This window comes from Rhipicephalus sanguineus, chromosome 4 (genome assembly GCF_013339695.2).
Source record: "Rhipicephalus sanguineus isolate Rsan-2018 chromosome 4, BIME_Rsan_1.4, whole genome shotgun sequence".
Lineage (NCBI taxonomy): Eukaryota > Metazoa > Arthropoda > Arachnida > Ixodida > Ixodidae > Rhipicephalus > Rhipicephalus sanguineus.
In genome coordinates this window covers 110,370,649-110,514,827 of record NC_051179.1, presented here as the reverse complement: position 1 = coordinate 110,514,827, position 144,179 = coordinate 110,370,649, and the positions used below count along the sequence as shown (strand labels likewise).

Here is a 144,179-nt window from a genome sequence, read left to right as displayed (position 1 = left end):
CGCTGGCGCTCATCGCGGCGTTGCACAGGAGAGAATGAGGCGCGCGAGAGGTGGGACAGCGTAGGAGAGGAGAGGAGGGGGAGGAGGATGCGAAGTAAGGGTGGTCACGCCGCACACCCGATTGAACTCCGCCGTAAGCTGCTTTGCATCTAAAAATCGGACCTTGGGTGCTATGCAGAATGGCCCGAGCTTCTCGGGCACACGAGCTTGCTCCGAGCTCGCATTACGGCGGTCATTACAGGAAGACCGTGTGGAGCAAGCGGTAGCAGCGTTGATAAAAACGGCTACAAGAACGAGCTTGGCGTCACAAACGCATGTGCGGCATTTGCGGCGGCTTTGAAAGGTACACCGCGTGCGAACGCGTGAGCGCCGCCACTCAGTCAACATTTTGACAATGCAGTGATGTCAGTGTGATTTCTTTTTGCCAACTGATCATCGCGCCTACCACGGGAGTGTTCGTGGGCGTTTGTCCTCTTTAAGAAAATTCTTTCGTTCCACCTGCAGCATGGAAATTTCCACTCTTGAAGCCAACAAGGGCCGACAGGCAGCACTCTGGTGCAGCTCCTTTCGCTTCTCTGGAATATTACAGATAAATATGGGCAGTTTACTGCTATACTTACATTACACGTATGAAGATTTTCTGCAGTAACGAATCGGCAGAAACAATGTCTCCACAAACAAGTAAATAGTAGCATTTCTTGCCGCAAATCCCACCAGTGGCGCTTGCTTCATGGCTGTGAGTGGTACGTCGTGAGCACGGCGAAATTGAATGCGAGACATCGTAGCCACGTGATGATATAACCCTTAGTTGTTCGTCCGTGTGTGCATAGTTCATAGATGAATCGTGCCGCTCGCTGGCGTTGCGGCGTGAGCACTGCTCTTCGGCAGAGGAAACGCGGTGGGCGGACCCGATCTTCGCCGCGAGCATCTGTCAATCAAAGTGATTGATGCGCGAACTCGGGCACAAACTTGTTGATTCTCAAAAAGGCCCCAGTTCAACTCGTGACTGTCATAGTGCCGGTGTGCCTGTCAAGTGTTTCGTGCGGTAGACGCTACTCAGTAGCTTCTTTGCAATTAAAATAATTTGGTCAGCTTGCACTACTTGATCAAGGCTGGGGCCATCGGAGCACCTTGTGATCACCTAGCTTCTTCCAGCTTTTTACTCGGCTCGTCGACTCAGTATGCTTGGTCTGCTTCGGAGTAATGACCGTGTCAGTTCGGTCTCAATATTGGTGCTGTGATTAGGTAGGTCTTAACTAACATGATATTGAATAGCATTATCTTAATTGGTAATGTTTTAATTACCACGACATTATTTACTCGGGTCTAATTCACAAGCTCCTGGAGAGTACAGAGGTAATTAGCATAATCGTAATTAGCACGATCCTAATTAACACGATATCGGTGAGTAAGGTCTATATTATCTTGGTTTTTATTACACGCTCCTAATTAGCGCCATGTTAATTAGCGTGATCTCAATTGGCTTGTTCTTAGCTTTAGACAGCTTCATTAGCATGGTCTTAGTAAGACGTGGCTTCATTAGCTCGGCCTTAGCCTGATTTGGCTTAAACAGCTTCGCGATAGCATGTCCTGACTTAGCTAAGGTATACCGCCCAGCCAATTAGCTAATCAGCCGCGCGCATGTGCTCGGGGAGCGAGCAGACGACGAAGAAGAGGACGAAGAGGGCGCGCGCCGGCCAAGCAACGCGCTAGAATGTACAGGCCGGCCATGGTGATTTTACACGTGGCCTCGGCGATTAGCTCCAGCCGCGGTGTTGTAACGCGCTCGGTCGGAACCAATCTCAGAGGCCACGGTGCTGATTATTCTAAAGTATACTTAGTGCAGACATTAAACGCTTGAAAATGAATTGAAACGGCCCGCGCACACAACAAAAAAAAATAGTTGAATTTTCTGCCACTTTTGTTGGTTGGGTGCACTTCTGCACTCAGTGGAACGACAAAAAAATGAAAGAAGGTGCCTCTAGTTTGAAGACACCACTCAACCTTCTCGACCGCCCTTGACATGACGCCGCGTTTCATCGTAAGTGTTCTGTTACACTCCGACTTCCGACGCGAGCGCGCGCGAGGACGCTGCGTTTCGTCACGCCGAGCCGGCGACCCTACGCCAGGCGCAGATCGGTCTCCGCTAAGGAGGATACATAGAACTTGCTTGAGTGGAAGCCGCCTATGCGCCCCTATTGGGGAGAGTGAAGCAGCACCGAGCGCGCGGCGGCCATCTTGCCAGTGGCAGAGAGGAGCCAAGCACTGCCGCACGCATGCTTCTTCACGCTGCCGACGAAGTTGCTCGCGTTTGTAAAGCAATGAAATCAAGTAGTTCTCGTAGCAAACATTTACTTCCGACTTGTAAGCAGCCAAGTGACATGTATATAAGTGAATTCACCTGCGCAGACATTAAGCAGAGACGCTTAAATCAGACGCACGGTGAAAAACATGATGCACGGTGCCGTACTATTGAATAAAGGTAACCGCCTTCGACAGAGGTGGTCTCACCTTATTATTGATCCATCCTCGGTTTCATTCCTTCATCATGTGGCGTATATTCACTTTTACGTATTCTTCAGCGATTTGTTTGCACAAATTGTAAACGTTCAAGCGGGTTGAAGTCAAGGACGTGTGCTGTTCCGGTTTATGGAACCACCTTTCCTCGGAGGAAGCTACTAGGACTTCCAAGAGGAGGTGTTGCCCTTTTTCAACGTTAAGATGGCATCACATTCAGCCTGTAACTACCAGTTCTTTCTCTACTTCTTCACACATGTCAGTGACGTCTTGCGACGGTGAAATAATTTCGCCTCTGATCTTCCATTTAATTAAAGGTGCAACTCATCTCAGTGCGGGGCTGTGATGCACTGCTCACATGTATTTGTTGTACGAACTTTTCGAGCATTGAACCTGCTATGTATGGCACCACGGAACCAGCAAAAGCAGAGAGGCTTTCGTGTCAGTATCGGCACGCAGGGCTGATGATCTGCGCATGTCAATGAGCGCGCTTTTTGCATCTGCTATGGCAGCAGTAGTGGCTGCATCAAGATCGAGGCAATCTTGCGAGCAATTTCCTGAACTATACCTTCCGTCTGAGCCAACAGTTGCTTGTATACAGCATAGGCTGTGCAGCTGTTGCATTGTTATGTCCGCCTCATCCACGTATTAACCCAAAGAGGTTTTCGGCATGGTATTGACTAAGTTTGTGTGTCAGCAAAAGTACTTCAGCTAATCCTGGCCGACAACCTCGTCAAGTATTCTTTCGGTGCTCTGCATATGCATATCAAAAATCCAACAAATCCAGTTTTTTTTTTCAGTTCTTCTGTCACTGCACTCCCTGCCGGATCTCTCAGCCCATTTACGTATGCTCGATTCTCAGAAGAAAACGGCTTCTAGCAAGCAGTCAAAGCAATCCGGCTCGAAGTGCACGTAGCATATAGATGATCTTCGTCTTTCGCATTCCACTTTACACGGTGAACGGCCCTCACCCACAGGCTGCGCACTGTGGGATCTTTAGGAAAACTGTCAAAAATATCACGGCTATTGTTTCTTGCACGCTCATACCGCGTCAGTTAGCACCCCTCATTAACGCGCGCTGAATGGCTCAATCGAAGACGTTTTCGCGTACTTATAGTCAGGCTGTGAGGCCACAACCTTTCTTTAGCCTCTTTGCACATCCATAAGCGACACAAGAGGCGACCATCGTCAAACCGTTGGTGTTTACATGCCCACAGCGTCAACTAACACGCGCAAGCAGCAGCGCGCGACGGCGTAGAGTGCGCTTTCTGCCTCTGGCAAGATGGTGACGGCCGGCCTCCCTCGATTAGCGCTCCCTCCACTACAGCAAATTCTATGTATGCTCCTTGGTCTTCGCTACGGCCTGCCGCGTCGGGCGGCTTTCTATGGAAGAGCGCGTGTTGGCCCTAGTTGCAGTTGCGGCCGCTGCGGTGCGACGGGGCGGGGACGGGCAGGGACGGGGAAACGGGTGCCGGCGGCTCCATTGGGGCAGCAGCCGCAGCAAATTAGTTGGTGGTGGTCACAACATCGATCTCACTCAGCTGTTCTAAGCGGTTCTTTTTTTCTATTTCATCTATGGCAGTCATGACATATCATGCATGCAGTTGAGTCCGTTCGCGCAATCTGGTTAAATGGCCTCTTAAGTTTCCGTGTACGTGCCGAGCTCCTGGTACATTTTTTTTTCCAGGAATAACTTTTTTCTTTTGTGTCTGAAGAATATTCCACAATGCGCGTAGCAACTTTATATGGTCGTTACATTTGGTCGTGGTCGTTATCTCTATGTGCGTGTAAAGAATGCATCGTTTCTTACTTTAACATTGATTTCCGTGACATCTCTTCAGCACCTTTGAGTTTGCTTAGCTGAAAATGCTTGACAGGTATTTATTTTGAACATCTGACAGTACACGTTCATGTTCTTTATTCAGAGAAAGTGTATGCAAAAACATACGATGAATCTTTTTCATGATGTCTGATACACGATACTGTGCCGAAAAGTAATTCAGCTTCGAATGCTTGATACCAGCGTATTCTACAAATAGAGTGACGCACTCCTCATAACTTTCTTGAAAAGGCTGCGGAATTGTATATTCATTAGAAGTGGCTTGCAAATTTTTTGACAGTTCATAGCAGGGCAATGTCATCAAATTGATGTATAATTAAGGTCGATCACTGGAGGGACTAATATCGCGAAGAATCAAGATGACAAAGCAGGCCACGACTGAAGTTTTCTTTAACTCAAGAAACAAAACCTCGAAACGGCGGGGATAAACTCAAGCTATACATATATATATATATATATATATATATATATATATATATATATATATATATATATATATATATATATATATATATATATATATATACTGTCACGTGGTTGTGACGTCGACGAAGGCAGCAGTCTGCACGTCAGAGGTGAAACTCTTTATTTGGCCGAACTTGTGGCCGGGAACTGAAAGTCAAACTAGAGCAGTATACTGTCAGTGATGCTACCGAGGACTTCTGATTTGGAGCAATTTTTGGAGCAGCAAAATTTCCTTTTTGGAGCACTTTGGAGCAGCAAAATTTTCATCTTGGAGCACTTTGGAGCAGATAATTTTGCATCTGGGAGCACTTTGGAGCAGCGAATTTTACATCCTGGAGTGCAATACAGAAGCATATTGCATTAACGTTCAAGCACCTTAGTATTATTATGGGGCTCTTATGAAGGCTAGAAATATTTCGATTGATTGCAAATCTCATGGAAAAAATCATCTCAGGAGCATAGGCGTGCGCACAAGGGGGCAGGGGGGGGGCGCCCCTCCCCCCTAAATTACCTAAGAGGGGGGGGGGGGCGCGAAATCTGCCCCGTACATTGACCCTTGCGATAGCAATGATATGGACACTCTCGGCGGGTTTTTGCCGTCGCCGTTGCCGTAATTTTCCGTATAAAGTCCAAATTAATAACATCACCACGCGCATTCTAGCCGCGGGTAAAAGCTCGCGAGCGCTGGCGACGAACACGGCGGAAGCGGAGATTAAACTAGCCGGCCGTCTGTCTCCTCCGCACGGACAGCGCATGAGATAACATCTTCCCGCGTGCAGGCCTGCCGTCGATTGCTCATCAAACAGAGAGGAAACGCCCCGCCCGTCTTTCGTAAGGAGCATGAAGGGACGCCAGGGGAGCGGAAGGGGGGGGGGGGGCATCGTTCGAAGGGCGCAGTCGCTTGCGCGCGCGCTACCTCGAGGCATCAGGAGACGGCTCGTAAACTTGCTGTGCTCTCAACGCTTACTTCGCGTTTAGAGAACTCAGAGCAAGAAAACGCTTCGGTTCCTGGAGGGGCCATATTCCCTTAAACCAGCGTTTTGTTGAGTTACGCGAGATCGGATCCAAAAGAGTTAGTGCTAGTCTTACTTCGTTTCACAATACAATTTTTTGGTATCGCATTCATTGCTTCGCTCTTAAGCGAAACTGAGTTTTTTTTTTAACCGTTAGCTATTGACCCCCGAAAGCGAGGGGCGGACGTGTAACATGGCGTAGCCGCTTCACTGTGGGCCGTCAGCGACGGTCCCGCTACTGACAGCTGCGCATTTGCGGCTGCTCCGACCAGGAGATGTGATTTTACTAATAAGATGACATTTTAAAAAAAGCAAGCAAAAAAAAACGCCAGGCCTGCGCTGAAACCGCAGCACAGTCACAGCGAAAGCTGGAAGAGCGGCGTTTCTAGAGCCCGTTAAGCTCTCTTGGGGCTACAATACAAGTGCACCACACTCTAAGAAAAAAGAGAGTCAAAAGAGGGTCATGGAACCGTGACTCTCTTCGGGTGTCCATCTGACCCCTTTTGGAAGGTACAGGCATAGAAAAAGAGTTCGCATTTGGGAAGGAGTCACAGGACCCTCCTGAAGAGCGTTTCGATTGGCAGAGCCGCCGTATACGCCATACATATCGCACGCTCGCCCTTTGGCGCCGTTGTGCTTCCTTGCTCGGCAACGTAGACTGGGTTGGCGCCGGGGTGGCGCGCCGCTCTCCTCTCTCAGTATGCGTTGCGTGGTTGCGTAGGTTGCGCGTCTTCGGTGGTGTTGACGCCGGCTCGAGCCGTGCACGAAGTGACGCTTGGAGGGCGGAATATTCATGGAGCTGCGGACACCGACAACGGGCGCCAGTTAACTGAGTGTACTGCTTTCGTAGGTACTGATTATACAGCTTTAGCTGGGCGTCTGCAGCAACTCTGCGGAACCTGCCAGCCATTTCCAACAGTAGCCTGTATCCGCGGGGCTGTTGCGGATGCCCAACTAAAGCTGTCAGTTAACGAGTTGCTACCGTTATGCGCGTTGCTGTACAAGCTCCCATAAAGTGAGCGATGGAAAGAATAATCGAGGGTCATTTCTTGCTGATCGCACGTCGTGTCTGCACTACTGAAGGTGCAAGATGTCGTTTTGAGATGCACTTTAGTCTACTTCATAATAACATTTCCATCGACCTTGAGTGGGCAGCGTGCTTCCACGCGTGGGAACGTGAAAAAAAAAAAGAGAAAGCCTGTGTACAGAACGCTCAGACGAACCATATGTAATGGTTTTTGTTGGCTTAAAGACGGTAGTTTGAGGCGCAGATATAGTACGGTGGCTTCCAGAACGTACGCGCTAGTCATTCAAGTTGGACACGCCTCGCCTGTAAGTGAAAAAGCTCTAGACTTTCGACGGCGCGCGTTGTTGCGGCCGCCGGCGTGCACTGTTTTCCCTCGTTTCTGTTTGCTGTTTTCGTTGTTTGCATACACTGCGATGACGTTGGGCGCTATAACAGAATCGAGTGAGTGTACGTGATTGGGGGAGTTATGTGCGCTAATTCTAGCATATGACATGTCTGATCTCGACGCAGACGGCGTACGCACGCGCTGGGTGTCGTTCGGGCCTTGGTACTCGCATCTGTTTATCTGAGTATTTAAGGATGTTTTACGTTTGTAAAACATGCGGTCAATAACCGCTCACGGCATGCCCCTGGCTGCCGGAGGATGTGCTTTGTTGTTTTGTTGTTAGCCTTTATTATGTCTGTGTGAACCACTTATTGTGTAGGTTTTGCAAACCTTTACTGCAATTTCATTTTCTCATCATAATATCACGTTCTGCTTTTCAGATACCGTTTTTCATGGTGCTTACGCTGGACAGGAGCGACAACCTAGCAAGCCACAAGACTGATGCCTCAAGCCGTCACCACTTTTTGATTTATTTTTAATCCCAAGGAATAAATATGGAAACATGATGGCGATTTCTGCTGTTCATTTAGCACCATATGACACTGTGCACATCACAGTCACACATTTTAGTTGGCTATACTCATAGAAGCATGTAAATGAGGAATACCCTAACTTCTTAATTGGAAATCACAGACCATCTTTTCGCGCTTTCTGTATAACTTTGCTGGGAAATATGTGTTGTTTTGACGAGTTTTATTAAAATAACGCTAAAACTGAACTATTCTTTTTTTACAGTCGCTGGGCAGAACGGCAAGTATTATTGGACTTGCTTAAAATGACTACTCCACTATTTTCAACAGTAGTCGTGCAAAAGTAGAGCAAGGATCAAATGAGTAGCTTAAAATACTTGTGGAATCGCTTGAAGCTTCGGTGTGGGTCCCTTGACCCCCCTAGGAGCGTTACCGGCAAGAGTCGTCTGACTCCCTATAAGTGGTAACGTGATCCTCCCGATTAGAGTCTTTGCACTCTTCCTAGAGGATCAGGGGACTTTCCTAGAGCGAGCCGACCCTGACACACCAAGAGAGTCACCGCGACTATTTAAAGAGAGTCGTATACGTGGCAAGTCAGAACTCTCCGAAAAGAGTCACGCATACTCTTTTTTTTCTTAGAGTGTAGAAAGGTACCCACTACCCCATAAATCACAATTTTTGTTAAGTTGGGAAGCACCTACTAAGCCATTATTCGTCATTCTGCGGAGAAGCGAGGCAGCAGCTACACGTCTGTAAGGCATTATGTGCACTTTGTTGACGCGACGACTGATGACGATGAAGAATTATGGCTCAGCCCTTTGTAATGTTTTGGAATCTTTAAACGGCCCACCAGTTATGTAATTTACATTTGGTGACGCCCTGTCGCTATTTCCCTCTCCCGTCATGCTGTATAACATACGTTGACGTGGGAGAGAGACGGGGAGGGGGGGGGGGCGAAGAACTTTACTGAGACCCCGAGGAAATGTATCATGCGCTTATTGGCTTCCTTGGCAACCAATACAAGTGAACTTGCGAGGAATCCACTACGCTATAAATCATTGTAATTTTTGAGAAGTAGGGCAGCAGGCACTGTGCCATTTTTCGTCTTTCTATGGAGAGCGTTGATAACTGCTAAACGCATGTAAGGCATTATGCGCACTTTGTTGATGCTGTGCCTGATGACGATGAAGAATTATGGCAGAGCCCTTTGTAATGTGTTGGAAGCATTCAACAACCTACTCGTTGCGCAATTCGCATTGTGTGACGCCTGGTTACAGAATTCGCGTTGTGCGACGCTTGGTGCTTATTTTACTCTTCTACCACGCTATATTGCATATGCTAATGTGGTTTCTTCCCTACATAAAGCCTGTATAGGACCTTTTTGCAAAGCAGTTTCAAGCACCGGCATGGCTCAGAGGTTCAATACTGGGCTCCCACGCAGAGGGCCCAGGTTCGAACCTCGTTTAATCCTGGATTTTTTTCTTATTTCGTTTTTTTTTCTTTCGAGCGATACTGGTTACGGACACCGGCGGCGGCGGCGGACAACTACGGCGCCAAAAACGGCCGGTGAAATGATCTCATAAGAGCTTTCGCTGTAAAATTCGGATTGGAACCCTAGTACGTGAGCTCGAAAGTGCAGGGCCTTTTAGGGGGTATTTACCGCAGAGTGATTACAAACTCGGACGTGCTGGCGGAAAGAATTACGAAAAAGTGGTTCTGGATGAAGATCCATGGATAAAGTATATCTGAGGAAAAGTGTCAACGCGTTTCCACCGTTCGCGTGCTCTTTCCATAAACGCGAAGCAAGGAAAACTCGATATTGTCCCATATATCTACTGCGAGCGATCCCAGATTTCATTCTGCGATGTCCGGAAACAGAAGTGACAGACATTTTAGCGGCACTCATGTGGCTATTACTGAACATTGCTTTCCTTACGTGCCGTGCGACGCTTGAAACGAGCTATCAGCAGCGTTTCTGGAACAGACGACGTCCGCCGATGAATCGCCGTCGCACTTTCTCGCTACCGATAGGCCTAGACGTCACGAGCCTCTGCGGAGAGCGCGTTTTGCTGTCGAGCCGACTTGCAGAACAGAAGCTGCGTCGGCACCGTGCATGGCATCGTGGCTTACTCGGAACGCACGCGCGAGCGCTATTTATTCAGCGGAATAATTCTTGGTCCATGATTGCGACTTTATTAGCAGCCCCAAGATCGAGCTGCACATGTTCTGACGCGCCGGCGGTGCGATTGCCGGTGATAGACGCCCCCAAACCCGATACTTTGGCGCAGTTTGGCGCAAATTTCGTCGATATTATCAGGATGGCGCAGCAAATACAATTTGGCGCACTTTGGCGCAGTTGGCGCAGGAGTGGAATCACTGTACTGATAGCGGCGAACAGAGCGTCGACCGTCGAAAAAGCGGTGAAGCGCGTCGGGATTTATACATGTGCCGTCGAATATACCAGCGTTATCGCTGGTTGTCGCGCAAGTTATAGAATAAGCTCGAGTGTTCGCGTCTTGCGCGCAATCTTAACAAAACGATCTACAATCATCGCGAAGCATCTCGAACAGTGAGGCGCGGTTTGCGCTGAGCGTTGCTGACAGTCTTTGTGGGCGAAAACCGAATACAGCAAAAGTGATGATAACAAACTCACGTGGCAATGCCCCCCTCTGAAAAAGCATCGTCCCGATGCTTAAAACAGAACACGGGGGTGGGCGGCCCAATGCATGCAACTATAATGAACAAGAATAAAGCAAGAAAGTACAATAAACAATAAGCACAAGCAAGAAAGTGCAATAATAAAGCAAAATTAGTCCTCAGATTCGCTAACACCCGTAATATGGCTTGAGGCGCACGACACGGACGACTTAAGGTCGCGCACGGCGCCGCTGAGAGTTCGTAATGCCGTCAAGGACAACCTCGTAGTCGAGTGCGCCGAGGCGCGAAGTACCCTGTACGGCCCTCGTCGAAGAAGCTTCTCACTAAGTCCCCGTCGGCGTATTGGCGTCCATACCCATACACGGTCACCGGGTTGGTATTCCATGTGACGTCGTCGAAGGTTGTAGCCGCGGCTGTCAGTCGTATGCTGGTTCTTGATCCGTAGGCGGGCGAGCTGTCCTGGTACTTCGGCGCGCTGTAGGTAGGTGGTCACGTCGATGTTTCCCTCGTCGGTCACGTTTGGTAACCTGGTGTCGAGCGTCGTTGCCGGGCTCCGTCCGTAGACCAAGTTGTATGGCGTCAACTGCGTCGTTTCTTGTACGGCCGTGTTGTACGCGAAGGTCACGTACGTAAGGATGGCGTCCTACGTCTTGTATTCGACGTCGACGTACATGGCCAGCATATCGGCAATGGTCTTGTTTAGACGCTCGGTCAGGCCTTTGGTCTGTGGGTCCATTTATTGCAGGAAGTCGACGTTAGGAACGGCCCCAGTAGATCCATCTCGATTTGCTGGAATGGTCGGCGAGGAGGTTCGATTGGCTGAAGAAAGCCCGCTGCTCTTGTCGGCGGTGTCTTACGTCGCTGACAGTCTCGGCATGTCCTTACGTAGCGAGCTACGTCGGCGGCAAGGCGTGGCCAATATAGCTTTCATGTATTCTTGCGAGCGTGCGGGAAAGACCGAGGTGTCGAGCCGTCGGATCGTCGTGTAGGGCCTGGAGGACTTCTAGTCGTAATGCTGAGGCGCCACGAGAAGGTAGTTGGCTCGAAGTGGCGAGAAGTTCTTCATCAGAAGAACGCCATCTGGCAAGAGAAACGACGCCAGTCCTCGCTTGAATACTTTCGGAACAATGGCGGTCCTGCCATCGAGGTATTCCACAAGACCCCTGAGTTCTGGGTCCGCTCGCTGTCGTTCGGCAAAGTCGTCGGCACTTATGGTTCCCAAGAAACAGTCATCCTCCAGGTCGTCCTGCGACGGTAGGTCGACGGGGGCGCGAGACAGGCAGTCAGCGTCGGAGTGTTTCCTTCCGGTCTTGTAAACGACGGTTACGTCGAATTCTTGAAGCCTTAGGTTCCGCCGTGCGAGGCGACCTGAAGGGTCTTTCAAGTTAGCTAGCCAACACAAGGCGTGGTGGTCGCTCACAACTTTGACGGGTCTGCCGTAGATGTAGGGGCGAAACTTGGATGCAGCCCAGATGATGGCAAGGCACTCCTTTTCTGTTGTTGGCTTTTCTGTTGGCTTCCGCCTTGGATAGCGACCGGTTAGCATAGCTGATAACCCTTTCCAGTCCGTCAGTCCTCTGCACAAGGATGGCACCGAGTCCTACGCTGCTCGCGCCGGTGTGCATTTCCGTATCGGCGTATTTGTCGAAATGCGCGAGTATGGGATGCGTCTGCAGGCGTCGTTTCAGTTCTTGAAATGCCTCGACTTGCGCCCTTCCTCACTTGAATTCCACGTCGCTTTTCGTCAGGTGAGTTAGTGGCTCGGCGATCCTTGAAAATTCCTTTACGAAGCGTCTGTAATAGGCGCACAAGCCAAGAAATCGGCGTGCGGCATTCTTGTCGGTGCGCGGCGGGAAGGCAGTGATGGCAGTTGTTTTCCGCGGGTCTGGGCGAACACTATCCCTGCTGATCACGTGACCCAAAAGCAAGAGCTCCTCGTACGCAAAGCGGCACTTTTCAGGCTTCAAGGTGAGCCCGGAGGTCTTGATCGCTTGAAGTACAGCTTCAAGGCGCCGGAGGTGTTCGTCGAAGCTTGAGGCAAACACAACGACGTCGTCCAAGTACACGAGGCACGTCTGCCACTTCAAGCCAGCCAGCACTGTGTCCATAACAGTTGGAAAGTCGCAGGTGCCGAGCAAAGACCGAAGGGCATCACCTTGAACTCGAACAGGCCGTCCGGTGTTATAAAGGCAGTCTTTTCTCGGTCCCTCTCGTCGACTGCGATTTGCCAGTAGCCGGTCTTCAGGCCCATCGACGAAAAGTACTTCGCGTTGTGGAGTCGATCCAGGGCGTCGTCTATCCGTGGAAGAGGGCACACGTCCTTCTTCGTGATTTTGCTCAGGCGACGGTAATCGACGCAGAAACGTAGGGTTCCATCCTTCTTTTTCACTAACATTACGGGAGACGCCCATGGACTCTTGGACGGCTGGATGATGTCATCGCGTAGCATTTCGTCGACTTGTTTCTTAACGGCCTCCCGCTCTCGCGTCGAAACCTGGTAGGGACTCTGACGTAGTAGTCGAGCATTTTCTTTCGTTATCATACCGTGTTTTGCAAGGGGCGTTTGCCGGACCCACGGTGATGACGAGAAACAGTCCTTGTATTCCTTCAGAAGGCATCAGAGCTGTTGCTGTTGCCGAGAGGGAAGGCTTGGGTTTACGTCGAAGGATGGCTCAGGCATTGGGGTCGTCGTTGTAGCTTCGTGAGAATCTAAAAAGGCAAACGCATCGCTGACAGCCAAGATTTCTTCGATGTACGCAATCGTCGTGCCCCTGCTCAGGTGTCTGTACTAGTGGCTGATGTTCGTTACCATCACGCTTCCTTTTCCTTCATGCAGCCGAGCAATGCCTCTGGCAATGCAAACGTGACGGTCTAGTCTAGCAGCAAACGCTGATCACTCTCGATGACACCTTCGATGTCTTCAACTTTCTCGGTGCTGACGGGAATTATGAAGCTGGATCTAGGCGGAATGGTGACTTGATCCTCGAGCACGTTCAGGGCATGTTGACATGGGTTCGTATACGGCGGTGTCGCTTTCTCCGACGATAGCGTTATCGACTTGGTTCTTAGGTCGATGACGGAGCCGTCATGGTTTAAGAAGTCCATGCCAAGTATGGCATCCCTGGAGCAATGTTACAAAATTACGAAGCTCGCAGGATAAGTGCGATTATTGTAGATCGTTTTGTTAAGATTACGCGCAAGACGCGAACAGTCGAGCTTATTCAAGAACTTGCGCGACAACCAGCGATAACGCTAGAATATTCGACGGCACATGTATAAATGTCGACGCGCTTCACCTCTTGTCAGTCGATCGGCGGTCGACGCTCTGTTCGCCGCTGTCAGTGTATTGCTGTAGTTTGACTTTCAGTTTCCCGGCCACAAGCTCGGCCAAATAAAGAGTTTCATCTCTGACGTGCTGACTGCGGCCTTCGTCGATGTCAAGAGCACGTGACATCTGGTGGAGGTGCTGGGACATCCTGCAGAGCACCCCTTGACTGTATTCATCTTTCGGAAAATTCTAATAGTTAGAATAGTCAAATTCCGGTGCGAATCGAATTGAATAGCAAACACTATTCGAAAGTTCGAATATTCGCACACCCCTAATATATATATATATATATATATATATATATATATATATATATATATATATATATATATATATATATATATATATATATATATATATATATATATATATATATATAGTCAAACCTCGGTGATACGAATACGAATCTCAAGGGACAACCAAGAATATTTGTATCATACGAAATTCGTATCACCAGAAAGCATGCAAAATTAGCATGAGACAAAAGAAAACTGGCGTACATATTCATTTATTGTTTTTCAGGGCCGCAGCAACGTCAGGGAGAACCCTGAATGATTGCCAGTGAAGCTTTTTAGATGTCAGAAATCATACCAGCACTCCTAAATATACGGCCCATACGCGCGTACTTAATTAATGAACCAGGTGCGTTGTGACCCGCGATAGAAGGACCCCCTTGCCTATTTTAGCATGCTTTTTTACATGACACAGGAGTACCGCAGCGAAAGTAACAAAACAAGCGCTTTGACGCGATCGGTCAAAGACACGAAATTACAAAACCACGGTCCAGTGTTATGATTTTGTCATTGCGGAGGTGTTGAGGATGTTTTTTGGGAGATTTACGGCCGTTCCCGCACAAGTTCGACCTCAACGGTTTCGCATGTTGACATTGTGAGGCCTGACTCCTTCGCCAAGACCGTCCTCACCTTCTCTTGGTCCTCGCCAACCTTTCAGAGGATGACTGATGCACGAGGCAGGCACGTGTAAACACAGTACAACGGCAGCAGCCCGCATCGACGCGTTAGAAAAAAAATTACAGCATATCCACGGGACGGGTGAATGATGAAGAGCTTGGGCGAAGCTCCTGAAGCAATCATGGTTACACCGTGAAATGTTCAGTGGTTTCGCCCAGCAGTCACCAAAGCGATACGCCGCTTTGATTACTGCTGCGCTCGCTTGGCGGCAGCCTCTCGAGCTCGCACCTTGGGATCCTGCCGACGAGCACGAGACGCAGCCGCCTTCCGCACCCGGCGCTCCTCGTCGTCCATGGTCCGCCAAGCAGCACGATGCGGCAAGCGCACTCCTCCACGTACGGCGACGATCAAGGAGAATGAGAGATAACGGGTGCAGCAGCCAATCTGAGAGCAGCGGCACCTATGACGCCATCTAGCGTGCAGGGTGCCGATGCTCTTTCTTCTTTTTTTTCTTTCTTCTTTATTTTTTGCACACATATTTCACACATCTCTATGGGGTAGCACCATCTAGTATATCGTCACCCAACTGCAGTTTGCATGCATCTGTATGGGATAGCGCCATCTATTGAATGATACGGGAGAGGCGACGGCGGGGGAACGCCGGACGGAGCGACGACCAACCAGGTGATGCTATAGGGAGCTTCGCCCCTAAAACAGATCCCACGTGCCGTGCGAATCGATGTTATGCGAAGCATGCGCAGGAAGGTGACTCTGTCGCAATTTTTTACATTCAGCGAAACGTTACGGAATTACGCTAGAGAAATCTGCGAATGGTATACGCACAAACATATTTTGAAAAGTCGCACATGTATTATATAACCATTTGTTTACAGTCGCTTAACGATGCCAACAGCAACATAGGTGTTACCAACACGAGACGCAGTAAGCTGATTTTAATGCTTAAATTCTTCAATACTGGCTAGCACGATTTCGATTAGGACAATGAAGGAACGCAGATGCACAGGACAGGTGCTGCTCTCAACTAAGCTTAATTCAGAAACGTTTCGCTAGATATACACAGCCGAGTGGCACGCGCATGTGCACCGCACGTGCAGTTGCAGTTGTTAGAGTTGCGTTACAGTTGTTATGCTTACACTTATCCGTTATGACAGAGAACGCACGCACGCTTCACGAACCCCTGTGCATGCATGGAAGGGGTTCTTGGCAGTTCTTGAATAAGGTCATCATCACCGTGATAAGTGAGCACCAGCAGCTGGACAGGACCTGTTATCCGATCCGTTCGTGATCGCGGCTACGAACGCTCTGAGGGTAGTGAAGTGCGAGGTATAGTAGAGCTGGTGGAAACCGCGGATGGCTTTTACGAAGAAATGATCTATCAGGCCTCCTGTCCTGGACATGGCACCGAGGTCTTGTGGTGCCCTGTCCACATCTAAGTCGTCTTTCACGGCGTCTAAGAACCAGGCTTTGTTGGGTTTTGATAAATCACTGAAGTGACCGGAAATAATGAGGGACATGGTCCTCTCGGCATAGTTATTGTAGGAACCACTGACCCCGGTTTTTGCGTAATCCACGTGGTCGACATTGGGGACTACGTGGACGATTGAGTGGTAGCCCAGCGTCTTGCAGGAGTGCTCTGTCTTCAGCTCCCTAACTTCCCTTGCGTCGGCCTCTGTGGTGTAGTGGTTATGGTGCTCGGCTGCTGACCCGAAGGTCGCGGGTTCGATTCCGGCCGCGGCGGTCGCATTTCGATGGAGGCGAAATGCTAGAGGCTCATGTACTGTGACACCTTAGTACACGGTAAAGAATACCAGCTGGTCATAATCCGGAACCCTGAAATACGGCGTCTCTCATAATAATATCGTGGTTTTGGGACGTAAACCTCCACAATTACTAGTCATATGACTTTCCTTCCGATCCAATGTGTATATCCGCGGTTACTACGTTGAGACTCTGTTATCACCTGTGGCACATACCCGCATAACATGAACTCTAGTATGCGGGTATGTGCCACGCGTGACTGAGGGAGAGAGTTTCATGACGTACGCGACAGGTATTTTGCGTTATTCATGTCATCACCAGTGAATCGTGTTCGCCATGCACTCATCCTATGCTATGCAAATTTTGGTTTATTACAGCCTGTGTAGACGACCGGGAGAGCGCCCAGACGTAGGCGGCTAGATAGATAGATAGATGCGTAGATAGAAATGCCCAAAGTGCCTGAGGTTCGCTAAGAAATGCTTCGCATTTAAAAAACATGGCGCTAATGTCCTCTGTAATCTAAACGCGAAAGCACACATAGGCACATAGGAGCCTCAAAGATTCGCGCACACAATCTCGGGGCCCGTAACGCGTCTGTGAAGGTTTATTCTGACCGTAAGATTATGACGATTTGGCGGTGCGGCGCGCATGCCCACGCTTGCGTTCCCGCGCTCGCACGTGCTTGGCGCGCCTTCCGCGACAGCGCGGACAGCACCTCTTCGTACCTGGGCGGTAGTGTACGTTCGTATCAAACGTCGATGGGTGAAAATCGGTTCGCAACAACCGTACTCCATTACACTGCAGGTCAATGGGCCTTGGCCGGGGCGATCAAAAAATTGGTATCACCCCGAAATTCGCATGAGCTGTGATTGTATCACCGAGGTTTCATTGTATATACAGGGTGTTTCAGCTAAAAAGCACCAGGTATAAAAAAAAGATAGTTGATCACTCCGTCGTAGGAATCAGAATAACACGAAAGTAAAGCGTGCCCTTACAGAAGTAACTGAATGCTTACTGTACATCGATATCAGAGAGTTTGTACAATGTATGTTGATGTCTGGCAGCTAGAGCACCGCTTAACGTGGATGCACCCACTTTGATGATTGGTGGTACATCTCCATCCCGACGACTAACGTCCATGCTAAATGATTAAACAAACCTTTGTAGTAGCTGTAGTAGTTAACGGTGAAAACGTAATCAGAGAACGAGGTGTGATGGCCAGAAGAGCGTCCCATACTCAACGCAGAACGCGGCCGGACTAGAGGGAAACGCAAAGCGCGTCGTGCCGCCCCAGTAGCCCGACCGCAATTTTAGGGGCGAAGCTCCTTAAAGCGGCACCCGTTCGTCCCTCGTAGTGCGTAACCAGTCTTAACGCTAGTACCAGATCTTGACCTCCAAGGTGGTGCCGGTGGGAGATTTCTCCTGTGCGTTGTTGAACAATAAAAAATTCGCAGCGTGCTCGTTAACTAAAAGCCGAATTCTTCTGTCTCTCATTCCCCATTAGCAGCCATTGGCATGTTCCAGTAGGAAACGTTAGTAGAAGTAGAAGTGTAAGTGTTAGCTAAAAGCCGACTTCTTCTGTGTCTCATTGACATTAGCAGCCATTGTTTACCTCCAAGGTAGTGCCTGGTGAGATTTCTCCTGTGCGTGATTAAAAAATGAAAATTTTGTTCAAAACGCCGTTTATTGATGAAATAAACCAACGAAAGACGCCAGATGTTTTCTAAAAGCAAAACGAAGAGACGCCAGCTGCTTAACGAAAGGCGCCAGATGTTTTCTAAAGCAATGGTTTTCTAAACAATGAAAATTCACAGCGTACATGTAAAATTAAAGTGAGCTGCAAGTCGTCATAACTCTCATCGAACCTTTAGTATAAACGCGCCCGATCTCACGTCGGTGATGATGTACTGGGCAGAATTTACGGAAGATTCACGGTTTACCGATGAACCTCCGCAGCTTCGCCCACTCATCATCATTCACTCCGTGGATATGCTGTGAATTTTTCTCGTATCCAGCGTAAGCGGGGAACGTGGTGTTACAGCCAGGCGAGGCAGTCGCGCGTCGCAGAGCTATTTTTGGTTTGGATGAGCGTGATGCAATGAGCGAGGCCGACGGTTTTACGACGCTTGGACTAAGATCGCCACCTCGCGATGTGGCAAGGCAGTGACAAAATTGAAAACGCGCCGAATGGGACGGATGTGTAAAGGCTCGTTCACACCGGCGACTAGAAACGGTCGCGCGACTAAGTTAGTCGCAAAGCGACTGGTCGCAAACGGTCGCAAATGGCCGTTTTGGTCGCAAAGCGACTGCTTTGGCTCAATCGCTCGCTGCTCGATTTTTCAGTCGCGCGACTGCAGTCGCAAACCTCTGAACCAATCATATGCGCAGGAACAGGACATCAGCCCGTTTTACGGGGCAACGGCAATGCGAGCTGTATACGAGCAGACGTGAATTCTATATGGCGACGTATATGGGTCGCACGCAGGTGTTAACATCGGTCGCTTTGAGTCGCTTTTTGACCGCCAGTCGCAAACGGTCGCGCGACCGTTGCTAGTCGCTGGTGCGAACGAGCCTTAATGTGTTGCAGGTGCTCATCGCGGAGGCCACTGTAATGACGAATTACTTTACTTACAGCTGAGGGCAGCACCATCCCGCCGACCGGAGGAGTGGTAGATATAAAAGGGCGCGTTTGTAAAGTCTCTAGAGTCTGTGACCGTGACGAAGTGGATAGCGTGCCCGGCATCTGTTATTGCCGACCTCTCTGTTATTGCGGAGAATAACTGTAGAGAAAAGTTGTAGCGCTTGTTCAGAAACATCGCATTTTTTAATCTCTGCTAAGATAACTCCCCTGCTTAATTTTTTCCGGCCTTTCTTTAAAGCGCGCGAATTTTTAAAAAAATACCACGTGACTGCCGCCTAACGCGCGGCGAAGGTCGATAACGCACGAAGGTTGATTGAGCAGGCTACCGGTGACTGCGATGGACGCTAAATGATGATAGGGGCGTACCGTGTAAAGAAAAGTCTACGAAAGGGCGTCCTCCACGTGTGCGTGTATCTTGTATCTCGGTCCTTCATGACGCAGTCACCCTCGCCCCTCCCAATGCGTTTCTTCATTGGTGCAAAAAGAAAAGAAAAAATGCCTACGCTGCATCAAACACTGCCTACGGTCTCATGGCGCATTTGCTCCGTGGCTGACGCTTTCTTGTTGAAGAATTTTTGTTGTTGTTGTTGTTGTTGTTGTTGTTGTTGAAACGGTACGGTCAATTTGTCGCTTAACGTTCATCGCAGTCACCGATAACCTGTTCCATCGATCTGCGTGCGCCAAATAGCCTTTGATAATTAGTTCAACTTACATCTGAGGGCACTAAAGCGCCGCGCGTTTGGCGGCAGTCAAGTGGTATTTCGAAAAAAAATTGCGCGTTTTAAAGAAAGGCCGGAGCATTCTGAAGTTGGCTACCACTGAGCAGGGGCTCTATAACGTTAGAACACTCTGTCATGATTTCATTCTGCTTTACCTGACAGGAAATTTACATAATCGACGACGCGAATACGGGTGGGGACCAGTAAACGCTTCATGGACCGATGAAACGCTCTTCCTGTTTCAGGATATTCATTTTCTTTCATCGAAAAAGAATAGCATCACTGCTGCTATATGCAAGCTGCTGTGGGTCGATCAGAGTGCCGAATCGTCGTGTTGATTAAGTTGGGCCGAATTGGGAGAGCTAAAAAAAGGTTTCCGCTTTAGCCTCTGATCAACCTGCTTCGCCTTGCTTATCACATGGTAGCTTTCAGCGATCGCGGTTGTTTGCCAGCAATGCAACGAATAAGGCCGTGGACTCGAGCACATTGGGAAGCCCAGCCTTCAAGCTTGCTCTGCAACCAGGAAGATCGTCAAGGTCGACTGTTTTCTGGACTAATGAGACTGAATTGACTACCGCGCTAGTTGGTCTTGATTCATCTGGAATTGACTTGTACAGCGCAAAATACAACTCGGATGGCAAAGAAGCACACACGACCAGCGCTGTTTATTTCTCTCAATCCTCCTCTCTCAGCAAAGCTGCATTCACAGAATTTTATACGAGCAGAAACAGCTCAACATCGTTATACTGCAACGGAAAATATTTATTATACTCTTGCGAATTCCTCTCGCCAGATGCTGTAATTAGCCTCTGCCTGTGTGAGCGACGGGTAGCCCTCATAAATTGCGTTCAGAATGAGACACATTGCGGTAATTCCGAAAAGTTTAGGTATAGTTCGCCATATTAATGCGATGTTTAATGTGCACACGTCATTTTAACGCCGTGACAGTTCATAGATTTTTTATGTCCAGTAACAGGCAGGCGATTTTACGGCGCACCGCAAGAAAATGTTCACGAATGGCGAAGGACCAATGGTCGGAATTATGCTGCATTGAATAATAGCGTGTTCTCTTATTTTTTACGCAGGAGGATATAAGTGGTCACTACGCGACCGATCATTTTCGCGTCGTTTGTTGCATCGCGTTACGAGCAGGTGTTGCGTGCATGAGCCAGAAAATTTCGACCAATCATAAACAGCTGACGACCAATGAAGAAGGAAATAATGCGGGGTTGTTAGACGTTGCAATCGCCCACAGTTTCTCAATGAAAATTTGTGCTTACGCGTTTAGCATAGGCGCATTTACTTAGAGGGGCCGGAAGGCCCTCCAAGAAAGGTCGCAAATGCAAATAGGTTCAGTATAAACAATGTACTACGCCTCTAATACCACAAATTCTTACATTTTAAGGGAAACTTGTGGTTTAAAAGCTAACAACAATGTTATAATAGTAATAATAATAGTAATAATAATAATAATAATAATAATAATAATAATAATAATAATAATAATCAATCAATCAATCAAACGTTTATTTAATGTGCCCAGGAACACCGTAAGGTCTTTGTAATGGCGCACGAAAAAAAAAAACAAGAAAAAGCAAAAAAACAAAGGAAACATTCATATTAAAATATCAGGGATAAAAAAAAACGTTACAAAATTGCACATATACAACTATGCGCAGGCAGAAAAAAATATATCAACAGTGTACAAGGCTATGTAAGTACAGTGCAAAGCTCGGAGCAGAACAACGACTGGGAGCTGTGAAAAACATCGAGCTCCAAAAAGTAAGCATTGTAAAGACGTTGTATCCTGCCAATGGTCGAATGTTCACAGAGGCAGGCGGTTACATGAAAAGGTCTATTCTCTCTGGTCAGCTTACGTGGAATTCGGAAATTAAGACAGTTGAGCAGTACAGGGTAGGATATGATACCATGCACAAGCTTGTAAAGAAATAACAGATCAGCGCGATTTCGTCGGCAGCAAAGTGATGGCAATGATAATAATCCAGCAGCGTTAGAACGAGATCCAGAGTCATTTCTAGCGAAACGATGGTTGTAAATGCTTAGGAATTTTTTCTGGACTCGCTCAATGGCGTTGCTGCTGGAATTAGGAATGCCATTTCAGATCACAGATGCATACTCTAGTTGAGGAAGACATAGCGCGGTGTACAATTTTCGGAAGGGCACAGGAGAACGGAATTCTCTAGACATTCTGCAAACACAGCCTAGGGTGCGAAGACCCCGCAAAGCAACACGCTTAGCGTGAGCAGAAAAGTGTAAGGTGCCATCAAAAAGAACACCTAGATCATTGACCTCACATACCTTACACAACGACACAGAATTGACAGAATATAAAAATGGCACACTAGATGTTTTTCGAGTGAAACTCATTACCTTGGTTTTTGAAATATTTAGGGAGAGGTTATTGCTCCTGCACCATTCAGAAAAAGAACACAAATCAGATTGCAGCAAGCGACAATAGATAACTGAATGAATTTCCTTAAATATCTTTATGTCATCGGCATACAAAAGGAAAGAAGAATTCCGAATGACAGAAGAAACATCATTAACATAAATTAAAAAGAGGAGTGGGCCCAGTACCGACCCTTGAGGAACCCCACTAGTAGCTTTATACAAAGAGGACGTTTGGCCATTAACGGCAACGTAACATAATCTATCAAGAAGATAGCTATAGAGGAGATTCACAATTGAAGAATCAACATCAAAGTGTGCAAGTTTATCCACAAGCAGCGAATGGCTGACAACATCAAAAGCTTTGCTAAGGTCACAGTAAATAGCGTCAACCTGTCCTCTCTGCGAAATAGGCGTGCAGACTTGCATCATGAAACTGGCAAGATTAGTGACAGTTGAGCGGCCAGCGAGAAACCCATGCTGATTCACAATCAATGAATTTTTTACATCAAAAGACAATATTTTTTGAAGAGCAAGCTCAAAGATTTTGGATGCGGCACAAAGAAGGGAAATAGGGCGGTAGTTCGAGACGTCACTTTTACAGCCAGACTTAAACACTGGGAAAACACGAGCAGTTTTCCACATGCTAGGAAACGTTGAAGCATGCAGACACTTATTAAATATGGTAGTCAATACTGGGACAAGTATACTGCCATAGGCTTTTAGTATGGCAGAGGGGATGCCATCTGGGCCAGCTGAAAAGGATGGTTTCAAGCGCTTAATGCATTCTGAAATGGTATCTTCATCTAGCGACACAGCATCAGCTGTGCCAACTGCCTTAACCTGTCGACCGTTACTAGCTACAGAGGCTGGAGACTTATAGACAGATGAAAAATGCATGGCAAAACAGTCAGCAACGGCTTGAACTTCTACTCTATTTGGGTCCAGTATCCTGAAGGACTCGCCACTTTTGCTCGACCGTTTGCGCACATACTTCCAAAACTCATCCGGCCTGTCAGACGCGCTTTTTTCTAAAAATGAAATATATAGACTGTGATCCCGTTTATAAACGCGTTTACAAAGAGTACGAAAACGACAGAATTCTTCCTTCAAATGAGTTGATGCAGAACGTTTATACTTCCTGTGTGCACGATCTTTATGTTTCAGTGCACTTATAAGTTCTGATGAGAACCAGGAGGGATATTTACAATGATGAGGTGTATACTGGGGAATGAACTTGCGCATGCTGGTCAAGATAAGCTCCGTAAACTGATTGACTTGATCATCAACATTGGGTTTGTGAGTTACCAGTGACCAATCTGTGGTGGACAAGTCATGGTACAAGCCAACGTAGTCACCTCGCTTGACGGCAAATCTGGGCGTTTTGTCGATTTTTCTGGAAAAGCTTGGTTTTTCTGGTGAAATACAGAGTGTTAGTTTGAGTGGTGGGTGAAATTTGTCAGGACGAACAAGAGAGATGTGAGAGAGTGATACTTCGATAGGTTGATTATTAGAAATACACAGATCTATGACGTTACCACAGGAATTGGCAATACTATTGTGCTGCTGTAGGGAATTAAAAGTGAGAAAATCTAACAATACGCTGCATTTGTTCTTTAAGAAATGATGATAATGAGAAAATTTAAGTGTGGTCCAGTCAATTCCTGGTGTGTTAAAATCGCCAAGTACAAGAATTTTGTGCTTCTTATGTGAAATTACCACATTTTCAATAGAAGAGACGATCTGATTAAAAGCAATTGGTGAAACGCTAGGCGATACATAGAAACATCCAATCAACAATTTTTCACAGTGCTCAAGACTAATTTCGATCCAAATTGATTCAGAAATTGTTTCTATGTCCTTGCGTCTAACAGATCTCAGAAAACTGTCTATAGCCATCAATACACCACCACTAGAAACACTATTCCGACTAAGAGCAAACAAGGCAAAATAAAATATGCGCAAACCTGAATATGTGCAAGAAATTCCAGTATTAATTAACGAAAAGGAAAGGTGTACTCACTGCTACTTGCATTACAAACGCAATTATTTGTGAGCTGCTTTTAGACATTAACGAAATTTCAGTTCATGATACAAATATATACTAGCGGGAAGGGGGCCATGGGGACATAATTGTGTTCATGCATAAAGTTGTGTGGTTAATGTATAAAAAGTGTTGCTTGTAATACTATTACGCGCATAACACGCATAGCGTATGTATGGTTGTCCCATTGTATTCTGCGTAAAACTGACTGCGCTTCTTCTGTAGTGTTATTAAACATTGGGCGCGAGGGCATATTGTGGCGCCACCATGCGGAGGCATCCCTGTGACGTGCAAGGTTGGATTGCTACGCCAGCGCTCTCCATCACATCTCGCGTCCGCTATCGCGTCTCCTTTTTTATTATTCTTGTGGCATTTCGACGAAATGAGTAAAATACTGCGGCGGCTTCGTCACTGACTGTGCGAAATGCTAAACAACTGCTCCGAAAAAATGTTACGCTCATCATAATGCCTTAGACAACGCCCTTACTGCCGACTTCGTCTGCTACGGCCACCTAAGTAAAAGCCACGGGGGCCGAGCTCGCTGCTCTTGATAAGGTGATGAACCATTTTGAGTCGAATTGAAGCACCGAATGGGCTTCAACGCGTGCTTGCGGCAAATGCACATATTTTTGCTCTGAGAAATGTGTGCAACCGCGCAACTTAATTTACTGTAGATTTGCATCTAAAAACTGGCCGCGGTTGACACGAAAAGCATGCGCAAATTTACATTCCTGTTTAGCACACCTATCTCTTTGAAGCACGACGCAAGCGGATTCTCCGTTTTGAGCGAAGCAACCAGGCATGCTTAGAGCTGCATGCAGCCGAAACCTTTGTGATATGATCGGAGGCAAACGCAAGAGAGCCATACGCACACACTTGCCTCATTCAGAATTGTAGCTATAGATAACATGAGCACAAGTTTCTGTGCGGGCATGATTTTAATATAGCCTGTTGCTCCTTACTGCGCAAATTTTCTACGGTTGTCACAGGGTGCACTTTCGATCGCCATCTAGACACATAGGGATAACATTTTTCGATAGTTGACTCAGTTTTCCAGCTAGTACAAAAAGGCCAATCACGATCGAAAAATACGGTACCGATCGGGCTCGATTGCGATAGCAAATGCACTGCGCGCTAGCCGACCTAAGTCTATATAGAAACATTATATTTCAGTGAAAATACCAGCGTCCACCTTTACAGCTTCAGTGATAAGCAGTATTACACTTCGCTGCTGTTAGAAGGTGAATCAGTGTTTGAAGCTGGCCACATTTTAATGCGATAGCGTTAGAGAGCTCGTGTCGCAGAAATTCCGGTGTCGCCGGCGGTGTCGGTGTCGTTGGTTGTGAGCGAAAAATTGTCCGTGACTGAAAAATCGAGAAAGAGGCAAATAAAATAAACAATAAAAAATCGCCAGGCCTGCACGGAAAGCGCCGCACAGTCAGAGCGAAAGCTGGAAGAGCGGCATTTCTAGAGCCCGTTATAAACTCTCTTGTGGCTACTAATAATACAAGTACGTTAGCCACGTACCCACTACGCCACAAATCATAAATTTTGTGAAATTGGGAAGCACCCACCACGACATTGTTCGTTATTCTGCGGAGAAGCGAGGTACCATCTTAGAGGCATTATGTGCACTTTGTTCAGGCGACGGCTTATGACAATGAAGAATTAAGCTTGAGTCCTTTGTAATGGGTTGGAATCTTTAAACGACCCACTAGTTACGTAATTCACATTGTGCGACTCCCGGTCAATATTTAACTCTGCCACCACGCTTTAAACCTACGTTAACGTGAGAAAGAGAGAGAGAGGGAATTAGCTTTATTGAGACCCTGAGGAAATGGTTCATGGGAGCGTTATGGGCTTCCTTGGCAACCAGTAGAAGTGCACTTGCGAGGAACTTACTACGCTATAAATCATCATAATTTTTGTGAAGTAGGGAAGCAGCCACTATGCAATTTTTCTTCATTCTGCGGAGTACCGTGACACCCGCTAAGCACCTCTATGGCATTATCTGCCCTTTGTTGATGCTGTGGCTGATGACGATGAAGAATTATGGCAGAGGCCTTTGTAATGGGATGGAAGCATTCAGCAACCCACTCGTTGCGCACTTCACGTTGAGTGAAGCCTGGTTACAGAATTCGCATTGTGTGACGCCTGGATGTTGTTTTACTCTTCTACCACGCTACATTACATATGTTAACGTGCTTGGTTCCCGACATGAAGCCTGTATAGGGTCTTTTTGTAACGCACTTTCAAGCACCGGCATGGCTCTGAGGTAGAACACTGGGCTCCCACGCAGAGGGCCCCGGTTTGAAACCTCGTTACATCCTGGAATGTTTTGCTTATTTTGTTTTTTTTTTTTTATTTCGAGCAATAGTGGTTACGGACAGCGGCGGCGGCGGACAACTACGGCGCCAAAAACGGCCCTTGTTGTGATCTCATAACAGCTTTCGCTGTAAAAACTTCGGTCCCATTGAGGATCGAACCCGGGCCGTTTGTGTGGCAAGCAGGTGCCCTACCACACAGCCACGATATTACTTGCAACTGCTTCGGAAAAAAAACACTACGTAAATGTCATGTAGTGGAAGGAGTCTTCTTAACGCATTTTGTTCGGTAGGTGTCACGACGTAAATGAGCCCATTCGGCTATTTGTAGGGCATTGGCGTTGCCATCAAACTACGTTTTTTGCGCGACGCCATGCTTCGAAAAAAGCCGGGATAGTGCAGCCATCGCCGCTAAATACACACACGAACTTTCACACAGCTCCAAAAATGGGCAACTATGTCCATCTAGCGGAAAACATATCAAGCCAACGCCTGCTTTCTAGAGGAGGCGTTGATCAAGCAAACAGCAAGCGTTAGATAATGTGCTGCCATCTGTGAGGCATTGAGAGAAATATGTCTCGACTCTTGCACACGGAAGTGCTTTAGATCGAAAACCCGTACCCTTACTATAGATAGATCGCGCGCGTGTGTGTGTCTGTGTGCGTGTGTGTGTAAGAATACACTTTAATAAGTAGGCACTTAGTGATTGAAGTGCGCACTAGGGGCCGGATTTCGCTATCGCGTTCAACTGTTGAAGGCGAACCTTAAGGGTCCCCCAATTTTTCGCCTGTGGCGTAAAACAACATAGAGAAGAACACGTGACACTGGCTATGACCTCATTCCACAAACATAATCTACATAAGCAAGGGACGCCGTGGGCTGAAGTCGAGAGTTGGACGAAAACCCATGTGGTCGGGAAAACACAGGAGGACAATTAAAATGAACACACGAGGGGAGGGGGTACGCAGACTGTGGTGGAAGTAACAGGCAACTTTCAGCAAAGATTCAAGCACCACACGTATGATGTAAGAAGGAAGGTTTCATCGAACATCAATGGCTGAGCACGCAGAAGCAAAATAACGGAAAGAAAAGAAAATAGGTGGACTTGTCGGCTTTATCTTGAATCTCTGATAGTCCAGAAAGCGGCGCACACCCTTAAACGTAATGACGGCAACTTTCCACATGTGTACGCATGTTGCTACGTCATATTTTGACATGCATAACGGTACTGGTTGCGCATTCATTTTTCGTTGTGAACAAGGCTCCCGTGCGGGAGCTGAAAGGTTTTGCATTTGTGTGAACATGCGTGGTCTGTGTCTATATCAACACTATGGGCTTGAAGTAATATTAAAAGAAAGACAGGCGACAGCGGCATCATGCTCTTTCAAAGCAGGGTAAGTGTAGAAGTGAAAGCTCACGCCTGGCTCCTTCGCGTACGTAGCGCACTGTGGTACGGAGCAGAAAAGTACCATGCCGCCTATAACTTTTACTGCCCTTTTCCGGAATGCGTAGCCTCTTGGGGTCCGCACACAAAGTGAGAGCAAAACAACGCTGATGAAAGCGGAAAACTCTGCGAAATCGCGGTTAAAAACAACGCATTCAACCGTCCACTTCCCTTCGCCAGAGCGAGGTGAGATCACGTAATCCAACCCTGCACGTCACAGCGATTGCAGCGCCCGCGTCTCCAGTGGTGGGCCACGCGCCCAATAGCTAAGCAAGTTCTTTTGATGGTCTCCCTCTGTCTCTCTCCTTTGTCATTATATATATATATATATATATACGGGCGAGGCAGTGCGGGATGCTGGCCCCCCCCACTCGCGAACAAGTTGTTACGCCACTGCTTGTATCTTTTCATGAAATGAATATGTTTTCATTCCATTGAAACTTCGAGGGCTTCTTTCTGAGACATTCAAGTGCTCAATGAACAAGGTAAGATGAGAACCGTCAGGAAGTTGGCATGTTATCCGATTTCAATTCAATGCAGCCGCGTAGGAAGACACTTTTATTTTAGTTTTTGGGCTGTAAGGTACCTAGTATTGATGACAGCGCAAACATCCTGGTTCATTGGCCGCCTATACAGTGTATTTCAGGTAATTTACGCCTTAAAAGAACAAACATAAGCGCTACGCATCTCGAATGGGCCCAGTATTGTCTGAGCCGTATGCAGCACGTCAAAATAATTTTTTCCAGTCCACCAAGCTGGGTGACTAATAAATTTTTCTTAATTAACATTTTAATTGGGAACTCGAGTAAAAATGTTTAAAAAAAGAGTTTGAGCTCTTCTTCTGAAATGTCGGCATATTTATTCCATGCTAAGAAAATTGCCAGTCCGGAAAGCTGGGCAATTAACAAAGACTGTTCAATCAAACTATAAAAAATTGTAACTCTAACGACAAATATTAAATACAAAAGTTGTAATGCTCCTTCGGCAATGTCGGATTATTTCATCTCATCATCATCATCATCAGCCTGTCTACGCCCACTGCAGGGCAAAGGGCTCTCCCATGTTCTGCCAATCAACCCGGTCCGGTGCTTTCTGCTGCCACGTTATACCTACAAACTTCTTAATCTCATCTACCCACCCAATTTTCTGTCTCCCCCTCACGCGTTTGCCATCTCTTGGAATCCAGTCAGTTACCCTTAATGACTACCGGTTATCCTGCCGACGTGCTACGTGCCCGGCCCATATCCATTTCTTCTTAATTTCAACTATGATATCCCTGACCCCCGTTTGTTCCCTGACCCACTCTGCCCTCTTCCTGTCTCTTAAGGTTACACCTATCACCTTCCTTTCCATCGCTCGCTGCGTCGTCCTCAGTTTAAGTTGAACCCTCTTTGTAAGTCTCCAGGTTTCTGCACCGTAGGTAAGTACCGGTAAGATGCAGCTGTTATATACCTTCCTCTTGAGGAATAGTGGTAGAGTACCATTCATGATTTGATAATGCTTGCCGAATGAGCCCCATCTTATCCTTATTCTTCTAGTTATTTCACTCTCATGGTTCGGCTCCGCGGTTACTACTTGTCCTAAGTAGACGTACTCCTTTACAACTTCCAGTGTCTCGCCACCTATCGCAAAGCGCTGTTCTCTGCCAAGATCGTTCCACATTACTTTAGTTTTATGCATAAAAATTTTCAGACCTACTCTTCTACTTTCCGTATCCAGTTCAGTAATCATGAGCTGTAATTCGTCTCCCGCGTTACTCATCAATGCAATGTCATCAGCGAATCGCAGGTTACTGAGATACTCTCCATTAACTCTTATCCCTAATTCTTCCCAATCTAGGGCCCTGAAAACCTCCTGTAAACACGCGGTGAATAGCATGGGAGAGATTGTGTCTCCCTGCCGTACGCCCTTCTTTATTGGGATTCTGTCGCTTTCTTTATGAAAGACTATAGTGGCTGTGGATCCGCTGTAGATTCCTTCCATTATGTTTATATAGGCTTCGTCGATGCCCTGATTCCGCAGTGCCTGCATGACTGCTGATGTCTCATGATATTTCATGTATTCTGAGACAACTGCCCTCTTTAATTGTTTCTCCAGTTTTTCTTGAGCTTGCGCGAAATTAAAAAAATAGAGGTGGCGGAAGTTGCCTGGAGCACCTTAGGGTCTCGCCTTCTCACCGTGTCATGTTGTCGTCACGGTCCATCGTAAACGGGTATGCGCCACAAAAATAGGGTAAGTCCCACTACTCACCACCGGTCCGTACTATGCATATTTTGAGTTAAAGGTTCGTCATTACTGCTTAAAACATTACGTATGGCTTAGCAGCGGTGTCAGAATCCCCAACAAAATTTACCAAGGCGCTCAAGTTTCTTATCTAAAACCAGAGACACAAACGTGTACCTCTGTGGTAAAGTCATCTGTTCGAAACACCACTTCTTGAAAGATAACTGCATATGCACCAAAAAAAGAGGGGTAAATCCCACTACCCGCGACCGGTCCATATACTTTATATATCATGAGTTAAAGGTACGCCGTTACTGCCTAAAACATTATGTATGGCTTAGCAGCGGTGTCAGAATCCCCGACGGAATTGACGAAGGCGCTCAAGTTTCTTACCTAAAACCACAGACACAAACTTACCTCTCTACGGTAAAGTCATCTATTTGATACACCACTTCTTGAAACATATCTGCAAAGTACTGGTGTATTAGGGAACCGGTGGCGAGTAAAGCGTAAAAATTTTGCTGTGGGAAACGCCGGCGCACACTGCATGCTTTGCCCCTTGCCAGTTTTTTTCCTTTTGTTTTCTTGTGCTAAGATCAGTAGTTCTGCCTGTTGGCGTGGTTATTTATTTATTATTTATTTATTTACAAGTACTACAATCCCCTTACGGGATTTTCGCAGGATGGGGATACAGGTTTATAATATCACTTGCACGGCAAACAAAAACAATAATACGAAAAATATAACAAGTAAGTACTGGTACAAAGACAATACAGATATCATGAAATAAATATACACCTTAAGTACAACTGCAACTTTGGGCCCACTTTGGGTAAAATTGCTAATATAATCGTATTTAGTCGCAATTTTTTCTACTCAACACATTTGAAGGGTGTTTTAATACAGCCCTTCTGAAGGCCGACACAAAGCAAACGACTTAGGATCAAAATATAATCAGATTTGTAAACAAGGTTGCGACATACCTTTAAGCGGAAAACCAGTTTTCTTCGAGTGGCCGCCAGAGCCTCAGGCGCGGGGCCGCAAGTCGGCTTCACTGCGCTGCTTGTTCCCCTGCGGCAACGGAGCGATGCGTGCCCAAACATGCCTTCTTTCGAGCGTCGCGGAAGATCCCGCAGGTCGAAAGATTGAACGTTTCGCTGGCTTCTCACGAGATCGGCAACTTGATAACAGCAATTGCACGTGCATTATCCGGTTTTCCCACGGTGTCGTGAACAAAGCGAGTGGGAGCAAAGGCGGAAGCGATAATCTTGAAGGACGACGGTCGCCTGCCAATTAGTGAGCTTACGGCATCGCTGGAGCGTGGCAGGGAGAGCCCACGTGGCGTTTACTCGTCCTCTCGGCACGTCTAGAAAGCTTATAGCTCTAAACGCGGAAAGAAGAGACTAGTTCAGTTGTTTCGAGTGACACCGATATGACGGTGCCGAAACAACGTCCTAGTCAGCATGCCGCTGCTTCCCTACCGGTCGCTTGTACCTCTCGAGGTAAGACTCAAGACCCATAGTGTTTGTTTATGAATGCACTAGCTCATCCGTTCTTCCGAAGTGAATCGTGCCGATTTTTTCGTCTCTTCTTTTGTTGGATGTCGATGCTTTTTAAGTGAAGAGCCAGTACATCATTCTAGCAGGTCACTCGGCAGCTCTGTGTTAGTGTATCGTACATTAAAAAGTAAATTTTATAATAGAAACATTTTCCAACTAAGCAAATGACGCTTGCACAAAAGTTTTGCGCGTTTTTCGGACAAACATTTCCCGACCGAGTAAACAAAGTAAGACGTAAAGTAAACGCGAACTAGGCATTCCTCATTTTGCGATGACGCTCAAGGTTTCAATCGCAGACTTCAAGGCAAGCTTTGTCGCAAATATCTTCATTGGGGTTGCTAGCTTCCGACATATTAATGGTCAGTTTTTACACTAGTTGCGATACTTTTACATACAAGCGCAGAAACTAAGGCAAAACTCTCATGTGTTGCGTCTGAGCGCAAGGAAACGGGAGATGCCAACTTCCTCTGCTTATTTCTTCATCATAATTTTAAGAGTTCAATGTAGCATTTCCACTTTTTTACCTGCACCCCACATCTAAGCTGGCTAGTGCGCTCTACGAAATCACATTGCATGAAGGACGTGCGTTGTTGGTGTTTAGACTAATGCATACGAATTCCAAGTTAGCGTACTGAATGTGTAACTTAGGACGGTAAGGAACTGCGCGATTGACGGAACACAAGAAGTAGCTTGTCCGGTGTACTGCTTCTTCTTGTGTTCCGTCAATCGCGCAGTTCCTTACCGTTCTAATGTCATACCAACTAGCCCCACAACGCACTTTACTTGAGTAACTTAGGGATGAATATTTTTTGAACTTAATTGTTAGAGAACAGCAAAACACGTTGTGAGCGAATAGTTGTTCTTTTCGAACTTTTTAATGCAAAACAGATATACAATCGGTAAAATGAAGTAAAAAGAAATTCGTGGATTATTGAACTTGCGAATCTGTTCAATTGATGGCTGTTTCTAAATACTTCTGCCCGTCAACCAGTGTAAACAACCTGTGCTAGCAGACGCTTACGGCACTCGAGTAGCCTTAAAATACTCCAGTGATATTGACAGATGAAGTTCTAGCATGTACTTTTTTTTAGGAACACGAAAACTGCGATCTTTCACGCACCGTTTAAGTCACAATTTCGGCAAATCAGACAATCAACGGCCGGCACGTTCACTTTGCCTTGCGGATTGCCACAACGACACAGGTGAAGGTGCAACAGTTTTTCGAAGCGCAAGATCTGAACCAGACAGATCGTCGCTTTCTGACATTGCGATGCAAACATGCCCAAGAGCCCATGTTATTGTCACTATATAAAGCTTGCCATAATGCGTGGAGATGGATCCCCAATCTATTGATGAGGCGTACGAAAAACGCGTGGGGTAAGTCCATTAACAGCACGATTGCGGCTGCCCTGCGTGTTGCTCTGTGGGTCATTACTCTGTAGAATTTGTGCGAGAAGTGCAAATGTATGTGCCATACTGCGTCCAAACTAAGGATTTTCTAGCTGCCCTCTGCAGGAAAGAGCAGATACTTCTGATTCAAGTGATCCGGAATTCGCAGGCGAAGGAGGAAGTGCAGCTCACTCAGTGATCGGGACCGGAAGTTGCAGGGAAATACATCAGAGACGTCATTCATAACGGGGGTCAGTCATCATAAAGGAAAACGCGAAGAAAAGATTCGAGTGCACAGACAGTTATGACCGATGGATACATGACAACACATTCCACAGGACACTTGTTCACTTCATACACAACACCGGCATAAGGGCGCACATTTAACACAAATATACATAACAAGTATTATGCCTTAAGGGCAAGGCTATGTCGCAAATCAAAAAAAAAAAAAAAAGATTCAAGTGGCACTCGCTGTGATGAAGGGAAACCGGCTGAAATAAGGCACCGATAAATGTCTATACTCCTGCCAGGGATTTCAAAAGGCACCAAATTCTACTGAACATTGAACCATCGAATTCGCGACACCTGACGAAATTACTTTTATAGAACAGTTGAAATAAATGTATGACAGCGAGAAAGTGCGAGAGGGCGAAATATAAGTTTCACAGCGGAAGCTGTTATAATATCAGAAAGCAGTCGATTTTTGATGACGTAGTTGTCCGCCACCGCCGCCGCCGGTGTCCATAGCCTCTATCGCGAACAATGAGAAAAAAACAAAAAAACAGGCAGGATGACGCGGGATTTGAAAGCAGGCCCTCTGCTTGGCAGTCAAGTAGTCTGCCACAGAGGCACGCCGGTGCTTCAAACTCCTTTGCAAAAAGACCCTATACAGACATACCACCGGCAAGGAATCACGTTAGCAGATGTAATATAGCGTGGTAGAATTGTAAAATTACAGCCAGGCGTCGCACAATGCGAAGTGAGTAACGAGTGGGTGGTTTAAACCATCCCGACTATTAGAAATGGCTGAGCCATAATTCTTGATTGTCTTCAGCCACAGCATCTACAAAGTACGCAGAATGCCTAACAGATACAGATATGTATCGGGTACCTCGATTCTTCGTGGAATGATCCGTAATGGCATAGTGGGTGCTCCCCTACTACGCAAAATTATTATGATTTGTGGCGTGGGGTATCTCGCAAATGTACTTGTAGTAGTAATCCCAAGAGGGTTTACAACAGGCTATAAAAAGTCCACTCCTCCAACTTTCGCTGTGACTGCGTTGCGTGTTCCGCGCAAGCCTGGCAGTTCTTTTAGTTTCTGTTGTTTGTTTGTTCTTTTGTTTTTTTGACGCAAGCACAGGAAAATGCACGGAACCGTAGTAATAGATCTTCGATTTAAAAGTGTCATAGCTGGTGTAGCCGTCCGGTCAGATGGAAATGTCGATAATGGGGATGAAAGCCATGTTTGGTAATATTTCGTAAGAGCACTTCTCGGCAAAAAAAAAAAAAAAAACCGGCTATGCCTAAACAAAATGCTCGTGCTTTTAACGCTAGCAGAATGCGCAGATGCCGTATCATTCTTTGGAAAGCGAACGAGCGTAGTACGTCTGCTCATGTAAGTACGTCAAATGCGTACGCCTTCGCATTTGAATTTTCTTGCTCGTAGTAGCACTCTGCGCGAAGCGAGGTTGTGTCACCACCACAAGATATCTTAAACATGCGCGACCGCACTCGTTACCTTTGCAATCAAACAGATTGTTTTGGCTGGGTGCCATAGGTTTTCCCCTCCGCTCCGACCACGTACGCAACTGTGCCGGCAACGACTTAATGTTATGCTGAATTTATTGGCAAAAAAAGAAAACAAAACGAATTAGACATGCAGGCATAATCGCAAGTGCACAGAAACGGACAAACAAAGCGTTACACGAGATCGCCTGACATTCCCCACCAACTTCAGCAAGTACACACGCTCGCTGGCTTTCCAAAGAATGGTGCGACGCCTGCGCCCTCTGCTAGCGTTAAAATAAAAGCGGTTTTTAGTTGCGCACGGTCGAGTTTTTTGCCGAGAACTGCTCTTACGAAATATGACAAAAGGTGGCTTTTATCCTTATTATCGACATTTTTACATGATCGGATGGCTACATCAGCTGTGTCGCGTTCATTAATGAACACTTTTGCAGCGATGCTCTACTGCTAGGATTTCATGTATTTGAACCGTACAATGAACGACTCACTCGAAAAGAAACGTGGGCAAGAAGGTGGTAACTTATCATTAAGAAGCTCCAGCCCAAATGAGACGAGCGCAGCGCTCGTGTCGGGGGCGTAGCCAGAAATTTTTGCGGGGGGGGGGGGGGTTCAATCATACTTTATGTATGTTCGTGCGTGCGTTTGTATGTGTGCGTGTATATATATGCAAGCAAAACTGAAAATTTTCAACCCCCCCCCCCCTTGCTACGGCCCTGGCTCGTGTCATGTGTTCTTTCCTCTGTCTTCGTCTGATTATTGCTGTAGCTTGTCAATGAAGGGCAATTGTTCACTAAGTTTGCGTTAAAAGAGCTCCACACCAACGAAGCTCATTTAACGAATCAACAACGGTCGTGTATAGACTTAACTTCACACAAGAGTCTGTCCAAGGTCGCGACAGAAGCAGCCAGTGTGTCTTAGTATCGAAGACTGGGCGTGTTGGTTAGACATCGAAGGGAATACAGCGCAAGAGAAGACGGGGACAAGGAAGTGTTGTAAGTCAGCGCTCTGTGTGCGTTGCCCTTCCTTGTCCCCGTCTTCTCGTGCGCTGTATTCCCTCCAGTCAATGTATGACACAATAATCACAAAGCTATTATACCTACCATTTCCGAATGATCAAAATATGACCATTCGAAATGTGCACTTGTCTAACCAAGTCCGATATGCTAGTTTCGCTTGAAGCGCTTCCCCTAACCGAGTCACTCAAACACAAAACAACGGTAATGTACATTAGGCCAAGGATCTGTCTTATGTTGTAACTGAACCAATCAGTGTACGTCACAGTAATCACAAGGCTATAGTCGCTACCGTTATAAAATGATGAAAATTGACGCAAGCGCCATTGTCTAACACAATGTGCTGTCTAACCCATCTGAGCAGTTTACCCACCTTCACAGAGTGGAATGACTTTTCGTACGCATTTTGAATGTGTTGTTTTATTTTTACACGCGACAGAGGGCTGCTTGCGTATTCGTGCATCATCTCAGCATTGAGTCGCTGTTGTTTACTAGTGTTAATAATTTTTGGTGTTTTACGCCCGAAAACTGCGATATGTTTATGAGGGATGCCGTCGTGGAGATCTCCGGAGATTTCGACCACCTGGTGTTTTTTAACGTGCACCTTAATCTAAATATACGGGCCTCAAGCACTTCGCCTCCTTCGAATTGCTGCTGCCGCTGACGCTATTTGAACCAGCGACATTCCGATCAGCAGTCGAATATTGGGTTCAACAGTCAACTGGCGTTGTTTCTTCTGTATTGCCAAGATAATGATAGTTTATTGTAGAAATTCCTTATTAGCGCGTGTTTTTATTTGCATAGCTCGTCGACCTTCTTTCAAAAGTTACCTTAGTTTCGCTTTGAATTGTTGAGTTATAGGTAGGGCTCAGTGCTTTTGGATAAATCCGAAAAAATCCGACAAACACTGGCCGATTCAATTTTTTTGACAATTCGGATTTATCCGATAAACTCCGATTGTAAAAGAGCATTTTCGACGTTCAAACGGCGTTTTCAAAGCTGAGAATCATCGGTAGAAAGGAGCGCACCTCCATCAGCGGCAGCAACCTCGTAAAATATGCTTGCACAACAAGCTTTGAGGTTGTAATACGAAAAACGTAGGTATTTTGTATTCAAGTATTTGTGCGTGTATAAATATATCTTTGTGTGTTCAAACCTTCCAGACGTCTAAAATACACTTAGCGCGTTAGCATGTTTTCGTGTTCAGATATCATTTCATCTAAGATTTGGGAGTATTGAGAATAGCATTTATAATATGTCCTTCGTTTTGCATTAAGAAAATATACGAGGCTGAGCGAAAAAGCTGAAAAGCAGCTTGACCTGCTCCGGGCCCCCGTCCCCCAAAGTACACTTTGGCGAGTTTACAGCAGTGCACATCAACAGCCTTATCAACAGGGTAAATGAACAGAACTGAGAAAACAATGCAAGGATAGAGAAACAGGACGCTGAGCAACAATCCCGCGCATTTTCATTGGAAATAAAGTTAATAAAAACACATTGCAAAACTTATAATGCAAAAATTAAACGCCGAATTTTGTAGAATTGGTGATTTACGAGAAATCAACCCCGATAAACGTTGAATTTCTGCCAAAAAAAAAAAAAAAACTCCGACAGACACAATCAGAATTTCAAAAAAAAAGAACTCCGAAAACACCGAGCCCTAGTTATAAGATGGGTCGGAGGTTTGCCATAACTGCGCATTCCAGGCTGAGAGCGGATACGCAAAGTGCGAGGGAATGGTGCAGTGGCTACGGAGCGTTCTTGCCCTATAGGTTCAAACATCAGGTAATTACCGTGTGGGTTGGGTTCAGATAACCACTGCTTATAGTCCCTTTGGCGGAACGTCTTTTGACGACGTCGAGGAAGGCAATGTGTCCATTGTTTTCTTCTTCTGTGGTGAACCGGATGCCCGGTGTAAAAGAATTCTTTGTACAGAGTGTTTCACGTAAGTAGACCCCAATATTGAAAACAAGTGGTTAACCGCCACACACTGAAACTGACGGCATGTGATTTGCCGTCATCTAAGGCGCTGGTTACGGTACCTTTTTTTGTATATTTCGCTTATTTAGATAATTAGCCAAGACAAAATATGAATATTTTTAATATTCTATTTAGGGCCAAATGCCTTTCGTTGTGTAGTAGAGGGCATTCCCAAAAGAAAGATCCTTTTTTTTTTTTTTTTCGGAACGTCCATATGACGTGGTGATTATTTCCGGCCTTTAAAGAAAGCCGCGAAATATTAAATAAAACCACGTGACTGCGCTCATGAGCTATTCTAAACCGGTCTTCGTGCAAAAGAACCGGCGCGCACACCATGGCGAAATGAACGGCCGCGGCTCTATAGGCACCCGCTTCCCAGTGCGCCAGCGTTTTTGATAGCCGCAAGGGAGCGTCGTCGTCCCTGATAAGGGGTAGGTTGCCAGTCCGCGTGGCGGTTGTTTCTCTCGAAGCACTGTTGAGAGCACTGCAATATTGATATGTGGGGTTTAACGTCCCAAAGCCACGATATGATTATGAGAGACGCCGTAGTGGAGGTCTCCGGAAATTTCGACCACCTGGGGTTCTTTAACGTACACCTAAAGCTAAGTACACGGGCCTCAGACATTTTCGCATCCATCGAAATGGAGCCGCCGCGGCCGGCATTCAATTCCGCGACCTTCAGAGCACTGCAGTACGGTAGCTCATAAACGCAAACAAATGGTTTAATTTATTACTTCGCGGGCTTTCTTTAAAGGGACTGTCTACAGCTCAGAAAAAAATTGTCATATTGTGGTGAAAATAAGAAGATCGGTCGTCACATCGGCGGCAAGAGCATGCTTTTGCCCCACAATTATATTTTTAATTTGATGTTGAAAATCGTGAAAGAATGAGCGTCACCCAACAGCGATGTGATCAATCTATTGGTAGGACAAGACATCATCGCAAGATTCGTTTTGCTTAAACATGCAGAACGAACTTGAAATATTATTTTACGCACTTGAGTCAGCTTTCGGTTACGTCAGAGAGTAATTTCTTGCTTCTTTTTCTCATGCATCCAAACGGGCGCCCGGTGGCGCTGCTTGCGGCGCCGTCTTCGATTTCGTGTGCTTCAACTCATGCGCTTGTTCATGCGGCCCTCCGCGCTGGTCGTACTGTGCCGCTGTATTGTTCCTAGGATGTCTCATATGTGCTGCGCTGTGAAGGCGTGCATTTATCGTCTCTTTTTGATGAATCAACTCTGCTTAAATTGCGGCAGCAGTGCTAAAATAAACGCATATGCTGCGATTACAGCAAAACAAATGTTCTGTAATCGTATTACAAGGCTTTATTTACCCGCTAGCGCGCTGAAAACGACTGTTACATTCATTACATTAGTGTTCAGCGAAAATAAAGTAATCCTACAGAAATCACATGTGCTTTCGTTTTTAATCATCGCGTTCGTCATCGCGCCCACCAACCAGTGTTGTGGGCATGTTTCACGCCAATGGATGAAGACCGAACGCAGATCAAAAAATTCTGTTTTAAAAATTTCTACTCACTTTCCAGAGAAACCGCTGCAAGGTTGGACACTTCAGACGGTACACTTTCTATTGCGGTACAAAACAGAAAACGCCAGTCCTGCGCGGAAAGCCCAGCACAGTCACAGCGAAAGCTGGAAGAGCGGTATTTCTGGAGCCCGTTATACGCCTAGTGCGCGCCGACGGAAGCGCCATAGGCGGCGAACTCAATCATTGCTCTCGGGAAAGCAAGCAGACGGCCGCCGTGGTTTCCTACGTCGTTGTACGTGTGTTTCCGCGGTGTTCACGTTTCCGTAGTGAAATAAGCAACGTTCGTCGTATGTGTGGTGGCCGAAACTTCAAGGGATGTCGAATAACAATTGCTGTGGAGTGGAGTGCTCAAACACCTACAAAAACGCGCCCGGAACACGGTTTTACTCACTTACCGCAAGACCTCCTGAGCAAGAGCGACGGAAGCAATGGATCGCCGCTGTTCGTTGGCAAAGACGAGCCGCTTCGTCATTGTGCGGGTTAACACGTCGCTTCTTGTTCTAATGCTTTCGTTCTGCCATATCGGTGCTCGCTGGATGCACTCGATCATGTTGACACTGGTAGACGACCAACGTTATCAGCCTGAGCATGCGTTGGTTCGGTTCGACCGCCGTGCAGGGCACTTCGCTCAGACGTTCTATATTTCAGAAGTGCTGTAGTTCGGGCGAGTTGGTCATCCATGAACTTAGCTTGTACTAGCGCGGTACATGTACCGCGCAAGTTCTATATTTATTATTTACAGAAACAGAAATGCAGCAATGGTTGACTTTAGAAAGAACAAGAAGTGATTGAGACGTCACCTCTGTAAACAAAACAAAGCGGATTTTCACCTTGAGCTGCACCTCAAAGCTGGATCTTGTTACGCTGGTCTGCGCGACGCACCTTTGATATTCACCGGCATGACGATTCACTCCACGCGGACGTTCGTTCTCCTCCGCAGTCAATCATCACATGCCTTCTCGGCGACCCACCTCAAAACTTGTCACTGTCATCTCTTGATACTTAACCCACAGAGCTAGATCATCAAACAACACGTCTTCTGCGGTCGAGCGAACGATGCTGTCACTAGAACGACATAACCGACATAACTTCTTCGCCGACTAATTCCTCACTGACTGTCTCTGCCCTCGAGCGCTTGCTGTGCTTGCATTGCTTGCATTGCCTGTATCGGCTCGCGCCTGGGTTCGGGAAGGTGCGTATGATTCGTCTGTGCGTAGCACAGCGAATGCTAAGGAAAGGGCGAGATCCTCTCACCGATTCGTCTGCGGAATCAGACGGCGCCGCTGACTCGGCTTTGCTTTCTCGAATATCCCGATATTTCGCGTTCGTTGGCTGTGTCGGTGGCGTCTTCTGCGGAGAGGGTAAGAGGCGCGCGGGCGCGCTCCCGGCGCGTTTTTATACTTGTTTTTTCGATGCTCGCGCTCTGTCGCGCACGAACCGTCGGCGCCAGGCTTTCATGCCGTGGCTCGAAATCGGCGACGTGCGCTTAGTTAAGCGTTCGTTCGTGACAAACATCGTGCACAAGTCCACTTTCGTAGAGGCCCGCGTCTTTCCTGCAGCTGCCAGTGCAGAATTAGTTGTCTGGCACCCGCACGAAGGGGAAATAGCAGCCGCGAACTTCGTTCATCTCCTCACAGCAAAGCTGTGCAAAGCGCTGTCGTCTGCTCGGCTTCCCGCACGCACTGTCGGCGGCGCCCGCTAGGTGGCTATCAGTGGCGCCTCTATAGGCGGTGCACAAGGCGTATAAACTCTCTTGTGGCTACTAATACAAGTACACTAGCAAACGTACCCACTACGCCACAAATCATAATTTTTGTGAAGTTGGGAAGCACCCACCACGACATTACTCGTCATTCAGCGGAGAAGCGAGGTACCATATGTAAGGCATTATGTGCATTCTTTTGATGCGACGGCTGATGACGGTGAATAATTATGACTGAGCCTTTTATAATGGGTTGGAAGCTTTAAACGACCCACTAGTTACGTAATTCATATTGTGTGACGCCCGGTCGTTATTTAACTGTCCCACCGCGCTTTATAACATACGCTAACCGGAGAAACGGAGAGCGAGAGAAAGAGAGAGAGAGGGGGGGGGATTAACATTATTGAGAGCCTGAGGAAATGGATCATGAGAGCCTTACGGGCTTCCTTGGCAATCAATACAAGTGCACTTGCGAGGAACCCACTGCGCTATAAATCATCATAATTTTTGTGAAGCAGCCACTATGAAATTCTTCGTCATTCTGCGGAGAACCGTGATACTCGCTAAACACCTGTAAGGCATTATGTGCACTTTCTTGATGCTCTGGCTGATGACGATGAAGAATTGCCGCAGAGGCCTTTCTTTGTATGGGTTGGAAGCATTCAACAACACACTCGTTGCGCAATTCGCATTGTGTGACGCCCGGTTACAGAATTCGCATTTGTGTGACGCCTGGTTGTTATTTTACTCTTCTACGTCACTAGATTACATATGTTAATGTGGTTCCTTCCCGACATGAAGCCTGTGTAGGGTCTTTTTGCAACGCATTGTCAAGCACCGGCATGGCCATGAGGTAGAACACTGGGCTCCCACGCAGAGGTCCCAGGTTCGAACCTTGTTCCATCCTTTTTTCTTATTTCGTGCCATAGCGGTTACGGACACCGTCGGCGGCGGCGGACAACTACGGCGCCAAAAACGGCCGTTGAAATAATCTCATAACAGCTTTCGCTGTAAAAAGCAATGAAGGACTGTAGACAGTCCCTTTAAACGCCTGGAAAATTCACTACGCACCTTATATGTACGTTGTCATTAAAAATTGCATCGGTCGTCTTGGATTGCCCTCTACAACTTAAAGAAACGCAATTAGCCAGAAAGTGAATATTAATGTTTTTTTTGCATGGGTCATCATAGTTTGTTAACTAATTAAGCGCAGTATAATAACGTAACGCTAAGAGGGCCACATGACGGGAATTTATATGTCGTTGGTTTCATTCAGTGGCGGTTAACTACTTTAAAAAAAAATGGCCGCGTATCTGCGTGCTACGCTACAAACGTCGTCGAAAGAGGATAGTCTTCTGCCGGCCGTTTCTGTGCCGTTCTTGCGAAGCCTAAGAAACACTAGCATTTTCAGCGCAGCCTAAGAAACACTAGGGTCTTTAGAATTACGTATCCATGTAATTTCCAATAAAGGAACACACCCCCTAAACTTATGTATTGATGTTGTTCCTCAGATATGCGTAATATTTGTTTTTTGGTCGACAGTGCTCACAGGCATGAACGCAGCTACCAGTTCAAGGTGGCTGGGCGTTCAGCAAGTGCTTAAACTTTGGCCGGGTGGCTTAATCGTGTGACAGACCGACAGACAGAAAGACAGACAGGCCAAAATTTCTGGGTTAGATTTCCCAAGAAAGATTATCGTCGTTAAAAGTGTTTTGTATTATTTACGTGAAACACGCTGTATATGTTTACTTCCATTCGAACGAGGCGAGTGCCTCTTTTATTTGGATAAAGTAGTTATTAATTGATGCACTGGAACGACGAAGCCTATATTCACGCGGCACTGCTGCACACCCTGTGCTTGTCGACTCGAAAGTTCTTCATTATTATTATTATTTTTAAACACGCAAACAACGTTGTTTCCTAAGCTGTTCCTTTACCTGGCCCAAGCGTAAAGACTCGAACATTGTTATTGTTTCCTCTTCCATTTCTCGGCATTCATGGCGGTTAACTACTCAGGGAGGAAGGTAACTTGGCGGTAAACTGATTTAGGGAGGAAGGAAAGAAGATTACTTTTAAGAACTCGTTTTTCTTTGTTAGACACAATATTTATGAGAACTAACAGACAGTAATGCCAAGGAAAGGCATCCTTGGCATTGTTTTCTGTTAGTTCTCATTTTTATGATGTAGGGAGGCGCGACAAACACGGTACACAAAAATAGAAGACAGGGTGACGTGCTGCGTAAACCGCTGCTTATAGCAACTTACGACTTTCATTCAGGGAAAGATATATTTATAATGCAGTAAACCCCATAAACCAAACGAATCGATAAAAAAACACCAAATACACCAGCGCTCAGCGAATTCATTTCAGTTACAGTAGATAAAGGTTACCTTGACACTCAGCTGTGGATACTTCACAGCTACTTCCAGACTCACATTCCTTGCCATTCCCTTTCCCTTATGCGTAGTCAGTCTCCGCCCTTGTAAACGGAAAAATGGCCAAAACGCAATACCTAAACTCATTCCTGCTAACGAAATATCCGTATGTTGCCAGCACCGCAGTGGAAGCACTCGTTGATACTGGAGCCGCTGTGTCGGCGCAAAACTAAACCACTAGTTAAGAAAGATTATGATTCGGCTTTCTGACGTCTCCCTGCGTACAGCACTCACGCGCCACATGCAACCGCTGTGGCGTCTACGGTTCGGCTTACTTCGTATTGGGAATTCCCATCCATTCATTATACACTTGCTCGCTACGTGCGTGAATAATTTGTGTGATTGGCGGTGCGTGACGACCCCTGTGACCAGTCTTCCTGCCTTGAGCGGACGTTGTCGCAAACACTATCCTTTCTCTCTTGTGTTTTTGCGTCTTAATTTGTGGCTATGAGCCCTGACCCACAAACCTGTTTTCACTCTTCGAAGAAGCGTTTGTCTCTGATAAAGACTTCCTGCCTCTTGCTTTCCCCGCAGTTGAAATTTCTTGCTCGTCATTAAAAAAAATGTAGTGGTAGAGCGTCGGACGCGTTATTAAAAAATCTGTAAACAGAGGCTGTGTGCACGAGCCGACGTTTCAAGAAGTGGACTTGTATGTTTCAAGGTTGTAACTGATCTCTTTATTTAGCGCTAGTGTGTATATGCTTCGTACCCGCTCCTCCAATCCAAACAAAGGAGGAGAGGGCAACTGCGAAAAAGTGGGGTGGGGGAGATGCCGCCGTGACGAGTTGGGTGAGCCGAAGGGAAGGGGTATTCCGTGAAAAAAACAACAAGGGGGGGGGGGGGGCAAAATTTTCGCTGAATCATGGTCGTCAGAGAAAGCACCATTTAACAATGGTAGGTTAGTGATTCCTAGAAGAAGGGCTTAACTCTCATTGGTGTCCGTTGTGTATGTACCATATCGGATGGATTCAAGGGCCCCCTCAGAAACGTTTATACCTGCTGGCTGGAGCGTATTCAACTTGTGAAAAATGTATGCCTTTGTGTTTTTGCTGTCTCTTGCGGACCAGAAGTTTGACTGAAGTTCATAAAGTTTGAGATCGTGGAGGTTCTGACCTACGTACTACATTAAAAAGCAGTGCCACTGCTTTCGGTAATTTCTTCGCCGTATCCTCACGATGCCCGTTTAATCTAACATTACCAGGCTGTCCCTATATAGAAAATCAACACTAGCTAAAGGAGCCCCCGCAGTACAGCCCAACCAGCCACCAGTATTTATAACCAGATGCTCAAATGTTCTCTAAAACATATGTTGAATTCTATTGGCAGATTCGAAGCACTTCCGGTAGCAGTTTTTCTGCTCCATTCGGAGCAAGTCTGTTCCATTGGCAGGTTGAGAGTCTCCCTGTATGTTTCATTGGCAGATCTGCAGCAGCTCCGCCGCCAGATTCACTCCACGGAGCAGCCCTCTCTACTCCGCGAAAAGCGGCGGACTCGACCGGAAGTCGCAAGCTCCCCGCGCGTGCGCAGAGCGTCGTGAACCGCGTGCGCCATGCAATGTGCTGTCCGACCGCGCCCGTTCTCTCCGCTCGCGCCCGTGAATACGAAAATGCTGCGAAACGCCAGGAATGCTGGGCGCTTGCGCAGCAGGTGTGCGCTAGCACCCCTTACCATTTGCTATGGCGAGGGCGCTTGTGTTCCATTGGCAGATTGCCTTCGGCAGCTCTCCGCCGGAGTGGAGTGCTCCGGCGCAGAGTTCGTCGGCCACTCCGAATCCGCCAATGTAATTCACCAATAAATAATATCCTGCGTAAATATTAGCCAATCCTAACAAGCAACAAGCGCCTTAGAATTGCATTTCCCGAAATACCAAAGGTCGTGTATCGCCACAATACGAATCTTATGGACAAGTTAGTGCATGCAAAAGTAAACCCTCACATAACACCTTGCTCCCGTCCAAGATGTAAGACTTGCAAACACCTTCAAGATGATGTTATAGTTAAAAGTACCGCAAGTGATCACGTCCATCATATAAAATCGAGTTCTACCTGCACTCAGAACGTTATCCTGAAAGTTATAGTCATGATCGAATGTTCATATTGTCACAAACGGCACATTGGCGAAACGGGACAGCCTGTTCATGTTAGATTAAACGGATGTCGAGCGGACACAGTTACCGAAATCAGTGACACAGCATTTAATATAGCAGGTCAAAAATTCAACGATCTGAAACTTTACATACTGCAGCTAAATTTCCGGTCCCCAAGATACAACGAATAGACAGAGTCATGCATTATTCACAAGTTCAACACACTGCAGCCAGCAAGTATAAATGTTTCTAAGGGCGTCCTTGAATCCAACCGATATGGTATATTCACAATGAAAACCAGTGAGAGTGTAGCCCTCCTGGGAATTTCTAAACTACCATTGTTACGTGATGCTTCGTCTAACGACCATAATTCTGTTCTGTCTACCCAAAAATGGGTAGACAGAACAACGTTTTAGGCTTCCAAAATTGTTAATATAGGCACAATAAATTTTCACAAAAATGCAAATAATTTCAAACGAAGACGTGCTCGACCTCTATCTACGATAAGAAAACAAGAATGTTATTGCTTAGGAGGGCACAAAGGCGCCAACAGTTGAACATAGCCGAGCAATTATGCTTTTGTCTCGCTCGGTTTCCAGACTGCGGTCTCTCCCGTGTTCTGCACGGTGAGTCATGTGTCCACTGTCGAATCAACACATTCTGAGGTGTCTTTTCGGCATGACTGAGAAGGGCAGAGCAGGAGTAGATAGCCAGATCGCTAAAAGACCAGAAGAGAGGGATTCCTCCTATTAGCCGCGTCGAGTGCCCCTAGCAGTGAACCACTGGCGTGGCTTCCGGGTTTCAACCCCCCCCCCCTCTCCCCCGAAACTTTGCAGTTTTGCATGTGTATATAGTATACCAGATGTCCCGGCTATCTTTAGCCAAGGGTTAAAAAATAAAATATTAGAGGCCGGCGAGTGAAATCAGTTGCAAATTGCTGACAGCCACCTTGCGCACTACAGATAAGTTTTTGTTTTGTATTATTTATTTGTTAATGGATTATTCAACTAAATTGCTAAACATTGACTTCAGGCAAGAAATGCGACTTGCAAAGTTCGAGAGCGTCTTCAGAAACACCCATTGCGTTATTTGCGATAAAGAAAGCCTCACGTATGCCATTTTTTCCAAGCTGCAAAGAAAGCGGTTAAATACAAAAAAAAAAACGCCACGTGACAAGCGCGTTCGCGCGCAGGGAAGGTGCTGCTCTCAGCCGTGGTTTGAGCGAACGAAATCAGCTGCGGCCGCGACTCGCCGGCTCCGTTGCTGTGGTAGGCCGATAAGTTGGCGGTGGTTTCTTGGCCCACATCAGCCAGCAGGCGCGCGCGACGGTGCGAGTTGTAGCGAGCGCGGGCCAACACGCCGGCGGCGACTGCTCGCCGGCGTGTCCCACTTCACTGCTGCTAGCGGTTGTTTCCGACAGTTGGTTGAACTAGAGAACTAGGTTGAACCCCGCAATTCCGAACAGTCAATGTTGTGCGTCAACATGAATAACGGTCTCAAACTGTACCCGAGAGCGAAAGTTGAGGCTACATAGTGTTCATATAATCGCCAATTTCGAAAACAGGTATTCATAGGCATTTGTAAGCATTTAGGCACAAACGCCAAAAATAGGCATTTATATACACAATAAAAACACTATAAAAGTCCTTCTTAGCTTCTAATTCCCGCTCATATATCAAAGTGGTGCGATAGGAGCGAAAGGAACAAAAAAAGGCATTTGCCTAAAATCCGGTCTCTACTAATCAGATTAGGACAGCGCTTCACTTCTCTGTCCTCATCTAATCATGCAACCAGCTGGAGTAGTCAATGGAGGGCAATGATTCACCAAGTTTGTGCTAAAAAAGCTTGCTTTGAAATGCCACACCAATCAAGTTCTCCCAAGAACTCAACAACGGTCGTGTATAGATGAGCTTCACCCAAGAGTGTGTATAAGGTTGCAACCGAACCAATCAGTCTATAACACCGTAATCACAGAGCTATTGTCACTATGATAGCTAAATTATAAAAAATATGTACATGTACTCTTGTACAACCCTGTGTGGGATGTGCCTAGATGAGAACAAATACGAAGTCCCGGTCATCATTGTCGATTTTGATGAAATTTATTCTAGGTGCGGGTTTCGGACCCAGAACAGTGATTTCCCAGTTAATTTAAGAAAAAAATATTCTTCGGCGAAAAAAATATAGAAATTTTGACCGCAAAAAAAAAAAAACACTTTTCCTACAATGACGCGACTTCTGAACTTTGAGCGCACCTAGTGAATAAACGGTCCACTTGTTTGTCGCAATATTTATTCCCAACAAGCAACGAGCGAAATGCAATCTTATGAATGCTTTATGTCCTTTAGCTCTGTATGCACTATTTAGGACAAAAATCACCAACATGTTAATCGCCATACAATATCTGAAATTCAGGCATTTATCGCGGTCGCCTCATTCACGACTCGCTTTATTAACGAAAATGCACGGCGTGAAGCCTTACAATACGATCGGTTTCAAAGACACATACTAGAAACACAAGCATGCGAAGATCTGCATTGCCGGAAGACACCATGTGCAGCTCACAACACCTACATCAAACGGTGACACATTTCACAATAACCTGAACACGCAGCAGTCCAAGTATTGTGTTGTAACGTTCTGCGCCATTCTAACCCTATTTGCAAAGATTGTATGTGCTCGGAGCGAAAAAATTGCCTTCTTGCGCGGGATAAATAGAACATACGAATTTTTGCACTCTTTATGTATCTCCTTCCTTCATGGATATATAACTTTGCGGATTGAGAACTACTACAGCTCAGGCTGTTATTTAGAGGCGGCGTTTTCGGGATGAACGAGAACTCCGCTTTTTCAGTAATGTAGTGTCCGAGCTAATTTTGTCGCCCATAGTAGAAAAGCCACCTCTGTATTCGCTGTTACTATGTAAGAATGGCAGACTGGGCTTCTTGGTTTAACATATATGAAGTTTAATGCGCGAATAAGACACGGACGAAGATAAGGAACACACACACGGAGCGCCTCCATGTGTGTGTTCCTTATCTTCGTCCGTGTCTTATTCGTAACTTAAACTTCAAGTACGCTGTTACTACTTATAGGTTGTTGTGACACATTAGCATATTTTACAGCGAAAGCTGTTATGAGATCACTTCAGCGGCCGTTTTTGACGCCGTAGTTGTCCGCCGCCGCCGCCGCCGCCGGTGTCCGCAACCACTATCACTCGAAATAAGAAAAAAAGATGGTTGATCCCTCCGTCGTAGGAATCGGAATAACACGAAAGTAAAGCGTGCCCTTACAAGTAACTGAATGTTTACTGCGCATTGATATGAGAGAGTTTGCACAATGTATATTGATGTATGGCAGCTATAGCACCGTTTAACGTGGATGCACTCACATTGATGATTGGTGGTACAGCTCCATCCCGACGACTAACGTCCATGTTAAATGATTAAACAAACCCTTGTGGTAGCTGTTGTAGTTAACGGTGAAAGCGTAATCAGAGAACGAGGTGTGACAGCTAGAAGAACGTCGCATATTGGACGTAGAACTTGGTCGCCATCCCGCGGCATGTTAAAATGTGATTGAACACCACGGCCGCACTAGAGGGAAACGCAAAGCGCGTCGCACCGCCCCGGTAGCCCGGCCGCGATTTTTCTCGGGGAGAGCGCGTGAGCGGGGAACGCAGTGTAACAGCCATGGTGAGGCAGGCGCGCGTCGCAGAGCTATGTTTGGTGTGGATTAGCACGTTGCTATGAGCGACGCCGGCGCTGACGCTTTTACGACGCTTGGGCAAAGGTCGCCACCTCGCGGAGTGTTAAGGCATTGACAAAATTCAACTTCTATTGAAAACGCGCCGAATGGGATGGACGCGTAAACGCGTTGCAGGTGCTAGTCGCGGAGGCCACAACAATTACGAATTACTTTACCTTACCACTCCCAGATGTCAACACCACCCCGCAGACCGGGAAAATGGTAGATATAAAAGGCGCGTTCGTAAAGCCTCCAGAGGCTGTGACCGCGGCGCAGTGGATAGCGTTCCCGGTATCTGTTGTTGTGGAGCGAGCGGTCGTGGGTTCGATGCCCGCTGACTGTAGCTTTTTTTCTTTGCCATCTGATTGTGCATATTTTTTCGACGTCATTTCCGTGACGGAAATACGTCACTGAAATCTTGGTGGACCCCGGCATAGAACACTTTCGCGTTAAAAAAACGAAATAAGAAAACAATTCCAGGATAGAACGAGGTTCGAACCTGGGCCCTCTGCGTGGGAGCCCAGCATCCAACCTCCGGGCCATGCCGGTGCTTGAAACTGCTTTGGAAAAAGGTCATATACAGGCTTCATGTCGGGAAGGAACTGCATTAACATATTCAATATAGTGTGGTAGAAGAGTAAAATAAGCACCAAGCGTCGCACAACGCGAATTCTGTAACCAGGCGTCACACAATGCGAATTGCGCAACGAGTAGGTTGTTGAATGCTTCCAACCCATTACAAAGGTCTCCGCCATAATGCTTCATCGTCATCAGGCACAGCATCAACAAAGCGCATAATGCCTTACATGCGTTCAGCACGTACCACGGCTCTCCGTAGAATGACGAAAAATGGCATAGTGCCTGCTTCCCTACTTCTCGAAAATTACATTGATTTATAGCGTAGTGGGTTCCTCGCAAGTGCACTAGTATTGGTTGCCAAGGAAGCCCATATGCGCATGATCCATTTCGTCGGGGCCTCAGTAAAGTTCGTCGCCCCCCCCCTCTCGCGCTCCCACGTCAATGTATGTTATACAGCATGGCGGGAGAGAGAAATAACGACCGGGCGTTACCAAAAGCAAATTGCAAAACTGGTGGGCCGTTTAAAGCTTCCGACCCATTACAAAGGGCTGAGCCATAATTCTTCATCGTCATCAGTCGTCGCGTCAACAAAGTGCACGTAATGCCTTACAGGCGTGTAGCTGGTGCCTCGCTTCTCCGCAGAATGACAAATAATGGCTTAGTAGGTGCTTCCCAACTTCACAAAAATTGTGATTTATGGCGTAGTGGGTACCACCTTGCTTGTATTGATGGCGTAGTGGGTACTTGTATTAGTAGCCCCAAGACAGCTTACAACCGGCTCTAGAAACGCCGCTCTTCCAGCTTTCGCTGTGACTGTGCTGCGGTTTCAGCGCAAGCCTGGCGTTTCTTGAATGCGTTTTAATGGGCCTTGAATGCATATGGCGCAGGGTATACCAATAATATATGCGAAGTTATATGACAAACCATTTCTCACACTATTACGCGTCGAGAGTACTTTTGAAGAGGAATAAAACTACCACTCTTCCAGCGCAATTGTGGCTTTACTCAGGACATCCAATCCACTTACGCAAATACGCGCAGTCAGTCGCTTTCGAAAGAACAGCGTCGCACCTGTTAAACAGACAGCCTTAACAGCGAGGGAGCTCGCATTCTAACACAGCTGAATTTACCTGCGAGTGTCGTCTTTTGAAACCTCCTCCTCGCCTTTTCAAAACTTGTGCTTATATAACACGTAGTCCTCACGTCGAGCTGCTCACAGATACAAAAGGCAGGAAGTCGCAATTCTTTTCTTGCGTGGGTAAGTGCGTCTTATCTTCCGCGACTTTCATTTCGATCTATTGAAAAATTCGACCCGTTGGTAAAACATGGTCGACACAGTCATGAGCTCCCGGTTTTTCAAATATGCCTTTCCTGGACGTAATGCTTGATTGTAGCTATCACCGCACTTGCTGGAAGTGTGAGCGTGTAGCTTACAAACTTCTGTTGCATTTTATTCCCGCATGCTAGAAATTGGTGAAACGAAACGTCGGAAATGCGCGTTTTCAATATTTCCTGTTAAAATCATGCCCCCATTTAATGATTGAATCTTTAATACAGCCGTCCGAAGGGCTAACCAATGCAGACAACTTTCGGCTGCAGACAACAGTCTGCAGCCGAAAGACTTCCGCAAAAGTAATCTGGTGTCTCCGCCGCAACCGCACCGGTATTCTAGTAGTAAAAAAGTAGTAACTCTATATATTTAACGCGGCATCCCATAATTATAAGAGGTACCTCAAAATTTTTCTTCTGTTTGCAGACTCAAGCTAAAGGAAATGCTCAGAACCAAAATGGATGTTCGACGCTACATAAAACTCGTTTTTATGCATGCGTTGAAGGTACAGGATATAACGTTCCTCTAAGTTATGGCAGACACCGCATCAGCAAGACTAGTAGATGAGTTAACGAAACGATTCAGCAACACAACTATAATATTTTGAAATACCTGGAGGGCTTCCTTGCACTACACGTTGTCAGATGCGCTTCTCCGCCACTCCTTGACGAAGCAGAAATAATAAGGAGGCATGGAAGCAAGCACGCACTAGATATAAACAAAGCTGAACTGAGTTATAGCTGAGACGAGCAATGTAATTGCTCAACATCTGCCTTCCCACTCAATAAAGAGCTGCAAGTCATGCGACTGAGTTTTGGAAGGTTATTGAGAGAATTAATGCAGCGACACGACAAGTGATGTGATGGTCAGGCTCCTAGCCATGAAGGGAGGCAGAGAGGGGGGCTGGGGGCCTGGCCTCTCCCCACCGAAATTCTGATGGAGGGGGGTGTTTTAAATAATGAAAATAAGTGTTTTTTTCAAAAATAGTCAAGGCCTTCAGATTGTTACATCATTGTTACATTTTACCCGAAGGTCGCGGGATCAAATTCCGGCCGAGGCGGCTGCATTTTCGATCGAGGCGGAAATGTTTGAGGCCCGTGTACTTATGTTTAGGCGCACGTTAAAGGTCCCCAGGTGCTGGACATTTCCGGAGCCCTCCACTACGGCATCTCTCATATACATAACGAGGTTTTGGGACGTTAAACACCAGATATAATTAATAATATTATCATTGTTACATTTTCTTTTGATTTATTCTGCACGGTTATGAGAGCCGAAGCGGCAGTGAATATTTCGTTTGATCCGCTGGTACCTGACCGTTCTCCATCCCCTCTCTTCTTGGCTATCAGCCAGCTATTCGTAACCCTTTCCACTCCCAGTGAGAGACCGCAGCAGTGTTTGCCATGACCTGGGTACCTCGAATCGCAGTTGGCATATTTCATCGATTTTGTCTGTTAGAAGAGAATGTTCACTCTACTCGCTGTCATAGTTTCGGTTTGTGCAATTTCGACAAGAATGCCGTTCTTGTCAATGTGTCGATCTTCGAATTATACCGTTTTGTAGCTGTGTTAGAGGTCCTTGCTGAATATTAGATTACGCGTCTTGCTTTGCTTTTTTTACGCATGCTTGCTTGGTTAATGCTGATTCCAGCCGGAGTTATGCATTCGGAAACTTTTGAACTCTAACTCGTACGTAATTCGAAAAGCGAGTGAGGACTGTGTAGGTTTCCTTCCGAATGGCGCGCTTTTTTACGCCATGGAAGCTACCTTACAAATGAGCTGGGTCTAAGTAACCTAACTCTATCCTTCACAAATATATTTTCCTCGTATGGTGGTGGCTTGACCTCATGTGGTGATGGCCCACCATTTTAAGTGGCCTGCCCCGACCGCCATAGCCTTTCGCACCCTCGAATTGGCGCCACCGATGGCTTCGTTAGGCAACGGCTCATTTTGTCGGGCATCGACTTGGACGTACTATCGCGCTCCGTATGAGCTACATCACGCGAGCGCATGGCCGAGCGCTCTGCAAGGTTGTACAGTGGCGCCGATCATGGCATATCTTGGAGTTATCGGGAGAGAGGTTGGCTGCTCGTGCGAGCGCGCATCGCCCCCACTTGCTTGCTTTCACCCTCGAAGTTCTTTCCGAAGCTGATGTCACAGCTGGGCGAAATGAGGGCGAGCGTCAAAGCAAGTGGAGGCGATGTGGGCTCGCAGGGACAGCCAAACTCTCTCCCAATAACTCGAAAATATGCCATAATCGGCGCCACTGTAGAACCTTGCAGAGCGCTCGGCCACGCACTCGCGTGATGTAGCTCATATTGAGCGCGATAGTACGTGCCTCGACGCGTTTGTTATCTTGTATGCCAGCAATGGAAAGTCCACCGACACACCATATCACCTCCCGGCTCATTTCCGAAATTTATGACAGGGTTCACATCGATATATTGAGAGCATGGCCACCATCAAACGGCAGCACCTCCCTACTAACCGGCGTCGATTGTTATTTCCGCTGGCCGGAGGCGTTTCCTATCCCTCACATGCCTAGTGAAAGCCTCGCCCACGCATTCGCCGCCGGCTGGGTTTCCTGCCAAGGCGTTCCTTCAACTATTACCACTGATCGTGGACGTCAGCTAGAATCGACAGCATTAATTAACCTTCTCGCCCTTATCGACACTTCCCGCAACCTCAGCCTGGCGTGCCAACGGTCTCGTTCAGCGCTTGCACCGCTCCTTGAACACCTCGCCGAGGTCGCAGCTTGACGCCACCCACTGGTATCCATCCCTATCATTGGTTATTCCGAGTCTTCGAGCTACGTTGAAGCAGGATGTGCCCTGCACTTCTTTTGATATGGCCTTCGCGCTGCGCACCGCTATGCTAACCGGGATAATTCTTCAATCCTCCCGTTTCATCACCATACCTTGACACGTCCGACTGTAGCTCAAGTGGCTGCGAGTATCGCTCCGCACACTTCGTTCCCTTCAACCATGCTGCGAGCACCGGACTACTCCCCATATTCCTGCAGGGCTGGTGACGTCCTCCTACGTTTTCGTTCGCCGCGACGCAGTGCAGAAGCCACTGCAATACATTTACGATGGTCTATAACGAGTCATCCATCGCGCGGAGAAGCATTTCACAGTGTATTTCGAAGGAAGACAAGACACCGTCTACGTCGATGGACTCAAATCCTCCTTGGCTGAGGACCCACTGCGTCAGTCACTGGTAAACCCGTGAACCCAATGCCGGTTGATCTTCTCCAGTTGTCAACACAACCTGAATTCCCAACGTCCCCACGGAATCTACTAAAATTATCGTTTCGGCTAGCTACACTGCTTTGTCACTAGCAGGCGGGGGCTTCAGTAGCGGCATCGCCGACGATGAAGGAAAAGGCGGCCGGTTTGAAGTCCTATTGTGGGCTTTCTCAAATTTCGTCATGATGTAAAATTCTGACGTTGGTCAACTCTGATTGGCCCTGAGAGCTGTTATGTGTTCGCCGATTTGCTTAAAATGCCGCCATTACGACATTTGACATTATGTCCAGAATAGCACCCCTGATAGACAAGGCCAATGTGCGAGACTTGAAATCACTAGCACTCGCCTGTAGTGGAGTACCCATTACTGCAGTCACGAGTACCGAGCTTTTTGATGATATGATATCTGGGGTTTAACGTCCCAAAACCACGATATGATTATGAGAGACGCCGTAGTGGAGGGCGCCGGGAATTTCGACCACCTGGGGTTCTTTAACGTGCACCTAAATCTAAGTACACGGGCCTCAAACACTCTCGCCTCCATCGAAAATGCAGCCGCCGCGGCGGGGATTTGATCCCGCGACCTTCGGGTCAGCAGCCGAGCGCCATAACCACTAGACCACCGTGGCGGGGTACCGAGCTTTTTCGGGAAGTCAGGTCTGCGGGCGCATCACCATGACTGGACTCTCAGCCGTAGCTTTCTGTTAGGCAAAATATGCTTGCTGTTACTTTGGCTCAGCTTCATCACTGGTTTGCAAGCCACAGTATCGTTGACGATAACCTTAAGCTACTCACGCCTGATGCAGACACTCTTAAGGGGAGAAGAGCGCTGCCGACCAGGCGCTCCGCTTACCGATGTTCAAGATAGATTGGGAGAACACCCTCACTGACCGAAATAGGCGGCATGGGACTGCCAAACCCAACAATAATACCATATTTTATTTTGTTGTTTGCTACGCCTAGTAGTAAAATGCCCAGAAATATACCAAGAAAAACCTTATGATTAATCCTGGGCCTATTAAGAAAATAATATTATTTATTTATTAAATGCGAAGCATTTCTTAGCGAACTTCTGCGACTTTGAGCGTATCTATCTATCTATCTATCTATCTATCTATCTATCTATCTATCTATCTATCTATCTATCTATCTATCTATCTATCTATCTATCTATCTATCTATCTATCTATCTATCTATCTAGCCGCCAACGACTTTGTGCTCTCCTGGTCGCTTGGTTAATCGAATGTACACCAAAATTGGTATGACGTAACATGACTGTATGGCGAACTTAAATGACAAGTCATAACATGAAAATCATGATACGTATGTCATGTACAGCATGATTTACATGCCACGATCATGGTGCGCTGGCGGCCGTTTCGCTAGCTCTATATACACCAAAATTGGTATCTTGCGACTTGACTGTGTGGCGAACATAAATGACACGAGTTAACATGAAAATCATGACACGCATGTCATGTACAGCATGACTTACGTGCCACGCTCATGGGGCGCTGGCGGCCGTTTCTCTAGTTTGATCTACCCCGAAATTGGTATTGCGTGACGTGACTGTGAGACGAACATAAATAACACACGCGTTAACATGAAAATCATGACACGCATGTCATGTACAGCATGACTTACGTGCCACGCTCACGGTGCGCTGGCGGCCGTTTCGCTAGCTTTATATACACCAAAATTGGTATCTTGCGACGTGACTGTGTGATGAACATAAATAACACGAGCTAACATGAAAATCATGACACGCATGTCATGTACAGCATGACTTACGTGCCACGCTCATGGGGCGCTGGTGGCCGTTTCGCTAGCTTGATATACACCAAAATTGGTATCTTGCGACGTGACTGTGTGACGAACATAAATAACACGAGTTAACATGAAAGTCATGACACGCATGTCATGTACGGCGTGACTTACGTGCCACGCTCATGGGGCGCTGGTGCCGTTTCGCTAGCTTGATATACACCAAAATTGGTATGTTGCGACGTCACTGTGTGACGAACATAAATACCACGAGTTAACATGAAAATCATGACACGCATGTCATGTACAGCATGACTTACGTGCCACGCTCATGGGGCGCTGGCGGCCGTTTCGCTAGCTTGATATACACCAAAATTGGTATCTTGCGACGTGACTGTGTGACGAACATAAATAACACGAGTTAACATGAAAGTCATGACACGCATGTCATGTACAGCGTGACTTACGTGCCACGCTCATGGGGCGCTGGGGGCCGTTTCGCTAGCTTGATATACACCAAAATTGGTATCTTGCGACGTGACTGTGTGACGAACATAAATAACACGAGTTAACATGAAAGTCATGACACGCATGTCATGTACAGCGTGACTTACGTGCCACGCTCATGGGGCGCTGGTGGCCGTTTCGCTAGCTTGATATACACAAAAATTGGTATCTTGCGACGTGACTGTGTGACGAACATAAATAAGACGAGTTAACATGAAAATCATGACACGCATGTCACGTAGAACATGACTTACGTGCCACGCTCATGGGGCGCTGGCGACCGTTTCGCTTGCTTGATATACACTAAAATTGGTATCTTGCGACGTGACTGTGTGACGAACATATGTAACTCGAGTTAACATGAAAGTCATGACACGCAGGTCATGTACAGCGTGACTTACGTACGACGCCCATGGTGCGCTGGCGGCCGTTTCGCTAGCTTGATTTACCCCGAAGTTGGTATTGCGCGACGTTACTGTGCGACGAATATAACTAATAGGAGTTAACATGAAAACCATGACACGCATTTTCCTTAGTGACATACAAGACGATGTATGCAGCTATTTGCTGGCTGCTTCGCATTACATCGATTCCCACAATGCGTGGGATCTGCCGGCTTTTTTTATTCAGCTCACTATTTCATCTGAAAAGAAAGACCCCAGAGAACATATAACTGCGAGTGACTTTTAGTGAGGAAAGGCCTAAATGTAGATGAGTGGGCGAGGCCTTCGTCCTAAAGTAGTAGACATACACAGGCGGAAGAGGACGATGATGACTCTCAGCGACTGTAACGCGTCCGAACGACACTTAAAATGTGCAACAGCGCATGTGGTTGCCTAGGAGGAAACGAAGTACCCAGTGCACGGGCAAGCAAGCCAGTCCGCACGAGAAACGAAAGCCCGCATCTGTGTACGCAGCTGCAGCACCCTCATGCAAATAAACCGCCAAAATAATAAAAAAAACTCTTGCAATTCGCTCTCTTTCTAAGACGCCTTGGGAAAGGAGGTTGTTTTACAGGCGATACAGCTGTGTACACAGCACTCCGTGTGTGCTGCTTGAAAGTGCGTAGTCGAAGCTTGACAAGCATCATGGACAGTTTGGCGTGGTCTGGGGTTGGCTTTTTATTAACTGTTGCTGACTACCAAAAGCGGCGTCTGAGTGTTGCCCCTAGTTTCGACACGCAATTATCCTCCAGTGGAGGGAAGCTGTACCGCCGCCTGTAGATAACCAAGCAGAACTAGTATGTAATTCTAGTTTCCAGAAGGACGCATAGGTCACCGGTGGTGTGTGAGGTCCAACTACCAGCTTCTTCGTAGGAACCAAGCGTTCAAAAAGGCAAGGGTGATGCAGTTTTTGAAAAATCCTCGCGATGTAATTTCTATGTGCTGCGAAGTTTATTGAAGGGGTTGTAGTGAATGGGTTTGCATTGCCTGGGGCACATTAAGTTCTGGTTTGCGCAGTCAAAATAGATTAGTTTTACATTTTTGTATTAAACTTCATTTAATCGACGGTTAATTTTGCAGCAAATGAAATAAGGCAAGCAGTTCCATTTGCCGAACACTTCATAATGTGCGGAGCCCCAACCCACGAAACTACTGCGACATGACGTTTTGAGTTGGTGTTAGTAAAGCTTGAAGACAAAGGGAATCAGTGCTTGTCTGCGAATACGGACTGTAGCACTAGCACTGGAAGTCGAGTACAGACACGTGAAAATGTCAGCAGGTTTCCTTAGCTAACCTTTTTGTACTTTGAGATATTTTGACGCTTCAGATGCTGATTTCGATGACAAGCTCAGGTAGAATATTTATTTCCATTCTGACAGGTTTCACGATTTAATTAACGGTCTGTATTACTTTATCCCGCGCAACCGTAATGTTGGCCGTTTTTCCGCATCCGCCTATGCGTTTTTTGATGTAGACGGGTACTGCGTTATTGCCAGCCGCGCCCCTGCATGCATTCTGATGAAAAAACAAAAACAAAACAAACAAAAGTGGTGCACTCTGGGACGAGGCTGGAAGGCGTAGGCACCATTACCCCCTCGGCTCTTTTCTAAGAAGGTGTCACACAGGGAGGATGTAATTTAGCCTTGTAACTTTCATTACACTCAAACCAGTTCATGATAAATCACATATCTAAACTGCAACCAAAGCAAGAAGAACAGTACGATTTTTTCGTCGGCACATGGGTTTTGTGGGAGCTGTGGTGCCCAACGTTGGTTTCACCAATTTGCCGTTATTCGATAGCTGTTTTACGTATATCCCATGATACAGACTATACTCTATTCGTCGCCCTAACGGTGGAATGAACAGTCTACGTTCTTGATGAACGCTGTGGATGAAAAGCATGAACTTCAAATTAAAAAAGAAATCGGCAGATCCCACTCCTGTTGGGAATGGGTTTCATGCGACGCAATCAGTGAGTAGTTGTCTACACTACAATTCTTGGCTTTGAGGCAAGCGTTACGAGGTGGATCGACTTGTTTTTCTAAGCGCAGCAGTTGTATGTATGTACACCGTGGCCTTACCAGGCACGTCGGCCACACTGGCGTTTAAAGGATAACTTATGGTCTGACGTAACGTCAGCACTTACTCTAGAGCATAGATGCGAATATTACCGAAACGAAGTGCACTTTATGGTGCGATGATGTGAATATCACACGTAATTTTCGTTAGCGTTTTCTTCCGGGGTCGAGCAACGCTTGAATACAGGTTTCTGAATCATAAAAATAAAATGCAGCGTGTTTTATACTTCTATGAAAGCGGAGCCAACACTGGAACCAAAGTTGACGTTAACACAACATGACGCCTGTATCATAGGAATACATATGTTTATCGCTTCGTTATAAAATTAGATAGCACTGCAACCACAATTGACGTTGCACCGTCATTACGCCTGCATAGGATCCTTTTCCAAAGCAGTTTCAAGGCGTCGCATGGCTCTGTGATAGAATACCTGGCTGCCACGCAGTATGCTTGCGTTCGATTCCTGCTGGGATCAGGGTGTCGGAACGAAATGTTTTTCGTTTCGGTTTTAGTTTCGTTCCACTGCGAAAAGTTCCGTTCCGTTACTGTTCTGGATCGAAAAAAAAATGTTCCGTAACGGTTCGTAACGATTTTCTTTGTATGCAAAAATTTGAAGTAAAGGTAATCATAAAAAAAAACACTGGATTAGTAATGTAGCACTTCTCCTCTTAAGAAAGTGGGAGAAGGGTAAAACACGTTCTTCCATAGTGTTCATCTACTGACTCTAGAGGAAAAGCTGGGCCGCGAGACCGCTAACCACAAGAACGCTGACATTTTGGAACGTTGTCATTCTTGCCATCACATATCAATCCTAAAGAAGCATTTGCACAATTAAAAACGCGCGGATATTGTTTTATGTTTATTTTGAATAATTTCAAGAAAGACTATGAGGGCTATTTATGCAATTTACTTTGCGCGGAATGGAGCGTTTGCAGGCTGGTTTACTAGGTGGCGCCACCATATCAACACCAACTCTCAAGAGTTCGCTTGCGGCCTATTGCTCCGGTTTGCGCGTCGTGTTAAAAGCTTCGTTTACGTCGTGTATCTCGTAGTTGTCATAGTGTCCCGTTGTGTGAGTTTTCTGTTACCACGTACCACTCGACTTCATGTGACAACCCTTTTTTCTGTCAAGCTGAAAACTTCAGTGCTAACCAGGACGGACAGCAAAGAAGAGATGACACAAGCACTGAAAGTTATGTACCAACTAGACGCAGCCGAAGTATTTTTTTAGTCTTTTTAACGGCGATAAAATTTCGTATGCCGTGTACCTTTAGTTTTGGCTGGAGCTTTCGGGTGACGTATCACTGACATTTGCCGCTGCATACTGCAATCGACATTGGTCTGCTTTATGACACTCTGCGCTGAAGTGCGGCAGCAATGAGCTGAAAAAGAACGTGGATACAGGTGTCTCGTCATTGCAAGTCGAAGCACCGCGCGACCACAGCCTACGCACTTTGCTTCGAGCTGCGAGTCTGTCGAGTGACCAGGCCTTGTGCCAGCGTACGGGGAAACTTTATTCGTTATGCATTAGTGGTAAGGCGTGCCTAGTAAAAACCATGAACAAACAGGTGGAAATGTTAATTTTATCAATCGGGCCAGCTGCACAGACAACGCTACACTAACACACGGCTTCACGCATCAAAACACAGCTGATATTCCCTGAACAGCGCGTAGCTGGCTTAGGTTAGTAGATTAAAACTGATTACTACGTCAGATATAGCGAGCGTATCAGGGTCTGGCAACTTTCGTTTTGTTCCATCATGACGGAACCCATGCGGTTATAGGTTTCAATGTATGGGCCCTACGGGGAGCTTTTCCTTTAAAGTCAGTATATTTTACTCTATGCGTTCTTCACAGGAGTGGAAGTAAATGTACTACGTGTTCCTACCAACTAGCACAAACGAGTATCAATTTCAAAGTCATAGTACTTATTTTCTCAAAAGACAAATACGAATTGTTTTAGTGGGTCAATGCTTTGTGTCAAGGGAATGAGCACGATCTCAGAAGCAGCACGTCATTGAGTGTACTCTCTGATGTGCGAGACCGCTGCTCTGATAGAAAGATAGCAGGCCTGTGCGGAATACGCAGCACAGTCACAGCGAAAGCTGGTAGAACGGACTTTGTGGAGCCCATCTTGGAGTCTCTTGGGGCAACTACACATGCAAGGTACCCACTTCGCCATAAAACATCGCAATTTTTCTGAAGTTAGCGAAGTTCCACTATGCCATTTTTCGTCATTCTTCGGAGAATCGTTGTACCCGCTACACATCTGTAAGACATTATGTGCACTTTGTGTTGTGGCTGATGATGATGAAGTATTATGGCTGAGCACTTTGCAGTGGGTGGAAAGCAGGGTTTTCGGACTCTGGGAATGGCCGGGCAGCTCAATTAGATTCCTGAAATTCTTCAACACAGGAAAGGCATCTTGATAGCTTTACCGAGTTAAGAATGAACGCCCCATAAAGCTGATGCCATCAGATGCAATAAGAACTGCAAAAGTACGCAAAACCCGTTACCAAGGTCGAGGGATAGTAGCTTGGTGACATATCGCGTGCAGTACGACTACACTACTAATTCCCATAGGGGCAGTTCTCCCGCTACCTATAGTATTTGCATGGTCAGCGCGTTTGAACGAATGATGGTGTTTTAATATTATTTAAGCCTAAATGTGTTAATGCTAAAATGACGACATAACGTATTTTTTTGCTGACAAAAGTGGTATTCAAGAAGACTAAGCAGTTTTGCCACGCTTCTCGAGCGGTTGGGAATATGAAGAAAACTAAGATTTGGATAACGGGGAAGAAAACCCTCTAGATCTGGTGGTATTAGTTGGAACAGTGCACCGCTCGGGCACCTTGTGCCTTTGCATCGAACACGGAACGCTGGGCCGCACTGCTCGTCAGCACTCGCGCTTGTCAAGCGCGCCTCGCAAGCATAGACGGGGTGAGGATAAAATTTCTGTGTTCGCCTGTGCACAGGTATGCAATGTCTTCCTTGTCGCAAAGGTTATTTACGTGTGTCAGGTACTAAACTGCTCGTGAGATAAAGATCAGGCTGTGCATAGAGTATTCGCCACATTCGTGTGGGGGTATCAACGGGAACCAACGCGCAGAAATAATTTCTTTTCTCCTTTCGTATCTGCTGGGACAATGCATTTGTTTGTGCACTAGCTTATGCCTCGCTTTGTAGTAGGCGCGTTGCTTAAACATGTACCGTGCTTGTAATTAGCCAAGCCATTTTAAAAATACTGCTTTATTGTTAATTTCGAGGGTCTGACTTACTAATGTTTGAAGTTTCAAAAACAGGACGTAGACGAAAACGTGCTGTATTTTCGGAAAAAGACGTAATTCTATTCCCATTCCATTTCATGCAAAATGTGCTTAATTCCATTCTCATTCCATTCCTCCAAGCGTTGTCCCCATTCCATTCCGCGGTCTCGAAAATGTGGAATGATTCTGGAGTCATTCCAATTCTGGTGGAGCAACTCTGCAACACTGGTGGGAAGCATTAAAGCACACACTCTTTGCGCTATTAGCATTGTATCATGACTGGATGTTATTTTCCTCTTCTGCCACGCTATATGAGTGTATGTTAACGCGATTCCATACCCGACATGACGCCTGTAAGGAGTGTTTTTGTGAAGGAGTTACAAGCACCAGCGTAGCACTCTCGTGGACGACCCGACTGCCACACAGAGGGCGCGGGTTAAAATCCCATCCAAACCTAGAAATTTCTTTCTCATTTAACTTTTTCTTATATCTCTTAATACCGGTCACGGACACCGGCGGCGGCGGACAGCTATGGTGCAAAAGTCAGCTGTTGTGACCTCAGAACAGCTTTCGCTGTAGCAAACTTCAGCGCCGACAATGCCCTCTCCACACTGGCCTGCGTGGCAGGCGCGCGAAAGTCCACTTGCGTTAATATAAACATGTCTGGTTGCCACTAGTTTCGTTTTTCACAGAATTTCAACATATCTTTGCTTTGGAATTCCTGCCTAAGGTACGCGCTAATACTGTACCGTTAGATATGCATAACTGCTCACGTTGCATGAGCTCAGTTGTTCCGGATTGCGAAGTTTTCTCGTGAACCGAAAAACGATTAAAAAAATTACGGTTTCACTCCGGAATGAAATAAGAGATAAAGTTTCGGTTACGTTTTCATTCCGGTCAAAAATATTGTTTTTTTTGTTTTTCGTTTTCGGTTTTCGTTCCGTTCCGACACCCTGGCTGGGATCCTGATTTTCGTTCTTTGCAGTCATCGGGTCAACACTGCCGATGTCAATTTTAGGGGCGAAGCTCCTTAAGGCGGCACTCGTTCATTCCTCGTAGTTGTCGTAGTCGTAGTGCGTAACCAGTCGTAACGCTAGTACCAGGGCCCGTATTCACAAAAACATCTTACGCTAAAAATTTCCGCAAGAGAATATTTCAGCCAATCACGATTCGAGACATATCATTAGCGAAGCCGGCTGACCAATAGGAAAACGCACTTACGAACGAGACGTTTTGTGAATTCGGCCCCAGATCTTGACCTCCAAGGTGGTGCCGGTGGGAGATTTTTCTTGTGCGTTGTTGAACAATAAAAAACTCGCAGCGCGCGCGTTAACTAAAAGCCGAATTCTTCTGTCCCTCATTCCCCATTAGCAGCCATTGGCATGTTCCAGTAGGAAACGTTAGTAGAAGTAGAAGTGTATGTGTTAGCTAAAAGCCGACTTCTTCTGTCTCTCATTCCCATTAGCACCCATTGTTCACCTCCAAGGTAGTGCCTGGTGAGATTTCTCCTGTGCGTGATTAAACAATAAACATTTTGTTCAAAACGCCGTTGATTGATGAAATAAACCAACGAAAGACGCCATATGTTTTCTAAAAGCAAAACGAAAGAACGCCAAATGTTTCTAAAGCAAAACGAAAAGACGCCAGCTGCTTAACGAAAGACGCCAGATTTTTCTAAAGCAATGGTTTTCTAAACAATGAAAATTCACAGCGCACATGTAAAATTAAAGTGAGCTGCAAGTCGTCATAACTCATCGAACCTTTAGTATAAACGCGCCCGATCTCACGTCGGTGATGATGTACTGGGCAGAATTCACAGAAGATTCACGGTTTACCGATGAACCTCCGCAGCTTCGCCCACTCATCATCATTCACTCCGTGGATATGCTGTGATTTTTCTCTAGGTTCTCGCATTTAATTTACCAATGTCTCTTCTCGCCGTTCCTGGGTAGATATAAACTGTCAATGAGCTGTGGCGCATACCCGCATACCGTGGCCTGTGTTATACGGGTGTGGGGCACACGTGTCTAGAGAAAAGGGTTTGACGACCGCGACAGGATTTTCGCGTTATTCATGTCATAACCGGACAGTCATACTTGTCGAACCCTTTGACCCTCCCATGCCACGTTTCGTCTACACGAAGCTAAGGAGGCGATAACAAGAGCACGCAGACGTAGGCGGCTCGAAGGATATATAGATGCGTAGATAGAAGCGCTCAAATTGCCTTGGGCTCGCTAAGAAATGCTTCTCGTTTAAAAAAAAAAACCGTTAATCTCACCCATGCATAAGTATTGCTTGTTTACTGGCTATATGCTCCAAACACAAGGATAGAAAATTTTCAAGATGAAGCGCAAATAGCTGGTTAACTATCGCGTGCGCCCGTGTGTTCCTCGTCACAAAGGAATTGTGCCAACTTTGATATGGCGTAAGTCATAGGCGTGCGCAGTGTTTTCCATTTCCCCCACTCTTTTTATCAAGTGTGAAAGCAAGTGAGCTCCGTAATGCACGCAAAGCTGAAAATGAAGCTATGACGAGCTGATAAATGTGGGAAGTAAAGACATCGTCGAATGTAACATCAGGGACCCTTGGTCACTTTATCGTCAATAAACATGCGTATACCATAACTTTGTCCATTTCAAAGTGATTTGAAAGGTCTCACTCAGTAAAGCTGTGAGGCAGTATTGACGCCCCTTTGAATGATTAGGGGGGCACCCCCCCCCCTACCTCCGCAGCGCACGCTTATGATGTAAATGAAAGGAGTATGATGTTATGTGATCATTCACAGCTCTGACGCCAAATTACACCACGCGGGTATGCGCTTGGCGGTCAACTTTATTGCCATGACGAGGATTTATTCTCAACATCTTGTGGCCGCAGATTCTTCTTTAGATTACGCTCTTGCATTTATTCGTGAACTTCGTGTCTAATATACCTGCGCCATTAACTAGTACCAGGCTATATATATCCGTACTTTGCAAATCGCCTCTAGTGATCTTGGAGCAAATTACCCAAGATAAAGTTAAAGTCGCGTAGAGTTCATCAACTACGAAACGTAACTGTGAGTGTGAAACTGATTGTGTTTGGAACTGCGTTAGACCCTAGTTCAGGAATATGTTTGTTTGAAGTTGCAGTATTTATTGTTAGAAGCGATGTTAAGTGGTGTCCAAAGTAATGAGACATCTTGTTCCGAACAACAGATTCCAACAAATTGATTGAAGTACACTCATTTGCGTATGTGCAACTCATGGTAACGCCTGAATAATAGCGACCAGCGGCGATTACAAAGGAATGTGCTGCGAGTCGTGCATAAATCGCCGGCCTATTTCTTCCGTAGATCAGATTTCGATGCTAGATGATACCTGCGCTCGCCACTACCTCTGTGCTTTGCGTATAAGCGGTTTTTGCCCGGCGCAAGTACATCCGTCATAATACAAATATGCGGATTGTATTTTTGCTACAGACGCTTTTATTACCGTCAATAAACCACGGTGCTTAACGTGGCAATATTGTAGGAAAGTGAGGTCGCCTTCTTACCCGGATTTTTTTTTTGTGAGAACGTAAGACACCGCTCTCTGTTTTCATACCGCATCTGCTTTATTCCAGACATGGACAGCGCCTGGTGTGTGCCCTTGCTTGCCGCAGTTGCAACGTTCCTCTTGACGATGCCATTCACCTGCTTCGGCCTCCTGTTCGTTCTCATCATGGAGAAGTTCGGGACCACCCGGGAACAGGCGTCTTGGGTAGAAAGCGCCTTCATTATGAGCAGCAACTTATCAGGTAACAAATGAGTATTCCCATGCGAAATATGCTAAAGATTGCAGCATGCCAGCAGCCATCATAAGGTAGTGTAAGAGGTTGTTGCGATACATCTTGCAATGTTTCTATATAACAAGGTTCGCTTGTTACGGCATTGTGCAATACGCTATGCGAGTATGTGAATTGAAATCAATATTGTCAGATAGGTTGAAATCAACACTGAAATCAACACTCTCGGCGAGGTTTTTTTGCGAACTGATCTACAAACAAGCTGCAGTTTCAGAGTCTCCTTCAAAGCTCAATACAAGATGTTGCGCCACTAGCACGAAATCTAATATGTCGCCCCTCCCCCCCTCGCTTCCCATACGGTTCATATAAGTTACAACAAGAGCAACGAATGAATGGCAGCACGATCAAAAAAAAAGTTTGCAATGTGTATGTTTGAACCCCTGTTAAGCGTGCAAGCTTAGAAGATGTAGACTACTCACGTGGTTGATATCGTGTCCACAAATGTACATAGCAAAAAACAGCACAATATGCATATAATATACTAAAGATGGACAAACGAGAAACGGAAAACGGGAATCCTCCGTCCGTACATCTTTTTGTTTCGAAAGAAAGAGTCGACTTAGACTCTCTGAGTCAAGGCAAAACACAAACGTGACAAAAATCCCTCAAAAATACGTAGAATGTCCTCAATTAAGTTACACATGTAAAATACGTTTTCAAGTTGTTAGAGGTCTGTTATAGGATGGTGTTCGCTAGGAAGTCTACCGAAAAATTGCTTTCCTAAATTTTGGAGTCTGCTAAGTGAATGAATGCTTAAAAATATAAATAAATAAATAAATAAATAAATAAATAAATAAATAAATAAATAAATAAATAAATAAATAAATCATAGTGATACGAACCAGAAACGCCCTCCCTCTGTCGCTGTGTGCACGATTAGTCTTCGTGTTGTATCGGTGGTACCCGGACCTTTATGGCAAATGCGCATGGCTGTAATAAACTTGAGGAGTGTTACCATATTGTAGACTTTTGAAATAATGCTGATTCGTGAAGAAAAAAAACGTTCTCGCCTTTACATATCTTGCCATCGTTTGTTATTCATCACTACAGCGCTCGCAATAGCTTTCCTTCAGCGACGCATCAGCCTCTCCCACATCGCCCTCATGGCTGCCGCCGCTACCAGCGCATCTGTCGTTGCGTCTGCATTCGCACCAGACGTGATATGGTTGAGCATCGTTTTCGGCGGAGCTTATGGTAAGAGATTCAGTTTCTACAAAGTAATACAGTCGAAGACGCGTGTGTAAAAACTCGCTAAAAAGCGGGAATTATTTCTATATATCGTATAATTCGATATCAAACTTTTAATGAATTTTCCGTATTTTCGACGCAAATTTTGGCGCGCAAGTTGGCTTGACGGAACTGCTTCACCATTATTGCAAAGAAGGCAACTTACGGCAACACACGGGGATTGTTTATTTAGTGCTTATTTTTGCACGGTGTGCATTTGGCGGTGGGTCTTATACGCAGTGGCGGATGGTAGGTGAGGCAATGCAGTATCGATACGGCCATCCTAATTACACCGCTCATTCTCCCAAATGCATGTGGGAACGTTCCCGTCAGTCACAAAAAGCCAACTTTATCTCAGGGAAAGCCAACAGAAACTTTTCAAAACGTTGCTTCACGCGCCCTAGTACAGTTTTTAGAAGAGTCGGAAATATCAAAAAGGCACTGATTAACCTTTGTCATTATTCTTCACATTGAGATATTTCTGGTCACATGTTTCGCTTGCCTCTTGGGATTCAAGACAGCTGTGTTTAAAGTGTGGGCAAGGGCCCAGTGACTGTTGTGTGGTCGCATCATACACAGGCCTGTGAGATGAACTCTTCGGCAAAGTGCGAACGTTTCTTGTGGGTCTTGTGTGTGAGCATCGTTGTCGACACGTGTCTTTTATGCATGACGTGAGAACGTTCCTTTTAAAAGGACGTTGCCGTGAGTGAATATACTTTTATTTATAAGTTCGTGACGCTAATTTATAAGTAAGGGAAGAGGAGTAGCCGGAGCCATGTACAGGCACCAACCCTCTCCTTAAACACATTTAATAAAAAAAAAAAACCAACTTCTTGGCGCGTTTCGCACAGCCCGATGATCGATATCTCACGTGTTCCGGCTATTTTTGTTCGATGTAGCCGTAAACTTTCCCAAGCATTGAGGTTAAAGCATTGTCGTGTTCGAATATAGTTTGATGTAAAGAATAATTCGATTTAGCCGAGTTCAATACAGTCGCGCTTGACTGTAATCTTTAAGGCCTGCATGCTAAAATACATTCCATATTGCGTCGTTCTCCGCAGTGTCGTCGGAAAAATTTTCGCACGTATTACGTAGACATGACGACACATAAGCACAAGGAGCGCCCAGACTGCACAAAATTCACATTTGATTAGGACAAGATCCGAAATGCTGTGTCTTCACTGGCGCGCTGCTTCGCCATAAACACGTGTGAGACAAAGTAGCAGCTGTCAATGGCCTGTAGCCAGGAAGACCAACCCCGTGGTCTAATGGTTACGGTGCTCGACTTCTGATCCGAAGGACGCGGGATCAAATCCCGGCCACGTCGGCCGCATTTAGACATAGGTGAAATGATAGAGGCTCTGTACTTAGAGAAAGCTGCACGTAAAAGAACACCAAATGGTCAAAATTTCCGGAACCCTCCAGTTCTGCGTCCCTCATAATATAGTTGCGTTTTTGGACGTTAACCCCAAAGAATTATGATCACTAGTCAGGAAGTACGGTGCCTTTGCTCTCAAGTGAAATGATATTAAGGCGATCCACGTATAATCTTATTTTTGCGAATTTTTTTCCTCAATCTAAATGTGAAATAACAGACAATAATGCCAAGGAAAATATCGGGGATGTTATTTCTAGTATTTCAGTGGTAGAGCAGGTTCGGTCCCTGTCGGCGGCAAGTTATCTTTTCGTCCATGTACTTAGATTTAGGTGCACGTTAAAGAACCCGAGGTGGTCGAAATTTCCGGAGCCCTCCACTACGGCGTCTCTCATAATCATATCGTGGTTTTGGGACGTTAAACCCCAGATATTATTATTATTATTATTTTCGTCCACTTTACTTTCTTCACATTTATATCTTAATTACTAGAAATAACATCTCCTATACTTTTCTTGGTATTATTTTGTGCTAGTTCTCAGTTAGATGCGTCTGACAAAGAAAACGAGCCCTCAAAAGCCATCTTCTTTCCATCCACAATCAAGTTTTATATATCGAAGTTGGGTTTTTGTCCGTATATAATACATTCATGTGGGAGGGCACGTAGCATGTCGGTAGAATAACCGGTGGTCATTAAGGGTAACTGACTGGATTCCAAGAGATGGCAAACGCGTGAGGGGGAGGAAGAAAATTATGTGGGTAGATGAGATTAAGATGTTTGTAGCTATAACGTGGCAGCAGATAGCACAGGACCGGGTTGATTGGCGGAACATTGGAGAGGCATTTGCCCTGCGGTGGGCGTAGACAGGCTGATGATGACGATAATGATGATGAATACATTAAAATTCCTGTGAAATAGAAACCGAAATATGTACAATTGAAAACTGGTTACGAGAACGAATGGCGCAGGTTGTCAATCTTTTTTTTATATGGTAATCAAAGTTGACTGAGCATATCGTCTGGGGCGTATTGCAAGCAATGACCCGCTTAATAAAGGTGTCTAGGTTATTACTTTAAATAGAGACGGCGCGTGTGTCCATCTGCAATTAACTAACGGGAACTTAAGCCTGTAACAATAAGATGTATGCAGTGCCGGAGATGTAGTTAACACAGGGGCTCATATAGCCGCGTTATAAACATCTCCGAACGCCTACAAGCACACTTGTCAGAGTTATCTGAATGAAGTGTGCGCGTGGCCGCATATGTAGTAATAAACACCTGCTAATCCTCAGGACCCTGTCTTCATTCCGCTCCTAAAATAATTTATTGCACTCACATGATTCACCCAAATAGTTTTTATTTGACCTGCGGCACACAAAGCTGTTCTTTGCTTAGTAATAAAATAGTGAAACCGATACCTTTAATGCACAGCGATATCTAAACTGTTCTGAGCAAATCCTTCAATGCAGCATAGAGAATTACTCGCTGACTGCTTCGCATGAAACCGATGCCCACAAGGCGCGAGATCTGCCGATTTTTTTTTGTCTTTGGAAAGCCGATAATACCCGAGGCTTATGACAGAGTTTGAGTATCTTATAACTGAATGTTTCGCACCAGAGGGAACACTGCGATGCTTCTATGCCAGGCCGTTATAAACCCCTTTAAGGAAGAAGCTTTTGAAGTCTCAAGACCAATAAAACGTCCTCGTTTTCTTCAAGACTATAAGTCACCCAAATATTGTCTTTTACTATTCATAAATGTGGGGGGAAATGGGCTACAGAAACTCGGTACAATAGAGAGGAGCAGTTGGGGTGACGACGTCAACGGTAGAAAGTCAAACTCGTTTTTTTTTTTAGATTTATCGAGCTTAAAAAGCGAGGCGTGCAATCAAGGACACAAGAGAAAGGATCGAGACAACAAGAACGCCGAATATCTACAGACAGCTCGCAATGCAATGAAAAAGATGGCATACACATAGGTAAGCTGCCATAGTCAGGAAGGACAGCACCACGCGTCAGACATGCACACTCCTGAGTCTGTCCAAGAAATTACCGTTTAATCATATTATTTCTTCGTTGTACAATTAAGCTTGTGGAAGACTGGCTCGCCCACCCATTTGAGCTGCTATCTATACACTCTAAGAAAAAAAAGAGTCAAAAGAGGGTCACGGCCGCGTGACTCTCTTTGGGTGTCCATTTGACCCCTTTTGGAAGGTACAGGCAGAGAAAGAGAGTTCGCAATTCGACTGGAGTCACGGGACTCTCCTGAAGCGCGTTTCGATTGGCGGCGCCGCCGTATACGCCATACATATCGCGCGCTTGCCCTTTGGCGCCGTTGTGGCGCGTTGGCTCGACGACGGAGGCGAGGCAACGCGCCACAACGGCGCCGGGGTGGCGTGCCGCTTCTGTTTTCCTCTCTGTCTCCTCGTCTATTGGAATGGGTTGCGTGTTGGTTGCGCGGGTTGTGTGTCTGTTCATGCGCGTCTTCGGTGGTGTTGGTGTTGACGCCGGCTCCGTGCACGAAGTGACGCGGTGACGCTTGGAGGACGGAATAGTCCTGGAGCTGCGGACAGGAACAACGGGCTCCAGTTAACGGTGAGTGTACTGCTTTCGTAGGTACTAATTATACAGCTTTAGCTGGGCGTCTGCAGCAGCTCTGCGGAAGTTATCTGCCAGCCATTTCCAACAGCAGCCTGTGTCCGCAGGGCTGTTGCGGATGCCCAACTAAAGCTGTCAGTTAACGAGTTGCCACCGCTATGCGCGTTGCTGTGCAAGCTCCCTTGTAGTGAGCGATGCAAACAATTATCAAGGGTCATTTTTTGCTGATCGCACGTTGTGTCTGCGCTACTGAATGTGCAAGATGTCGTTTTGAGATGCACTTTAGTCTACTTCATAACATTTCCATCGACCTTGAGTGTGTAGCGTGCTTCGGCGCGTGGGAACGTGAAAAAAAAATGCCTGTGTACAGAACGCTCAGACGCACTATATATAATGGTTTTTGTTGGCTTAAAGACGGTAGTTTGAGGTGCAGATATACTACGGTGCTTCCAGAACGTACGCGGTCATTCAAGTTGGACACGCTTCACCGGTAAAGTGAAAAAGCTCTAGACTTTCGACGGCGCGCGTTGGTGCGGCCGCGGCCGTGCACTCTTCCCTCGTTTCTGTTTGCTGTTTTCGTGGTTTGCATACACTGCGATCACGTTGGGCGTTATTACAGAATCGAGTGAGTGTGCGTGATTGTGGGAGCTATGTGCGGTAATTCTAGAATATGATGTCTGATCTCGACGTCAAAAAACTTGGTTCCTGACCATGGCTGTTTGCATTTGTTGTTTTGTTGTTAGCCTTTATTATGTCTGTGTGAACCACTTATTGTGTAGGTTTTGCAAACCTTTACTGCAATTTCATTTTCTCATCATAATATCACGTTCTGCTTTTCAGATACCGTTTTTCATGGTGCTCACGCTGGACAGGAGCGACAAACTAGCAAGCCACAAGTCTGATGCCTCAAGCCGTCACCACTTTTTGATTTATTTTTAATCACAAGGAATAAATATGGAAACATGATGGCGATTTCTGCTGTTCATTTAGCACCATATGACACTGTGCACATCACAGTCACACATTTTGGTTGGCTATACTCATAGAAGCATGTAAATGAGGAATACCCAAACTTCTTAATTGGAAATCACAGACCATCTTTTCGCACTTTCTATATAACTTTGCTGGAAAATATGTGTTGTTTTGACGAGTTTTATTAAAATAATGCTAAAACTGAACAATTCTTTTTTTACAGTAGCTGGGCAGAACGGCAAGTATTATTGGACTTGCTTAAAATGAATACTCCACTATTTTCAACAGTAGTCGCGCAAAAGTAGAGCAAGGATCAAATGAGTAGCTTAAAATACTTGAGTCGCTTGATGCTTCGGTGTGGGTCCCTTGACCACCCTAGAAGCGTTACCGGCAAGAGTCGTCTGACTCCCTATAAGTGGTAACGTGATCCTCCCGATAAGAGTCTTTGCACTCTTCCTAGAGGATCAGGGGACTCTCCTAGAGCGAGCCGACCCTGACCCACCAAGAGAGTCACCGTGACTATTTAAAGAGAGTCGTATACGTGGCAAGTCAGAACTATCCGAAAAGAGTCACGCATACTCTTTTTTTTCTTAGAGTGTATCTCCAGCCTCAACCGTGAGATTCGCTAGTTCGTTCTGCGTGTCTGTGTAAGCATCCATCGAACTTTGGTGTGCTTTTTCGGCGTTTGCAGCTTTCACGTTTGCCTGCGTTTGCGGCTGTCGGCATTCGTGTCGTCGGGTACTATTTTCATCACTGTGTCCATCATTTTCACCCGTCAATTACTTTCAACAAAATGACAACTTGACATAGCTGCAGCAGAAAGCTACTAATACCGGTAATTTTCTAGTACTGTGATAAACTCAGTGCCGTTGGACACATTGACATAAATAGAGCTGCAAAAGCTTTGTGCCATTCGCTGACTTAGATATGAATATCTTATTCTCAGGTTTCGCAGTAAAAGTTTTCATGGCATCTGCTTCAATCTACACGATGCTGTTCTTCGACAAGTACCGGGCGACCGCCCAGTCCTTCATCAGCTGCGCTCAGGGAGCAGCCGGCATGGCGGGACAAACCCTGCTGTCACGGCTCGAGCGGACCTATGGCCTCGCTGGAGCGTTGGTCATCCTCGGCGGGATACTCATGCACGCTGTTCCACTTTCTATGCTTCTGAAGGAAGCCCACCGGATAAGGTTTACGTCCTTCCTGAAAAAGAAGGCGTCAGCGTTTGTCGCCAATATTGTTGCTACCTCTGAGATAACATGCTCGAAGAAAGGTGTGTTACTACGGTCCGTACATCAGGTAAATTCCTGTAAAATACAAGGCGGCCCGCAACGCAAGCCTGAATTTGCGTTTGTACGGAGAACAAGTAGAAAAATATTTTCAATTGAACTGCCTTGTCTAGATGAAAAGCAATCACTTCCCGCCCCAATAAAGCAAGAATACAGCATGGAAAATTCGCTGAGCAATTCCTCGAGCGCCGTGAGCAAAAATATGCTCATTTCACAAGAAGCGCAGAAAATCTCAACGGCGATTTCTGCGCTAGAACAAAACATTCCCAGAGATGAGACGATAACGCCGAATCAAAGCCGCTCACTACAAATCGTACTGTCGTTGTTAAAAGAACGAGCATTTTATGTTTTGGTCTTTGCGATTGTGGTTGGCGATTACACCGAAATTGTGTTCCTTGCCACGGCTGTGGAATATGGTCAAGATATGAACTTAAGCATGGAGGCAAGCGGACAGATAGTCACATTGTGGTTTCTCGGGCAATTCCTGGGGAGCGGCTTGCTACCGGTGATAGCCGATAACCTGAGCTACAGCCGTTCATCTTTCTATGTGGTCACTTTCGCAATTTCCTCCGTCTCTTTGGTGGTGCTGCCTCACATGACGGATATCGGTGGCCTTGCCCTGCTCCTTGCGATACATGGCATGGCAATGGGCTTCATCAGGTGCGTCAAGTGCGTTGTCATAGCCGATCAAGTTGGCACTGAACGCACCGCAGCCTGTTGGGGCATCAGCGGGTTGGCGATAATGCCTTTATCGCTGGCCAGCCCAGAAATCATTGGTAAGTGATTAGGTAACTACAACTACGCTTCATTTTGACAAAAACGAAAATGCAATTGCAAGAGACTAAGGTGATCTAAGTTTTGTCTTTAAGCATCTAAGTATCGTTTTATGGTCTCTCGAAACAGCGGTATGCAAGCAGTGTAATAGGCATAACGTTCGTGTGCTCGATAAAATTATTCACTACTGAGGAGATGTCAGGTTCAAAATGCTGAAGTGAGGTTGTATTTTAACGTAATGATGCATGTTATTTGCCCTTGCAATTACAAACGCAAGTCATATATACATACCGCGAGCGCTCACCAACTGTGCATAACCAGAGTGTTTGAATGCGTAATGATCTTGTAATTGCATACTCGCCCCTCGCAGTACGTTCTGAACGTGAGTAATACATCGCATGTGTTTAACATAATCAAGATTATCAGAAGCCTTTATCTCACAGGTATATGTTTTCTAAATTTTCATTTGCATCCTGCACGTCCCTTTATCGTTAGAGGTTTTTGTTTGCAGTGTGTCTTAAAAAATTTGACTATCGTGGTTTGGGGCTTCTGCCGCAGGCTACTTGTCTTGCCCAGTATTCTAATTTCTCTAGGTCAGTATTCTTGGATAAGTAAGTGTCAAGTGCTGCTAAGTTAAATGAATAACAATACTATGTCATTTACGCTATGAAAAAAGAACCGTCAAATTCCAGAAAAAACTAATTCTTTCGACTTTTTCAGTGACCGTAACTTTATTCAAAGACCAGCACGCGTGCCATGGTTCTCACAATGGAACCTTATTGCGCTGGCCATAGAGTATGCACAAAAATCAGTGTTGACAAGTTCATCCAATTGGTGCGCTCTAAACCACAAGTCTCTAGACTGAAGAAAAAAAAAGCTTACGTTTCATGGCGCAATAAAATGGCCGTATTTAGAAAACTCGCGAGAAGTTTGGGTGTATGATACGAGGAGTTAGGCAGTTTTTGATTCAATCCAAAAGGGGACTCAGAGGGAATGCGGTAGGGTAGCAGAGGTGGTCACAGCACGATGCTTTAAGTAATGTAATAAGGCCTGCGCTAAAACGGGTGCTTCGTCTATTTGGTTCCTACTTAAGAAAGATTTTAACAGGAGAAAAAGACGGAATACAAAGAAAGACCCAGCGATACAGCGCTGAATCTGGGTGTCTTTTCTGCGCTGCTAAAATGTTTCTTGAGGTGTGCGCCCTGGCCACATTGGCAGAGTATTGCGAGGCTATGAGGCATCCAGCATTGCAAGCTTCTGCGTCTTTCAACTAATCTATGATCATCTGCATCTAAGCTTCATGTTTTATGTGCTGTTACAGCATTTAGGAGCCGCCCGAAACTGTTTTCTGGCTCTATCTCTTACTTTTACATCGCCGTTCATTCTCTTAAGTTGCCCCATACATAAACATATCTGCGCTTAGGGCGCAGTGATGTCAAGAAACTGGAGGCCTCCAAGAAACCAGACTTTCCGCTTGTGTTCAGGCAACTGGGCGATCGGTTCTTTGCATAGACTAAGAAGCTTGGACTAACAGGCTCGTTTTTCGTCGCCCCAGAGAAGCAGGCGTGCAGTTTTGCATTCCGCGAAATCAAAACAACTTCGTGCCTGTAAAAAAAAGAACGCGTCGAATAGCGTGCGCGCCTACTCAAAATTCCAGTCCTCTCTTTCATTCTTTCGCTTTCAACACCTTCTCTCTCCGTGAGTTTAAGGTCCGAAATTGAGACACGTAGTTAACTGCCCCTCTCTTTCTTCGGTCATACTCTCTGTCAGATATTGAAACTGAGGAAAAGGACTCGCCGCCGTTGAGGCAATATGCAGCACGGAGCGGAAAGCTCTGCCAAATTAGCCCACCCGTTATGTCAGTGCATAGTACCATGTTTGGAGTTTTCACTGGTAACAATGTACACGGAAGGAACAGTAGCTGCGTTGCACACCGTCCTTTGGTTGTTATTGCTTTTCTTATTGTTGGAGTTTTTCTCAGCTCGACATTTACCTGTTTCGAGCAATGTTAGCCGATGTTAATTAACGAGGAACTGTCGTTTCTTCAGCTTGCGTGGCTGTGGTTTGCAAAATGATTTGTAATAAAAGTGGTGCCCTTATTTAGAGGCCTGGAGGTCCCACGCCGCCAATTTCCCACAGGCCTCGTGCTCGCGCAACCATCTAGAGACTTCCTTCTGCCGAGTACCGGGTGGAAGCGCGCTTGAACCAATTATACCTGTGCCTGTAGCGGCGGGCACAGGTACAATACCATTTGAACAAACCTGTGGTAGGACAAAATGCTCCCAGAGACTTCGTAGATCCTTATCGGTCCACCTTTCCAGATGATAACCCACACGCAAATAAGCGTCTGGTAGGGGGGCACCTCTACTGATAAAATAAAAAAACCGATGCCCACAGAGAAAATAGAAAACCAAAGAGAACAACGAGTCCACAGCAGCATTTAGAATGGAACCCAATACCACTGCATCAGAAGCGGTTGCTCTAGCAGTTCAAGACCACTGCGGGCTGTGGGAAATTGGTACCATGGAACCACCAGGCTAAGAAATAAGGTCATGTTTCTGTTCGTTAATTCTTTTGTATGGAATACGACACTGACCAACGAAATCACTCACGTCCTCAGTGCATACTAGCTTTCTTTAGGAGTTCAGTCATACGACAGCACTATGCCTCCGTCTTCTTGTGTGATTGGAAAAACAGGAGTATCGAATTCTATGCTGGGCCCCTGTTCTGGAGTAATGGCCCCAGTCATACTGCCCTTTATACCACCTGTTCCTAATCAAAGATCTGATAAAATACAGTTAATTGGGGCGCGTTATACACCCTTAATACTTAGCCGTTCATACTTAGCACAGTGGTGGTACTGAGCGCGTGAGAGTGAACGTTCTAAGGAAGGTCTGCCGCTTGGCTAACAGGTACGATGGAGCGTAACAGAATTGACTTTTTTCTATTGCCTAAGAATACTACTCGATGAACTCTCATCCGTCATTTCTTATTTATTTCTGTATTTTGCGTTGCAGGTTACTTCCGGGATTCGGGAGGATCGTACGACAACTTCTACAGGATGCTTGGTGGGATCAACTTCCTTGTCACGCTCCAGTTTGCCCTGTTCCTTGCCTGCCGCAATAGACGGAAGACCGCAATCGAAATTAACAACCCTTAGGCACATTTGACACCCAGCGTTTTCCCACACAAATAGGAAGTTCCGTTAATATTCGCGTTATATCATCATTCTGCAAGGCATACCGTATCTCTAGGCATATTTTGCGAGGACATCATTTTAGCGGTAATCCAAGGCGCAAGGGGTCACTTGAACGCTCCGGTAATGTGGATGCAAGAGCACTGTCCCTGAAATGTGTGCAGGAACTGCACTGAGCTCTAGTTACTCAATGCACAAGAAAGATCAGGGATGCGTGCTCTTATCACAGGGGCGCCTAAGCAGGCATGCTATATTTGCCCAGTTTTATTCGGTTTAACAAAGCTTAGAAATGTATTTGTATGGAAAGAACTTCGGAATTCAACCGACCAAAGTAAACTTAACACACAGGGCGGAAATAAATTGCCCATGGTACAGGTCCGTGATGAAATTGCGCTCCACGGGATGTTACGCAAAGCCTCTAAAAGAATGCGCACACTATACATACAGACCTCCTGTGATCCGGCTGATATAAAAGAAGGGCTCTGTACATAGCTCGAGAAATCCTTTTGTCGGGTTCGATGAAAAATTGTTAAATGTGATTATATTTTTCTTGACAACCGTGACTGAATATAGCGAAAAAAATAAATTTCCGTTACCCGCCCTGAGGTCACTCCTAGAATAAATGTGAATCTCTTTGTAAGGAATAGCGCTGGAGTGATGCTTAATTATTAACTTTCCGATTTGGAAAGGAAGGAAATCTGCTGTATATTGGTGATTAGTGAGCGACACGCAATAGATATGTTTCGGAGCTAACTTTCAGGTCGCGTGTTCAGAAACTACGCAAGTCGGCTAGGATTAACCGCACCCCGATGACTTAACCGATGCGCAGATTGTGAAGAAATGCGACGCCCGCGAGAAATTGTTCTTAGCTAGGCTGTAAAGGGATATAACTCGCTGTTTGTTAAAAGAAAGCGTTGGTTTAATCAAACCAAAGAGCTCAACCCCGCGAGAAAACTGGAGCCACAAATGTTAGTGTTCTGTGGTTGTGATACCAACATTGCTGTGATACAATTTTTCGACGTGAGCTGAATCTAGTAGCTCGCCGGAATGTAAATAAAATGTTCAATATTTTCTGAAAGCAATCGACTCGTTTTTTTCTTCACTTGCCACGTGTTTGTACGAAATCGTCACCACACATTGCATTCCCCAATGACAGCGATATATTTATTAAGGCGATAGCCTTAGATGCCTCATAAACCGCGAAGAGGGACCGTCGGCGTCGGCGGCGTCAAGACGAGTGATCCTAAAAGCATCCCCATGTGATGACGTCGTCTTATGACGCAATCATGACGCCCCTTCGCCGAAATTTGTGATGTCATCATGACGTAATCGTGGCGTCACGTGATGACTTCATTCCATGACATTGGTGATTGGTCAAAAGTGGGTGGATCGCGGAGGCACTGCAAAACCACGTGAGGTGCAGAAAGCTGCCAAATTTTCCTATCTCAGAGGCAGTGCAAGACCACGTTGGAGGGCGGAAAGCTTCCGGGCGTGATCCATGGAATCGACTGAGAAAAAAAGTCACAGTTTCGCCGCAACGGCGAAGCAATGAATGCGATAGCCATAAATTGGAATGTAACGCGAAGAACGGAAAGCAGCTCGAAATTGCCAGCGCGTCGCTCGAGCCCAAAGGACGCACGAAAAGAACGCACACAGGACGAGCGCGAACTATCATGCGTCACAGCTCGACACTTGAAGCGCACTGCTCAAACATAAAGCAGGACGCACGAAACGAACGAACAGGTAGACACAGGACGAGCGCGAACTAACTGTCACAGTTGTTACTTATTTCAGTTTGAAGAGCGCGCTCCTTTCGCAAACGCGGCCGCTGCAGCGAGCGAAGCGACCTTCGTACTCTCTGTGACTTCAGCGCCGACATCGCAGGGAAAGCACAAAATATACAGCCGCCCGCTCCCCCCACCCCACCCCGACCGCCCCCTTCTTTCCTCGAGATAAGCGCACGAAGGCGACCACGCCCTGTAGGGAGAAGAGCAACGGCGTTCGCAGGAGCGGGGCGACGATCTTTAAAGCGCGCACATCGCGCCATCTATGTGGTGACCTGGAAAGCATGCTGAAGGAAATGGTGTATATAAATAGCTCGCTGTTAGCAGACTGGAAGACGGTACAGTTGGTGGCGTAACCGTCTAACGCCGCGCGTTTGAAAGCGCGAGGTCGCCCGTTCGATTCCGCGAGTCGGAAAGTTTTTCTGAATTACTTTTCTTTGTGACTTATATATATATATATATATATATATATATATATTTTTTGACATGTACAGACGGGTCCACTGTTAAAGGGGACACTTGCGTTTCGGGTATGTCCGGATTTCGCTCTCCTACAAAAGCATAGTGGCTTAGATTTGCATAACACTACTGGTGATTGATAGTGCCGAACCCTTATGATAGACTAGTAACGTGTTTAAACAATCTTTCCGCATCCACTAGCCGTTAAGGGGCCAAGAAAATGAAAGTTGCCCATTCGAGTGTTCCCTTTAACAGTGGACCGTACTGTACATATACGGTGCATGACGGCGGCGACGACGACGGCAAAAATCAGCCGAGACTGTCCATATAATTGCTATCGCATAAAATGATGGCTTTCCCCTCCGAGCAGCCTTAGGCAAATGCATAAGCAACCGTGTGGCTTTTTTAAACCTTGCCAGGCTAAACGGCACTAGCTAATGTTTCAATATGTAATTCCGATGTGTCGAAACTGCTTCGCTCCCTTTTCACAATATCCCAATGAAGTGCTGAAAGAAGCGGCTTCTTTTCTATTGCTGCCGGCACGTTTCGTTCTCGTTGCGAAGTTCATGTAGAGCATATCAGGCGGGGCCCGCAATGAACGGATGGCGCTGCCGTGAATGCGTTTATTTTACCACGACTGAAGGAGAAGCCGGCTTATCGGGTTTGCCTCGTTGTCAGTCACGGAGGCGCCGTCAAAACTGACTGCCTGGCTAACTTTTCTCAGAGCGATCAGCAACAACGATACGCTGAGCTTGCAATTTCCGCACGTCTTCCTGTGGTTGGAGTACTGAATCATAGAAGACCTTGCCCCCCCCCCCCCCCCCCGAAGCAAGTGCTGGGACCCTCCGAGAGCAACAGTTCGTAAACAAACCTTTCCATTTTCTTATCAGACGGTATGCTTGTTTGCCGCGGCAGGAAACAACCGAACCTTCACTAATCTTTATTTCTATACGTCCAAGGCCAACATGGTCTTACAGAAGTGAACAGACGCAACTAATGCCGAGATGTTGAATGCATGCTGCAGGCATATGGGGGCATCAATAAGGTGAAAGCCGACGAATCTAAAAAAGTAGTGACTATAAAAAAAAAGAAAAAAATTATCAGCAAACAAGGTAGTAAACCGGAAAGACATCGAAACAAATAAGAAATCATTGAATGCCTTCCAGCGATTATTTTTGGCACCAGTTCATACGCCTTCTGTCACAACTGACTTCGAAGGTTGTTGGTTAATATCGTTGAGAGAGGGAGGCAAGGAGAACTAAGGAGCTTAACCAGATGGACGTCCGGTTTGCTACCCTGCACTGGAGGAAGGGATGAGGGGCGAAAAGAGAGACGGTATAAAAGAGAGATGGACACGCGTGCGTATTACAGTTAAGACCAGGACACGCACATAAATGAGGTTGAGTTGAGGAAAACACGACTATTTCCGCAGCCGTAGTCGATAGCACGGCTCAGTATTTATCGGGGCTTCTACCCGCCACGGTGGTGCCGTGGGTAAGGCGCTCGACTGCTGACCCGAAGGTCGCGGAATCGAATCCCAGCCGCGGCTGCAGCTGCATTTTTGATGGAGGCGAAAGTGCTTGAGGCCCGTGTGCTTAGATGTAGGTGCACGTTACAGCAGGTGGTGGAAATTTCCGGAGCCCTCCACTACGGCGTCCCTTATAATCATATAGTGGTTTTTGCGACGTTAAACTCCGACAATTATTATGTTCGGTCGTTGGGAAAAGTGCGGAAAAAGATTGGAAGTAGAGATCATATCGGGTCAGGCGAGGAGCGATGGCAATGGGATGGGACTGTACGTCCAGTATCGCGTACCTGCCTTTCGCTTTAGTCTGGGCTACTCCCATTTTCCTATTAGGTATATTTCAGCTCACATAAGGAAAAAAGAGCACACGTAAACAAATACACACAAACACATACCTAGCGATGCAGACTGCCAGCTGTTTTCATTTGTTAATTGTGTAAGCTGCAACTGACCTTTGGTGTTTGGGCAAGTGTCAAAGCAAAAAAGAAAAGTCCAAATGTATTTACATCTATCTTTATTTTTACGTACACGACAACAGCACGAAAGCCATAATGTATTGTGGAAAATTTGCGCACACCGCACGAAGACACAAAGAGAAACTTCACAAGAACCAACGCAGATTAATAACTTGTTAGTCTGCGCTGGTCCTTGTGAACTTTTTCTTTGTGTCTACATGTGGTGCGCGCAAAATTTCCACAATGCAGCCAAACCAACTAGCCCCCCTTTCCGTCTTATTGCCATAATGTAGTTCGTGTAGCGCTTGTTCCAGATTAAGCAGGATGAGTTATATAACTGGAAGAAATAGAAGAAAGAAATTGTTGTTGTAAAATTGAAATAGCTAGACTATGATGACGGCTTAGTCATGCAACCAAAATAATTATCCAGTCATACTCTCATAAAACATTACACGCACAACACTTTTTGAGTTTCCATAATCTTCCGAGTACAAAGTGCGAAACCAATGAAAATGATAAACTGACATTAAAAATTTGCAAACGACGACTACGTCCTTCAGTGCAGCTTTCCAGAAAGGAAGTTGCGAGGGAAACCATGCACGCAAACTTAGATGTTCATTTCTGCGTTTCAAAAGTTACGATGGTCACCCCAACGGCCTATCCACTGAAGAACACTTCCATTCCATGTGGGTCCACGATTGCAACACGCAGCGAAGTAGATTCCTCAGAGCTGCGTTAAGCAGTAGCTATGGTTCACAGAGACTATTAACTGCCTCAAACAAATCGGCCTCAAAGACCCTGGTGCACAAGCGCGTGACTCCGAGAGTTAAACGACACAAGGTCAGAAACTGCTTCATAGGGCGTGGTTTATAAAGATCGTGTAAGTCCACCACACATGGCTTTGAATTACTGCAAAACTTTTGCTATAGTTGCTGTGCAGTGTTACACTCAATTTTTTCTGCATCCTACACTCTAACAAAAAGAGTCAAAGGAGGTTCATGGTGCCCTCACTACTATTCGGTTATCCATTTGACCCATTTTGGAAGCTAGAAGAAGAAAAAGAGAGTTTACATTTCTGCAAGAGTCACTCGACTCTCATGAAGCGCGTTTCGATTGGCTTTCGTGATGAAGACTCCACCGTATACGTCATATCATGTGGCTGGCGTTCGGTGCCGTTCGTATGCGCTGTGTGCTCTGGTGCCGCGGATAGCCTTTGGCGACGAGGCCTCCTCTCTCAGTCCCCCCAAGTCTCTTGGTGTGCGTTGCGCATCAGTCTTCCCTGTCTCTTGGGGTGCGTTGCGCGTGTTATAATTTTGTGTTTGAGAAAGCGCGGTATCTTCGGTTGCAGTCACGCCATGTGCGCGGAGCCTCTGTGCTCAAAAAGACGCTTGGGGGACGCCGTATTGATGGAGTTGGGGACACGGACAACGTGAGCTTGTTAACGGTGAGTGTACTGCTTTCGTAGGCACTAATTATACAGCTTTAGGTGGGCGTCTGCCGCAGCTCTGCGGAGGTACGCTGCCAGCCATTTCCAATGGCAGTCTGCGTCCGCGGGGCTGTTGTGGATTACAGCCTATTATCGAGTTGAGGCCGATATGCGCGTTGTTGTACAAGCTCCCGTAAAATAAGCGATGCAGTCACTTATCAAGGGCGATTGCTTGCTGATCGCAGATGGTGTCTGTACTTCTGAACGTACACCATGCCTTTTCGAGTTACGCTTTCGAGTTAGTCCTGATAATGCATTGTCATTGAAAGTGCAACGTGCGTCCACACGTGAAAACTTAAAAAAAATGTCTGTGTGCAGAACACTTAGACGCGCTAAACGTAATGTTCTTTTTGTTTATTCAAAGGAGGCAGTTTGAGGTGCAGGTATAGTACGATGCTTTTAGCTCGTACGCGACAATGAGACAAATTGGCCTCGCCTCGCCGGGAAGGTTAAAATGGCTACAATATCGACGGCGCGCGTTGTTGGTGCCGCCGCCGTGGACTCTTTTCTCCTCGTTTATGTTTGCTGTTTTCATGGTTTGCCTACATCTGCGATGACGTTCGGGGTTATGACAGAATCGAGTGAGTGTACATACACTGTGGAAGAAGCTATGTGCGGTAATTTCAGTCAGGCGCGCACAAAAAAAAAAAATGTTTCGGTACGGGGCACCTCCTTGATCTGAAGTGGGCGCCTGGCAAGCAGATGTGGTCGAGTGTTGTTTTGTCCTCTGTATGCCATTGCAAAAAAAGATATCGGGGGAGGGGGGCACGGGCACGGTGCTCCGCCCCCTGTCTACGCCACTGATTCTACCATATGACATGTCCAGTTTCAACGTAGACGGCATCCGCGCGCTCTGTGGGTCGTTCGGTCGCTCCCACTCGTATGCGTTCACCCGAGGTTTTAGGGATGGGTTACGTTTCTAAAACACGCGGTCGATAACTGCTTACGGCGAGCCCCTAACGACAGGAAGAAGCACTTGGGTGTCGGAATACGCCGGCGCAAAGCTAGGCTTATTCCGGGAGCGAATTTTTAAGAGATTTTTCAGAAAAGAAGTGCTTTCATTCGTGTGTAGCCTCTGCCTCTTGCAAAACGAGCTTCCCGCTTTCTTTTACGTGAAAGTGTTTTCTTTGAGAGATAATTCAAAGCGAAACGCTCGTGCCACATGTTTGTACAGTTACGGTGCGTTGCACCAAGAGTTGTTCTAAATCCAAATAATCAGTCCGCGTGTGTTAGTTATTCCAAGAATCCCGGATCGACTCTCCCGCCCCTTCACTTCAGTTGACAGCCACGCTCAGAGAAACCAAGGTGCCGCAGTGGTCTGTCGCCTCGCCACTCGTGATGGGAAAGTTATCAGCGCCGTTCACTCTGTCAACGAGGCACTCGCTCCTTCACTCCGTCTGTTTGGACAAGATGACGGAGGAAAATAGGTGAGTGGCAGCCACGCAAAGGAGCCTAAACCGATTTCGTTTTTCGTTTGTTGTTTAAGAAAGGATCACATCGTCTTGCGGTGCAGCTTCGTTACGAAGTGACATGTTAAAAAAGCTACTATTTTGCAAGTTGTGTTTTGCTCGATAACGGAAAATACAGTGTTCCTTTTCATGTCGGTTTGCGTTTGTTCTCTTTTGTGACCTTTTATTATGCATGTGCAGATCCCTTATTGTGCTGAGTTTTGCAAACTCTTGCTACAATTCCGTTTTCTCATTACAACATCACGCCCCGCTTTTCAGATACCATTTCTCATGGCTGCTCACGCTGAACAGGAGCGACAACATAGCATGTCACAAGTCCGATGCCTCTAGACATCACTGCTTTTTGATTTATCCATAACCATAAGAATTAAATACGGAAACGTGCAGCCGATTTCTGCAGTTGATTTTATAACATATCGCACCATGCACATCCCTGTCACACTTTTTAGTTTGCTTTAATACTACCAAAATTTGCAAATTAGTTCTCCCTCAACAACTTAATTGGAAATGACAGGCCATCTTCTCGCGCTTTCTATATTACTCTGCTGGAAAAGCGGCGTTATTTTGACAAATTAATTAAAATAATGCTAAAATTGAACTATTCTTCTTTTGCAGTCACTGGGTAGAACGGCAAGCAATATTGGAATTCCTTAAAATGAATAATTCAAGTTTTAAAACAGTAGCCGCGCGACACTAGAGCATGAGTCAATTGAGTACCTTAAAATTGTTGTATAGTAGCTTGACGCTTCGGTGTGTGTCATTTACGCACTTAGGAGTGTTACCGGAAAGAGTATTCTCAATCCCTCAGGAGTAGTAATGTGATCCTTCAGATAAGAGTCCTTTCACTCTTCCTAAGAGGGCGAAGGTACCGTGTATGCTACTGTTTAGGAGTTTTACTAGGTGTGTTTCTTGTCTCCTGTGCATCGTGTACTAAAACTACATTATTATTACTTCGCCCAAGAGCCATTCATAGACGCTTTCAGAAATAAATGAATGCACGGGTCAATGAATAGTTGAAAGATCGCGCTGTAAACACTGAAAAGGATAATTCGAGGTCACAAACAAATATTGGTAAGAAATGCTAGAGATATAAGATCCAAGGTAAGCTCCTGTATCCTGTATATACTTCGGGTGTCATGTTGTTAGTTGTAAGCAGCTGTCTCACGATCGGCTTATATGAGGCACGAAAGCTATACGTATACGCCGCATAGTTGCACAATCTGTATCTGTCAGCTACGGTAAGCGCGTATTTTTTTTGTTTCCAGCGATCTGAAGAATGCTGTCTTATCAGCACCTTTATTATACGCGCCCGCGCAAAAACTATGAGATGCTTGTTTTTTTCCACCTTCCTGTCTTCACACTCGACTGTGGACACTTCGTCTAGTCGGCGCGGTTTTAAAGGGACACTAAAGAGCAAAACGATTTTTCTCGCATTAGTAAAGTAGTCTTCCACGATACCAAAAACACCACGCTTGCTGCGAGAAGACGCTTAATAAGCAAGAAAACGCGCAAAAAGAAAATACAGGTGGCGACGCCACCTTGGAATTCCCGCACCATTTGCCGTGACGTCACATATTTTTGACGGCGCCTGCTTGGGCCTACGTAGTTCCTAATCGGTTAAATCGAAGTACATTGTCCTCTGAAGGGGGCCAGAGACTTGACATAACGAGTTTGTGGTAATTTCGACGAGCCAGTGGCGCCAAAATACGTTAAATGCTCTTTCAAATCTTTTACGTCACGAATTACAAAGTTCGGCGCGAAATTTAAAAATGAAACTTTGAACTCGGTTTTCTCCTCTAATAATAAACCTATCATTGTGAAATAAACTACAAAATAGTTCTCCGAGCACACTTTATCAATGTAAACCAATTCATTGTTTCGCTTTAGTCTCCCTTTAACACCTATTGGTCGCCCTTCCTCCAGCGTCCTCGTTGACTTTCCCTCATGCTGCATAGCATCCCGCATGTTCAGTCGAATAGCTCACCGTAGCCGTCTCGCATGCTACAACTGCGACATGTATCGAAGACTGCGAGGTTTCGATTCTTTCCTGCTCACGAAGTACCCTTGTATGTGGTGGTCCCGCAGTAGAAGCTTTCGTTGATCCTAGATGCACTGTGGTTGTGATGAATCTGATGAGTGAAGAACCACGCTTCAAGGTGAAGCACATTACGAGTGGCATGAACGGCTTCGAATTGGGAATTACCGTTCACACGTAATACAGTAATCGACAATGCGTGTACCTCACTTGCGTTACTGGCGATGTGTGACGTCCACATCTGACCTGTTTTCTTCCCCTTCAGCGGCCGTCGCCGTAGACACTAACGTAACTCATTTGACTATTGTTGTTCCACTATTGTTGGTTTTCTCATCAGTTTCATTATGGAATTCACTATCACGCAATCTAATAGAAATAATGTTTATTCATGTGTTCAGGCGAAAATGAAAAATGTGTTTATTTAATGTATAACTGCTGAGTTCCTTCCACTTTGTTAAATTGCTTTGTCTGCGTACAACTCCATAAGTACTAATTTTAACGTTTAGTAATCTGTTTGTTACTAGTAGCGGTTGAAAAAAGCTCTTGCTTTTCCTTGTTTGCTATTTAGTTTTTCCAGTGTATTGACAAAGGAGGCCCCGCCTTTGGTTCGTGACCTTCGGACCTCCTCCTGGATATTTACCAGTATTTTATTACCTTTTATACGCCACTAACAAAGATTGATTGGTTGATTGATCATTGGGAGCGGGGCTGCGTAGAATGATCAATCAATCAATCAATCAATCAATCAATCAATCAATCAATCAATCAATCAATCAATCAATCAATCAATCAATCAATCAATCAATCGATCAATCTTTGTTAGTGGCGTAAAAAAGTAGGACCCAATAAAGTTATTTTCCTTCCTTCCTTCCTTCTTTGATTGATTGATTGATTGATTGATTGATTGATTGATTGATTGATTGATTGATTGATTGATCGATCGATCCCCTGTCAAGAGCGGCAACTTGGACAGGCTGGTAAAGCTGCATGCCGACTTGATGAATAGCGCAAAAAGATAAGGATAGATCAACAATTTACACATCGCAGGCGCTGACTTCAAGCCTCCATCTACTTACAAGCAAACATGTAATATATACTGTTCCAATCCCAGTTCTTACATATTAGTTATCTATGATAATTGTTGGGGTTCTGCGTTCAAAAACCACGATACGATTATCACAGACGCCGAAGTTGAGAACTGTCGAAATTTCGACCACCTGGGGTCCTTTAACGTGCACCAAAATCTAGGCTCACGGGCCTCTAGCATTTCGCCTCCACCGAATTGTGGTCGCCGCGATAGGGACTCGATCTCGCGACTTTCGAGTCAGTAGTAGAGCGCCATAACCGCTAGACAACCATGGCGGGTCACCTGTTAGCTATCTAAATGACTCTTAGAGTACAACACTGTCACCTTGAACAAATATTCAAAAGTGGAGGCCCTATCTTAAATATGCTAACTAACAGAAAAGAAAAACACAGAAACACGGTTACCATTCAGGAAACAACATAACAGCACCATTGCTCTCAAAGAAACAAGTTGGATGACATCTTTATTTGGTGTTAAGGAACATCATTCCATTGTCCAAGAGGTGCTCCGAAGATTGGCTCACGCATGTGGCTCCGTGCTTCCGCATCTGAAAAGCGTTTCTTAATTCCCTGATTAATTGATTATTACACCGAAAAAGAATTGTTGTGCCTTGCGATAGGGGCTACACCCTGACTGCTTGACGTGGAATGCGAAACTGGAGTAGGGTGGCTCTTTTAACGAGGTAAGATGCACTCAAAGTCAGTCAGTTCTCGGTCAGGCCTATGCACTTTTGGCCACAACTGATCAGCATTTCATACAACACTGTCGTACGCATACCGCAATGTGAATGCGGTGTTTGATGCGAATGCGGTGCATAATGCAATGTGAATGCGGTGCATAACGCAATGTGAATGCGGCAGCACCTTTTTCTCCCTTCCTGATTTGCTTTCCTACGCGGCCGAGGAAGTGAACAAATGCTATTCAGCTTCTTTGTGTCCGAAAAGGCCACCCTAACTTCATATTCTGATATCACTCTCTTCAAGCGATGGGACACGCCATGTATGTAGGCAACTACGGTAAAAGATACTCCACAACGCAGAACATCGATAGCGTGCACGGCTTCATTTCGCTGTGCATATGGACCATTATGTATCTTTACCATGACAAAATGAGACTTACTTCGAGGTATAGGTCCTACAGGGTGTAATCGCGACTCGGGAATTGCATTTCCCGTTGAGTCGGGCGTCGTTGTCGCCGATCGTCTACTCTTCACCGTAAACGTGAATGACGAGCCTTTCTCCTTTGATTACGTTTGCCTTTCAGAAATGCCTGTCTAGCTGGGATACATTTTTGAAACCGCACTGCAGGCGGTACATTGTGAGGCGCCGCAAGAGCTCTGCACGTGCACGGAAGCGAGCGGTAGCGCGTTGGAAAGAAGGGAAAACGCGCGTTGCTTGCCCCCAGTTTCTATTTTTCTGCCAGAGATGGCGCTGCCTGTCAAGAGTACACTCTTAGAAAAAAAAGTTAGTAAATGATTAGTAAATGCTTGCATTTACTAGTTTCGAGCCTATTTCACTACCTTCGCGAAATCTGTTTACTAGCCAGCAGTTACTAAAAGTCGTAAAGTGCTGCCTTCACTAACCAGAAAGTTTACTTGGTGTTTTTAACTAAGTAACTACTAGCCACCCACGTTGCCACATCTTTCGTAGATGCGCAGTATACTTTGCCGTAATCGTGACGGTCTTTAGCAAAATTTAAACAAACTTTAATTTTATTGATTACCTTAGAATTAAAGTTACGTGCTACGTGATGGCACGCATATAGGCAAATATAAGGGCACACGATAATGAGTAGAAAGCATCAATTATTCTTCTAAATTTTATGGTTGCTAACCAGTACACGGTGTGCTATCCGAAAGTGGGAGCATACATACTATAGTCTTCAAGCCGCTGCTGGAGTAGATATCGGCTACGTAAAAGTCTTGCTATTCTGTGTGTGCGCTTGCGTTTGTGTTCTCATTCGTGATCAATTCATGCCTCTATGTATGTTGCTGTGATGTGTACTTACCATGGTAATTGTTTAATTACATTAAGCAATTAGCGGCTGTCACAAACGAGCGTTATAAAGCGCGCGCGCAGCCGCTTTCAAGCAGCTGCGAGACAGAACAGCGCGAGCCACGCGCCCAACAAGCGCGAAAGACGAAAAAAAAGAGAACATCAAAAGACGCCGGCGCGCCGCATCCTCCTCACCCACTGGAGCCAGAAGCAGACAACACGATCAACGCCCGGCAAAAGCCTGGATGTTTCTAGAAGGAAGGGGGGACGCAGCACCGAGCGATGCCGCCGCGATTCGAACCTACGAGAAAGCTTTCTCTAGCCTTAGCTGTACTGCACGCCGAAGAACTCTCCCGACGCTTCTAGAAACCGGGGGATAAGGGATTAAAACGTGCGACGACGGTCAGGGAGGAGTCGAGAAGTAGTGCAGACAGGGGTCGAGAAGTCAGTGAGACAGTCAGCGAAGGAGTGAGCGAGTCAGTTGGCCCTGATGGTGAAGTTATGCTACGTGTGGCTCCGTTAGCCAAAGAAGACGTGTTTATGATGGTGTGCGGTCAGTCGATCGTCGATTTGGAAGAATCCGATGACGACACCATGTGAGCCGTGACAAGTCACGACGACAGTTGAGCTACGACGAACAACGCTGGAGCTGGCGTGAGTGTTTCCTTGAACAGAAGCATTCGATTACCGTCCAAGTATTGTGGACTGGATACGCCATTGTTTATGCAGGGCTTTAACGGTCGTTGAATAGTTGTAATGCATGCGATTGCAATCGTAGCGTGTGATCTGTTTGTTTAGCTCCCGTTGTGTAAACACCATCTGAATTATATTGTGAAGTTGTAACTGGTACCAGCCGAGTGTGCATGTGTTTGTATTATTTGTATTGCCTTAACTGAGAATATATTTCGTTTTCGTTTGTGTTATCGACTCTCGGCTCCGACTCGGTCTTTGGACCACAACCGGCGTTCGCTGGCGCACCAAAGGACTAACTCTAAATTGTCCGCGCTTTCGTGGTGCGTTTTCGGAGGGCCGTGACGCCAACCCTTAGAATCCGCCCGGCGATTGCCATCCCCATTAACTGGACAAGTGACAGCGGCCATTAGTTAATGCACGAGGACAATGCCACTTCGTTTTTTTCAATCCTTTATGCACTTTTGTAATAGAATCATCTTGATATGGCAATGCACACGCATATATAAACAAAATCGGCGTAAACCTCTAATTGGCTAAATGTAGTAGAGTTAATACGGTTAGTAAGTTGCTAGCGCGGTTACTAACAACTGAGTAATGGACTAGCCTTTCGAGCTAGTATTATTCACTCACTAACTAGGTAGCAAGTTCCACTAACCTGCATTTTACTACCTTCACTTACCAAGAGGCTAGTGTATTTTGTGACAAGTAAATGGTTATTATTTAGTTAGTGAATATGCCGAACCTTTTATTCGTAGCAGCGCCACTAAGCGATGCTTGGGGAGCCTGTTGCGAACCGGAAATTCACTAATACATAAACATTGTTCTCCTCGCTTGTCTCCCATTAAAGCATAGAGGCCAGCTGTATGGGTGCACTGTCCATGGAGCCGGATATATCACGGAACACAGCTTAAGTCAGTCTGAAAATCCTCCATGCTTGATCTGGTTATATTGCAGAGTTTTCCTGCCTATACAAATAACTTTATTCTTATCGTTCACAATAAAATCTACTGCTAAAGTGTAATTTTGTTTCCATTTGAACTTTTAAGTAAACGACTACGAGATAAAACAAATGCTTAGAATGGTACCCTCTAAACGTCTTACGAATTCCTTAGAAAGCTAGGCGCAGATTGAAGCAAAAGACGCACTGATAGCAATGGTGATAGTCATATGAATGAATGAATGAATGAATGAATATAAAATCCCGTCAGAATGTTTTATCAAAGTTAAGTAATGCGTAAACGTAGAGTTTTATTGTAGGTTGCGGCTTTCGTTAAAACATTGTGTTCGGGTGGAATCGCCATGTCGTCTTGCACCTTCTGCGTAGCATTCGTCAGCGTCTGGAACGCTCCCATAGCAGCCGCGTCACGCGACCACCGAAATGCGAGTTTCACATTAAAATTTCGCAAAATCTAATTTATTGGGATGTCGACGATACCCCGTGGCGGCTTTACACCTTGTCATCGGTAGGGCTTTTGTTCCACCACCACGAAATTTGACGAAGCTTCCATACAAAGTGTTGTCATTTTACATTTTGTTTGGACATCGTGCACAGCGCACTCATTTGGCTCAGATAATACTCACGGTTTGCAAGAGTTTAGCCCAGTGAGTGGTGGTGACCAATTATAAGGTCGCACGGATGTGCCTCATTGTCATTTATTACGCCGTAGCTCTATATGGATCTCGTACGCGGTCGAGACACGTGGAAGAGGAATTTTCGGCTAATCGATTACCTCAACTAATCTAGCGTGCTTACATCGAAAAAAAATGGAGGTGTCAGCGAGGTGTGAACGACTTTGTCTCAAATACAATACTTCGTCTCTTGCATAAGAAACGAGCGTTACGCCATTTTTGTTGTTTTGAAACAACAGGCTTTATGTACTACATGATTTGGATTAGAGACCGCCGATGACCGCTACTGATTAGATATTAAATAAATATATTCGCTATAAGAATATTCATTATACCAGACCCACCAGAGTAACTGCTTCGATCGCTTCAATCTTCGCAGTAGTGGAAAGGCTCTGAGTTTTCTAAGAAAGCTGCTCAAGAATGGGGGACTACCAGTGTGACCCGAATGGCCGACCGACGCGCGTATCTTTTCGTCTTGTGCATGCAGCGATATCCTAAGTGCTGAACTCGCAACAGCCTGTACCTGACTGGCTGGCCAGGATTGAGTCAATGGCAGCATTATAGGAATTTTAAAAAGCCAAAGTCACGACACATTAACGGGCGGCCGCTAATGTGTATTTAGTTAGCGTATCGCTTATTCTCATGAAATCTGCTTTATACATACCGTGAACTGACAAAAAAAAAGAATGAAAGAAAGGGCGTTTAGCACGGTGGGGGAGATACTCGTCTTCGGAGTGGGTTCTAAACCCAGCCACAAGAAGGATATTTATTTTATTTTCATATTCATTTATTCTCCATAACGATGACCGTCTTACTTGACAGAGGGATGGACGGACGGGCACGTTTCTCGTTGACTCGTCATAGTATGTGTGCGCAATTAAAACTCTATTTTTCGTTCTTTAAAGAGAAGGAGGCAAGGGTATAGATGGTGGGACAAGAATTTTCATCCTAGTACTCGAACACCTCACGCGAAGTTTTAACAAAAACTCCGTGCCGAAACTTCGATGGCAGTTGTTTATAGGACCCCTCACCAGGTGACATAACGAGTTTTAGTTAGACACTGGAAGTTTTTGCGCGCCCAATGAACAGTGTATGCCAGAAGAATTTTTCTAATCGGTCTGTTAGAAGCTGAGAAAAACAATGTTTTGAGGCGGCGCGAAACCATTATGCGAGGAGGCTAGCTTGAAACCCTTGCCGCTCGCGCCGTGTAGCCTTCGCAAGCCAAATCCCTTCCCTCCCCTCTTCGGCAGGCGAGCGGCAGGATCAGGTGACGCATATGCATGAACACGTCATGCGCACACAATGTCACGAGCGCATGACGTGCCCGAACTAGCCCGAGCCAGCGCCCTCTAGAATATTTTCAGTCCTGCTCACTACTCCGGGCTTGGCCTCTGACGTCAGTCATTTTTGACCCTCGTCTGCTGCTGAGTAGACGTGCGCATGCATGCTCACGCCGTTTGAGAGAGCAGGATTGCTAAGCCTGACGAAGCCTGCCATGGTATACTGGTGTTTCTTTTGGCGTCTGCTTGAAGACCGTGGTCTGCGTTTGTGAAGTGCTGCGTGGTGATGTGATGTGCTTCGTCCACGGAATGTTGTACACCTGCAAGCTCTCCCAATAGAGCAGTGCTGTGGGCCCAAGTGTCGCCGATATTGGCGATGTACCGAAGGTTCCAGTGGTTTCATTCTCCCAAGGCGACCAAAAAGAGAAATGAGAGCGTGCCGTTCATCGGGATGACATCGATATGCATTCTCTCCGTGATTCAAAGGTATGTGTAGTCTATGCTACTTGCTTTTCAGATGTTTTAAAGGCACCACCTCTAACACGTTCAGTTATTTCGATAAAATAATGCTGTGTGCACTTCTGACTTTTTAGCGTATGCCTTTACATAAGGCACATTTAGCTGAGCGTGGCAGACGCTCACCCCCGCGATGATGTAGCGTCTCTTGAGAGTGCATAGATTTCCCGTTTTTGACGAGCGCGTCTTGCCGAGACGCGGTGAGCTTGGCTGCTAAACGACGGCGAAACGAAGTAGACGCACCTTCATGCTCCAATCAAGCGACTTCACAAGCGGTGCGAGAGATGCGTTTTGCGTTCCGCTGCTCGCACCCCGAACTCATAAAAATTGAGCAATAAACGCGCGTGGCAGTATATTCTCAGAACAGGCGTTTTTTAGGGGCGAAGCTCCTTAAGGCGGCACCCGTTCGTCCCTCGTAGTCGTCGTGGTCGTAGTAGTGAGTAACAAGTCTTACGCTTTGACCTCCAAGGTGGTGCCGGTGGGAGATTTCTCCTGTGCGTTGTTGAACAATAAAAAATTCGCAGCGTGCGCGTTAACTAAAAGCCGAATTCTTCTGTCTCTCATTCCCCATTAGCAGCCATTGGCATGTTCCAGTAGGAAACGTTAGTAGAAGTAGAAGTGTAAGTGTTAGCTAAAAGCCGACTTCTTCTGTCTCTCATTGCCATTAGCAGCCATTGTTTACCTCCAAGGTAGTGCCTGGTGAGATTTCTCCTGTGCGTGATTAAACAATAAAAATTTTGTTCAAAACGCCGTTGATTGATGAAATAAACCAACGAAAGACGCCAGATGTTTTGTAAAAGAAGAACGAAAGAACGCCAGATGTTTTTCTTAAAGTGTAGTAGTAGTAGTTGCATGTAGCCACCTCGCCCGATCGTCAACGGGCGAGGTGGACCGGCAACGGCGCGAGGACCCTGCCGTACGAGAGTTAAATCACACTAAAAGACATACTTTGCGGGCGATACACTCTAGTGAGCTTTCAACTTTTCGTCTTAATGTACATGATAAAGAAATTATTTCTACGAAAAACGCAAGGCACACCTTGAGCAATATGTTTGGTTTTGGGACGCTAAATGGAACCATGAGGCGATGCGAAGCCGGAGCACTTGCACGATCGCGTTCCGTTGGCTTTCGTTGGGCATGCTACCGACCTCGCGTCGTGGAACGCGCGTCCTGTCTTCCCTCTAGCCTTGCCTTTAATTCGCACAGGGCGAGCGGGGAATGCGGTCGCTCTTGGCGCTCGGGAGCGGACTTCTTCCTTGCATTTCACCGATCACAAGTGATAATGAAGGGACCACGTATACCAACAGTACAATAAAAGTTTGATGTTTAATATATACACGATGTTTCACACTCTTTATATTATGTACTGGGCGCATTTCACGGAAGAGTTTCACGGTTTACAGATGATTCCCTCCGTAGCTTCGCCCCACTCATCATCATTCACCCCGTGGATATGCTGTGATTTTTCCTTCAGGGTCGGTAAACGTTTCGCTATTTGCGCGTAGCACCGCGGGCTTCTTTTGACTGAGAAACGCTAAGGAGTGGCGGTGCGTGGCGTCGTGCGTTTTGTATACATAGTATTTCTGACCGGTGCTCCGAACACTTTTTGCGGTATTATAATTATGCGCCAGTCTCGCAAGCACCTTCGCCTAATTTGTTCCCTTGAAATGTGTACTCCTGCAAGTCAGCTGAATTGGGATGCCTGTAGACACCTCATAGATTTTGTTGTTTTGTAACTGAGCAATAAGTATCACAGTGGAGCGGAAAGCCTGTGATAAACCGCTTTCTTAAATGGTTTTCAGGTGTGTGAGCTCGATTTCAAGCCAGAACACTTAAGGACGACTACCAAGTACACCGATCCAAGAACGGGCAGGAGAGTAGTAGCTCCTATGGGGGCTACTCGGCTGACTCTGGACCTCTGGACGCAGTGCCGACAATTTTTCTCGTTTACCAAATAAATAGAGACAGTTTCTGCACATCTTACGGACAGTGTGACGTGTGTGCGTGTGTAAAAAAATTACACCATCTCCCGCTAAAGGGGACCATGGGGCGATGCGAAGCCGGAGCACTTGCACGATCGCGTTTCGTTGGCGTTCGTTGGGCATGCTACCGACCTCGCGTCGTGGAACGCGAAGAAGGACGCTACGCGCGTCGTATCTTCCATCTAGCCCGGCCGTTAATTCTCACAGGGCGAGCGGGGAACGCGGTCGACAGGCGGGCGAGAGGGGGGCAGCGTAGGAGAGGAGGGAGAAGGGGAGGGGACGCGCATGCACTCGAGCTCATCGCGGCGTTGCGCAGGAGAGAATTTCGGCATGTCTAGCCCGCGTTTCAGTGGAATAGTGGAAAGGGGGAGGGGAGAGGGGGATGAGAGAGGGAAAGTGGAGAGGGAAAGTGGAGATAGGACGGGAGAGGGAAAGTGGAGAGGGGAAGGGGAGAGGGAAAGTGGAAAGGGGAAGGGGAGATGGGAAGTGGAAAGGGGAAGGGGAGAGGGCGAGTGGAGAGGAGGTTGTGGAGAGGGTATGCGCATGCGCAGTAAGGGTGGTCACGCCGCACACCACCACCACCACCACCGGATTGAGCTCCGCCTTAAGATACTTCGCATCTAATAAAGAATGAAGTATGAATCAAACTTGCCTTATTTATGTCGTCACTTTTCGGGGCCATCAACCTTCGCATTTATAAATCGGTCACATTTTCGATAGCGCACAATCTTTTCTTATTTTTAAGTGGAATAATAAGTCGCTTACAGACCAATCACCAAAGACTCTAAAGCGTAACACATTCCTTAAGCCAGCGCCAATCCCGACGCAAAAGGCAAAATAAAGCTGTTACGCATGTAAAACTAGCCGCGAACGCTTTATCATTTCATAGGGGACGATAGTGGCAATGGCTTCACTATCTCCCGCGCGTTCGCTCGCTCGGTCAAGACGTGTGACGTCACGGCGGCAGTGAGCAGGCCTGAAATTTTTTTCTAGGTGGCATTGCCCGAGCCCCCGAGACGCGAGCGGTGTTGTGGCGGCGTTCTTTGCGCTTCATCTCTGCAAGTTATGCCGAATGCGCTCTCGCCGATCACTTGGCTTTCAACATATTACTTAGCACGAAAGCTGCGTCATTTGTACGGTCGCGAGACTAGCGGTGCGCCGTATGAACATCTAGTTGGACGCGGTAGGATAAATGAGCCTAATGAGCGCTGGAACGCGGTAGAAAATTAGTTTCGTTGTAAGGGGTGGCGTCTGCACGATACGCAAAGCGCGAGAACACGAACGCATGCGAAACGGAGGTAGATTAGTCGCGCATCTCGCTGCGATTCGCAGTAAAAATGAAAGATTACAGCATATCCACGGGTGAATGATGAAGAGCTTGGGCGAAGCTCCTGAAGCAATCATAGTTACACCGTGAAATGTTCAGTGGTTTCGCCCAGCAGTAATCAAAGCATGGAGGAAGAAAAAAGAAAGGAGGGAGCATGACGTCACGCGATTGAAGCCCACCGTGTCGGCCCAACACGTGATCAAAATGTCAGAGCGCGCGGGTAGGTTTTAGTACTACCGGTGGCGTTCCGTTTTTGAACGTCCTCTGTGATCCGGCCGGTCTGCGCCGAACACGCGCGCTTCGATTAAAAGCTACCGGGTGCCATACCCGAAATCTCGGCAAACCTCATTTCTTGCGTGATCTTGACGCAAAAGGTCACGTGTTGGGCCGACACTGCTGGCTTCAAAGCGAGTTGGCTTGCCAAGGCTGGCTGCGTGACGTAATGCTACCTCCTTTCTTTTTTAAAGCGGCACCCGTTCGTCCCTCGTAGTGCGTAACCAGTCGTAACGCTAGTACCAGATCTTGACCTCCAAGGTGGTGCCGGTGGGAGATTTCTCCTCTGCGTTGTTGAACAATAAAAAATTCGCAGCGTGCGCGTTAACTAAAAGCCGAATTCTTCTGTCTCTCATTGCCCATTAGCAGCCATTGGCATATTCCAGAAGGAAACGTCAGTAGAAGTAGAGGTGTAAGTGTTAGCTAAAAGCCGACTTCTTCTGTCTCTCATTCCCATTAGCAGCCATTGTTTACCTCCAAGGTAGGCCTGGTGAGATTTCTCCTGTGCGGGATTAAACAATAAAAATTTTGTTCAAAACGCCGTTGATTGATGAAATAAACCAACGAAAGACGCCAGATGTTTTCTAAAAGCAAAACGAAAAGACGCCAGATGTTTCTAAAGCAAAACGAAAAGACGCCAGCTGCTTAACGAAAGACGCCAGATGTTTTCTAAAGCAATGGTTTTCTAAACAATGAAAATTCACAGCGTACATGTAAAATTAAAGTGAGCTGCAAGTTGTCATAACTCATCGAATCTTTAGTATAAACGCGCCCGATCTCACGTCGGTGATGATGTACTGTGCAGAATTCACGGAAGATTCACGGTTTACCGATGAACCTCCGCAGCTTCGCCCACCCATCATCATTCACTCCGTGGATATGCTGTGATTTTTTTCTTTCCTCCATGAATCAAAGCGATACGCCGCTTTGATTACTGCACGCCATCTAGCGTGCAGGGTGCACTGCTTTTTTTTTCTTCTTTTTCTCTTTTCTTTTTCTTTTTTCTTTGTTTTTCTTTTATTTGCAAACATATTGCACACATCTCTATGGGACAGCGCCATCTAGTATATCGTCACCCAACTGCAGTTTGCATGCATCTCTATGGGACAGTGTCATCTATTGAATGATACGAAAGACGCGACGGCGGGGACACGCCGCATGGAGCGACGACCGACCAGGTGATGCTATAAGCAGCTTCACCCCTAAAATGATGGCTGATCCCTCCGTCATAGGAATCGGTATAACACGAAAGTGAAACATGTCGTCACAGAAGTAGTTTATTGTTTATAGTGCATTGGTATATGAGAGCTTCTAGAATGTCTACTGTTGTTTGGCAGATATAGCACCGCTTGATGTGGACGCATCTCACTCGCGTTGACGCCTAGTGGCACATCTCCGTACCGACGACTAAAGCCGGGTTCAGAATAAAGTCGCATCTGTCACAAATGTCGCATCGCGTAACAGCTGCATCGTCCGTTTGCGTTGCTAACGACGTCGTATGTTCACATTGGGCTTTTCGGTAAGGTACGTTTTTTACGACGCGCCAATCACCGTTATGAAAATGCGTTGCGTGCTCGCTAGAATTGTTGCAGCCTAGCCAGGTACGCGTGTTTGGCCATGACTGGGCTGGCTGGGCTACGGGTCATGGTTACAGGCCACGGCCACGCAACGCAATAAACACCGGAAAACCAAATGCACAGACACGCTACTGCATGACTTGCAAGACGCGCACGAAGACGCGTAATCTGGGGAGGACGGAAGCCCCGTGAACGGAAAATGAAAGCCGAAACTGCTTTCGCGGGCCCGCCAACATTTACGCCCCAAACGTTACGTACTTTACGCTAAATACAGCAACGTCTGAACAAGCTCATTACGTTGATTGCGTTTACGGTCACGATCCTTACCGACGATCCGTACGTTGCGCACGTAGTCTTAACACGCTAATGTATTTTGTGACAAGTAAATGGTTAGTATTTAGTTAGTGAATATGCCGACCTTTTTTTCTAGGAGTGTACTTATGACAGCAACATCCCTTGTGATTCACACTGGACTGGAACAGGCACAAGAAGCACTCCCGGCCCATGCGCAACTTCAAAATCCTGAGGCCAGACATTTGCCGAAAGCGATAGCGAAAACTACTACGCGCAACCTCGAGGCTCGACGTCCTGCAGGAGGCCCAATAAGATCACACAGCGCTGGCTCAGCGCGAGTGGAACCTCACAGGCGTTCGTGACGCCTGGCGCGCCCATAATAATGTGGCAATGGAAATGCAGAGGCTTCGCACGAAAACGCCGAGCTCTGGAATACGTAATACAATATCACCAAACCAAACCTGATAACCTGGCCCTCAAGGAAACGAGATTTGAGGTTAAACAATCTGGCTTTGCAGCCTATAATGAAATTCCACCCGAAGGCGTCTCTCCGGCCACGGCACCCATGATCCATAGAAATCAAACGGCTCATCGCGATCTGATCAAAGTTGATACATTCTAAACGTATATAAACCCCCGAGAGACAAGAGCCAAGCTGCGCCCAAACTTATGGAGAAAGCCTATAAATACGCTAACAGAGCACCACTTGTAGTGCTCGGCGATTTTAACGCCCAACACTTGGCTTGGGGCTATCAAAAATGCGAAAGGAAGGGTTTCGAAAAATACTCATACTAATGCAGACGGAACAATTTACAGCAGGAGCAAAGACTATCTGTGCACGGGTCTCCGTACTCAGATTTTGCCGTCCAGATTGATTTTGCAGGCAAGTTCCCCAGAAATCAGCTACAGCGTACTACGATCGGCAGAACATATATGGTGAGTTAACCCATTGTGTGCACGTATGTTTCGGTGCGCTTCAAGAATGAAGCGTGAACCGGTAGAGGTAGCTCGTTCGGTAAAAGCTGTAGGCTTAAACATGGTTCATATACCCGCTCTAGTATTCCATTTCATGGGCGGTTTTCCTGAGGTGTGGTCGGGTTCGCACTTCAACAGCTGGCGGCATGTTGTAAAGGTTTCCCTCAGGCGCCGCACACTGCGCTTATGAAGCAATCAGCGAGAGGATATTCCGCTAATGTTACGCAGTTTTCGCTGGAAAATTCGCAGAACGTTTTTATGCTCGGTACACCAGCTGCGTGCAGTTCGAGCGGGTCTGCATTATGTGAGAAATGTTAAGCGGTCTGGTAATGTTCCTCGAAGTCTTGGCGAGAGTACCTATTGCATTCCGGAAATAACATGGAACACGTGCCTGCGAATATGCGGCCTGCTCATTTGTACATTGCTCTTTCCAAAACCCTCGTGCGCGCTAGGTCACATGCGGTGAATGGGCAAGGGAAATAAATGTTATGGGTCGATGTGGCCTTCAATTGCTGCACGATAAGCTGTTAGTGAACTACAAAATGATACCATTGTACTAAGGCCTAAATAACTTATACTTGTAGCGGCCAATAAAATATCTCATGAAATGTAATTTACTTTAGGAATGCGCATAGTAAGATTAAATCAGCTATATAATTATAAACAGCAGCCATATAAATACTCCCCTAAGTTACGCATTTAATTTTTGGACAAAATAGTCTGCTACGAATACAATGGAGCACGATAACGACACGTAAGAGAAATGTAGTCACACATTTCTTTTTCTCGAGTGCTTACCAATGAACGAGTGCCCGAAACTGTCCCTCAGCATTTAGTGTTAGAGCCCCTTTTTATGAGAACTTCTCGGGGGACAGAATTTACGGCCCATTGATCTTTATAAACCTCAATGTCAGCTTATTTCTGGAAAAGACTGCTGGGCGATAATAATTATTAGGAACTTGAACGCAAGAGAACAAAATTTTGGGATATTCCTGTTGCAGAAGGCTCGACAAGGTGCAGAGACCTGGACATGGACACCTAGATAAAGCGATGTCCACGTAAACAGCCCCACCGCGTGTGTAAAACTAAAACTTTGTTACCAAAATCGTTGCTTAGTCTGATACAGCTGCTGAAGCCACTAAGTAGGTCGTCCATTCACGTAAAGATGTCGATAATGAGCACGAAAGTCACGTGAAATAAATTTTGCAGAAGGGAGACTGGGCCATTCGCAATTGAAAGCACTTCTTCTTTTAACGCTTATCCAATGTGCAGATGACGTCGTTCATCGGTAATCTAGCAAGCGCCTGTGTCTGCAGGAGTTGGTCCGAAATCGATACTGATGTCGCAACTACACTTCCGTTGCTCGTTTGCCCGTCTGTATCTGCGAGCCCAACTTTTCTTAAATTTCTTTGACCTAAAGTAGGCATGGCGAAATTTACTCACCAGTCAGGCCCGTAGCCGGGGGGGGGGGGGTAGCCCCCCCCACAAATTTTGGTGAAGGAGGTGTTTTTACCAAAAATAAATAATGAAAAATAGGTGTTTTTCTCAAATACTCATGATTTTCTGCAAGTGGGGCCCCTGAAAGAAATTCCTGGCTACGGGCCTGCCACCAGCACAATGTCACGCGTTCGCGGCGCACATGGAAAAATTACCGGGTAGCCAGCAGAAAGCACGTGTTCATTTCCATAGGCATACGATGTGGTCTTGCATGTTGAAAATTTTGAGTGTTGATGGCACAGTTTAAATGAACGTTCGGTGTAATGTATGCCACAACAGCGAGCAACATGTTTCGATTGCGGGGAGCGCAAATGGTAGGGGCAAAAATTTCAGAGTGAAAAGCTTGGCCTTCGCAAACGCGGCCGCTGCAGCGAGCAATGTGACCTTCGTGTGGCCTATAGCTTCAACGCAAATTTTGCGGTGAAAGCTCAATACGTAAAAAACTCCTTCTCAAGAGATAATCGCGCGAACACGGTCGACCAAACCCTGTATACCAAAGTACAAGTCGAAGGCGCACATCCCAACTCCGGCGCAACACTACACAGCTTTAGAAAAGGGGACCCAAGGAATTTGCGGGACGCCAAGACGCGTGCACAGAACGCAAGGCACTTTCGGACTCCTGCGCCCGCGGTGTCTCAGCCCCCTGCAGCGCTTTCCTTTGGGCGGTAAACAAAACCGCATAGCGCAGGACCTCAAGTGAAGAAAATGAAGACGGCGCTTGGCAGTGGCACGTGAAGGCACGGCTCGCGTTCCCTGCGAGCTACGATTCTGTCACTAAGGTAAGTCTTCATTTGGCTCTAGTTGGTACATATCAATTGGTACTTATTACTGAGGCTAAAATACAGCGCGAAGACACTTATTTGTCCTTCCTACTTCTTATTGACGTCTTTGTCCCTGTACCCATCTGAATATGATTTCATGTCTTCGCGTATTTAATAGACTATCATCCTCGTTACACGTTTTGGTTTAGAGGTATTGTTGTGTGCACATGTGCGGTAAGGTGGCCTTGGGCTTATATGTGTATTGGCGTATAAAAGAATAAAGCAGTTGTTATGAAAGAATGAAACAATAAAACGCTTGTGTCGTACGTTTCTTTTCTTCGTGGGTGTCTCGTGCGTTTGTGCTGTAACTTTAGCCTCAGGATTGTGGTCGCGGTGTAACATATATACCGTGATTCTAGTTCAGCCGTCTCGTTTCTTCCCTCCTGTGGCATAAATCCACAAGAGCCAAAGCGTTCCCACTAACTCGCGCCGCAACGAACTACGGGACGCTCTTCTTTTTCGTTGGCCAACTGGCCACGAGTGGCGTTGAGCTACAACCCTACAATAGAAAACAAGCGAGGGTCGCCAGCAATACGACGCAAACGCAGCGCGGGGAACGATGCAGTATGGCCCGCGTCTCACGTAATTTTAATTTCGCCATGTGTGGCGTTCCGTGCGTTTGTATTCTGCCGTTAGTACCCTGGAGAACGAATGAGGCATGGCGTAATTGTCTAAGGCAGTGAGCTGCGGAGCGAGCGGTCGCTGGTTGGAAACTCCGGCCGAGCGCTTCAGAATTTTTTTCTTCTGAGTCATTTTTATTTGTGCATTTTATTTATATATACATGAATATACATATCCGGGTCATGACGGCGACGGCGAAAATCCGCCGAGAGTGTCCATATAATTGCTCTCGCAATAAATCACACCGAGAAAAACTCCGAAACAGTAGCCTACACTTGACCTTGACATTCTTAGGAAGAGTGAAAGGACTCTTGTCTGAATGATCACATTACTACTCCTTAGGGAGTCAGAATACTCTTGCCGGTAACACTCCTAAGTGGGTAACATGAGTTACATGACACACACCCAAGCGTCAAGCTACTCTACAGCAATTTTAAGGTACTCAATTGAATCATGCTCAAGTTTGGCGCGGCTACTGTTGGAAATCATGAAGTATTCATTTTAAGAAAGTCCAATAATACTTTCCGTTTTGCCCAGTGATTGCAAAAAAATAATAATTCAATTTTGCATTATTTTATTTATTTTTCAAAATAAGTAAGCTTTTCCGGTAGAGTATATATATAGAAAGCGTGAAAAGATGGCCTCCGATTTCCAATTTAGTAGTTGAGGGAGACCTCATTTGCACATTTTTGCTAGTGTTAGAGCAAACTAAAAAGTGTAACTGTGATGTGCATCGTGTGCTGTATTATAAAATAAACGGCAGAAATCGGCTTCACGTTTCCATACTTATTTCTTATGATTATGAGTAAATCAAAACGTAGTGATGACTAGGCGCACCAGACTTGTGACTTTTTTAAAAATAAGAACGAAGCACGGCCAACGTCTTGACCGGAATGTGTGCGGCTTTAAGCACCTGAAATTAAGATTTCTGTGAGCAAGACAGCCATACAATGGTAGCTGAACGATCGCATCGCCAGATTTCCCAATAGATTTTTTTTCAATGTGCATCATACAGCCTCGTGCAGGCATAACAGCACGCTTCCTACATCTTCTGTATCAATATGCCGAAATCGGGGTAGTAACTCCAGTCCATTTTTTTTGCCGTGATTAGGCGGCTATAATGCATGTGCTACTGGATTAATCGTGTTCTTGTTTTCGTCGAGCTCGACAGAGTGACGAATGTTCGAAAAGACTGAATTTAACGCAGCGACCAATTTAAGCTAGATTCATTGTACTGCACAGGAAGTGAGTAAAAATTGAGAGGTGTGCAGGCACGCCACATACGTGAGGCGCGCACTATGAATTATGATGAATAAAGTAGTCGGACACGGCACTTGTAGAATCCTCTGGATAGTTTCTATGCCCTTTCAATGTGGTGAACAGGCCCACACGATGCAAGTCGAATGAATGCCTGTAATCTATCTGCACATGTTCAACCACTCAGATTAACGGCAGTGCCTTTTGTTGTCATAGCGACTATGAAGGATAACATATGCTCGCAGAACGCGTGCGCCACTCGAGCTATCATGTAAATGTAGTGCTGTACCTATATGGCAGCAGCAGAATAAATGCACGATCCAGTATATTCATTCGTAGAATCCAGGAGAACATTTCACACTAGCACAATGGGGCAAGAAAAAATGATGACTTCTTGTTGGTTTTTACACACCGTGTACAAAAAAGTAATGAACAGAAGTCCATCCCCTATTGGGAACATGGGGCAAGGAAAGCTTGGCGCGTGCGTTCGTGACGTACCACTTTCTTTCTCTCTACCGCATTCCGCGATGCTCTCTTCTAACTGTTTCCTTCCTCCATGCTGAGAATTGTACCTTCATTCAAGTGCTTAGCAGCGCAACATTTCAGTTGCTACTGGAAATAACGACGGTCATGAGTTCTTATCAGGGCAACAATGAAATCTGAGAACGTGAAATTACAAGAAAGAGCCGACGCAGACACTCTAATTTGTTCATGATAATACTGATATCTGGGGTTTTACGTCCCAAAACCACGATATAATTATGAGAGACGCCGTAGTGGAGGGCTCCGGAACTTTCGGCCATCTGGTGTTCTTTAACGTGGACCGATATCGCACAGCACACGGGCATTTCGCCTTCATCGATTTGCGACCGCCGCGGCCGGGGTCAAACCCGCGACCTTCGGGTCAGCAGCATAGCACCATACCTACTGCACCTTCGCGGCGGACAGGCACTCGAATTTGTTTGTCTGGTTCGCCTACAGACAAACACGCTGCTATGTCCAGCCGTACTAAAACATTACGACCCAAAAATGTGAAGTGGCTGACACTTACCATATGCTCTGGACCTGTCAAATGAACCCAAAAATAACCAAATCCCCAACCCCAACAAACAGGACTAAGAGGCGACCCTGCTGAATAGTTCAGAACTGGAGGAAGAGCGAACTCTAGTCCAGCGGGCTCGGGCGGCGGCTTCGACTAATGACGTCCCGGACTAGGGATGTCGACCAGGTAGGTGGGGATAAGGGATATCTAGCACCTACCTCCTGCTTCAATAAAGGTTCCTCCTCCTCCCCCTCCATGTAACCATAGATATACCTTCCGAGTACAGCGCCTTCGAACTGCCAAGCGAGAAGACATTGTGATGAAAATAGAATGTTTGCCGGCTGGAAGGAGTTTGCGCAGGTGAAGGTTGATGAAGATATTTCGGACTGTTGTACACTGCCTCCATCGTCATGCACCTAATTAGTGCAATGATCAAAAGGATGATGACTGCACACCATACATCATAGCACGCCCAAACGCCCCTTATCATGCGTAGTAGCGCATTGTGTACGCACATACTCTAAGTTTCCCGCGATGCCAGCCATTCCGGAAGAGAAACCAAGGGGAGCACCTGTGTACATAGCTGCGGCGCTGTCACGCAAGCGGCTCCCGCTCGCAATAACTCAAAAAGGCAAGAGAGATCGCTCCTCGATGTCTTAGATGTGTTAGAGGAGTGGTCTGCGTCACAGCAACGCCAGCTGTGTTCACAGCATTCCCTGAACGACGCTAAGAGCGTAGTCGTAGACGAGAGAGCTTCTGCGCAGTACCATGTCAGCTCTGGCTCAGTTGTTATTAACTGCAGCTGACTACGACCAGCACCATCACCATTTTCTTCCTGGTTTAGACGATCTATTCAAAACCACCAGGGGGGCAGCTGTATCGCGGTCTGAACCTGGCAAAGTGGATGCGGTATATAACTCTCATGTAGAAAAAGGTACATATTCGGTGACAATGTGGGAGATGGTATTTTCGGTTTCAGTGTGGGATAACCGTCAAGCCTAAAAAGCAATGTTGGTACAGTTCTTCACAAACTTCCGCGCATGAAAACCGCACATGTTTGTGCAGACAGTTCAAGAGAGTTGTACTGAATACATTTCCATTCTCTCGAGTTACTCTCGAGGTTACCTAACATAGCCACCTCATCATACAGTGTGCAGAAGCAATTTTGAAGAGTAGAAAACACAAAGCGTTTGCGAAATATGTGTGTTTTTTTGCTCAAAACCGTTTTTCCTAACAAACGTACACTTCGAAAAAAAATGCACTAACTATTAAATGGATTAACTGCATGTTAATGGGCTCTTATGGCTTCCACAAACACTCACTATCATTATTGTTGATGTCAATGCCATGCCGGACGGATATGCTGTGTCCTGCTCAGAACACCAAAGGTGCACTCTATGACTTGTCTTGCATGGCTGGGGGCTGCACTGCACTGCTGCTGAGCTGGGCCAGCCACGGACAGGAGGGTGAGCACCCATGGCACTCAGGCATAGCGAGTCACCTTCAGAGATCAACAAACGTGTGCTATGCAATTGTGCTGAGAACATGTACGGCGGAAATACAACGTGCCACAATACTACAAAAAGATGAGCTACAGCAGGTGAAATGCGCATTTACTGCTCCTGTGTGGCCTGAGGCTTGAACTAGAGCTTTTTCTCCCTGCATGTTGCGAACAGCCAGGTGATTTTCACCCACTTGCTATTTCCATGCATAGCACTTGATACACTGAGCGAGTCACAAGCACAAGAGCTTAACAAGCAATAAAAGCACAAATTTCTAGTCTCACATGTATGGAGTAAAATTCATAAGCTGCAGACTTTACACTTTCGACATTGTCAATTCTATCATAGTTTGCTTCTTCTTAAGTGTCCGATTAGCATCGTTGTGTGAAAATAATTCAAGCATCCACTGTAGTAACAATGTTTGGGTTGTGAAGGTGCCTACATTAACCAGTGTTTACTGTGACATCTGTACTTAAAAAAACTAACCTAACAACCAGCCATTAGGCAGTCTTCTGCCCTTGAAGCTCCCAGGTACAGCACAGTCCATCCAGATGAGGGTGCCATGCGTGCTTCCAGGACCCTTTGAGGTCGACTGGGTGATGACAACCCCACCGTTGCAAAATACTTGTACATTTAGGGAGCACAAGTCCTTTCTATTTCTGTACAGGTGCTCCAAGTGAAAAGGTGGCTTGATTTGCCAGTGCTTGCAATCGATGGATCCCAGCACCTTACGAAAGATTGCGATCTGTAAAGAGGCCAAAAAGGATATATTCAAAAAACCCTAATTGAAAGCGCTCTTAATACATATTTGGCAGTAACACAAAAACTATTACTTAGTCAAAGCTATCATATGCTATATTCAATTTGAAACCAACTGAAGCCCCATGCAAGCTTTACATACTGTAAGATATATATGTCCTGGTAAAGCATAGTGCTGCCACAGCGGTAATAAAGGGAAATCCTGAAAAAGTGCTACATGGCTCCTGGAAAATGAAGTCGCATGAAATATTTTTCTCTCAACTGTCAAGCGTGGTAAACGGATAGGCTCATTTTAATAATCACATAAAAGCCTGCTTAAGCCAAATCATAAAAACTGCTGGTGTACTTGCTCATATTGCAATATATGTATATTGGCCATATATACGTATGTACAAAGCGGTAGTAGTACATTTTTTGTACTGGAACTTAACATGGGGTGATATCACATCTATTGGGATGAAAAACTTACAAACTTACGTTATAGCACTACACAAACAGCAACGAAATTAGTTGCGCAAGTTCAACTCACCGATTGCACAACGATATTAGCAGCCGTCAGCGTCATCGGGAATCGAATGTGCTCTGCAGCTATAGGCAAAAAACGTCTGTAGACTGGAAGCTGCCGTTGACGTAGAAATGCAAGGCTAGCAAGACGTGTACGTCCACTGGTGAAGCGTGAGAAATCACCGTGGGCCGCTTTAGTCAAGGCTCCAGTGCCGTGCAAAACGACAGGACAGATGGTCTCGAAAACCTGTACTTAGCAGGTGCTGGTCTATGAATTCATCCAAGGCAAGGCACCAGTGAGAAGTGTGTTCTATCTGGAGCGAAGTGTGACGTGCACGTGCCTTCGCTGACAGGTACAAGTCCAAGTTTTCACCCGAGAACAGTCAAGGCGCACTGCCAAAGCAGCCACATCTACAGCAGAATGTCTCGGCGCGCGACTTCGGTTTGACACGTTATGACGTTCGGATTACGGTTATCACAAGAAGGAGAAGCAACGAGTTAAAAAAGAAAACGCCAAGCCCAGCGTCAAATCCTTAAAGCCCTCATAAAGCACCATCACCACTTCGTTTGCGAAACACGGTTATAAACGCTTTTAATCTTCTGTCACACGGGCACAGCCTCTTCACAAGTCTTGGAAATGTCAACACAGCACCACTGTTCACAACGCACATCGTTTCACTCCCGAACACTGCATTTGCCTGGACTGCTCACAAGAAAATAGAAGCGCACGGGCTAACCAGGGGCGAAGTAAGAACCAAATAAATATTGCAGTTCATGCGTTGCCGTACGAGCACGGAATCACTCAAGTAACGTGCCAAAATGCTATCAGTTCGAAATGCCGCACTGCACCTTAATGAGACACAGGAAAGCGAAGCAAACGAACTGTTACCGACACTCAAACACACATTGCAGGCTCCTCCAGTGCCAGTTACCGTCAGTACACAGGCGCCGATCCCCGCTTCAGAAACACACCAAGGCACAGGCTTCGCTACGCTTCGCCGCACACCAAGAGACACTGCCATCGGTCTTCTCACGGCTTGCGCGCACCTAAAAAGCAGCGGTATTCACAGCACATCCAGTCGAACGCTGAATGAACTCAAGCGTTTGCGAAAATCGGCACCGACACACACAGTCAACACAGTTTACGGCGCCATGTTGTTTTCGCGAACTGCGCAGCAAGGGCAAGCGCTAAGAGAGCTCACAAAAAGCTCTTGCGCGTTTTTCACGGCGAGATAAAAATTTCTCTTATGTGCGAGGGGGAATACATGACGAACACGACATCAGCGCGCGATGAAAGAAATGTTTTGTCAACGTCATAAGATGACCTGATGTGGAGAGTACTGCTTGCCAACCAATCACAAGCTGCGCCTCTCGCCCAAGCCGTCGTCTGCTTGCGTTTGTCGTCTGCTACGATAGGAGCCTGCAGTGGGGTTTCGCCTTGGCTACGCGATGATTTCCAGGTCAAGCTGACGCTCTGAGCACAAAATACACATAGGAGTGGGTGAAGCCAGCTTTATATGATATTCTCACGCCAAGTTAAATGGCAGTTAATAATCAAAGGGACATGAATTCGGCAAAGGTTTGTTTATACTCGCGAATCGTGGGCATTCGCACATATTTATGGTGTCATTTCCAATTACTGGAGCCATTTCTTTCTGACTACTTGCCATATAAGCGCGTTCCGTTTCGGTTTCCGAACAGTGAAGGCCGAAAAGCCCGATTTGTTTGTGGGGTGTGTCCAGATAAGATCGAACACGAGGTCCCGGTCACCATTCCCGACTTTGATGAAATTTACTGTAGGTCTAGGCATTACACACAGAACAATGGTTTCGCAGTTGGTTTCGCGAGAAAAATTTTGTTCGCCTGAAAAAAAATATACAAATTTTGGCCGCAAGAAACACTTTTCCGCCAATTTCGCGATTTCTGAATTTTGAGCGCACCTAGGGGAAAAACGGTGGACTTCTTCGTCACAATATTTATTCCCCTTAAAGAACAAGTGAAAGACAATCTTATGAGTCGTTTATTTCCCTTGCTTGTCGAAGCACTTTTGAAGAAAAAAATCACAAACTTGGCAAATCGCACAAAATACCTTTATTTCGGGAATTTATTGCTGCATGCAAGTTAAAGTGAGGATAATAAAACTCGGTACATATTAACTTTGATACTTTCGCTCTCTTTTAAAATAATTTGCATGGTTTTATCGCGTTCTGTTTCACTCCATAAGTGGGCTGAAACGTAAGTGATTTACCAAAAACGCCGAACTTTGAAAATTATTTTCTCAAAAAGGCCATTTTTAATTTTTTTTTAAATCCCTCTGATTGAAGTCAAGGACGTCATCTACAATTCTGCAGAAAAAGACGTTGCATTATTTTGGTTGCTAACAAGTTATAGTGCGACGAATGTGACCATGCCAGCCTAGCGGCCGCGTCGTTCGTTATGTGCTGAAACTGATATAAGTTGCTAAAAATACTTGTACGTGACATAATCACAAATCAGCAGCTCCACACCAACAAATGCGCAGCCAGGTGTCATGGTTCAGCAAGCTTTGTCTTGCGATGAGCCGCTTGAGAAGCCCGCAGCAGCGGCCGCTCGATGCTGCGGGCACTCACATTACATGAGTGCCACTTCGACTGCGGATGAGCCCCGCTTGCGCGCCAAACTACGCTCAGAGGACAAACGAGAGAAGGAATGCATCACTGTGAAAGTTAAAGGCCGTTAAGTGACAACAAATGTCATAATATGCAACGAAAACTCTGCCGGCAATTTCCCAGTGAGCGCCTTCATTACAGCACGCATGTGTTTTTTTTCCTGCTGTGATGCGCGAAGCCGCAAAATATCGTGTAAACGCTCGACTTGCGTTGGATATTCTATCTGCGGACGCACAACAATACAGTATTGTAAAAGCGGTTCTTTAATGAAGCAAAGGACTTGGACACACTTCTTTTCACAGCCGGCTGACAAGTGTTCTGGCACGAGATGAACAACTGCAGTTTGAGTTGTTCGACCATCGGAAGCACGTATGACAGTTTTCTTTAGATGTCAATGGCTTGCTTTTGTGTCATATGTTGCTCATAGAATGAACCTTATTATCTTTAGGCCATCAGAAGAGAGAAAGCAACACATGAGCGCACTACTGGAGGCGCTCACTGGGAAATTGCCGGCAGAGTTTTCGTTGCATACTATGACATTTGTTAGCACTTAACAGCCTTTAACTTTCACAGTGATGCATTACTTCTCTCGTTCGTCCTCTGAGCGTAGTTTGGTGCGCAAGCGGAGCTTATCCGCATTCGAAGCGGCACTCATGTAAAGTGAGCGCCCGCAGCATGGAACGGCCGCTGCTGCGGGTTTGTCAAGCGGCTGATCGCAAGACTAAGCTTGCTGAACCATGACACCTGGCTGCGCATTTGTTGGCGTGGAGCTGCTGATTTGTGATTATGTCATGTACAAGTATTTTTAGCAACTTATATCCGAGTTCCAGCACATAACGAACGACGCGGCCGCTAGGCTGCAATGGTAACATTTGACGCACTATAACTTGTTAGCAACCAAAATAATGCAACGTTTTTTTCTGCAGAATTGTAGATGACGTCCTTGACTTCAATCAGAGGGATTTAAAAAAAAATTAAAAATGGCCTTTTTGAGAAAATCATTTTCAAAGTTCGGCGTTTTTGGTAAATCACTTACGTTTCAGCCCACTTATGGAGTGAAACAGAACGCGATAAAACCATGCAAATCATTTTAAAAGAGAGCGAAAGTATCAAAGTTAATAAGTACAGAGTTTTATTGTCGTCACTTTAACTTGAATGCAGCAATAAATTCCGGAAATAAAGGTATTTTGTGCGATTTGCCAAGTTTGTGATTTTTTTCTTCAAAAGTGCTTCGACAAGCAAGGGAAATAAAAGACTCATAAGGTTGTATTTCACTTGTTCTTTAAGGGGAATAAATATTGTGACGAAGAAGTGCACCGTTTTTTCCCTAGGTGCGCTCAAAATTCAGAAATCGCGAAATTGGCGGAAAAGTGTTTTTTGCGGCCAAAATTTGTATATTTGTTTTCAGGCGAACAAAATTTTTTTTCGCAAAACTAACTGGGAAACCATTGTTCTGGGTGTAATGCCTAGACCTACAGTAAATTTCATCAAAATCGGGAATGGTGACCGGGACCTCGTGTTCCATCTTATCTGGACACACCCTGTGGTTTCATGCATAATAACGAACTTCTATAATATGCTGTGATTTGCATTGTACGAGCCCGCTCTGGATAGGCCCAAAGTGCATAGCGACAGCTGCATTTCGGAGATCGTGCCCATTGGGTAGTTAAAGGCAATCCAACTAGACATGTTGTGGAATCATATACCAGGCTTTAATAACGGCTAACTGAAATGCTCCGCTCAATTTTATTTCCAATAGCATGCAGCTGATGTGCTCCTCTGAAGCTCTTTGGTGGTAATTTTGACCAATGCTGCGTACATCATCATACGCTGGACGTCTCATTGGAGGAAGTAGGACGCAACACAACAGCATAACAAAAAATGTTGACCAAATACCGAGCCGCTTTCGACTTCATCGACCATTGATGTAGAACTTTGGTTTTAATCCAACCACAAGCCTTTGCATGCATAATTTTTCGCCATTGACACCCAATAGGCTTCTTTAATTACTGTGACTCCCAGCTTATTGGACGACTGCGAGTGTCAATACTGTCCATAGCGTACAAGCAAAACGACACACGAAACTCAAAGCACCGAAATAAATTAAAACGTACCAGCATTCATCAAGCAGCCTTACATGACCGTGAATGAGCTTAAAATCAGCCACGGCACCCAGATACCCGCCGCAGTTGCATGTTCTAAACAGCCATATTGTTCGTAAGAGTGGTCCGGACCACTCTTGGGATTTCCTCATAGCCACGCTGTTTCTGCGCAATTTTGTTGCTTCGTGAATCCACTTACGAGCCTTTTTCAGTGACGTCACCAAATATAGCAACTGTATCACCATCGCTGACATGTTCCTGGACAGTCGCAGCGCGATTTACCGCAGCGGCCGATGCGATAACGATGGCCTCTTACGACGTTTCTTTCGCTTCGTGAATCGACTTACGCGACAAAATTTCTCTTAGGCGACAATTTGCTCGTAAATTAGTTTTGTGGATTCGGCCTGTTGTACAATGCCTCCATCGTCATGCACCTAGTTAGTGTAATGATCAAAAGGATGATGACTGCACACCATACATTATAGCACGCCCGAACGCCCCTTATCATGCGTAGTAGCGCATTGTGTACGCACACATTCTAGGTTCCCCGCGATGCCAGCCATTCCGGAAGAGAAACCAAGGGGAGCACCTGTGTACATAGCTGCCGCGCTGTCACGCAAGCGGCTCCCGCTCGCAATAACTCAAAAAGGCAAGAGAGATCGCTCCTCGATGTCTTAGATGTGTTAGAGGAGTGGTCTGCGTCACAGCAACGCCAGCTGTGTTCACATCATTCACTGAACGACGCTAAGAGCGTAGTCGTAGACGAGAGAGCTTCTGCGCAGTACCATGTCACCTCTGGCTCAGTTGTTATTAACTGCAGCTGACTACGACCAGCACCATCACCATTTTCTTCCTGGTTTAGACGATCTATTCAAAACCACCAGGGGGGCAGCTGTATCGCGGTCTGAACCTGGCAAAGTGGATCTGGTATGTAACTCTCATGTAGAAAAAGGTACATATTGGGTGACAAAGTGGGAGATGGTATTTTCGGTTTCAGTGTGGGATAACCGTCAAGCCCAAAAAGCAATGTTGATACAGTTCTTCACAAACTTCCGCGCATGAAAACCGCACATGTTTGTGCAGACCGTTCAAGTGAGTTGTACTGAATACATTTCCATTCTCTCGAGGTACTCTATAATATGCTTCGCTGCAGAATTAAGGATAACGTTCGAATCTGATGTTTTGTTGCGGCGAAGGCCTATTCGTGATTTCTCTTGTCGTAGGTCACTAGCGTGACCTAGAGAACACTCGTTTTCCATTTGAAGTAGCCAGCTGTGTTTTATTTGCATTTTGTAGGATTCAATTGCTTAATTCATTGTTTCATGGTACCTTGCCCTACCGCCACGTCGCTTGTTTTTGCGGACTTGCCGCGTTGTTTGGTTGCTGCTAACTGTTGCGTTCGATTTCGTTCGGTTCGGTTGCGTCATGATCACACGCGTCTCTTAAAACGGTCGGGAACTGGGATTGCGGCGTACGTGAAGTATTGTCACAAGTGACTTTAGGACCCTACACTATAGCCTCTATCATAACATATAAGGCGATTTTCATTATATCTTCAATTATGCATGTGTCTCTAGTGTGTAACTTCCGAAGTTATCTAATTATCATTGAAAGGCACTGACTTATGGCTTTAAAACTGAGCAAATGCAGGTGCTCTATGCATGAGCATAATATATAAACAGCGTACCATGTGTGCATTTGCACTGCGTAAGCTGAAGCCAATGTTAAAAAGAAAGCTTATTTGGCCAATTGTGTATTAGTATTCTAAGATTTTTGTTTTCAACCGTGCGTAAGAGTGGGCGCCGTTACGCGTGGGAGGCTGTATCACCGTATCCTTTGTCGTTGTTCGCGAGGAAGATTGAAAGAGTACAATAGGCTGTCAGCCACTGTCAAGCCACCTCTTTTTACGTCGCCTTTCCTTTCCTTTAGGGCCTATCATGACGTCATAATTTACATGCTTTTTTTCTTACTATTTATGAGTCGTGCACTCATTTAGGAACTGTTTCTCACGTTGAAACGGCATGGTATTGTGCCCCTTCATCACCGTTTGCGTAAATTTGTTAATTGTGAACTCAATCCAGTTACTGTAATGTGTAGGTTAAGGCGCCGGCCATATAGTCTCAAGTTATGGTTCAGTTATATCGATGTATACCATACTTTCAATTGGTCAACCCTTGTATGATCAGAAGTGAAGGAACCGCTGACTCATTAGTAGCACCGTATCTTCACCATTCATTGTGTTTGAATTTTTAATCTTGTCGCGGCTCCTCTGAGAAACGTTATTTCCATTCGCATGCAATCTGCGCCAAATATAAAGTCTGTGTTATATTATTGTGATTTATGCATATCTGAAGCCCCAGAAATTACGCTGTGCGCTGCAGTGCAACGCGCAAGTGGTCTAGTAACTTCCCTCGTAGGTTGCATCACAACGAAAAACAAGCGTGGTAGCCACTGCATTTTACTGTCACATATATTTACTGCGAAGAACTATTCCGCTTAAGGCGGTTTCGGTGTTTAGTCTCGGTGAACTGTCCCGGTGTGCAGTCAGCGAACAGTTTCGGTGCACAGTCTCGTTGTTGGCTGTAGCAACACATCGGGACACATTATCAGGTAACGCAGAGTGAATGTTAAGCAGAATTTTAGCAAGGCTCTTCTATCCGAGCACTAATCATCACCATCCATTTGTTTCTCTTCCAACAACTGCTTCAGTCTAGAAATGGACCGCGCCTGGTGTGTGCCCTTACTAGCTTCCATTTCGACGTTTCTCTTGACAATGCCATTCACCTGCTTTGGCCTCCTGTTTGTCCTCGTCATGAACAAATTTGGAACCACTCGGGAGCAAGCGTCTTGGATGGAAAGCGCCTTCATTATGAGCAGTAACCTATCAGGTAATAAATAAACTTGGGCGCTTTCTAAAACATATAAAAAATGGCGGGTATACCAGCGTCCATTATGGCGACAGACTGTTGCACTAGGCCTTTGATATTTTTCACATGAGAGAGCACTCGCTGTTTACGACAGGACAAAACGTGCTCCGTGTGTACAAATAAGGTAATTAAACCAGCATTGTCAGTGAAGTTGATCATGTTGTCTCCACCAAAGTTGTAGTGAGGGTTTGAGCCACCATTTCAAAATATAAACACCTCCCCCATTCGGGCCGTTGATATGAGCTGCACCATGACATGCTAAAAATCAGTAATATCCTAACGGAGAAAAACTTACAGTCGGCTCTCTGATACAAACTCTGAGCTTGCAACCTGATAGCACTAGTGTATCGATGAATTACAGTAAAACCCCGGTGATGCGAATCTCGCGGGGTTACCAAAAATATTCGCATCATTCGAAATTCGTATCACCAGAAAACATGGAAAATTAGTATGCGACAAAAGAAAGTTGGCATACGTTTTTATTTAGTGTTTCCCAGGGCCGCACCGACGTCATGAACAGCTCTGAATGATTGGCAATAAAGTGTTTTTAGACGTCAACGATGATACTTGTACTCGTAAATATGCGGTGCGCGCGCGCGTGTGTAATTAATTAACCAGATGTGTTGTGACCCGTGACCGCTAATAGCCCCTTCCTAATATTATTACGCTTTTCTGCATAACATTAAAGTACTGCGGCGAAAGTCACCTTAAGAAGCGCTTTGCACGCGATAGATGAAGGCCAGAAAATTTTAGAATCGCTCCTTTGTTGCTGTTATTTTCTTATCGCGGTGGTGTTGAGGGCGTTTTTTGGGAGATTTACGGCCGTGCCCGCACAATCGGGGGGTTTGCTCAAAATTCGGGAGTCTCCCATGCAAATCGGAGAGTTGGCATGTGTGCGCGTACGCTGCGAGGCCTAGCTCCTTCGCCAAGACCGTCCGCTTCGTCTCTTGGGGTCTTCGTCCACTTTTCATGGGACTTCACGATGAACCCGCAGCCATAGTTTGTCTTGTTTCATAGAACGTCAGATTGCGAGGACATGGCTTGCATCGACGTGACAGGCACGTGTTAACACAGTACAAAGACGCTGCTGCCTCGAGCACGGCAGCAAGCGTCAACGCAGTGAAAAAAAAAGGAAACAAACGCGACGTCAACGCCAAATGTAATCTAAACGCGAAGGTGCATAAAGGCCTCCAAGATTCGCGCGCACAATCTCTGAGGCAACGACGCACCGATGACGGTCGCGCAGAGCGCATGCCCGCACCCGCCGCGGCTGCCGCGTCTTTCGCGACAGCGCGGGCAGCCCCTGTTCGTACCTGTGCGCTAGCGTACGTTCGTATCAAACGTCACCGGGTGAAAATCGGTTCGCAACAACCGTACTCCAATACATTGCAGGCTAATGGACCCTGGCCGGGACCACAGAAAAATTCGTATCACCCCGAAATTCGAAAGCGACCACGCCCTACAGGGCGTGGTTGATTTCGTGCGCTTATTTCGAGGAAGGAAGGGGCGGCCGGTGGGTGCTTCGCTTCGCTCTCTGCAGCGGCCGCGTTTGCGAAAGGAGCGCGCTGTTCAAACAGAAATAAGTAACAGCTGTCACGATTAGCTCGCGCTCGTCTTGTGTGTTCCTGTTCGTTCGTTTCGTGCGTCCCGCTTTATGTTTAAGAAGTGCGCTTCAAGTGTCGAGCTGTGACGCATTAGTTCGCGCTCGTCCTGTGTGCGTTCTTTTCGCGCGTCCTTTGGGCTCGAGCGACGCGCTGGCAATTTCAAGCTGCTTTCCGTTCTTCGCGTTACATTCCAATTTATTGCTATCGCATTCATTGCTTCGCCGCTGCGGCGAAACTGTGACTTTTTTTATATTGCTGTCTTTACTCATATATATTTATGTATGGCAGTTAGGCACCACGGACTTAAAGCTCTAGATCCCTACTGCGAACCAGTATCCTGCGCCCCCAATGTACTGCGTCGCTCCAGTGCTCCAGCATTCGGTGCGACACCGGGCACATAATCATGCATGGCACTGGACACTGGGAAGAAGTGGCGCTGTATTTTTCATTATGGTATATTAAAAAATATGGCACTTACCAGCGAAGTCCCCTACAGCCGCGAAAGTATTTCGAGATTGAACAAGCGTTTCTCTGCAAACCCATTACAGTAAAACCTCGGTGATTCGATCACGGCTCGTACTAACTTCGGGGTGATACGAATTTTTCTGTGGTCCTGGCTAGGGCCCATTAGCCTGCAGTGTATTGGAGTACGGTTGTTGCGAACCAATTTTCACCCGGTGACGTTTGATACGAACGTACGCCAGCGCACAGGTACGAACAGGGGCTGCCCGCGCTGTCGCGAAAGACGCGGCAGCCGCGGCGGGTGCGGGCATGCGCTCTGCGCGACGGTCATCGGTGCGTCGTTGCCTCAGAGATTGTGCGCGCAAATCTTAGAGGCCTTTATGCACCTTCGCGTTTAGATTACATTTGGCGTTGACGTCGCGTTTGTTTTCTTTTTTAAATGCGAAGCATTTCTTAGCGAACTTCTGCGACTTTGAGCGTATCTATCTATCTATCTATCTATCTATCTATCTATCTATCTATCTATCTATCTATCTATCTATCTATCTATCTATCTATCTATCTATCTATCTATCTATCTATCTATCTATCTATCTATCTATCTATCTATCTATCTATCTAGCCGCCTACGACTTTGTGCTCTCCTGGTCGCTTCGTTAATCGAATGTACACCAAAATTGGTATGGCGTAACATGACTGTATGACGAACATAAATGACTAGTCATAACATGAAAATTATGACACGCATGTCATGTACAGTATGATTTACATGCCACGCTCATGGTGAGCTGGCGGCCGTTTCGCTAGCTTGATTTACCCCGAAATTGGTATTGCGTGACGTGACTGTGTGACGAACATAAATAACACACGAGTTAACATGAAAATCATGAAATGCATGTCATGTACAGCATGACTTACGTGCCACGCTCATGGGGCGCTTGCGGCCATTTCGCTAGCTCGATCTACCCCGAAATTGGTATTGCGTGACGTGACTGTGTGACGAACATAAAAACACGAGTTAACATGAAAATCATGACACGCATGTCATGTACAGCATGACTTACGTGCCACGCTCATGGGGCGCTGGCGGCCGTTTCGCTAGCTTTATATACACCAAAATTGGTATCTTGCGACGTGACTGTGTAACGAACATAAAAACACGAGTTAACATGAAAATCATGACACGCATGTCATGTACAGCATGACTTACGTGCCACGCTCATGGGGCGCTGGCGGCCGTTTCGCTAGCTTTATATGCACCAAAATTGGTATCTTGCGACGTGACTGTGTGACGAACATAAATAACACGAGTTAACATAAAAATCATGACACGCATGCCACGTACAGCATGACTTACGTGCCACGCTCATGGTGCGCTGGCGGCCATTTTGCTAGCTTGATATACACCGAAATTGGTATCTTGCGACGTGGTTGTGTGACGAACATAAATAACACGAGTTAACATGAAAGTCATGACACACATGTCATGTACAGCATGACTTACGTGCCACGCTCATGGTGCGCTGGCGGCCGTTTCGCTAGCTTGATATACCCCGAAGTTGGTATTGCGCGACATTACTGTGTGACGAACATAAATAATAGGAATTAACATAAAAACTATGATATCCATTTTCCTCAATGACATACAAGACGATGTATGCAGCTCTTTGCTGGCTGCTTCGCATTACATCGATTCCCACAATGCGTGGGATCTGCCGGCTTTTTTTTCACTGCGTTGACGCGTGCTGCCGTGCTCGAGGCAGCAGCGTCTTTGTACTGTGTTAACACGTGCCTTTCACGTCGATGCAAGCCATGTCCTCGCAATCAGACGTTCTATGAAACAAGACTGAAACTATGGCTGCGGGTTCATCGTGAAGTCCCATGAAAGGTGGACGAAGACCCCAAGAGACGAAGCGGACGGTCTTGGCGAAGGAGCTAGGCCTCGCAGCGTACGCGCACACATGCCAACTCTCCGATTTGCATGGGAGACTCCCGAATTTTGAGCAAACCCCCCGATTATGCGGGCACGGCATAATCGGGGGGTTTGCTCTCAAAACGCCCTCAACACCACTGCGATAAGAAAATAACAGCAACAAAGGAGCGATTCTAAAATTTTCTGGCCTTCATCTCGAAGAACACTCCTTTCTGCAGTGAAATGCACAAAGTTTGCGGGAAAAGCTCTCATGCGAAAAGAAACTTCACCTTTTCGGTTCGCTATGATCAGCGATATTGAAAACTACATGTATACACGCCTTGGTACTTGCTCGGTTGTTTATATCTCGACCTGTTGGACAGATTGTGCGTGCATTTCGAGGAATAAGTGTGTCACGCACAAGAGCGAAATCAAGGATTTATTAAAATAAAAACTGTTTACTAGTATACCTTGAAGGCAATTGTAGCATGACCATTTCCCATTGCGCAAAACAGAAGTGTGGAACTCTGTTGATAAGCTTGGTATAAGGCAATGCTATTAAGCGTATTTTTTGAAATTTTTTCCAACAAAATGTTGCTAATGCTGCATTGCGCCGAGCGTACTTTTACAATAATGTTTAGTGGGCGAGAAATGGTCACAGCAAAAAAAAAAAAAAAAGAAAATTGGCAGATCTCACGCATTGAGGAAATCGATCTCATGTGAGCCCAAGGTCTATATACATACTGTGTTGCAGTAGCATATGCCCTTTAAAATTTTCCGGTATATGCTATTTCTGATCAAAAAAATATAAAGCACTGTGCCGAGAAAATTTTAATAAGAGTGCATTATGAAAAAAAAGTTGAAAATAAAAGCGGTGCAGATCCCCAGCTGTTTACGAACTGGCGTCAACAACAACAACAAAAAAACTGTTTGTCGGAACACAGCAAAATATTTGCAAATGCACTGCAACGTTGCGAATATTAAAGAGAGAAAAAATAGGATTATAAACAATTATTTAGTGATGTAAATCATTTCTGATTGCCCATTTACTACGTCATCATCATCATCATCATCAGCCTGTCTACGCCCACTGCAGGGCAAATGCCTCTCCCATGTTCCGCCAATCAACCCGGTCCTGTGCTTTCTGCTGCCACGTAATACCTGCAAACTTCTTAATCTCATCTACCCACCTAATTTTCTGTCTCCCCCTCACGCGTTTGCCATCTCTTGGAATCCAGTCAGTTACCCTTAATGACCACCGGTTATCCTGCCGACGTGCTACGTGCCCGGCCCATATCCATTTCTTCTTCTTGATTTCAACTATGATGTCCTTAACCCCCGTTTGTTCCCTGACCCACTCTGCTCTCTTCCTGTCTCTTAAGGTTACACCTATCATTTTCCTTTCCATCGCTCGCTGCGTCGTCCTCAATTTAAGTTGAACCCTCTTTGTAAGTCTCCAGGTTTCTGCTCCGTAGGTAAGTACCGGTAAGATACAGCTGTTATATACCTTCCTCTTGAGGGATAGTGGTAGATTACCAGTCATGATTTGATAATGCTTCCCGAATGAGCCCCAACCCATCCTTATTCTTCTAGTTATTTCACTCTCATGGTTCGGCTCCGCGGTTACTACCTGTCCTAAGTAGACGTACTCCTTTACAACTTCCAGTGTCTCGCCACCTATCGCAAAGCGATGTTCTCTGCCAAGATTGTTCCACATTACTTTAGTTTTATGCATATTAATTTTCAGACCTACTCTTCTACTTTCCGTATCCAGTTCAGTAATCATGAGCTGCAATTCGTCTCCCGCGTTACTCATCAATGCAATGTCGTCAGCGAATCGTAGGTTACTGAGATACTCTCCATTAACTCTTATCCCTAACTCTTCCCAATCTAGGGCCCTGAAAACCTCCTGTAAACACGCGGTGAATAACATTGGAGATTTACTACGTACCTGTTAGGAAATGACAGCGTATTCGCAAAATAAGATGTGCCTTACGTACCGCACGCCTATTGGCCCGTGCGTTTGGCTGCTAGCGTTCGGAACCTAGTCATAAATAAACTTCCAATTGCCTTAGACACACCACTTCTATTACACATAACGCCCAGTTGAACAGCAAGCATGGTGCGCAAGCAAGGTGTGCGTCAGCAATCAGTCGAAGGACACAATGTTGAATGTTCACGATGTTGTTCTCGAGTACGCTATGAAGTGAACCTGAACACCGACTGCAAAGCTAGCGCAAACCGTCGAGATTCACCAAGTGTCGAAGTAAATGGAATCTCGCACGAAGTCACTGAGCTAATGCAACTATGTTGACAGCTCCGGACCTAGCGAACACATACGGCCGTGACACGAAAAGAGACCGGTGAAGCCACGAAGACAGTTCGCGAACTCATGACAACATTCGCCGCACGTTTCATTAGTTACACCGTTAACCGCGCAGTCGATTCATAACTATTGATGACGCGAAATCACTTCTGACATCCTCTTGAAGAAACACACACACACAATATAGTTCCGCCGAGCGTAACATGGCATCGAGGCGAAAATACCGGTCACTTCTCAACGCACGCTAGCAACGCGCCGGACGGTCTCGAAGAGACATGGCCGCCGCCACCCAATGTTGCCAGCGTGCAGCCTACTTTCGCGGTACTCTGAAATTTTGTAGCGACTCGAGCCAGTTTTTGCAATAAGGTACACCTATCAAACTCTTTTTTTTTTGCCTAAACCGAAGTGGTTATACTGTGAGCACAAACACGAATCATATATTTCTTTGTTGCACAAGTATGTGACTGGCTTTTTACGGTTTCAAGTGTCTGCGCAAATTCATCGTATCCAGATAGTATAGAGCCGCACCAGCACTTGGGGCAGCTACACGTAAATGCATGTGGTACGTACTGATTTTTAGACTACAAAATATCGACACATAACACATAGGTTGCTTTTCCTATGTAAATTTAGTGACATACACTGATTAGTAATGCTGATGAAATATTCCTTACAGCTCTCGGAATAGCTTTCCTTCAGCGGCGCATCAGCCTATCCAACATTGCTGTTATGGCCGCTGCCATTACCAGTGCAGCTGTTATTGCGTCTGCATTCGCGCCAAATGTGGAATGGATGAGCGCAATTTTTGGGGGTGCTTATGGTAAGAGCTTTCATTTTTAAATAAGCAAAACTTACACAGTTTGGAAAGTATTCCACTACGACGTCTTATACCAAAAACCCCTAAATACACGCTGTTACTATGAGAACGCACGATGTTTTTCGTTAAAACGAACTCTAAAATGGTGAGGATCTGGTGAGTGAACATGATCTAATATTTACAAGTTCTGGCCACAGGAAAGAGATCTGTGTAGGCCTGCTAAAAGTTATTAGCCGTCTACAAGTTCATATTGTGGCTTAAGATTGCACGTGTGCGTTTGAACAATTAAGCATCGTGCAATAGATTCCGTTATGGTCTCACTTACATCACTCTCAAGGTGGGCACGTTTAACTCGCCAGTCACGCTGAAGACCGCACTAAACGCCTGCCACAAGACTTGTTCGAAATCTCGGTTGCTTGTTCTGTGATCGAAGGTGTCATGCGCGCTTGTGTAATTGACTACACGTGTTACAGCCTTCTCTTGGGCGTTTTTCTGAGTACGGAAGACAGTGTAATGTAGAAAATGGACAAAAGCGCAATATGTTCGTCTACCCTTTGTATCTGCTCGTCATTCTTGTCCGTAGATTGTCTATAGCAGGGGTCTCAAAGACGCGACACGCGGCCCGCACATGACCGTCTTCGTCCCATTTTTTTTTTATTATTTTCTTAATAAGTAGGTTCATAAGCTACACATGCATGACTGGTCTAAAGCATTTTTTTTCCTAAGGCACACCCTGCAGTCACTGTGTGTTGATACATAACCGTGAAACATTACCTTATATTTTAAAATCAGCGTCCAGATTACAGTAATTTCTTAGATATGCATCGATATGTCGTTGTAACGCTGGTGCCATATCCCGTTCATAAATGACATATACATGAGATACGGGAAAGGTCTCCTTTCAAATGGCAACGTTAGCTGACATTTGGTACAACCCATCCCCCACCCCACCTGCACCCCTCCTACTTTCGTCACTGTCCTGGCCCTTGTGGGAATGAATTTCCGTGACTGCGGCCCGTTAGCTGATGTGAGTTTGAGACACCTCGTGAGGCAGCTCGCGCGTGACATAATGCTACTAATGTATTAGAGCACCATTGTTGTTCTGCCGCTTCACATCTATTATTCACTGTGCAGGGGGGCGATCGGAGATCTGTTCGTTCCGCTTTTTCGTCTGCTGGGGAAGAACAAGCGCGCTGATTGGCTGAAGCGGGAGATGCCACTCAAGGCCGGGGGGTGTCACCATTTCTTTTTTTTTTGCTTGATCTTTTCTTTGTTGGTGACGTCATATCGCGGCATAACGAGTGGGGTGATCGGAGATCTCTGTTCTGCGCCGTTCGTTCTGTACCCATTCTGGCGGCGTACGCGATTGGCCGAAGCCGGTAAAAACCACGTCTCTGAGGGGCGTAGCCATTTTTCTTTTTGCTTGATCTTTTATTTTTTGGTGACGTCATACCGCGCCATAACGAGCATGTCGTCTGCTACAAACGAACGGAGTGCGAGACCGTTCGCACGCGTTCTCTCGAGCGAACAAACGGCTTCGCACGGCATGATGCGGCGGTTGCGGCTGCCGCAAGAGCTGATTTTGAGAAAATGGCGCTTGCGACGTGTGCTTCTCTTGCGGTTGGAGGTGCGAGATGCGTTTGAAGACATGAGGGAGTGCGGCGTCGCTTTCTGTTCTCGAAACGAACAGTGCGAACAAAATGAACGGGCCTGCCTGTGGTCTTACGCGCAGGGACTTCTTAGTTCAAAAGCGCTGCCAGCTACTGCCACGTGTCGTCCCGGTCCTCACTCGTCAACGACGGCGCCAGTGGGCACGACGGCGTAGGTATCTGTGGGTGCTCTTTTATAAAAGCCAGCAGAAGCTCCTTTTGACGACATCTTGAAAAACTGCGCCAACCGCTACTTTTCTCTTTTTTTTTTTCGCGTGCGCGACTTCACATAGCGAGCACGTTAGAAAAACTAACACCAATAAATATCAGCGCTCAAACCTATTGCTTTTTCAGAAACTGTTTGAGCTTGAAAAGAAAAACAATATCTTTTCGTATAACTGTATTCATTAGAAGGCGAGAAACACTTCGTTTTGAAATATACGGTCCCCTTGCCGAGGACAAACGATGCGCGTCTACATCCGGAAAGCTCGCCGCTCACCGCTTGACGATTGGCTGTCCTCTTCCTCTCGGCGGAAGAGATCTGCGGACCGCCCAATTTTGTGACGTAACACCGCCAGAACGAACGTGGAACGAACAGAGATCTCCGATCCCCCCCCCCCCCCCCGCAGGTGTCTCGCCCTAATAAACTGTGTGCGTATTGTCAAATAGTGCGTTCGTATTGGAGATAATATGACCTCAATAAAGCAGGTGTTATGCAATAAATACCATGTGCATGAGGGCGTAAAAGGCCCACCTGAAGTGAACGACCTTCTTTTGTTTTAATTCATGAGACCTCCTGTAAAAAATTTCAATGTAGAGGCACGGCACAGTGCAGCCTTCGTTGCATTTTTACAGTAATCACCGTATGGGGCTGCTGCTTCAAAGGAACACTTAAGAGGAAAAAAAAAGCTGTTTTTCGCTTAGTAGATTACCCATCTACAATATCAAAAAAGCCGTTGCCACGAGCTTGGTAAGCTAGAAAAGCGCAGACAGAAAATGCAGATGGTGACATCATCTTGAAGTTTCCGCGCCAATCGCCGTGACGTCAGAGGTTTTCACTGCGTCTGCTAAGGCCTACGTAGTTTTTTATCCGTAAATATTAAGGGGTCGTTGTCTAAGGGAGCAGAGACTTAACTTGCCAAGATTCCGGAAACATTTTGGTGCGAATTTGGTCAGAGTACAAAACACAGTGCACAAAACAGAGCATAGAACATATAGCAAAGAAGAATTGCAAAAACTGATGAGAATTTGCTAACTTGGATGCGAATACTTTCATGTCAGGCTTTGCAGTCAAGCTGTTCATGGCATCTGTTTCGATCTACACAATGCTGTTCTTCGACAAGTACCGGGCAACAGCCCAATCCTTCATCAGCTGCGCTCAGGGAGCAGCTGGCATGGCGGGTCAAGCGCTGTTGTCATCGCTAGAGGAGACCTATGGCTTCGCTGGAGCGTTGGCCATACTCGGCGGGATACTCCTGCATGCTGTACCACTTTCTATGCTTTTGAGGGAAGCGCACCGGATAAGATTTACTTGCTCGCTAAAAAGGAATCCGTCACGCCTTATTTCCAATATTGTTGCTATCCCGGCGATCACTTGCTCAAACAAAAATACGTTCCTGCACACATGTAAGCCTGCGACCGTTCTCGAAATTGAAGGAAACAATGAACACAAGCAAGAATTTGCTGTTGTAAAGAGTAGTGTTACCGGGAGAAATATATACTCACATGGGTTTCCTTATGTAGGAGGAAATGATTCATTTCACGCTGAAATGTATGACAAATATAGTCGGAAAACGTCACTTAAGAATTCTGTGAGCACTCGAAGGGAGCAAACGTTTCTTTCGAAAGCAGCACAGAAAACCACAATGCGCAGTTCAGAGCCCGAACACAGCACTTGCCGAGTAGAGACGATCGCACCGAATCAAAGCTGCCCCCTACGACTCGCTCTGTCCTTGTTACATGAGCCAGCGTTTTACATATTAGTATTCGCGATTGTAGCTGGAGACTACACTGAAATAGTTTTTCTCGCCACGGCTGTAGAGTATGGTGAAGATCGGGTCCTAACAATGGAGGCCAGCGAACGCCTAGTCACTGTATGGTTCCTGGGACAGTTCATAGGGAGTGGCTTACTACCAGTGATTGCCGATTGCACAGGATACAGCCGTTCATCTGTCTATGTGGTCACTTTCGCATTTTCTTCCATCTCTCTGGCGGCGCTGCCTCATGTGATGGAAATCGCTGGCCTTTCTGTCGTACTTGCGATACACGGCATGGCGATGGGCTTCATCAGATGCGTCAAGTGCGTAGTCATAGCCGATCAAGTTGGCACCGAACGCACCGCAGCTTGTTGGGGCATCAGCGGGCTGGCGATAATCCCTTTATCTCTGGCCAACCCGGTGATCATTGGTAAGTAAAGTTCTTTGTGGTTACGGGTAAGTACCACTAAACTCGCTCTTGCAACTCAAGGGAATTTGTTTGCCACATATAAGCGCAACACATACGTATTCTCTTAGGTTAGTTTGCTTGCGAGCGTGATGTGCTCGGGTGTCGCCAAGGTGCTTAAACTGCGGCTATGTGTAACGACTACTGCCTACAAAATGTGGCAAATCAACATCAACTGAGGTAAAACAGTTGTGGTGTCATTTACCACTGGACGTAGCCCCTTCTGATACGACTATTTAGTCGATGGCAGCCAACTTACAAGAGTTTCGTAATCCAAATATTTAGGCTTCATTATATCAGAACACCTTTCAAGGAGTAACCGCATGCATATGTAAACGTGAAAGCCGTAAAAAATACTGTTTTTTTGCGCAGCGCCTCACCTAAGACATGACATTTTGTAAAAGACGCCCTATAATGTTCATAGCTGCCAAGGCACGGGCTGGCACGACAGTGGAATTCATCGCGTGGACCTGGAAGCTCTCACAAGCTTTTGTCGCTTGGTTAACATGCATGGTGGATTGGAGAAACAGTTTCTTCAATGTATTGCGTCAGAATGTTACTCAATGAACTCCAACATACGATTCGTCACTGATTGGTGCATACTTGTCTTTGCAGGTTTCTTCAGGGATGGGGGAGGTTCATACGACAACTTCTATAGGATGCTCAGTGGAATCAACCTGTTTGTCACGATCCAGTTTGCCTTGTTCCTTGTTTGTCGCAAAACACGGAAGAGCGTAACCGAAGATAACCGCCTTTAGGTCACTCTGACGCTTCACGCTATCTAATACACAGTGTGGCTAATTCGCATTACGTCGTATCTTTTCAGTGCGTTTTCTATGTTTAGGTATTTTTGCGGATAGAATGTAGCACTTGGAGAAATGATAAGCATGTACACTATTACTGAAAGGCATAACTAAACACCCGGTAATGCATTCTGACAGGGTAAAGAATTGTCCGCGAATGCACACCGCCAATAAAACGCATTTATTTCAACTCAGGGTCCTTAGAATAACGCCTCGTTCGTCATCCTGCAAAACACTACACTTCTCTAATTCTTTGAGGCTGATGGTGATTTCAAAATCTGGCGAAACACATCACTGCTTACCCGCCCATTTGCCCACGTAAACTCACTATGAAAGGAAATAAACTGCTCAATATGACCAACATTTGACTTCATTGCGTTCGGCATTAGCCACGTGCTTCCACTACGTCGTCTCTCCACGTTTCACTTTCTTCACTGACTTCGAGATGTTTAATCGATCTCTTCAGTATTCTCTCCTAATACCTCAAGCTCGCGAAGCGACTATCTGCTGTTCGAATGTTATTTTTTGTACCAATCCTCGTGCCATGTATAGAACAGCGAGCACATTAACAGTTTTTCTGCTGTGGCAGGGTTCGTTCTAAAATGAACTTTTCATTTTGTCTATGTAGTACTTACGGTCCCACCACGAGTCGGTGAGAGAAAGTAGGCGTATGCTCGCACGTTGTACTTGCAGAATGTGCGCATCCCTCTCAATTCCGACAGCACGTGGCGCCATGCCAGCACAGCTGCCGCTTCGCACTTGCGCCGTCTGCGTTGTAATGCATGATTCTTAGCTCATTTTTCCAGCAGGTGAGCAATAGCGTTGCTTGAATATTGAATGACTGGAGCACATCGTTAACTATTATATCTGCTCCACCTCTTGCCTTGGTAAGCCGCGCGAGGTGGCCGAATTAGTGAAAATTGCAGTCGCTGCGCCAGGTAAGTAATTACAACCTGAAATAATTTATTTTCTACATTAGCAGTCGTATTACGCAAAAAAAGGTAATTTTGTAACGGCTCGTTATTCGGGATCATAAGGCTGTGCATTAAATTTCACTTTCAGACAGTTTTTTTTCACGCCAACATTGCAAAACTAAGTTACAAGCTTCACATAAAGTCTGAGCACAATATTCTGTTGTCTCAAATGTGCGTACGAGGCGTGCGGGTGCATAAAAATTATGCTTCCAATAACTGTATTTTCACATCACATTATCTAGGTCTTGTATGTCCTCCAAACGGCCGCCAAACGTTCTCAAATGCTTTTAATGCAATATTTAGGATAAAGGGAGAGAAACAACTCACTTCATACCTTGCGGCCAGTACTTCCATCACGTAGGGTTCTGTGTGCACGTCGATATAGAACAACTTTAGTAAGTTGGAGATAATGACGCTAACGTTGCCATTGCGATCGGCATACACCCTGACACGTATTTACGCCAGACTTGGCTGTACGGTGCATAAGAGAATTGCGTTTGCGGTAACGTGGCAATTGCAGGTTCTAGAATACTACTCTTCCAGTTTCGCACCAGTTCAACGAAATCATTTCACAACTGAGGTGGAATGTTCTGGATTTTTAGCGTTGCATGCCTTATGCGTAATCAGGCCTTGTCTCGGAAAAGACGGTCTTATGCACGTAGAACTTAAGCTACTAACAAACTGCCTGTGTGTGTGTCACAGTCGAGCCGTCCCAAAGATGCCGCCGACGCCCTGTCTAGGTTGGCAGTCATTTTGCCAAACCCAGAGGGGCGCCTAAAATAGCGCTGAGGATACAAACACATATGTTTTTTTGGGTTGCTGCCGATATGTGGCTGTGCCTTGCAATAGGACACATGCTACTAGTGTCCTTTGCTACACACTTCATGCCGTAGCATTGCCTTCCCATGTAGAATGTTTCGCGCGATGCCGACTGGTGAGCTGGGCATAAGACTGAACACACCAAACGCTTTTTCTGTTGAAGCGTATCAGGTTGGTGCAAATCGCGGTGCTGTTCCGACTGCGCTATACAAATTCATTGAATTATCGGGGACATTACGCCTTATGCGTAATCAGGCCTTGTCTCGGAAAAGACGGTCTTATACACGTAGAACTTAAGCTACTAACAAACTGCCTGTGTGTGTGTCACAGCCGAGCCACCGACCATGCGGAACATTATTTTTTTCCTGAAGTGTTGTTCGTTTCTCTTTGGATGAAAGTTAATTATACAATGTTTATTTACGTAACATTTCGTCCTGGTCTTTCAGTGTTGTTATATGATATAAATGCCCGGTCTGTTGCGCTCACAGCGAGGTGTTATCGCTTACCAAAAAGAGATTATCTTTTAATGCCATTGCTTTAAAGAGCCCGTGTCGCAGAAAAATGTGTTGTCGGACAGAAGGGTTGGCCAATATGATCGAAGTAGGTTCTCCCGATACTTCTGTAAAACCTCTGTGAAGGTAGTATCAATAATATTATAACTACTTATTCTAGCTTAGACCACTACGTTGTAAAAGAAAATAATAACGCAACCAGCTCACGTTATATGTACATTAACTTCTCCTTGATTCAATAAAAATTGCCTAATCCTGCAAACAACGTTTGGAATAAATCTACCCTACAGCTTTTCGTACAACGATGTTTTGTTTTATTGCGCTACCTATACCGACATAGGGCTTTAGCGGAGAGGTTGACTTCTCATGGCCCATAAACAACGTCATGAATCGTGTAAGAAAAGTCTGAAAAATAAAAAAAAAACTCATAAAAACGTAGAAACAGTTCTAGGTAAGTGTTGTATAGGATAGATATGTGAATGAGGATCAAAAGTTCACTAAAACGTAATTAAAAAAGGCCATGGACTGACATCACAGAAGTACCAATACGTCCGTCATAAGTGAGCATAGAAAAGTGACGTTTGGCGGGCACGTAGCACCCAAGTGTTGTGCTTGGAAAGCGCACAGTTACGACGTGTATTTCTTAATTAAGACTAATCAAAATTCTCATTCCACCGTAGAATGCTTGTAGCTTCGCCGCGAATAGAGCATGGAAGACGTGGTTTGGGGTGTAGGCAGTAGGGAGAATGTGTCGCGGCCGCCGTGCCACGCCGTGCGAAGCACCTTTTGTGAAATTCCGGGATGTGTTCTCGTACAGAGCGTGAAAATTCAGTTACGAATGTCGGCTACGGCGGCAATCCATTCGTTGCCAGATACGGACGAAGGGAAAGGTCTCGGCAAGTTAAGGGGTGATGAAAAAGAGTGGCTCCGATGGAATGTCCACAGGTTTAAGTTGGCCAGCCTGTGGATAAGCAGGAAGCTTGCGACGCTGACAGTGTTCGCAGCTGGCAGCGTATCGCCGTCGCCGCATAGAACGAATCAAGCAAGCCGGAAGAACCGCTGCCGCACGCGATCGCAGGTGCGTGAAACATGTACCGCAGTTGGAGCATCGTGTAGATGTTGAAGAATGGTGGTACGGAGGTGTTTTAAAAATAAGTAGCGAAATTCCGGACCATCAGGTTTCCTGTTGCGGCGATATACGCCTTCACTGCGTACAGCATACTGGCACATAGAAGGGTCGGAACGTCCACAGGAGAGCTGCTGAACGGTAACACTTAGGCTTTCATTCCAACGCTGTTCTTCGTCGATGTCGCGCAAATCAGATATGGCGAATACAGAAGAATCGTTTTCATGGTCAGCGATGCTAGCAGGTGCTTTAGAATAACAAGTAAATTCCGGACCATCAAGTTTCATGCTGTGGCGATATAGAAGCTGACGGCGAACGACGTACTCGCGGAGAAAATGGTTGCAACGGCCAGATGAGTGTTGCTGATAGCCATTGTTAGGGTTTAATCCCGACGCTGTTCTGTGTTGATATCGCGTGACGCCTTCAATATGCGCATAGGGGGGGGGGGGGGGGTACATCGCAACAGCTTCGAGCTGCCCATTTTGTCCTGCTTCAGAGCGGGGAGCCGACCTGAACTATATCTTTATGGACATGCCGTGGGCTTCAAGCGACTCGTCGACGCTACCTGTGGCATACGGGACTTCAGCACACCGGGCCGCCTGATTTAGAGCAGTGGAAAAACTTGGAGGACGCTTGAGCTTCGCCTTCAAGAGTGGGACGCGATAGCTTAATCGAGCCTCGTGCGCATCGCCTTCTCAATTGCTAGACTTGCTTCGGTTCTCGGTGCATGCTTCAACCGTGCCGTAAGGAAACGAACGACTGTGCGCGTAACATTGACCCTTTCAAACTATCCTAGAGTTCCTACTGCAAGTACAGTTGCTAAGTGCCCACTACGCCATAATTATTCATTTTACAAATCAGCGAAGGGCCGACTACGCGTCCGTAAGGCAACACGCGATCTTACGCTGCTGTTCACTTTGTTAATTTAGTTGCGCATGTCATTAAGTGCACAGGATGTGTGGCCCGGTTTGAAGGGACAATGATTCTTGGTAGGAGTGAAGACAAGACTGCACGTGTCAATTTAGAAGCCTATCACACATAGAGTTTCTTACAATAATACCTAGAGGGGAATCTGGCGCTAGTGTGTACGCGGGCTCCTTGAGCGGCGCTTCAACCACCATGGGAATGATGGGAAGTACAGGTTTCGGATTTGCTTCGGATGGATTAGGTTCTTGAGATTCGCGACGCTCGTTTGCCGAGTGTAAAACAAAGCGATATGAATTTATTTCCAATTAAAACTTGCTTCATCTTTTTGTACGTAAAATGTATTGCAAAAAGTTTGCGTGACTGTGAGATGGAAGTGAAACCTGCACAAATTTAACCACCAGCCCAGGCAGCACGCCGGCATTGGACCAATCTCGGAACAATGTTGGTAAACATTGGCAGAAATATTGGTCCTGCGTTGGCTTTTGGGGGTTTGCTACACCTAAATGTGCATTGGTCCAATATTGGATGCCAATGATTTTCCAATAATGGCAAGGATGGGTGTAGCCAACATTGTCCGTCCAACATATCGCCAATAATGGCAAGGATGGCTGTAGCCAACATTGTTCGTCGTACGTATCGCCAACATTGTATAAATATTGGCAGCTCCAATATTTTTTGCCAGCCTTTATCGTTGGCTGCACCATCGTTCTTTTATTTCCAGCGTTTAACGCTGGAAATGAAAACATTTTCCACTGAATGTGTAGTTTAACGTGAGGTAGATTTTGGTGCACGTAAATAAATGCATGTTGCCCACGCTTTTGCTTTTAGGCAAGCAGCAGGGATAATCAGCGTACAAAAGCTGAGAGTACACACAAGTTTATTCTGCGTGTATACATATGGCAAAGATACTGCAAGTTTTGAAAATAATTTCGCATTTCGCGCTTTGTTCTGCTGACCGCTTGCTGGCAGATAACAGCGCTGCACAGAACCTACACTAATTACCTTCAATAACGTCCTTATATTAGAAATCGGGGAAACGGGACCACTCACAAACACACACAGCCTCCCTAGGTGTTAGCGCTTATTTGATTTGTCAGTTCACCGAAGGTTCAAAAGGAAGTCAGTGAAAAGCGAAGCGTGATAGAAAATGAAATATATGAACATGTACACGTGAACAGACATTCGATACAGCCGAGATCCATAACCACCTTGAACTACCAGAAAGTTCATCGCCTATTTATTAATTAAAAGGTGACTGCGGCAAGAGCTTGAAAGTCTGCGACAACTTCACAACTAATAAAAATTTGTGTGTTACAAATCCATCATTTCTTTGCGCGAATCCAGCGGCGAAGGGCAAATGAAGAAAGGGTGTTAAGCTGACGCACTACAACGCGAGAAAAGAACAAAATAGCACACGCAAATGCTGACAACATCGCTGAGGGCGAGAACTTAACCAACCTACTTCGAAGCGCACAATAAAGCCCGCCACATCGGTATTCACAAACTAGCAAATTTAAAAAAACTTACGCGGTAATGTAGACAATAATAAACGCAGCACACATTTCACTTACGAACAACACGGAAAGTAACATGCGACGAAGGAGAAAAACGACTTACTGAACGCGATACGAACACAAAAATCCGGCGGAAAGTTTGCGAGTTATCAGAACACATCGGCGCTCATCTGCGGATCGCTCTTCAAAAGTCAAAACAGTCAGGTCCGATGAAGAACAGGGCAGCTGCCTTCTCACTGTGGCATCGCCGTCGAATCTCGGTATCCGTAGAATCGTGGCATCCTGTCTCGGTATCCGACTCCGTTTTTTCCCGATGACTCTCGACTGAATACTGAGGGGCGCGCGCGGCGCCCGCCGATGCTGGGAGCCCGAACGAGGGAAAGTAACCGCCACTGACTGACGAAGAATAGCCGCCGGCCAGAAGGGGCCGAAACGCGTACGCATCTTCCGAGGTGCCGTCGTCTCCCGCCATCTCCCTCAACCCCCCCCCCCCCCCTCGTTTTCAAAGGCATTGAAAGCGAACCGTCGTGGGCGGAGCAGCCGTCAAGTGACAAGTGTTTTATGACCAGCGACCACCGCGTTGCCCCACTGCCGCGAGGAGAGGACGTGAAATTCCGCAGCAAAACATGGCGCCGCGCTGCTTCTCCGGCCTCCCGATCACCGAGAACATTTATTCAAAGTGAACACGTCTGGTTGTGTGAAGCGTTGAAAGTGCAAACATAACTCATCGATCATTTAAAGATTCCGCGGGCGATACCGTAGTCTTGGACAGCACGTCGCTGTAGCGCGCACTCAAAGAAGTTATAATCCTGTAATCCAACCAGTCGTGTAGCAAACACGAAAATACACAGCGTGGTTGAAGTCACATGAAATGTTTTGATTGTTTGCCGCTAATAAAGCCTGAGAATAATTTCGGTGTGTGTGTGGTGCGCAGAAGGCGCACCAGCGCAGAGGCCCATTGCGAAGCAGATGACTTCTATTCTACTCCATTAACTCGTCAACGCTATGTACAGCTTCAATCAATGTAAAAGTAGGGTTTTTTGGTTGTTTTTATACAGTTGCGATGTATACGCTGGCTGTATCACACAATTAACGTTAACTTTCAACAAGCATTGCAAAGTGAGATTTTGTTTTGTGTTTCCTTTCTCATAGATGTATTTCCAACAGCGCGCAAAACTCAGTTGAGAACTTGGTACTTATTTTACATTGCTCAACATCTGTAAAACGAATTTTGTCCAACTATTTAGCGTATATTTTGTGCCACACTAAATGCCAACCTAAAAATCAAGACCCTGTGTGCGCCATTGTTCCCTTTCTTATAGACTGGAATTTGCAGTTTTGTTTGTTGGCTGACAACGATGGACTGTTTTTGCCATCTTTATACAGTAAAAGCTCGTTAATTCCACACTTATGAATTCGGAAAGTCGGATAATTAGGACGCGTTCTCTGGTCCCTGCAAGCATGTTTATTGTTTAACGGCATCACACTCTCGTTAATTCGGCCATACCTGTCCGCAACCCGGTTAATTCGGACGAACCTCTTAGTAGGGTGGGGGGCGCTGCGACGAACCTTTGCCCCCCCTAATGGGGAACCCTGCGCACGCCTATGGTGATAAGTAACCAGAAATCTTCTTTGAGGTGTGCTGGATGCCGGACAAAGTGATTTTCATAATAGCGTGCATGCAGGTGGTGGCTCGATTCGGGCTAACCTTCCCTCAGTGATGGTAAAAGGGGAAAAAAACATTCTTGCCGATTAATCATGCATATGCTTGCCAGTGTTTAAGACATTGGAGCGACAACGTGTAAGTCTGGACAATATTGTCCGGCGCGTAGCATTGGCCGTCCAATATTGTTTAACCAGTCAGATTGACTGGACAATATATCCGACCTACTGCCATTACTTAACCAATATTGTTTTACCAACGGATAAGCTGGCCCAATATTGCCATTCATACGGCCTGGTTCTGCCAATATCGTATTTACATCGGGAACCATGGGCCGTTGTTGCCAACCTCAAAGAATAGCACGACCAATATTGTATGTTGGCTGGCAAAGATGGACCATTATTGGCATCCTTGTAGGCTGGCTTGCCAACATTGGTTTTATAGTGGTTTGTATGGGCCATCATTGGGCCATCGTTTGCCAACGTATAAACAATATTGGACCAATGTGCTGTGCTGACTGGGAGGGTATGTATTGCTCTGCAATTGTGTTGCAGATTTGGCATCATCAAGTAGTGAATTATTTTTTTACAATACTTGGAAACAAACACGCTTGTTTTTCCCTCGAAAGTACGCATTATCTACTTATGGAAATAACAGTACCGTATTGAGTGAGAAACGCTTAACGTATCGTCTGCTGCGATGCCAGGTGCGTCTGTCCAAGTGGTCTGCCTCCAACGCATCTCTCGTTTTGTTGTGAAGTCGAGTCAGAGGAGCGTCAAGGTGCGTTTACTTAGCTTCGCCGTCGTTTTGCAGCCGATTTGAACGAGTTTTGGCAAGACGCGCTTATCAAAAGACGTGAACTCTATGCAATTTCCTGCACTGGCATGGGACGCTACATCTGCGCGCAGCGGTGAGTGCACGACGCTTTACTAAAACTGCCATATACAACCTGTAAAGCTGCAACGAAACAGCAAATCAAGAGATCTAGCGGTCTTCAGCCTCTTTGAACAACAAAGGCACTGCTTGAGTGCTTTGTAACGCACCACATTACCCACGCCTCGCGAAGAACGAAACTGAAACTGTAGAAAGACATCCGTAGCAGTTCGCTAGTTAACGCAATCGAGTCCCAAGCCTGTACTTCCCATCATTCCCATGGTGGTTGAACGATCGCAGCGCCAGTTTCCTCTCTAGGTTATTGTAAGAACTCTATGCTATCACATTAAGAAACTTGATCACAAGTGCGTTGGCGCCCCATCTCATGCCCTTCTTGACTGTGAGCTTTATCTTCTAGATGTCACGTTTTCATGCGGTTTTCCTTGGTTGGCTGTTTTCCTGCGGTTTTCCTTGGTTGCTTTAGGTTCATCGTCGTTTCCAGCTGCCACGTTTTAGTAGCCATATTATCGTACTTTCTGTGCTGATATGGATGAGCATTCGAAATCCAATGTTTTACCGAGATGTGCGCACTTACTTGTTAAACTGTGATAATTTGCCTTTAAGTGTATTTCAACAATTGCCATGCTCGTCTGTATAATATGTGTGTCCTGTTCCGGTTGCTAACTGTGCGTCAATCCAGATTTTCTTAAGAGATAGCGTTCATGATTGCTGCTATTACTGGTTTCGTGAGTGGGGCCTCTTGACGGTGGTGACATGTGACACCATAAAGAAGGCACTTTCATGAAATAAATCTCAGGTGGTAGTCAGCACTCATCCTGTGGTTAATGTGTCTTTCGTCTCGTCCTTCGTGCTCTTCTCTTTTGCAAACGTCGCACCAATTCGCCCAGACAAAGTCTCTGCTCATGATGGTTAGCGCAAACGCGACACAGACGAAAGAAGAAAAACAACGACACAAGCGCTATCTAACAACTAATTAAGAAAACAAGTAAGCAATGCGAAGAAGCACGAGACACTTCATTCGCAAGCGTGTAATGAAATACGGCTTAGAACTTGACGCCGAATATCATTCAGATCTATGCTCTTCTTTTCAAGATTGTTCAGTAATATTCGCTTTTGGCAATGTAGTCTGTTCCTTCAGTGATTAGTATGCTAAAAGAAGCTCGATGCAAGTTTCTCGCTATCAAATGTCGTACTTGCGATGGTGATGTTTGCTTATATTACAAGGACCGATAAATACCGCATGTATCCGTCATAAGGTTTCTTTACATTTCACAGCAGCCTTTTTTCACAGTAGTAGGCAATATATTGAAACTGAATGACATCGACTTTGTTGTTCAGCTTTGTTAAATAATGTATTTCTGTAGCTATCTTAAGGAATACGAGCAGCTGGCGTAATACTTTTTTTAAAAGTGATAGTTCATGAACATCCTATGGTGATGTTGTTCCCGATACAATGAGGGTTGCAACGTGAGCTTGTTGGTTGCTCATTTGAAAGGCTTTTGGTGTAGCGCGAAAGGAAACACGGACACGAGAAGGCACACAGGAACACCACACTGCGCTACTAGCAACAACGTTTCTGGTTCTTGAAAATAAACATGTTGTTGCTAGTAGCGCTGTGTGGTGTTCCTGTGTGCCTTCTCGTGTCCGTGTTTCCCTTCGCGCTACACCAAAAGTCTCCCGATACAAGACTGCAATTATTCGAATAAAAAATAATACGGTAAAATACAACTATTGCTCGCAGCGCGCAGACGCATTTACGTCTGTAGCTGCACGCAATAACTTTTACAAAGCAGCCTCACGATCTGCGTCGGAAGCTCGAATTCTCGCACGGTATCTGTCGTACTTGTTTTGTGTAGAAACATAGCATAGGGTCCGAGACATGTTAGTAGCACTCATATAGCATCAGCGAAGTTCATTTGTACAACGGTAATGGCAAGTCCACAAGGTGTTTATATGGGCTTATGCAGGCCAGAGGAAATGTGTCTGTGAGCTTAGAGAATCTAAGCTAACTGGCACTCATATATTGATTGTGTCACCAGGCGTCAACGACACCTTCACTGAAGAAACGAAAAAGCAAACACCGCACAGTGTGAACTGCTGAAGGAAAAAGTGTGCTTATCTTAGACAGTTCATGCCAGGTATTTTGCACAGCTACAACATTGCAAATGAATACCTAGTAAGGCATAACCCGGAAAGAATTTCCGGTTAGAACTCAAGAGGAGTGCGTCGCTCCGTTTTTTTCTTGGTTGCGCGATATACACAGCTGGTCTTTGCAAGTCCCACGAAATCAATGAACTACCGCTGAGTACCTTAGATTATTTTATTAGAATCTACTCACATTTCAAATCGGCATATTAGTACAGTACATTCTAGGTGAAGCAGATCTGGTGACGCGAGGGAACTTTGCAAGTCAACATTGTCATAAATTGATCAGTCCGTGGTGCGGAGGTATAAAGATGTGTTAAATATTGCATGACCAGTTCAAGACGAAACAATTGACAAATATAGTATCGAATAAAATCATTCCGCTAGCGTCTGTTCTGTGTCCAAAGCACTTGCCACAACGTCGTTCAAAATTTTTACTGTGCTAGAATTGTAAGAACAGCTACCGAGCTGTGGTGCAGTGTAGCCTCCGGAACGGGCTGTTAGAAACAAAGCAGAACACTCCTTCCATAGCGGCCCTTATGCCCATGCCAACCCCAGAATATCTCTGATGCTTATTGCAATTCCGCCGTTCGTTCGCAGCACAAGGATGCATCTGCCTCCACAGAAGACACAAAGCTCGGCCACCAGACGGCAACGAACCGTTCCAGCGGATAGATGTTGGGGCGTGCCGATAACAATTTCCGCCGCCGTGTTTTTCCTCACCATACCTGTTTCCGCTTTAGGTCTCATCTTTGTTCTCATCGTGGACAAATTTGGCGTCACCAGAGAAGCGGCTTCCTGGCCTGAAAATGTCATCGTCGTGACCACTCATATCGCAGGTGAGGTGACTGTACCATAGTAGAATCAGGATCTTTCATGCATGGCAATACAAAACACAAAATAATGATAGACCCAAGACACTCACAATTTCACTTACTCTCGCTGCTAAAACAAGAATGCGTCAGTTCATGTTTTAGAGCGTGGTATATGCGACTGCCTGGAAATTACAGCAAGGCCATCCAATGACGTAACTCGGATGAAATAAGCTGGAGTAAAGCTGTGCACATGTCAAATAGTCTTGCGTTTTTCGGCATGGTATAAAAGTTCTGTAAGGTTCAGTAACTGTTTAGGCAATACATGTTTATTTCATTTATTCATTAGTAACTATACACTGGGCACTTCAGGTTTTAAAATTTCACCCACGATTACGATACTCCCTAATGCGAATTCTGAGCGTCTCGCGGCAACGCCACCTGTGTTTGATGTTTTGGCTATCAGCAATTGTAGCAATGTAACATTCGTTACATATTGCCACAGAAACTGCCAGCGCTCGAGTGCTACGCAGACCACTCTGTACATTGCAGGCGTCAAAAACTAAGCGAAACGCCGACAGCCCCTTACGACAAGCGAAGCCATCCGCAGTGCACTTGCCAGCCCTGCATGCACCGAGAATCGAGCCCGCGTGACAGAGGAAGAAACCGAGGTTAGAGGCCAGTGGCTCGTGATATCGACAGACTCAGTGTTCGCTATCTTTCTTCCTCGTTCGCTCTATCGGTTGCGCCGACGCCAGCAACGCCAACGGTGACGTCGCTCAACGCAGGAACGGGTGCCTAAGGGCTGCGCTCTAAAATGGGACTCCAATCCTGGGTTAATGGTTCAAAAGTCCCACGAGTGCGGTGAACGAGATTTAGAATGAAAACCGATGTCTCCAAAGATGAAGGTGGCGGTAATGGATCGCGTTCAATACTCCTCAGTTAGCGATGATCACCGTGGCACCAACTCAGACCCCCATGCAGCTCTTTTTTACAATGATCCTCGGGCGGATGCACACTCATTTCCCGCTTTCTCCGACAAATGTATGTGAGGAAAAACGACATCTTAAAAGCCCGTTAAACACTACAGGATTACTTGAGAAAATGCCAGAAGGATTTCGTATGGAAACGTATTTTCTTCTTGCAGAGCACTGTGGAATTTAGTTGCAGATTTATTCAACAATAAGTGGTGCACAAGTGTCATCCCACAGCAAGAAATAGTTTTGTTTCTATATGAGGTTCAACTGCCAAATTCGACTTGCAATCTCCCTGTCAGCGGCATATCAGCTGCCAACTGTACGTTCTCAGTGCAAAGATGACGCACAGAGGTTTTGGCCAGTCGGTCCAACACCGATTAGCATGTGTTTGCATCGCACATACGCATCTTAAGAGGGGCATGCAGAAACATGAAGCGCTGCTTGCCTCTGCCGAAATTTTCATTACCATGTGCGCCGTCCCGCCACGGTGGTCTAGTGGTTATGGCGCTCGACTGCTGACCCGAAGGTCGCGGGAGCGAATCCCGGCCGCTGCGGCTGCATTTTAGATGGAGGCGAAAGTGTTAGAGGCCCGTGTATTTAGATTTAGGTGCACGTTAAAGAACCCCAGGTGGTCGAAATTTCCGGAGCCCTCCACTACGACGTCTCTCATAATCATATCTTGATTTTGGGACGTTAAACCCCATATATTATTATTACCATATGCGCCCTGTAAGCACCGTCTAAATATTCTCACGCGGTCGTGACGTGGACGAAGGCAGCAGTCAGCTTGTTCATGACTAAACTTTTTGTTTGGGCGAACCTGTTCCCAGTAAACGAGAAGTCAAACTACAAGTGATACACGCTTACACTGATAGCGGCGAACAGAGCGTCGTCCATCGATAATCTGATCTGCAGTAAGGCCCGTCAGTATTTATACATGCGGAATCGAATAATCGAGCCTCATTGCTGATGGCCGCGTTAGTTCCAGGACAATCTCAACTATTCGCATTTTCGCTCTCAAGCCTATAAAAAGATTATAAAATAATCTGGAAGGTTCCCATACATTAGTGCGTGGCTTGAGCAAGGCATTGGCTACGCGTGCAACGGACTAGTTGGATAAAATAACAAAAGAAGTGCGCGTGGCAATATATTGCAACGAACTCACCCATGCTTCAACGAAAGATCAAAATTAAGTACTGTAGGGTAAGTCACATTTGCATAATCACCAACAATGGAAACAGCAGAGTCAAACAAAGCAGTTGTACATCGTCTGCCTTAATAAAATGAAACTAATCATAAGTAGGAGATTCGCTGTTGAATAGAGCGCACGGAGAAGTAATCTGTCACTGCATAGCCACGAAAGGCTAGAAAAAAATCACAGCATATCCACGGAGTGAATGATGATGAGTGGGCGAAGTGCGGAGGTTCATCGGTAAACCGTGAATCTTCCGTGAATTCTGCCCAGTACATCATCACCGACGTGAGATCGGGCGCGTTTATACTAAAGGTTCGATGAGTTATGACGACTTGCAGCTCACTTTAATTTTACATGTACACTGTGAAGTTTCATTCTTTAGAAAACCATTGCTTTAGAAAACATCTGGCGTCTTTCGTTAAGCAGCTGGCGTCTTTTCGTTTTGCTTTAGAAACATCTGGCGTTCTTTCGTTTTGGCAATACGTCGGGAAACATGAGTGCTGTGTTGCGGTTTGGTAGTCCCGGCCAGCGGTGACCAACGCGACCGGCGGGGACGCCAGCCAGCCCGAACACGCGGTTTGGCGCGAAGCGCCGAAGCAGAAGAAACGTCTGCACTCAACGAGTACTCTCCACACACTCTTTTATTTACACGTCGCCTGGGTAAAACAGGAATGCCAGAGTGGCGCCCCATGGCATTCGTACAGTGCAATACTGAACCGAAACCAAAACACAACAATGAGTTCGTGCAGAGGGCACGAAGGAAGGCAAGTTTCAACGCAGTCGAATTTTCAGCGCAGCTTAAGACACATTGCGTGTTTAAGACACATTGCGTGCTTTTTGATCAACAATGTACACAAGTATGAACCTAGTCAGCCGTTCAAGATGGCTGGCCCTTGGGCAAGTGGTTCAACTTTGGCCGGGTGGCTGAATCGAGTGACGTGCCGACAAACAGAAAGACAGAAAGACCGACCAAAATTTCTGCGTTTAAGTTCCCCAAGAAAGACTATCGTCTTTAAAAAAATTGGCCGCGTATCTGTGTGCTTTGCTGCAAATGTCGTCGAAAGACGATAGGGAAGCGCTGCGTTAGAGTTACTGTATATGCTACCTTTGGGTAGCAGAGTTGCGCATAGGTCTGGCTAGCAACCATGGCTATGTCGCCAAGACTCACTCCGTTTTTGCAGGCGACATGCCTACCGGGTCACCGGTCGACATGTTTGGCGTGTCAAAGACCGGTGATTTACTTTAATGCGAATGACTAGTGTCAATCCAGTTCGCTGCAGCGGCGCCATCTAGAAATAAAAAAATTGGCCCCAGCGTCAGCTTCTCCGCAAGGCATGGTTGCTAGCGGCGTTTGGAAGACAGATGCGCAACTCTGCTACCTAAAGGTAGCATATGCAGTAGCTCTACGCTGCGTTAAAGCCCCTTGATCTAGGAAAGTAACGACACTCTCCTCCGCGCGCGCGTTTCCTCCTCGATTCTCCTCGCGTGCCGCCGGCGCGCGCTGCGCACGGCGCCATTTTACGCCGGGGCTGCCGTGGACGCGCCGCAGAATTCAATAGAGGCGCGTGATTTGGAACCACTTCCGCGCCCCAGTGGTGCAGAAAACTTTGAAAAATGGTGATAATAAGATCGAGAACACTGAAATGAACGTTCATTAAAAGATTAGTTTCTTCCGAAAGCCGTGTAAATGGGGCATGCTAATTTAAAAGGAGTTTTATGGAGCGTTCCATCATGCAGGCGTTGTTTCTGCTGCGTGATAACATGCTTTACATCTGCATCTGTCCGTCTGTGTCTGGATTTTTTGTCGCTTTCCTGTGCGCTCATGTGCAACGCAGGTGCTTAACGCGTCGCATCTTGTAATGACTTCATGGATAATAATTCTCAATCCATGTATTATCGTCCATGTATGTACGTGAAAGTAGGCTTGCGCGGGTGTCTCCTAACTGACCAAGACGCTTGCGCAGCGTCGGCACGATCAAGTGGCGCCAACAGTAACGCATCTACCGCAATAACAGAAGCGCCGTAGGAAGATTTTTCAGAATAGTATTTTGAGGTTTGTGTCAAAGAAACTAGCACTCGGTTTACCTGTGAGAGCAGGCATTCCATACCTTGAGGATAATTAAACGCCTATAGTAACGTATTATGATAGTTCACACAAAAATGCCACTGCAATATGTAGTAACAGAGTTGCAATTGGGATTTTC

The 144,179-nt window shown here is 46.1% G+C and overlaps 2 protein-coding genes across 5 annotated transcripts; both read left to right on the top strand.

Annotated features, from left to right (window-relative positions):
• The first annotated feature begins 66,231 nt into the window (after nucleotides 1-66,231).
• Nucleotides 66,232-128,739, top strand: LOC119390547 (monocarboxylate transporter 9). 4 transcript variants are annotated; one of them, XM_049414866.1, is made up of 4 exons: nucleotides 66,232-66,404; nucleotides 67,503-67,646; nucleotides 73,570-73,896; nucleotides 128,230-128,739. In XM_049414866.1, the coding sequence occupies exons 1-4, from the start codon at nucleotides 66,233-66,235 to the stop codon at nucleotides 128,370-128,372; spliced, it is 786 nt and encodes a 261-aa protein (XP_049270823.1). In that variant the 5' UTR covers nucleotide 66,232; the 3' UTR covers nucleotides 128,373-128,739. The 4 variants fall into 4 exon arrangements, with proteins under 4 accessions (XP_049270823.1, XP_049270821.1, XP_049270822.1 ...); XM_049414864.1 differs by having other exon boundaries at nucleotides 73,570-74,688; XM_049414865.1 differs by lacking the exon at nucleotides 128,230-128,739 and adding an exon at nucleotides 77,704-78,922.
• On the top strand, nucleotides 114,240-128,214 carry LOC119388938 (monocarboxylate transporter 9). Its single transcript, XM_037656281.2, has 4 exons — nucleotides 114,240-114,402; nucleotides 116,185-116,363; nucleotides 123,383-123,526; nucleotides 126,454-128,214. The coding sequence occupies exons 2-4, from the start codon at nucleotides 116,192-116,194 to the stop codon at nucleotides 127,584-127,586; spliced, it is 1,449 nt and encodes a 482-aa protein (XP_037512209.1). The 5' UTR covers nucleotides 114,240-114,402; nucleotides 116,185-116,191; the 3' UTR covers nucleotides 127,587-128,214.
• Nucleotides 128,740-144,179: the final 15,440 nt, after the last annotated feature.

Excerpts from the sequence above, each read along its gene's own strand:
- LOC119390547 (XM_049414864.1), top strand. The coding sequence starts at position 66,233 with ATGGACAGCGCCTGGTGTGTGCCCTTGCTTGCCGCAGTTGCAACGTTC. Across the intron at positions 66,405-67,502 it reads TATGAGCAGCAACTTATCAG|CGCTCGCAATAGCTTTCCTT; the intron begins GTAACAAATGAG and ends TCATCACTACAG. Across the intron at positions 67,647-73,569 it reads CGTTTTCGGCGGAGCTTATG|GTTTCGCAGTAAAAGTTTTC; the intron begins GTAAGAGATTCA and ends TCTTATTCTCAG.
- LOC119388938 (XM_037656281.2), top strand. The coding sequence starts at position 116,192 with ATGGACCGCGCCTGGTGTGTGCCCTTACTAGCTTCCATTTCGACGTTT. Across the intron at positions 116,364-123,382 it reads TATGAGCAGTAACCTATCAG|CTCTCGGAATAGCTTTCCTT; the intron begins GTAATAAATAAA and ends TATTCCTTACAG. Across the intron at positions 123,527-126,453 it reads AATTTTTGGGGGTGCTTATG|GCTTTGCAGTCAAGCTGTTC; the intron begins GTAAGAGCTTTC and ends CTTTCATGTCAG.